The sequence below is a fragment of the Chaetodon trifascialis genome, chromosome 9, assembly GCF_039877785.1.
Source record: "Chaetodon trifascialis isolate fChaTrf1 chromosome 9, fChaTrf1.hap1, whole genome shotgun sequence".
NCBI lineage: Eukaryota > Metazoa > Chordata > Actinopteri > Chaetodontiformes > Chaetodontidae > Chaetodon > Chaetodon trifascialis.
In genome coordinates this window covers 25,439,632-25,582,225 of record NC_092064.1, presented here as the reverse complement: position 1 = coordinate 25,582,225, position 142,594 = coordinate 25,439,632, and the positions used below count along the sequence as shown (strand labels likewise).

Genomic DNA, 142,594 nt, shown 5'->3' with positions numbered 1-142,594 from the left:
TAGCGAAAGCTAGCTAAGCAACGGTTAAACATGTTGTGAGTTTAGTTTCTAAGCTACACGATAACATTTGATTTTCAAATGCGACCAAGACCACAACAAACTTAATGTCTCTGTTGTTTCAAGAAGAACAATACCGAGTGTTATAGGCTACTTAAGACAACCACCGTCCGTGTTTCACAAATATTAGCGTATGACACTGCAAACAGCTAACGCCACGCATCTGTTTTCATCTTTCAAAGAGCCAAAAGGTCGTTTAACGACACTTACCGATGTTTTGAGGGTAATTCCACAATCCTTAAAGGCTCTTCAAAATATCCGTAAAACAATATTCCCTCTGCTGAACCATGAAAAAGATTTGTAACCCCTTTCTCAAACTGCGTGTTCCCTTAATTCAACCAAAGATGGTAACCGGAAGTGAGATGGCAACCATGAGATGGTCTCATTTGTAAAACGTCCCAATAAAAAAAAACGTTTCATTCACAAGAATCCGACATTTATACTAATTTCTGAAGTTATTCTAAAATTCATGGCAGTTGTTTTTCACATGTGCATAATGAGCATATGGCCAACCTTTCTCATTTAGATTAAAATGTTAAGCTTTTTTTATTTACTTGTGGAGGCACCAACCTGATGAACATGTCAATACTGTACAAAAATCATCTCAACATGATTAACTAACAAGTAACTCTGACAACTTAAGCAGTCTTCTCAGTTTTCTGTTGCTTGAAAAGATACAGAAATGAAGGATATCTATATTTCTTAAACACCCTTAAGAAACACAGACCAAATGGCCACAGCCGGAAATTTGCATGTATTATATGTTGAAAGCATTTAGACAATATAAACAATGTGAAGTGTGGCTGAAAGGGTTCACCTCTTTGGCATTTGGAGGCAGTTCAGTTCAGTTCAGTGATGTGTTTTTAATGACATTTCAAGAATAGGCAATTAAGGTTACAATCTCCACTCTCATTGCCGTGAGCTTTATGTTGTTTTCTACCAATTTACACACCATTTTACACACAGTGTAAAGTGGTGCTCTGATGAATTCCCATTTGATTAACTAGGCTGTATGGACTGGTAAAAATACAGGAGCCCTATATTACTAATTACATTACATAATAAATTATGTTCTAGTTCTCTTCCTGCATTTAAGACAAGTAATAACCACACCTTCAGTCAACCAAAAGATATCAAGGATAAACCAGGATTTGAAAATAAATAGGCTGCTTCCGGCCAAAGGATTTTTGTCTCTTCAGATTAATTGATTTGGTCCTGTACCTTATAATGGCACCTTGGGTCTGTCTCTTAATCATAGCAGACATAACATCTTTCCAGTTTAAGTTATTTTGATGTTTACAGTGTGCTGCTTTGTCTGAGTGAATGTGATTGAGAGAAGGATTCATAGACCTTTCGTGGCTTGGATAAAGTCTCCCAACGAGAACTTGCTGGCCTTAATGAGGCCAGTCTCACACTGCGTGAGTGTGAGCATACTTGATCTCATCGCACTTCTGTGTGATCGTGCACATCAGAGTGTAGAGATACTCTAAAAGGAGTCGGAGCACTGAGCCAAGTTGCCTGCTTGATATAAGGTAACCCTTATCACTCAGAGTGTGAGGGATGGTAGCTCAGTGTTTTCATTGCAATTCATTGTGATTCAGAATGTCAGTACATCAATATTTAATTCACAATTCTCTTTCTCACACTGAAATGCCAATGTGACCATCAATGCATGTAATTATTAGGTTTAATATTACAATTACTGCTTGATTTAGTTGTAACAAACTGATGGGGAATACAAGATGATTTCTCTGTCAGCAGGCTTTAGTATTGTTATGCCATTACCATGCATTTGTTTAGTACCAGGTGCTCTAGATTGTCTTTTTTTTCTTCTTTTTTGAGATGAGAATAGCATTTCTGTCCCTCGGAGCCAGGCTCATTAAAACATCACTTTGTTAAATTGGAGAGGCACCAGACAGGCCCACAGCCCTGGTGAAGGCCTGTGTGGCCTGCCATGTGTAGGCTGTGTAGATAACTTGGACTGCCTTATATCCTTTTAAAACTTGGGTCTGATTCTCATAGTGATGCAGAACAACGCACTCAGAAGTAATAGTAGTAGAGTATTTATCTACATATGCAGGCTCAAAACCCATTTGAATCTGTTATTGTATGAATAAAGGTCAAAACTGATGGTGTTTCTTTTAATGGAAATTAATCTTAGTCTTAATACATTTTACAGTAAGTACCAGCAAGCTTCATCTTATTAGGTTTCATTAAATACAATGAAAAAAAAAATATTGGATACAATTGGATCCAAATCTAAGCTACTACTGATATGCTTTATCTGGAAATAACATTGACTTTGATGATAGAACAGTCTAATGTTTTTTAAATACCTTTCTTGAGTTTCCTTTCTTGTAATAATTCTCACTGAAATTGGTACATTCGACAGATGAAATCTCAAAAAAAGGATTGAATTGACAATCAACATTTACTGCATCCTACAATAAAGGCATGCCTATATGCATGTTTAACTTGCACAGATGGAATGACAGGGCAGAAAATAGGCTTGTCAAGGTGAATGACACCTCATATTTCTGAGTATAATTCACAGGAAATAAGCACCTGTATCTTTACTGGAAATGAAGACAAAGTGCCTCAGTCCCTCTCATCTGAAAATTGTTTTTTTTTCCATTTCCATGTTGGTCTAACATATCACAGAATCCTCCAAGTGTGTGCCTTATAATTACATTATTTTTCACACATTATTTTGCTACACGATACTGCAACAAGAGCAGATGAATTTGGTCTCAAAAGAATGAAGTGAATGGATAAATGAGCAAAGAGTTTTATTTGTTTGATAGCTTTTGAGTATTGATTGTTTAACTGCTAATCTGGCATCACATCTTTTTAGCAAATCTGCACAAATCTGGAGTGACACCACAATCTGTGCTCCATGACTGACACATCAGCATGCTGTCAGTCAGCCTGTCAGCAGTGCAACAGTGCCATCTATGGTGGAATATCAAATGAGTCTGGTCATCCATGACACAGTGATGACTTGATTGGACTGCTCTCAATTCCCTAATCATCACCATGCCAATGAAGAATGGTTTGTCCACATTAGTAAAATGAGTGTTTCTATGCCTGACAAAACCTAATGACATAGAGAGGTGTATGTAATGTGCTGGAACCCCATTATGTCTTGGCAACACATCTTAATAATCTCTGGACATTGACCCTCTCTGCAAAAAGGACGTTCACCCTCACCACCCTTTATAAAAAGCTGCTATTAACCCCCAGATTACAGTGGCCATGAGCTTTTTATACCTTGACAAGGTATCGGAAATGTGAAATGCTGTGAGGAGATTGGAGGCAACTACAAGCAGTAATGGAGCATACAATTTTGCAATTTGCATGCTGTGATAGGCAGAGAAACAGGACCATCATTGTCATTCACCTGTTTTCAAGGTCATGGAGTACTTTCTGAAATCTGGGGTGGTGAACTTTAGAATAATCAAGCTTGTGCAGAATAAGAAATTGCTTTTACACCCTTGCACGCAAAAGCCAGTCAAACTATGCTCCCACTGGGGCCGGGTATTTTTAATTAAAACAAAGTTACATATTATGTAATTAAAGTCAGAATAATAATACATTCTTTAATTATGAAGTTCATTCAGTAAGGTCTCACTGATTAGATGTCCAAATATGGATGAGATTAACAAGATGTGACATAGAAAAAATAGGCACTGGAGGTGCTGCAACTCTATCATGAAATGTTCTTTCTCTGGGGTTTATAGGCTTACAAGGATTTGTGGGGATATTACTCATTCAATTTTAGAAGAGTGTGAAATCCCTCTTCATGTAAATGAAACAATCAATATCAAATTAATAAACCTTTTAAGAGCATACTTCTTAATGATTTCCTAAAATTCTGTAGAAAGAACAGAATTGAAAATCCATATAAAATGCATTGTCTAAAGCCCTTCCTCACACCTCACATTCCAGTTTTCAAATCCAATTTGTGGTTTTAATCAGAAATTGCTATGCCTCCATAACCTAGTAATCATCAGTGAAGAACAAAAAGCAATTATCAGCCATTCATACACGCTGCCTTTTTTGGAAAATCATTTGACATTGATTACATAAGAAAAATGGAAAACGCTTAGTTGATTCAACTTCCTCCATTATCACATTCATGGAAATACAAATACCAAAAGGTCTTGCATGCAGTTAAATGAACAAGCAGGAGACAAGAGCAGGATTCATATGCCACTTGTCAATGCTCATTTACCTTCTTGTGGGTCATGCACACTCAATTTATGAAGGCAATGAAACCAAAAAATAATTGCGCGCTGCACTTATAATGGAATTTCAGGGCCGTTGGGGGCAGAGTGTTGCCCACTTCATGACAGCATAAAACAAATCCTTGACCAACGAACGGGTTTGGTTTAATTCAGTCCCATTACATACTGAAATCCAACCCAGATACCGCTTCCAGTGGGGGAATGAAGTCCATTAGGCTGCAGCAGATGTATTTCAGCAGCATGGAAACTCCACCAAAGGCATCTTTATAAGCATACATTTTTGCAGTGCATGCTTTCTACCAAATGACCTTCCCTTCACACTGAGTCCATACTGAGCAGCAGCTTTTACAATCATATTCATGAGGCCTGTTTTATGGGACTCATAAGGCCACCTTCATCCAGGAGCATAATATGTTTGTGTGAGGGGTATAAAGCACATAATGTGCAATAAAATATGTCCTTTAATGAACTTTATAGAAAGATTGAAGCATCCACACTGACATAAGTATGGGGCACATAAAAAATGGCTAATGGCAACTTCCTGTACAACTGTTATTAGGAAAGTGATCTGTCTGGTCTGGATTAGAAATCCATGCAACCCAAGCTCCCATCAATTATTTTCGCAGAACTAGAATCTACTGTAAAGGGTACCAGGGATTAATTGTTGGATATTTTGACTTCTGTCAAAGGTCTACCCTCAAGGCTTTAAGAAACCAAGATAATAAAATACCTAATAAATTGATGAACACGACTGACCTAAAAAAAAATAAATAAATAACATTGCAACATGCATCATTTTTTTCCTTTCACAGTTTGATCTTATCAAGTTAAACTACTGAAATCTGTTGCATGCCATGAATCTGGCCAGCATATGATGGATGATAGTGGTGAAGGAGCTGAGAGGAGTGGTGGACAGGGCAGACCCTTACACCTGAGCAGCCAGGGATGGCTTGGCCACATGCTGTTCGCATCATTACACAGCCTCAGCCTAGACCTCTGGTGCCGCCCTGATTGATGGGTTCCACCAGGCCAAACAGCCCAATGGAGGCGTTCCATCCAGGCTATAGCCCAGCCCATCCATCTTGAGTCCCTAGTAGAGACTCACGTTACTGTACGTCTCCTCTGGGCTGGGCTGCTCAGCCTTAATCCCACTCCCTGATTAAATGGGCTTCTGGGTGCAGTGAGGGCAGGATTCAATATTGTGCGCTAAATTACCAGCGACAAACCTGGAACTGGGAATGCATGCAACGCAAAATGAATAAAACACAAAATGTCAGTTTTTTGTGATCATCACATGCACCATGCAAATAATTGTATCAGAGAGGAGGGTGTCTTTATCTTTACTGAAGATGGTAAGGATCAACAAATACTAAATCCCAGACCTAAACATTTACATCACAGACAGGGGAATGATGTGGATAAGGACTATGCAAAAGAGCCTGGTGATGACAACAGATACTGTAGGAATGCAAGGTCTTTGGGGAGAGGAAGACAGCTTCAGTGGGAGGTGTGTATAGGAGGGATTGCTTAAAAAAACAAAAAACAAAGCTGCAGTTAACTACAAAAACTGTAGTCACTTTAATTACAGTATATAATGGCATGGCATTATCTTAATTAGGTGAAAGGGTCACTTCTAATCTAATCTAATTTGAATTGTCAAATTGCAGGTGTTGAATGGGCAGGCTTGGAACCGTACATTGTTTATGATGAGGCCCAGTATTAAAGATAAAAATAAATAGTAATTTTTAACATGATATGCTCTGATGTCCTATAGTGGAATGTATGACAACACTGAATTGAGAATGACAATCGTGACATTTTGCCAAAATAAAAGGAGAAGATTTGAGTCCTATCAACAACTGATAATATCTATGTTGTTTCTCCAGACACAGAGGGAGGGACATGAATTGCCCACTGAAAGCCATTCCCCTCAATTTACCCTAAATGACATGTTCAAAATTTCTGACAGGACACTTAGTATCCATAGCATGGGATGCATCAACATGCAGCCTGTGAAATCATTCTGAGTACATGACAATTACTGACATGCCATTTCTCCATCCACAGGGAAGGAATGGCTATAACAAATGAATGCCTTCCCGCCTGCCCCTTTGGATGCTCTGCCACTGCAGCCAGATGCAGCAACCAGATGCACACAGCTTGTCTGCTATCTTGCCGCTTCAATAACTCTCATTACGGTAATTGTTGCTTAATGTTTTCATAATCTGCTGCTTACAGGAAACTGTTTTCCTTTCTCTAATACCATAGCTGCCTCCCCATAGTCCTATTCTCAATGCTATTTTTAAAAATTCTTTCTTTCCTTTTTTTCATGCCAATAATGAATCAGGAACCGCCCCAGCTGGCTGCTTTCCCTGATCGAAGAAAGTCTCGGGCAGAAGTGCTGCTGGTTTGAATGAGCGACAGAGCCATCAGAGAAAGGCCAATGGATTCCACTCTTCTGATTTAATGAGTCACTCACATGCCATGTTGGCACCAGCTCCCAGCATCTGGCACTTGGGTGGCCATGCACATTCACATAGTTTACTTACATTTCACCTCTGCCGTTACTCAGAATGAGTGATTGCCTACTTAGCCCTGCTCTACGGGGCATCTCCATCCTAAACACACACGTGCATTCACACACACACACACACACACACACACATAGTAATAATCTCAATATCATAAAGTAGAGATTAACTCTATTACAGCCAGCATATAGGGCCAGAAATTGCTTCATTTTCATGTGAAGATTTGTGTTCAGCCTACAGGGTTAATTAGTGGACAATTAGTGTTAAAACCACTTTGCAATATAGTAACAATAACCCACTTATCTTCTTGCATGTTATATATAATGTATAGTATTTAGAAAATACATCATAGCAAATTAGAAATAATTAAATCAAAGGTATGTCAAAGGCATTTAGCAAAGGTTACTACAATTATCTCACACAGCAGGGCATCAGTGCTGCAGTGTTAAGTTTGCAAACTTTTATCATGTGTTGAAATGAGACCAGAACTCTGTTATGCAATGTAAGCTGTAATTCGAGAGCCACGAGCATAAAATGCAGGATAAATTAACATTAGCGAGTTTGGATTTTTCAAGTTTCCCTTCTGTTGAGGTCAGTGCCAATAATTTTAAATTTCTAATCATCATTATATTTGAGCAAAATAGTTCGTCCTCAAAAACAACAGTTGTATTTGAAATCTGTGTTTCCAAGAGACCCCTGAGTTTGCTATCAGCGATAATAATGACTGACCAATCCATCTGTGGCTCATTCATTTCTCTCTAATTATTTCACATGTGTATTCTGCCTGCCCGTGACATTTAGCAAGGGCTTTTTCAGTAAGTCACAGGGTGGGCTGAGATGCCATTAGGTGATAAGGTTCATTTATTGTGGGGCTCTCATCAGCACATTTTCCTGCCTTAAGGCATAAAATACAATCCACACTGATTAGCATCAGCCCCATATCAGGAGAAACATAATAGCCCCACTCTGAAGGTGAACCTTTTGAGGGCACAATCTTTACTCAATGCAGAAAATTGCCACAGATTTTTTGCAGTTACTGGATTATCTCTCTGGCTTTGTGTCCTTTGTGTTGCTCACATGAGGGGATGGAGTTGTTTTGTATTCACATAAAGAATTCTGTAATTTAACCATTAATAACAGCATGTCCTTCATACTTATAGTTTGTACCTTGATGTAATGTTGCTGTCAAGGTTTATTAATTGATATAAAGACAAATTAGAATTGAGCCAGCCAAGTGTTTCACCAGACTCAGTAATTGAAATGAACCAGCCCCCTGTTTGCCCTTGGGAACAAATGGCTAAAAAATAGCTCTAAGTTTATTTTCACTTATAGCAGTGCTGATAAGATTCCTGTATCGTTCTCCAATTCAAATATGACATTACAGAGGATTTAATGGTACAATCTGCTTTTCCTCCAACTATGCTTTGCTGGCTTACTATCAGATGTGATCCATTACAAGCTGCAGTAATACAATTTAATAATGAAGTTGATTATGTAAGAGAAAACACCTCCAGCGGTTGTTAGTGGATGTAATGGTTAGGATAGCTAATTAGTTGGGTTGGTTGTCTTTGATTTATATGGTCTGTCCTATCATTCCTTAATCAGTTGAAAGCAATGATCCATGAGCAGACAAAATCCATTTAATTACAAAGCCTGTGATCGTGACAGAAATGCCAAGCTCCGAGAAGTGTCTCTAAAACTTAGATGAGATTGTCACATTTTCTACATTGATAATTCAGATAATTGAGTTGTAATTAGACACATCACATTGTTTCTACTATCAGGACAACATGCAAGTGAATCATTTACTGATAGCAGGAGATCTAAGAGCAATGCTATAAATCAGTTTGGTCTGCTCCAGATGTATGTTTGTTTAGTACAGCATGTTGAGTCTGTGAATAACATTAGCCAGCCAGTGTATTGATAAACAATATTAATCATGTGATTATACGCTCATAATGAGTAGATCTAAAGATGTATTATTTTCTTGTTTAATGTGTCATAATACAGGTTTCTGCATTTCTGGATCAAATTTGCTTCAGTGTAAAATGCATCTGATTTACAGTTAACACTGGCATATGGACAAGTGGCATTTTCTAATGCAGCAGATCTGACATCATTATGCCACTATAAATACAAAACTACTCGGCTCCCTGGGAGGGTCTGAAAAGAGCAGCCGAGGAGATGTCTGCAGGGACATCAGGTCGATCAGTGGCAAGGGAGTAGAAAAGAGACAGAACATGAAACTGAAAGATATATTGAGAAAATCAATAAGCAAAAGAACTGCTATGAACAAGTTATGACAGATGGACACACACATGCACACTCTCTCACCCAGACTGTGCAAACTTAGTTTTGGGTGTTGTGTTGTTGAATGCCAAGTTTTGTTTGCTGTTATTCTTGTGGAAATCTCAACCATATGAGTACAATATGTTGAATTAAGTCTTGTTTGTACAATGTTATGAGGAGAAATATAGATTATTTAGTAGAAAAGCTACATCATTAGAAAAGGGCAAACTTAGTCTACAAAAAAACTTGTTGCACAATTTTGCAAACTGGGACACAGCAGGAACTTGATTTGTGTGGGATTATAATAAAACACAAACTAATTTACATTTCTGTAATTGAATTACAACTTTTACAAATGCACATGATAAAAAAATTTCATATGCTACAGTTCAGTTTGCAGCATAGTTACATATCATTGATCTGACTTTGATAAAACTTGGAAAAATTATGCATCTCACAACATAAGAAGGCTGTTACACTCAGAGCTAAGCAAACCTAGTCGTGCTATAGGTTACAAAATCACCTCCATATGATGTAATGCAATGCAAGACAACCTCATCTTTGAATTATCAATCATGTGATTTGTTGCTTTTTCAAGAACTTCAGGTCTTTTGTTTCCAGTTGACTGTCTCTTTGATGAAGCTTTAGAATCCCATCTGCTCCATTAGGTTATCTGCAAAGTGCAAATCCATGGTCTGTTCCCACCATTACTTATACTGTAAGCTCTCCAGCTGCTGAAGTCAAAGTCAGTATACCAGCATCATAGTAAGCCTACATATTGTACCAAATCACTGTGCAATACCGCAGGTTAATCCACTGCAATAACATAGCTAAAAAGATATGTTTCAGGTCATGCATCTCAACATTTTGAAATACAAAATTGCCCAATTTTTGTATGAATGCTAATTTCCTGATGGCTACAGAAACAGGCACTTTTCCTTAGCAATCGGGGACGGCTTAGTGTTGGTCTTGTAGGAATAAACAGATTTGTTTTCCAAACAGTCAGTAACCATGGCAAAGACATCATCATCATCATGCCAAAGCATCTCTCATTCCCTGCAGCAGGAAGCAGCAGGGCATGGGAAGACCAGCAGACCATGAGTCCTCCCACTGTCTCTCTGCTGCCTGTTCAGAATACAAGGGCACCTCTGACCAGAGAACGGCCAGCCTCCAAAAGGAAAAAAAAAAAAAAAATAGCAAATGCACTCCTTTTGGGGGAGGCTGTAAATGCCGTGTAATGCTACTCTGGTAGACTTGTTCAATGGCAACGACTTACTAAATAATAAAACAGTGTTAAATTTGCCATTACATAAATGTAAACATCAGGTTTTGATGTCAGTGCCTCAGCATCAAGGAGCATGAGCTTGTCTCTAGTTTAACCATTGAGCACCAATGCTCAACAATCAAACAGGAAGAAATTCATAGATGTAGCAGGGATACCAGTTTCACCACTGACTAGCATCAGCAGACCAGAATGCAGTGCAGCAGGACCCTGTGTTTTGAGTGCGGATGTAGCTGCAATCACAAACTGGCAGCTATCTTCACACTCTAAACCCATGCAAACCCTTTGATTGAACGGAACAATTTCACTCCAGAGGTTGTTTGAAGTTCTGCAAGAACCATGAGAAATTACCAGCTGAAGCGGTGGATGACAAGGCATGTTGAGGGAAAGTGGGTTCACTAAAAATAGTAAACTCCACTTTATCAACAGTTCATCACAAAATAATACACTGAACTAGAAAAACTGATGATATCTAACAATATAAGAGTATGTGAGGGTGGATTTTTTTCTCCCGTCACTCGGAGCCTGTTCCCTTGATCATTCATTTTCATCCCGAGTTGATGAAGCATTATTTTTCCATGCTATTATTAGTTCATGCTTTCAGTTTCATCAGTGACTCCAAAGCTATTTCACAATAATCTTTGGCATGACATTGAGATGATATTCCATGCTTGCACATTGCCGAAGCCTCTACAGCAAAGCAGTACAGTACCAATTCATTACAATGCATCTAATACAGCCTGCACAGCATGGACATCTCTATGATTACATTCAGACACATGTGGCTCATTAAATTGGAATGTCATATGTATTTGTAGAATCCGTCGAAGTGAAACTGTCCACCTTTGATTTTGTCTTCACCTCCTGGAGCAGAGATTTGCAGAGAACACTAATGGTCCATTACTTTGATTTAAATCTGTGTGTGACAAAAGCACATTTCCTGTTATTACCATTTCTAGAAATATGCAGTGGAATTGTCCTCTGTCTGCCATAACTGTGTACTCTCTATCAGTCTTGACAGAAAAGGCGTGAAGTGAAGTGAGCCAAAAGGATATGAGAGGGATCAGGCAAAATCCTGGGAGGATGAAGTCATGAGTATTGTTTTTTTTGTTTTTTGTTTTTTTTCCTAATCTTATTTCTTTAGCTCATTACATGTCAAACATCACCTGCAGGGAAATAATTTATAGAAATATATTGTGTCTTTTGAATGAGTCTGTTTTTAGAGCTTCTACTTCAGGCATTATTAATGCACAATCTTTTGATTTTCATTAAAGGAAAGGCATGTTCATTTGCCCTGCCCCTGCATTTATCACACAAAGAGTGATAGCGGCGTGTCCCATTACAGTTTTAAAATAGCCCTTAATTAAAATCAACGCAATTCAATTAAGATGAGCTTAAGATTCATGTATGTTAATTACAAAATTAAACGGTAGGTAAGCATTACGTGCCAAAATAAAAAAAAGCCTCAAGTGCTATTCTGTTATCACAGCCTGATTGTGACTGGAGACATTAAATGTCATGATAACACCTACACAATACGAAAATAGTCAATGTGCAAATATCACATTATCACGTTTTCAAGCAAAGGACAAGCAGCAACAAAGGATTCTCCAGTGTTATCATTAAGAAAATATTATTTTTATGAGGTTGACATTTTGCCAGTATAAACACAATTTATCTCCAAATTATTCTACACACTGGTGGAATTACAACGCTTAGTTTAAAATAAACTTAATAGTGGAATATGCTCCCATAACACTTTGACTGTGTCTGCCAGGATGCAGTCACGACAGTACAGTTAATCCTTTTTCCCTGAATGTCAGCTACTTAATGTGTTTTCTTGCAAGTTCACTAATTCTCTGCAATATGAGTGGAATATAACATTTTTCCATCTCGACATTATGTGTGATTATTCCAAAATAACAAGTTTTATTGTGCGTATCCAGTGAATGGTGACATTAAAAGTGTCTCCTGCTGTTACAAATAGCAAATGCAGGTGTTGCGAATGTGACACACCCCTGAGGTCACGAAAAAGTGTCATGGAAACTATTGATGGACTAACAACCAACAGATGGCATCCCGCTGCAGATGGTATAATAATGGTGCTGATGTATGGCTGCATTTTACAGTAGCTCTGTAATTGCTTCTCATTGCTGAGTAAGAATGGCCATATAGAGTGGAGCTTCAGGTATGGTGCTATCATTACTGACTGCATTTCATTCCAAGTTCCAATTACATGGTACATATTATCTTCATAGATTTATGTAGGTGTTCTAAGGAGTAGACAGTGGTCATGGTCGGGAAATACTTTGTGTATTGTGTGCTGAAATTATTCATGGAAGGAGAAGATTGATGCAAATCTTCGGCAAGAGGTTGAATTTTTACCACATACTGCAAAACATCACGAAGTAAAACTCTCTGCAGGAGTTAAGGAACAATGTTATTGAGTTTTTTCTTTATGTGGAAGAGGGATTTTAACAATAGAACAGTGAGGGATTTCATTACAAGAAATGTCAGATCAAAAATGGACAAATTTTCAACTTTGGAAATCTTTTCAACACGTAGCTTCAGCTGAAAATAAAGACATAAAATAAAGCTGTCTTCACCATTTGTGCTTTTCAATTAGCTAGAGCCACAATACATTTTGGAAATTTGGTTATAACACAGTAGAGTTTCAGTACAGAGATGTTTTGGATAGAAATGGTGTGATGGCTATGACAAGACAGTCTTGGGTTTCAGGCCAACCCATTTGGTTTTGGCCTTTCTCTCAATTTTGTAGAGTCCCACGTGTCTGAATTGGTTTCTTCTCACTATCCAAAGACATGGCAATCACTTCCAAGGGGAAAAGGAAATGGAGCACACTGATTGATTTGCAGCCTGTAATTGCACAGACTAGCTTTTTCAACTCTACCCTGTCTTCATCAGAATCAAAATGCTGATCACTTTCTTGATTTGGAAACTCTGTCGTCCATCAGTGAGGGAGCCTGAATGTCTTGAGATAGACTGGACCTCCTTAGATCATACTACAGAATGAGCATGAATAACAAGTGCAAGGATGGTTATACAATAAGCCTCATCACAGATCTTCTTTTACTTCCAACTTGTATACCTGTATAAACCTTGTTAAACCATTTTGTGTCTTTCGACTGTCTCACTGATAGACAGGCAAATTGAAATTCATTTCACCAACCCAAGGCTCATCTTTCCATATTTGTATGATATTTACCCAAACATTCACCAGCAACCTATTCAGCCACTGTTTTTCAATCAATACAAAGTCCCAGAGAAATTAATTAATAAGGTCAAAACTGGGTTGTTTCGAGTTCAGCCTTACCTGACCAGAATTAAATGGCTTAAAGTGAGCTCTCAGTTTGTGCTATAGATGGAGGTGGGGAAGGCAAACATAAGGGTGTTTGTGGGGCAGAGGAAGCTGACAGTCTGATGTTAGAACTTCAATGGTGAGTCACAGCTTAGATTTCCATCTTGATATGTTTTTATCTTATACATGAGTCGTAAAAAAAACAAACAGGAAAACATCAGCGACATTGTTTCACTTGAAACTTGTTTCTAGAATATTCCTGAAACATGGGAATTAAAATAAAAGACTTCTAAGTCCTAAATATGATCATAAATAAAATAAGTCATGAAGACTTATTAAGATTTTTTTTTTTTGAGTCAGGAAAATAAACAAACAGTACAAGGTAAAGTCTGCCTTGACATTTCTGACTTTAATTGGCTCGTAATAGATCAAAAGTGCAGTCTTATCTTACAAACTTCTGTCATGCCAGCTGTATATTCTTTGTTTATCCTTATCAGCATGTTCCTCAGTCCTTTCTGTAATAACTAAATCACCACCGCTCACGTTGTGCCTCCTCCTTCATACAAAGAGGACACTTGCTGACCTTCTCACTGTGTTCACTATCATAATGCAATCTGAAAAGGTCACAGAGGACTACACTCATACTAATGATATTTGCCCTGATTGATAGGACTGGCGCTGTAGTTACACATAACCCTAAAATGCTATCCAGTTAATATTTAATGAGACCAGATTATCTTAACCTCAAACAGGGCCACTATAAATACAGAAGACTCTTAGGAGTGTTGGCAATTTAAGAATTGTCCGTAGTGAGTGAAGCAATCTAATGTGATGTTTTTGAGATGTAGCCTCTTGCGTGTGAATGTTTCATCTGAATGCTGCAGGTAGGCCTCGATTGAATCAGCTTTAATTTGGCATCATTTGTAGGCTTGCGTGTCTGCGTTAATGTCAATACAACACATTAATGCGCCCTCATGTTGAGGATCAGATGCTGCTTGTTTGAGATTGTATTTGATTAAGCATTTGACATGTTTCCTGGTTTGGGATGAAGGTTTATTGATGAATCAATAATCTTGTTGCTGTGCATGTAAATACGCTTACTCCTCATAGCCAATTTTTCCATATTCATCACGCCTTGAACCCATGCGCGAGGTCTTTGGTTGTGCTGGGCTGCAAAGCTGTGCATCTTTTCTGCACCCTTGATCCACAAAATTTTGCTGGGTGTGTTTATACCATAAACAAAAACATGGATTGGGATGAGATACTAGTTTGATTTTCAGCTGAACAACTGCAACATCTGTTCGATTTTCTATATAAAACAGAGCTGGAATACGAGATGTGAAACATGGTGCAAGTGGCAATAGTTTTACAACAATAACTTGGGATGAATTCTGACTTACCTTATTACATTTCCTTTTCCTGCTAAAACAGTTTTCTGGGCATCTGTTGTCTTGTTGATATGAACATGCGACTTTGCATACAGGTGGCAGTTCGTTCTGAGTGCATAGCGTATGTCTTTGTATATGTAGATATGTAGATATATACATTTAACAAGTTTGCTGTGTAATAAACCAAAATACTGAGATTTTATACTTGCTCTAGCTCCTGTAGGCAAAACTGTGAATGTAAATAAACAAATAAATACATTTGATTGGACATCTTTATTCAATTTTTTATTCAAATGTTTTGCTGTGTCTGTTTAGAAAGCAAGCCAACCTACCCGTCTTTTCCGAGTTGATTTCCAGCTCTAGTTCTGATTGGAAGTCTACAGCTATGAGGAGTCAGCACAAAATGGCCCTATCAATAACAGAGACAGAGTCAAATATAAAATAGTGTGAGGTACCACCCCGCATCAGAGAACTGTCTGACAGACAAACAGCACTTTCATATGCCTTGTTACTATTGCAAACCCCTGAAAAAATCTCCAAATATTAAACTATGTGCATTTTGTGAAATGCTGAAATAAGCCCTGTCCTTGAGCAGAAGCTTACTGGAGGATACAGACAACAGATACAGTACAAGAATGAAATGTTCCTGCTGATAAAATGCACCTTCTGAGAATGTGACCGCTGCTGGTAACACAGCTGTTGCTCATTTGTCTTTGTATGGTCAATGAAGCAGTATTGAATGCAGCTGCTCAAGTTGATTTCACCTATTTCACATCTGCTTTGGAGTTGCTCTTGCACTTTGTAAGCCAGCATAGTTTCTGTGGAAGGGCATGAGACATTTGCTAACTTCTGAGAGGATGCCATCATACACAGAGATTTCGACTTCAGGAAATTCCACTTGTTAAACGGCTGCTGGAAAGAGAAATAAAATGGTTGATTTCCTTTTTTTTTTTTGCACACACCTCAGTGAAAATAGATTCTCTTGCGAACTGTATTCCACAGCACTGAACGCTTATGAAGCATATCTTTCCAACATGCAATTGTGTTGTCGGAAACTAGTAATAATTATTGGTGTCGCTGGAGAATAGGCTGTCTGGTTATTTGGAAAGCCTAGAATTATTTTTCGGAGGAACGTTAATGGAACAATCTACCAGACAAGGGAAAAAAAAGTTGGCTGGTCTATATGAATTTTTGGCCCCAGAAATACAATCAGTACATGCAGACATCTCCTGGGACAAAGATGCTAATGGACTCTTAATCTGCATACATTAGCATATCACAAAAACGAACAAGGACATAAAGAGGCACCGTGACTTTAACTTCATTAACTTCATCACTTTAACTATGGATGGAAATAGTAATTGAGTAAAAGTGACTGAACATTTATAGTGGACACATTCCTCCCTTTAAATTACTTATTGCAGTAAAACATAATCGCTTAAGTATGTGGCAAAAACATGTTATTATGGTCCTTGTGTCCTTGCATTTTACTGATATCACTCAGACTTAAATCTGTGCACAAGTCAGTCACACAGCTTACATGTTGTCAGTTGTATGACATTTCAGGTGTATAAATAAGCTGTGGTGGAAAATTGGCTTGTAGGAAAGAATTCATTCTTCTTGTTAACTGAGAAGCAGCTATGGCTTTAGTTTAATTAGTTAACCTGAATATCACACAAGAGCCACCCTTTCAGTGTTGATTTGCTCAAAATTGTCAAATAAAGGTTATATATAACCACTGTTTCAACATCATTTAAATAATCATTTCATTTCAAAGCAGGTCTTAACTAGATGTTGAATTAAATCTACTGAAATAATTATATGTAACGGACCTTGTGAATCTTATCTGAAAATAGTAGTGCTTACAGTGTAACTCAACGATCCCCCTAATCAGGTAACCTAAAGTTGGAGTAAAATATTTACTGGAAAAAGATCAAAAGAGTGGAGACTTTTCTGCAGGCATAAGAAATGCACACATCACAAGAACCCTTTAGATCTCATGAGTTTCTGAAGTTTTTTCTAAACCGTTGAACTGAATTACCAGAATTTCTAAATGGTATTTAACACTACAAGTTATGTCCTTCATCATTTGACTGTAAGTATGCTATTTCTGCCATATTTTCTTCTGCTGCAATGACCCAATTTCTCCTCAACGATCGGTAAACTTTATTTCATCTTATCATCATATCCTGAAGGAACTGTATAGTCTCACGTTGAGAGATGGCCTGACTTAGAGATCACAAAAGAAACTAAAACACAGCTCGATATCCCCAGAGCTGAAGCTTTCAGGAGTCACAATCCTATAAATTAATGGAGATCATTCCTCCTTTTATCTTTTATTGCTCTTTTAAAGTGTACAAAAATCTGTACATTTGAAATGAGACATAATGAAATGTCACACGTAGGGACTCGCTCTGCCTGTCTCTCTGTCTCTTTCTCTCTCTCTCTCTAGCTCTCTGTAGCTCTCTCTCTCTCTCTTTTCATGGGTGAACATCAAACGTTGCCAGCAACCAGACACAAGATAAACAGTTCATTAAAAATTGGGGCATGTCATCATTCAGAGAATCGCAGCGCTCAACCTGCACCTCGATGCAGAAGAAATAACAAGGCAAACAAACAGAGCGCTCTCGTCCAAGGATACACCTGGACAGAAGCACATCTTGGACATTAATCAATTCATCCAAAGAGATGGGAGGATTAAGTGGTGAAAGCCAGAAATCAGAGGTTAAAGAAATTAAAACCTAAAAAGAGACAGTGCTGTTCCATGAAAGCAGCATAACACACTCTAATATGATTTACGCTACTGCCATATTTAGATTTTTAGCAGCTTGATATACTGTACATTACATTTGTAATCTTATGAAGACACTGACGCTTATATAATGTCTGCAAGCATTTGCAGCTTATGATTCTTATATAACTTGCAGATGATTACGTTCAGTTTTCACAGGTTTACTATTTTTTTCCCCTCATTTTCATTGAATTTCAACCAGATCTTGTTAACTGTCTTGTCAGGGGAAGAAAGATAAGCTCAGAGTATCGTGTACCCCAGGTATTGTGATACTCTGTAATTGGGTTGACATAGATGTAAAGCTGAACAGAGCTCGGGGAGCCGAACAAATAACCGTCTGGATTGTGTGATCTTTGGTGAGAGAGAGCACGACATTAAGTCTCTGATGTTGGTCAACCCGCAGAGGCACAGGGTTTGTGCTTCTCCTGAGGGGAAAGTGTTTGTGAACCAAGGTAATTAAATGTACCTTTTTAGGCTTGGTGTGGACTGTATATTCTGTGATGTATGGGGTGTGCTCCCTTTGATATTTATTTATGTCTTTTGTAAACAGCAAATGTAACTGGGGTTAGGCTACATCATCCAGTCTACTTTGGGGACATAGGGAGTAGATTTTTGCTGTGTCTTTTGGGTGTCCTGCATTGTTGTGCTATAACAATATTGGGTGAAGGCGCTACAAACTCCAACCCTCACCAAAAGAAACTGATGAGATTGTAGGTACAAGCTGCCAAAGGGCTTCATGTGATGTCTGGGCTCAGTCTTAGAGACAGGGTTAGAGGAGCTCAGGCATCCCGGAGAAGAATCCGTGCTCCCTCACACTGAGCCAGGTGAGGTGGTTCAGGTATTTGATTAGGATGCTTTCTTGTAACAATATCGGTGCCACAAATGTCCAGCGCAGTGCCGTGGGCAATTACAGTAAGGAGGAAACATACCCCACACAGCCCAGAAATCCCCAGGAGACCTCTGGAAGAAGCTGACTTTGCCGAGCTTGCTCCTAGCATGACCTGGACCCAGATAAGAGAAAATGGATAGATGAATCAGTGGATGGAAGGATCAGTGGATGAACTTTAATCATATCGTTTCCATTTTAAAAATTACAAATATTCCATTTTTTGCTGAGAAAAGGATAAAAGGAAATGAAAGAAAGTAAGAAAATCTTATACTGATGAAACTCATTTTGGGTTTGCAGTCGTTCAATAGCCAGTTGTTGCTGGCTTGACTTCTAGATGTAGCTACAATCAACGTTTTGAGGTGAACCAGGTCAACATACCATGACCTGCAATTTGAGAAATCCTTTTAAAAACTGGTGGATTGCCACTGAATAACTGCTCTGTTTTCTTGTTCAGTTGCCCAAATCTCTACCAAATGTCCCTGACAAGCTTTAACACGTTGTTGTGCTAAAACAGCAACTGGCCACGACTAAATTCAAAATCAACAGTAGACATTAGCAAACCGGTATTTCAATCTAACACTATTTTATGCATGCAAACACGTGTGGTAGTTGTTAGTAAACAACCTCAAGGTTTGTAGGTCTTTAGCATCAAATGGTGGTGCAGTGGTGTCATTGCAGTAATGCTTTATATCAAAACTCTTTTTCAAGGGTTGAGGACAGCCAAACCTTGCTATGGGAATGACAAGATGAAAATAGATGTCCCCTAGATTTTTCCTGAAGATAGTCTGATATCAGCGTGTCTGGCGTCCTTCACCCCCCCGTCCCTCCCAAAGGGGAGGCTCCGACAATTATGAGAGAAGAAATGTGTGACAGGTAATGGGATTTTCTCTGCTTTTAAAGATTATTATGCTTCTCAAGGGATGTGCGGGAGGTATAATACAACTTACTCTCTTTCGGATGATAGGCACATCATTTATATCTTTAGATCAGATTCTGCCCTCAGTATGATAAAAAGACAGAGAGGTTTCACTGTGCACTTCCATCCTAACACCCTTGAACACTTGCACCTGACAGTAGCCAGGGAGGAATTTTATTTTACAGGATGTTAGGAATCATAAGTCAAGACATTCAATAGAGAGATAATTGCAGAAAAAACTCCAGAACTGGCCAACTCCGGATTCCTTGTTGGCAGCCAATTTTGATGACTTTCACAAAGTAAGATCTATTTTGAGGTGAGAATGTTACTCACATTCCCACTTTGCATGAAGACAAGCAAAATTCACAAAAAGAAGTGTTATCATGGCGTGTGCAGTGGCAGACTTGGCTGCATTAAATTACCACAGACAGGTTATACATATCCAGCCGTCAGCAGATGCGTTATGCAACATTATTGTTCCACAAGTCTGTCGCAACCTTAAACCAGTAAGTGATAATAATGGAAATGAAATGCATTTTCTTTTCTTTTTTTTCCTGATGTTTGCTCTAAGGTATTGGACACAATCATGTGGACTGCATTACTGAATAAAAAGTGGAAATGGCTGCAGGGTAAGTGTCAGAGGTTCTGAGTAAGTGTCACTGCTAATTTTGTTTGTCTTTGCAAATTATAATGAGTGCTCGTTTCATTACCCGGAAGCTTAGGAGATTTATAACAAAGGCACTGAGGAAGAGTACGACGTGAATTGCCTACTATTACTATAACTGTTAAAGAGCTTAATTATTGTGATTTTATCATCATATGTCTATCCCCCTGCTTGCTATGTACATATTGTTTTGTCAATATAATATAAAATGATAATTAAACAAGGACATGTTTCTTGAACATTATTCTGTAATGGCATTTTTAAAAACACAGTTGTACATGGTGTGTGACAGGACATACAGAGGATGTCATGTAAACAATGTGCTGTAGGTGGAAGTATCTGATAGAATCTGGCTCACTGTGCCACTGGACATTCAGCGGCCGACCAAATTAATTTTCTTGCAGTTAACATCAACCACCGCCACACAGTGCTGGAATACAGCAGAGGAACAAAACAAACAAATAAATAAATAACCAGTCATGATTTGTTTTATCAGGAAGCACTCGGGCGAGGCATCAGCCAGTGCATAGTTGCTTGGGCTGCACTGCATTAAAAGAGACATTGCTAATTGTTTATTATGCTTGAAACTATTTTTGTGCTAGCTGCTGACACCTGCTGTCCTGCCGTCTGAATGCCATGTTATTCTGGGCAATTGGAAAGATGAAAGCAAATTAACATTTCTAATGCATCAAGTTACAGACTTTATGTCTTCTTTAGTTTATAAGAATCCTGCACTCTTGGTTTATCCCCAGAAGGCTAAAGTGGTGGGAAGAAGTAATTTAAGCAATTATTAAACTTCACATTTCTGCCTTGCTTATGCAACATGGACATACTTTTTCCCCTCATGAAGATTATCAAGGGCTAATGGGAATATGCAAATCCTGTCTATATGTGTTTGGAGAATTTGGAAAAGGCTAATGACCACGTTCCCATGAGTGTGGTGGGCTGAGATCACCAGCAGTTAGGCCTTGTCCCCTCTTCTGTTTGTAATAATGAATGCACTGCAGCAGCATGTGGTCAGTTTCATGAAAATAACGCTGAGCCGCTGTTTCACCGACAATGTCATCCTTCTAATGTTAACTATCAACATTACTGTGAACTCCAAATCTTGCAGCGACTCTCTCTTAAACAGGATAATTAAAGGGGGCAGAGCAGGACCGAGCCATGGGTGATTTTAGATATTCTATGTGTTAAACCTTTTTATCTAATGCCATGGGAACAAAACTGTCTCTGATGGAGCTTGGCCAGCTATGAGAAGAGGAAGCTGATGAAGCTGCTCAAGTAAAACACACCTTTGATACTCACCCAAGCATGATCCTGACTTAGATATGCCACATGAAGTTGGATAGAGAAAGAGACTCAACAGGTAACATTAAGGTAGAAGTTTTCTTTTTTCCATTTTCACTCTCCTGACCACCCCATCCTCAATAAAGTGGTAATATTACTATATAAGATCACTTTCAACTCAATTAATAGTTGAAATGTACTCCATGTAACTGCACGAGGAAAAAATATTGTTTCAGCTTCCTTAACAACAGCACTGGAGTGTATCATCAAGTTTGTCCTGTAAATTTAAAACATCAGATTCAATTTTCTGTGGTGACATTTTCATTTGGCTTCCATACAGTCTTTTAATAGCTCAGGTTTGTCCATTCAACCATGCTGAAGTAAGAAGAGATGTCTTTCTTTAAGTCAGAACAGGAGCGACTGCACCTATTAAATCTTGACTCGGAAATGGCTTTCAGACTGATATTTATTAATGTGATTTGCATGAGAGAGTTGTGTCTGTCAATATGGGGACCATTTGCTGGAGATGAAAAACCTCCAGTTGTATTGTCTTTAATCTAAGCAAGACTTTTGTCAACTGCACAGCTTGCAATTGTTATCACACTGACAAAAACACACAGATGTAAGCAAGCATACCCACAACACCCTGAGGAGGGAAACAGTGCATCATAGCTGCTGAAAATGAATGCAGACTTAAACGGAAAGCGGTGAGACATGAAATGCATATGGAAAGAAATACACTGTGCTGTAAGCAAATTGTCTTTTTGGGTAATCTCACTACCACAGACAAGAAAATGATCAGGCAGGAATTCATTTAAAATTAATGTTCACTGATACTAACTGCTATCACTGGTTGAGCTCTTGCAATACAAGATGCAAGAAAGCCAGGGTGCACTGTGGTCATATCTCTCTGCACTGGCTTTATTTACGGCCCTTTAAGAGCTTGCAGTTAGAGGTCCTTGAATGGGGGGAAACAGTTTACAACACCCCTTACAATACAGCAGAATTTCTGAAGTTAAAGATTTAAAGTGTAGCTTGGTGTTGACAAAGGACCTGTCTGAAGACTTTGACAGGAAATCTTTGGGAGGACATAGCAAAAACCAAAGGAATACATCAACGGCTGTGTGGGCTGATAACAGAAAGCACAGGGGAAATTATCGACCAATATCAAGTTATGGCAGATATATTGTATTAGTATGTATGTTGGCAAAAACTCAAGAAGAAATATCACATTTTCTAGATTAATATTTACGGGCAGATAAACTATAATGAGCACATACATAAGCCTGCAGTGATGCGCTATTGTTCCTGCAAAGCAGTTCATTAAAGATAATGGCAATACCATGCTTGGATACATGTGAATTCTTTACATGTAAAAATCCTTCTTTCACTTGAGCTCAGAGGCTGCAAAGGCTTGTGGATATCATCTGGCACTGTGCTTCCACCTCAGTGGTGTTAACAAGACATGAGGACTTGCTGTGAAAGGTCAGTGAGAGGGCAAATGTGGATGGATACTCAATTTCCAGTGTAGCACAATGAAGCAAACAGCTCTTAAATGTATAACTTTTCTGCAGTGGACTTTATTTCAGTACTGGTTGTTTTTTTTGTTGTTTGTTTTTTTTTTACCACGCTCCCATGTTTCCATTCGGTATATGTGTGTACATATACAACACATTAGATCATATATGTATGCACATTTTTTTTCTATCATAGGACATCGCATGCCATGCCAGAGAAAATCTGCTGTATATTATCTAGTTTAACTAGATATCTGGCTCTTGTTATTCAGATCTACGCCAACACAGATCTTGTTAATCGCTTTGACAAACATTGCATCTCCAGTGTGCCATAAATCAAAGCAGGATACAGTTGTGGCTCCATCACTAGGGCCTAATCTGAATGTTTCAGCTGGTGTCAGCTCAGGGACAGAAAATCCATATGCCTTCTGTGTGTATAGTTTGCTGTATTGCAAATTGCCAGATATTGTTCTGTCTTGCATGTGACATGGCGGAGTGTTGACCAATCTGCAAACAAAGCCAGCTGGTAAGAAAAAAAAAAAAAAAAAAAAGCCTGGAAGACAATATTAGCTTCAAAATATAGCATATATTAGAATGAATATGTACACCATGGTATAATAGACTTACAGGAGTAAGCATCTTAACACGAGTGAGCAGAAATCCATTTAAACCAACTCTGAAAAAGACTGATTGAAAATCAAGTATACATTCCCCTCCAACTTACTAAATTCAGGCCAAACTCATTTTATGGAAAGACATCTGAAGAACCACTCAGTTGTTACCGCACATGGCTGTGATTTCATACATAATCTCATCCATCAGATTCGAGTACTTTTCAGTCTGACTGGGAGTGGTGCACATTGGCTTTCAATGGAACATTACTGCCATCTAGTGTGTTTGTGGAGCAACTGCTTGCAGGCCTGACGATACAGCACAGACAGACATGTTCTCTCTGCCATTTTATATTGTTTCTTGATTGAAAACTGAGAAAGGGAGCAAGACATGGGTCAATAAATAGAGGAAACAAACTGAAACTTGCTCTTGCAACAACAAGCTGAGGTACTTAGCTGCTAGTCAAACGGATCCGGTTTGACTGCTGGTCAGACCTCAGCATGACTGAGTGCACATGTGTTACTCTAACGTGAAAGGGTAAGGACTTTCTTTCATTTGAAATTCTTCTTCTGTTTCTGGACAGTGCTGAAACAGCTGGATATCACATGAATTGTCTCTTTGTGTCATTGGAAAACACTTAAATAATGTTTGAATGTCTCTAATACTTATAGAAAAACAAGTAGGGTGTTGTCGTTGCTTTTACACAAAATGTGCTCAAGTTTGCAGGCTGTAGCATGCAGATTTAGTCTGACTGATCCTCTAAATCATCTTTTTTTTTTAAGGCCACAATCATAGATAGTATCGACTTTGCACCTACTTTACTGTGGAGAGTTCCCCATGCAGAGTTTAGAGTGATAGCTGAGCCATGACGGGGTTGGCCTCCATGTTAGAAGGTAAAGGAGTGAACCTTGAACAGCCAGCAGAGGGAGATCACAATGTACGCTGATAGGTTGTGGTATTCACATCCATTGGGAGAGACTTCCTGTGAGAAGGTCATTCTTATGTGAGGTTTTAAGTTTACATCCCGAGGCAATTTAACTTTAAAACGAAAGAAATTAATGAATCCTCAACAACTGCAAGCACAACGTCCATATTTAGACATTTAGCCACCAGAAGGACCAGTGGAGTGACGTGTTAGCCAAAAATGTGAATTTAATTTAAATCAATGCCACACCTCTGCCATCTTTGCTCATTAGTGGAAATAAGAAATTCTTTGTTGAAAACTTGAGAATTTAACTAAGAGTAATGATGTTAAGAGGTTTAACATTTACACATGTTTTCTTTTTTTAAATCTCACCACATTCTGAGGTGCTTATGTAACAGAAGGTGTTCACCAGCCGGCTCTCTGTCCCAGAAGAAATGTAAAATTAATCAGCATTAAATTCTGTCTCCAGTGTGCTAAGCTGATAAAATAGTTTTTTACTCCTTAGCTTACTCATAAATGTCTCTCTCTTTGGCTTTGCATATGCATTTTTTCTTCAGGATTTTTTTAACCCCCCCCCCCCCAAATGAGACTAAAATTCCAATTTATTAGACATTACATAATTACAGGATTTAAATACACTCTAGAACTAGAGCAGTTAGATGCACCTATACATTGTAATGCCATGCAACATGTCAGAGCTGCAGTAAATACTATCGTAAATGCTATTGTCTTGACTCAGCCCTGTCATATTTCATTACAGGACAGTTGCATTGTACTGTAATAGTAAGTTTTTTTTAATAGCACCAGGGTACAAAGTGCTTCACAGCACCAATATGTTTTTGAATAAATAAATGCAATAAACAAAAGCAAAGATTGTTGAACAAATAAGAGCAATAATAACAATAACGCCTCTGAGAATTGAAAGCACTCGGTCTGTCCATCAGAGGAGGTACAGCAGTTTGTATTTATCTATTTATTTACATATTGCATTATTTTTGTGATTACATGCAAATGACTTGATACAGCTCAAAATGTATTTTAAAGGCACACACCTTGTTCCACGCACGTTTTTGCTTTGTATCCTCTTTTATTCTGATGATCACACATAAGCATCCATGATTACCAATGAACACAAAAACACTGTTGTCACGGTAATAAAGACCAGCTTTATTTTGTCTTCTTACAATAGCTCGACACATAAAAGGCTTTGCCAACAAAATGGGTGCACGTGAAAATAATTTCTCAGCTGTAAAATGTTGCAAAACAAACATGGCATCACACATTGCTGTAATCACCATTTCAGCAAAATGAGTCTCCACGCAGAACTGTTACTAACAGGGACGAAAAAGTGCCTCGCTGAGAGATTGTTGCAGCATGTTTTGTCAAACAATTCTAGGAAATAGTGTTCTAGCAAAATAAGTGATGTTTAGTGGACTAAACCAACAAGCATTTATGTAAAATATGGAAAGGATGAAATGAAATGTCCTCATTAACAAATTCACAAATGAGTAAGACACATCCTAATGAACAGACTCACATACAGTGGTGATAAAACTGAAGCATGCCTAAAATCCGATCCATTTTGATTCATGATGTCATTCAAAATAGCCTGAGATAAAGAAAATCATGTCCACGTGAAACTATTTTAACTTTACACAGAACAGTGTCGTAAATGAAACTGAGTCTTTGAAAAGTGCACGGTATCCAGTTACTTGAAAGCTTTGGACATTTTTTAAGAAGGAAGTCATTTTAAGTTTAACGTTTCTCTTGGGGATAGTGACACATGTTGTTGAGGGGAGAAAATGTTTACACCCAGTCGTAATATTACTTCCACAACAGACACAGAAATCTGATAATATCAAACGTAGACTCTTAGACTAGTGTTAAACTTGTCACAGCAGTTTTATCTGTTTTTTACCAGCGCTTCTAACAACAGAATTGTCATTTTCTCATAGAGATGAATAATTAGTTCTGTTATAACCACCACTTAAATCATAAGTGACCTGAGGTATGGAGCAGTCTGTGAAGAAGTTCGGGAAGGCCAAAGTGCACAGTGCGTGATCTTCTATGGGCCCAGCAGCCTCAGAGGGACAGTAGACAGGAGGCTGGGCTGGGCCTGTACGCAGGCTCCCCCCTGGTTTCTTAGAGGACCCTGAGCAGCTAGTCCAGGGCTCAGAGTAGAGAAGACCACCAACTAAATGGTGAGCATCGTAGGAAGCAGGATCTGGGCCTCCCATCTCTGGCTGCACCCGGAGAGGCATGCTTTGATAAAGGTCCTGGTCGCTGACCATGTTGCTGTAATCAGGCCCCAAGAGCTCGAAGAACTCTGCAGCCTCAGGATTGCCTCGTTCCAAGTCCTTCAGCGTCATCCCAGATGTGGAGCTGACTTTGGAGCAGTTGGCAGGCTCAGTGAAGAAAGAGGGGGGCAGATTGCGATGCCTCAGGGGTGGTTTCTTGGCTTTTTCACCCCTTACATCCTTCACAGGGCTGAAGAGAGCTGCCAAGCTCTTGCTCTGTAAGTTGGCCTGGACCCCATCACGCTTAGGCAGAGTTTTGCTCTGCAAAGGGCTGGGCTGAGCTAGGGCTAGGGAGCCTTGTCTTTTAACTGGGGCATCTGCTACCTTTCCTGGCGTTATAATACCAGTGCACCTTTTGATCTGCTTCTGTAGATACTTCCGGTGGTTGACTTTCCTCTTGGATTTCACTGGCTTGTCCAGAGCCAGCTTGATATTGCTGGAGGCTGAGTCTATGAAGCTCAGCAAGTCCCTGGTGGTCTCTTTGTAGTCCTCATCATTTTCTGCCTCACCGAGGAGACTCCCATCCAGATTTTTCTCCACGTCGTATTCCATCACAGAACCAGGGAAGCAGAAATTCATGAACTGGGGGTTCATGATTGCGGTCTGAACAGCCATTACTCTGTTGAGCCCAGCGGCTACACCTGTGGCATCCGCTGTGATCCCTGAACCAAAAGTTTCTTCAGTGCATGTCGTTTTTCTCTGACAAACACTTGGTCCTGATGCTGCTCATGAAGTTCCTGTAAACATTCCAGAGTAGAAGTGACGGACTCTGGGGAAAGCGAGGAGATCTTTCAGGGGGCTGGACTAATGATGTCAGAACATCAAAGAGGAGGGGCAAAGAGACCGCAGGACTTAACTCTTTGCTTGTGCCTGACCACCTGCATCTAAGAGGGATTTGTCTGAAATTCCCTGCTGGGTTGAAGACAATAACCTCTGTCAGAACTCTCCCCCTTTAGTTTAACTGTTTGTGTGTGCTCTGAACCAAAAACGCTGTCATGAATCTGGAGGTGATGACTGTAACAGTGAGCAGAAAAGCCTTGATGGATGGAGTAGTTTTGCTGGGCAGAATTGTTTTACAAAAAACTCTCTATTAAAATATTATGCATGATTATTAAAGAAACAGTGTTCAAACCAACAAAGCTAAATATCCCCCACTAATCTGCATCATTATTCATGAATTCCTGCATCCTTTTCAAAACTTTTTAACCAGTTTTCAATCATCATGCCTGCTGAGGTGTTTCCTGTCTGGATTACTCGATAGAAGTTAACTTGTAATCTAATTAGTGTTCATTTAGGCCCTGAAACAAACCTAACTATCAAATCCAGACTGTGCAGCAGGGAGCAAGGCTTCTTTTCTGTGGGAAAATCTTTGTGCCCAAACAGATGCCACTATTTGGGAGAATCTTCCCAACTGCTTGCTTGTGTCTTAATCTGCTCATGGCAAAAGTTGATTTCTAGTGCATTCCCAGGCCAGTGGGAATTTCTGCCCTGGCCTGACAACTATTATGGGCTGCCTTTGACATAAAGCCCTACAGGGTCTAAATAGCCTCTATTCTTCGCCCGGCAGTGAAAGGGAGCTTTGTGCCAGAGATTCATTAAATTGCACCTCACAGCCCCTTCGTAAAATGGGTCTCAATAATGAACAGTCGATTTAACTAGAAAAGCTGCCGGAGCTGTTAAATTAAAGGGGAATAAAGTGCAGTTCAGGCTCAGTGTGCCAGAAGAAATGTTGACCTTAAGAAATCCTGGGTATGAAACTTCTGTTGTAAACAATAACGTATTTACAGGACGTTTCTTGGCCAGCAGTGAATACAATAGAGAATGTGTCCAAACGCCAGATCGTTATGTTGCCAGCACTTATACCAATTTAAGTGGAATTTCAAGTGAATTTTGAGTGAATGGACCGTTGGACATAGTTTAGCTATACAATAAAAATAATGCCATTTAATGTTATGTTGGACTTGTTTACCAGAGAATGCAGAAGTGGAAAGCTTCATCTATTATTCTCATTCCAAGTTAGAAGATGCTGCAGCTGAATAATTGAAAGAAGACTCTTAGAAAAGTGGATGCTGAGGTGAGGTAGTGACTTATTTAAGAGCTGTAGGGCTGAAAAAAAAAAAAGTCTGAAGCAGCGAGGGAGTGAGGCCTTTAAAAAAATTCTTTCTTATGTTAATTCCTGAGGAGAAAGGAGACAGTGAAACTGATAGCACTGATCTAATTATCTGTGGCTCAACACGAGTGTGACTGAAAAGAGGTCCAGAAAAACTCAAACCTATGACCAACAAATAGTTACAAAACAAAGAATATCTTTTTGTTTATGCAGCTGGACGTGAAATACCGTCTGTTAAAAGAAGAATTCATGAGGGGAAACTGCAGACTTTGAATATTCAGCTGTGCTCAGGCATCTGTTTGCACAGTCCAAACTTTCCGCTCCTTGCAGCAGTGAGTGCAGCAGGAAAAGCCATATCGTGACATCTCATGAATTCAGTGTGGGGAGTGCTGAGCTTTTAACGCCTGCCCAAACTGATTTTGTTTCCCTCTCTTTGCTAGCAGCACAATTTTGGCAAAGTGACATCATCACAGTCATGGCAGCCATATCCTCTTTTTTTTCTGTCAAGGAGCTTTGGCTTTTGTGCTGGTGGGTCATTCACATCACAGGGCCTGACGCACAGATCCCGGAAACAAGTTTCTATTGTTGCATAAAGGCTGAAGGGCGAGAGGGGATGGGCTGCCTCAGACCGGCTTGGAAAAAATATATGAAGTGAGAACACAACTGAGGAGCTTGTTTCCACTCTCAGGACACTGAATGTGAGGGTATGATTGGATCTGGAGTTGTTTTTTAAATCCTATAATGGACCAGTGTTTATTTTAGCGTTAATCACCAAGGTCAAACTATGGATTGCACTTTCAAAAACTCATTATGCTTGGACCTTTGGCGAATTTTAATTTGGAGAAAATCATTAGCGATCTGTTGCGGCTTTTCCTGCAACCAGCAGGTTGTTACGCACGTAGATCCATACTGTTAAGACATTGTTAACATTACCACCACACGCTCTGGCCCTGAGAATTTACTTATTCAGCAGCGCCCAAGCCCAAAGGAGCTGGGCGCTCAGTGCGACGTGATGTGACACACACAGGCTTAATCTCTTCCTACTGGTGTGTGGTCCCTGTCTGAGCAGGGACACACTCAGAGTTTGGGGTCGAGCGAATACTAATAACACCTTTGATTGATGGCCAGTGTCAGCGACTTAGAAAAGGCTGGTAAAATTAATGACCTCTCAAAGTCCTGAGAAAAGTTTAAGGACGGCATTTAGTGGCTGAGACCCTGTCCTCCCCCATGTTTAGCTATGTTCCTTTCTGCGGGGGTGTCTGAGATCCAGTCAAGCCTGTGACAAAATGCTGAGAAGTCAGGCTTTGTGTCTCCTGGTAGAACATCAACCCATGTACCAGTGCAGGACATGTTCCCCATCTGCTTCACAGAGTCGTGTCATGTCAGGAACCTTTGCTTTCAAGGAGGAGGGGGAGGAAGAGACTCGGCCAGAATAGTTCAAAGAAAATTACAAAGCAAGACGGCGTGTTTTTATTACCATTGCTGACATTTAAAAAAAAGGGAAAAGAAAAAAAAATTGTGACTTATGGTGAACTACAAAAGGCTTTTTGGTCCCCGCCGCTTCCTGCGTCCACTCACTGCCTCACTCTTAACCTTCCATCAACCCGTCCCCACCTCTCTGGCACCCCAGGAGTTGTATTAATAATTTTACTGGCAGGGGGGAACAAACCAGGGTCCTCTGTGCTGCAATTTAGAGCTTTAATGGCAGCCAGCGAATGAATGTGTGCCAGGGGGAATCCCACAGGTTGGTCCACAGGGGTGAGGTCAGCAGGCGTAGCTGCAATAACCTCCCACCACTCACTTTATTGGCCTCCTCCGATTGGTTTTTATTAAATCTCAAGCACATGCAATTGTTCCTGCTTGGTGGAAGTAACTTAAAAGTCTCAGACTCCCTGAAACATGACACAGATTCTGCTCAGCACACTCATAAAAGACAATTACAAAGATTATACGACAATATCATTTGCAGCTTTTTAATCAGTTTCACAGGAAGAAGTGTTTCTTGGGAATGACAGCATATTAAATAAAGGCTGGATGAGACATGAATAGAAAACTTAAAAAGCGAGGAAGGCACTGTTCTGTGAACAATAGGAAGTTTAATAATACACTCAGTGCAGTGGAGATTTTCAAAAAATTGATTTTCTTTATATTTGGTGTCAAAGTTTTCTCCTGAGACTTATTTAAGTGTTAAAAGCATTTGACAGCATTTGCTTGTGTCTACTGATCATCCACACAAACAACTTAAGGGCTGCCAGTTTGTGAATGTGAAATTTAAAGATGTGAAGAACTCTGAATGTCTCCCTGACTGTAAGGCTGAGTGAAAACAAGAAACAATCATAATGTGTTCACACAAATAAACAAAGATATTTACACACAACATTGTTTTTTACCAGCTGTTACACAAAAAACAGATTTAATCTTTGTTCATGATACAGTACCCTTATGTCTCCAAGCCCTTGGAAATGTGTAGTTTGGCATTTAGAAAAGGAGTGTGTCTAATAGGGTCAAAGAAAATCGCAGTCTGAAACTCAGCAACATGATTAAGATAAAAAAAAAAAACACTCTCAAAATGTTATCAAAATCAAAAGCAATGTTAAAAAAAACTCCAACTCTGATTAAAAATGGACAAACTTTGGAGAGAGAGCACCCTGTGAAAAACCACATCATGCAAATTAAAGCTCTGCGTTCCCGGACATCATGGATCCCTCAGGCGCGTGACATTTAACTTAACGCAGTGTGAGGTGTCTTTTTAGCCTGCCTGATCCACTCCCGAAAATACTTCACCTCTAACGCCCGGGCGGCGCGGACTGAGGGTGGGTCGTGGTCATTGCTGTAGCGGAGGTCCAAGTGATGGGCTCCATCGGGAATCAGAATTGAAACCACGGAGTCTGTTATGTTGTAAGTCACTCCACCAGCCGACCACGGGTCCAGTCCTCCATTACTGAAACACAACAGCAGAAACAGTTTGTTATGATGTTTCAGACAGTTTATTGGAGCTGTATTTGAATTTCTGACTGCCAGATGTTTTCATGGCTAACAAAAGCTGCTAATTGGTGTTCAACCTCATATGACCACCTCTGCGCTTGTGACTGAGCTACATCAGCTCTTTCATTAAAGTTTTACATTCGTCTGTCCTCCTCCTGTTGCTACCCAGATGGGTACTCTTATTCTGTCTGCAATAAAAGCCGATCAGTCTGCACGAGACAAGCCCAGAAAACACAGGGAAGCCTCTGCCTCAGTCTGCACGTTTACCTGAAGATGATGTTGCTGTGAGAGGCGATGTCCTTCCCCCCGTAGACGGTGCTTGCCCAGTCAGCTCGCGGCCTGACACCAAACATGGCCTTACAGCCCTCAGAGAAGGCCTGGAAGTTCCACTCCTCAGGTTCAAACATGTCCTGGACGCCATCTGTGCACATGGGCATCACCATCTCTGTGCAGGCCTGGGGATGAGGGATTGAACACGCATTCAGTGTGACAGGAAAAGCTGCCCGGCGACACATCTATGCAGCGATTTATTCAGCGTGACAACACTGATGCTGGCGCTCTGTGTTAGCGCACCTGGTAGTACCAGCCGAGGAAGCCGAGGCTGCCGGTTGCTGTCTGAGATGTGTTGAGACAGGGAGAGCTTCCGGTGTAATTGTAGTAGACCTTCGCTGCTTGGGAGACACCGTGCAGCAGCTGGTAGTCTGACACGCTGGAATCGAAAGCAAGATACTTGCACACCACCTTGAAAACATAACACATCAACAAGCAAAACATAAAAGAATTAACAGGAAGTTTGTGATATTACAGTCTAGTCGAGGTGTTGAAGCTATTAAAAGCTTCACACACTTTCTTTTGAAATAACACTTATAATTGAAATATCTAACTCTCTCATAGTATCTGTGTTGTTCACAAGGCTGAAGATTGTTTCCTTGTGGCCCGTAAAGTGTTTTTCCACATAAAAAGTGGCGGTGCCTGATTTGCATATGAAATTCCCTGGAATGAACCTGAATTTATCGCTCTAAACTTGGCACGAGGGGGAAAAAAAGTCCATTTACTTAAAGCCCGAGATCTCAGTGATTAAATTTAAAGGTTTTGCTCTACTTACAACGGTTTTGTTTGACCGTGGTTGATTTCTCAGATTTAATAGCGTGCACGCTAAATATTTGAGTTTGAGCTTTTGTTTCATGGCGCTGCGTGTTGTTATGGTTGCGGCGGCAGAGTTGGCCGTGGCTGTTGTTCTGCCTCTTTGTGAGGCCGAGAAACTGGGCTTTCTTGTTTGGAGGTTGGAGGGAAGCTGCGCTAGTGTGGAGTCTGTTACTAAGGCTTTTGTCTGCGGGCTGGGGAGGAGTTGGTGGTCGATGGATGAGGAGGGCCACAGACATGTCCAACCAAAGATTTATACCGTGAAAAAAAACACTGCAATTGCTCCAAAGCATCTTCTCCTTACTTTTCAGATAGGATTAGGCTTATACATTCATCTCTGCCAACAGATTTCCCTCCTCTAAGCCCTCAATACCCCGTTCTCACACTCACTCAGATAATCACATTAGCTTTGTCATTAAAAAGCTCCTCTTTGCACCCACTGCCTAAACCGCTTAAACCACCCATAGGGGTCGCATACATTAAAGGAAAGGAGCCAAAAAACTCCAAATGACCATTTAGTGTTTATTCCACCATACATGCTGCTCCTGGATCTATTCAGCATCTAAACGATAAACAAATAAGCACAGAAAAAAATGTATCACACTAGCAACAGCTTAGCATGAGGCTGCTGCGTGGGGCGCTCGGAGGGGCGCTGAAGCACCAAACAGAGAGTCGGGGTCAATGGCGGAGCTTGGTTTATGCACGTGACGTGCCAAGGTGACTGGTCGAATACACTGCGCCCAAGTCAATCAGCCTCCGCACTGTTACAAGCTCTGTCACGGCAAAACAAAGGAAGTTTTGAAGTGCTGAAAACAGGAAAGAGCGTTTCCAAAAACAGTATTTTTTGCTGCTTTAGCCACATGAAATGATCGCAGCTTTTTATTTTCACTTTTAACAAATGCTGCTTTTTTCTTTCCACATCGAGTGCCCGGTGAAGTATTTGTTACAGTCTCATTCAAATGAGAGTGGTGAACCTTTCTTTTAACGGCCGCATGAGCTGCTCTGGGCAAATGTCCTCTTTCTGTGGTGCCATGTGAGCGTCCTCAGAGGAACACCTCAGAGATCTGACGGAGTGTGCAAATGAATGGAGCGCTGGTATGAGAGAAGAAAAGAATAGTGGCTTACTTGTAGCTGCTCATCCAAAGAATACTTAAAATCCAAAAGAAACTAGATCCTTATGAATATTAATGAAGTTAATTGACAGCTGTTGTAAACAAAAGCTTGGAAAACCACAACAAACACTTGTAACACAATCGGCTGAATCCCGCATTCATTTCAATTAGGGACAGGCTGTCAGGCCAAATCAGGCGCTTAACCAAAGACAAACAAAGCCAGTTTAAGTGTAAACCTTTGAAATCATTTGAAGTTCAGCTACAGCTTCAAATTCGACCTTAGACACAGTATTTCACCGGCGGCCGTCTGTACCTGGATGGGCCAGCGAGGAAGAGGCTGGAGAAAGTTAGCCTCGTAGGGGTAGTCCACCATCGCCAGGTTCACCCAAGTCTCCTGAAGCCAGTTCTTGAAGATGACAACATCGATCACGTTTTGAAGAGGGGTGCATAAGCTGAATTCATCCGACAGCCACTGACGACCGGACGCTTTTCAAAAGACAGTAAAAAATGTTTAAATGCCAACATGCACAGCCCACATTATCAGACACGTCTACTCTCTGTGTCACTCCAATACTGGGTCCTAACAGCGGAGAGCAACACTGTCAGTTCATCCCAGACTAGTTATTTTGTTAGTATTTAATGGTTTCAGCTCCCATCAGTCTTCACAGGAGTGATAGAAAAACCTCATGATAGCTTTAGCTGTGAGACGCTAATAAATAAGCATTATTTTATCATGGATAAAGTAGCAGGACGCTCAAACTTAAGAGTCTCATAAAGGACCAAATACTCATTAGCATAAGCACAGAATATGTTCAGTATCACATTTGGAACATATGGACGAATATGTAGAAATTCTTCAAATCAAGAAGTTTTCCCCCACAGAGGATTAAACTTAAAGTGTGAGATGAAACATGGTTCATTTAATATTTTGAATTATTCAAATGAGTCGTATTTCCTGCATTATGACAGATAAGATAAATGGGCCCATGCTGACAGTGGGACTTACCAGTGGAGGAGACATTTTTAATTGCCTTCCACGACTTCCTGATGTTTGCGTCACAGTTGAAGCCACTTTTGGCAAAGTCCTGTGTTACTATTTTGTAGAAGTCTCCACATGGCACCATACCAGGGAACTGCCATATTGGTGCGGAGGATGCCAGAGCTCTGAAACACAACGAGAAGCAAATCCACAGATATCCACTTTTTGCTCAACATGGCACAAGCTGCACAGAGCACAACTCCACAACTGCACCGGTATCTCACCCGACAACCACGTTGGGGTATTTCATCCTGAACCAGGCGGAGAGCATGCCTCCATAGGAGCCTCCGACGGCGATGACGGGGCTGCGCTGAGCTCCAGGTACAGCGGCCTTCAGGCTCTGAATCAGCACTGCAAAGTCAGCCAGGGCCTGCTCTGAGGTCAGGTAGTTCAGGTGCTTGCTGTCCTGCGAGACAAATATTATTGGAAAAATTAATGATTTACAGGAAATGTCATTCACTGGAGGACGCTCTCCAAGTGTAACACAGCGTCTTCACTCACGCTGTAAGAGTCTTGTCCAAAAGGCAGCGACTCTCCATAGTAACGATGCTCTGCGAAGACCAGCATGGCGCCCAACTCCTCCGCTATTTCCCACATGAAGCCCTCCAGAGAAAAGGACGACAGGTGCTGAGTTAGTCTGAGGATCACGAGCAGTGGAAATACGAGCTGACAGATGGGATATTTACAGTATTGTTGCAGAACCAGGTGATGTCGCCTTCATTGCCGGTGTAGAACAGAATGGGTCCTCCGGGCTGCTGCCAGTGTTTGTCAGCCACCAGGTACCTCTGTTTGAAGGTGCCATCCTCCAGGAATCCAAAATGATCAATCTGCAGCACATAAAAGGAGATTAAATGTATGCGCGCACACACACACATATATATTATAAACATCATAACAGCTCTATGTGGCCTGAACTGCGGCAGAGAGCTCGGTGCAACAGGTCCAAGAAAGACATTCAGATCAGCAAACTCTTCTGCATTCATCAAACGTTCTGACACACAAACAATCATTTCCTGATGTTAAACTCAGCGTGAGATGATGCAGTCCACATCAGCTGCTCTGACACCTCCTCCCGCGCCTAAAACAGCGTCGCGAAGTGACACTCCCGAGGTTGGATTCTCGGGTAATTAGCCCCAATTTGTATTAAAAAACGTTGGAGGCATTTTAAAGGACGCCGCATTAGTTCCGCTTTAGACGAGCTCTGATCCTTTCATCAGACCTCGGGGATTCTGGGGGTATCGTCCCCTTTCAGCCATATTTCCTGTAGTCTTTATTAAACAAAAAGCAGAAAGAAACCAACAACTTCACAGAGAAGACAACCCCATGAGGCTTCGCGGTTGTCCAGCCCTTGAAACAGTCCCAACACTTCATACAAAATGTTTTTGTTTTGTTTTCCCCCCTCCTCGCCCGCTTCCCTCCTCAGTGGATACAAAGGAGGCAGCAATTTTATGAGCCAATGACAGCAAAAAGATTCCGGGGCCACAATGTGTTCATTCAAGCCTCGACTCCTTAGCGCTTGGCAGTGCTTTTAAGCGCGAGGGGACCATGAGACAGTTTAAAGGAAAAGTTCAGCAGTTCGGCAGCAAAGTAGGCTTCAGTGGTTTTGAGGATCCCAAGTGCGATGTCAGAGTGTTGTGAACAAAGAATTTAGGGTGCTTTAAATCCCTCAAAAAGAGAAATAACTTGTTTAAATGCTGTGTTATTAGCTACCTTTGCTTCACAGCAGCACCTGAATGATTTTGGGATGGAAAGCAAACAAAAACTCGCCCTACACTCCATGATCAGAAAGCCAAAACTAAACATACATTTATATAAGACTGAATGCATGAAGTGCTTCCCCAAAATACCCCTGGTGAGCACTGTATCCTTGCACCCACTCAGCATGCAAATCACAAACCCTTCCAGATGGGTTTCATAACTAATCCACACCCTGATCAGTAGTGCCACCGTGTGGTGACTGCAGGCGGCACTCCAGCACCTTAATTCAATTAAAATTCACTGCATGTGCAGCACAACTACTGAAGCAGTACTTTAACTATTCTACAAGATAAGAGGCTGCATCTGTTACAGTCCAGCAAATGGAGACGTGAGAGGCGAAGCTCCCGGAAAGCACAACAGTTCATTTGGAGGATGCTTTAAGACACTTCCATTTATTGTCTGGAGGCGAAACGCAGTGGAGAGGATTTCCTCTGGACAACTGCTGGATCGCTCGGAGCTCTCCTCACGGCAGCCTGTCCCGCAGACAGCAGAAAAAGGCTGCGTGATTGATGACTCCTGTGCAGAAACAGCACACTCGCTCCTGGTACTGAGACGGGGATAACAGGGATTTTATTTGCTGTTCTTGTTGAGAAGAAGAAAACAGTTTCTCACTGATTTGTCCCCCAAAACACATCAGACAAGACAATGGGCATCAGGAGGAAGGAAGCGGCCTTTATCTTCTTGTCAGCGCGGCTGATTAGGCAGGATGCCGTGGGTTGGACCAGGTGTGGAGCATTGTCCTCTAATCCAAATACTGTCAAGTGCACGCACGCCGTTAACAGCATTAAATCTCAAACTGAGACAGCAACAAACTTTTGACTGAGCTGCCTTTTGTTCTCTAGATTAATCGACTCAATGTTCAGTCTAGAAAACATCAGAATATAAGGAAAAATTACTCAGTTTCCAAGAGTCTTTGAGTGACGTAAATGTCTGGTTTTATCTTATCAATGGTCCAAAATACAAGATGCAGAAAAGCAGCAGATCATCCCATTTGAGGGTTTGGAACAATCAAAATATTAAACTCTCTAACTTGAAAAATGACTTAAATGGTTAAACTCTTTAATGTTTCTGTTCTTTTGTACTGGATTGTCTTTTTCTAATGTCTCCACAGATCACGGATCTTGGAAGGTTCTTGCAAAACCTCCAACTGTCTCAGTTAGCCGGGAAACAAGCTTAAATGATCAATAGATTAAAAAAAAAAAAAAAAGAAACTAACAGAGCAAAGAGAAACTGGTTACAGTCTATTGAAAGTCAGAGTTTAGTTCTCAGTGATTCTGACATTTTGGACTTTGCACTGTCAGTTTATGGACTGAATTAGAGAGTGAGCTCCTCTCACTGTCTACAGGTTTGTCTTATAATGAATTAATGAGCTCACCCTAATTATTATTCTGATTTACACTGAATGTCATCATTTAAATGTGAGGAAACCTGGCTGAGTTCACACCGGCTGCAGGAAGGAAGAGGAGAGTAATGAGGCACAAGCTCAGTCTTGTGACTGCGTGAGTCAGGTTCACAGATCACTGCACGCTTCTGCATACGATCAACATGCAATCCGAGTCTCCGTGAAGACACAGTACGTGGAAAATGTGGAGAAACACCCGAGGTGAAGCATGCACACCGGCTGGGCCCTGGAGGCCTTTTTAGGCAGCCAGCCAGGGGGGAGAGGTACGGGGGTCCTGCTCTGCTCAGAGCCAGCTGTGATGGTTCTCGCTTCACTACGGGAAGCAAGAGGGAAAACACCTATTGTCTGCAGACACAACACATGAACAGCCTCCACAGAATTAAGTGCACTGAAGTTTAGAGAAAGAGAAGGTGGTGCAGACATGAGTAAACAGCAAACAATGAGTGTGGCGGCAAGTCGAATATGAGCCAGTCAGCAAAATACAGTGACAGTGATCATCACATAATACAACCTGTTCAGAAAATATTATGTTTTTAAAAAGTCATTATAACACCAGGCACTCCATTCTTACTGTGACAAGATGTTTCAGGCCAAATATGGGGATCACTTTTTTCTTATTATTGTTTTTATGACGCCTTTAGATCATTAAATTCAGGCACAAAACAAAAATTTAAAGTGAAGTGAAAGAGAAAGAAGCAAACGAGGAAGGAAGCACTGTTTTCAAAGGCAAGTGACGAGTTTACAAAATACTTGTAGAGAGATTTTAAACTCACCTTCTGGTCAAAATAGACCGTCTCATAGCTGATGGGGGTCTCTCTGGAGTGAAGTGAGCCACCACGTCTGGTGAAAAGTTGGGATTTGAGGGCGATCACGTGCAAACAGCCGAGACACAACGTAAGGATGCAGGTAGCTGCAGCTCTGCCCCAAACCTCCATCCCGACTCCAGCCTGCTGCTGCTGCTGCTGTGGCCAAACGCAGATCACCACAAGCAGCTCCTCAGCAAATGACAGTGGGCTCGCATGATGTCTTCAGACCTGTCCCGTAAAGAAAAAAAAAGGAAGTGAGACTCGCTCGTCAGCAAATCCACAGAGGTGTTGTCAGCCAGCGTGTGACCTAAATTTAGCAGCGGTGCAGAGGGAGACAGGAAGCCTCAGGTTCGACGTCTTCCCAACATTTTAAATACTTTAATGTCACTGTAGCCGGCTAGCAGTCAGCCAAGTGCAGACAGCACCAACTGTAAATACACTCGCAAGGGCTGATGGGAGTCTAGTCCATGTGCACGTTGATGTTACGCGCGCAACAAACTAGAGGTCTCTAAGAGCAGGACTATGCCGGAGAGTAAAGTAAACCGCTTTATTATGTCCTCCGAATGCAATTTTATCCTGCAGGTGCGTCACAGAACAGTGCCAGAGGTCACCTGTGTTCATACTGAAACTTTTATTTTTTAACTGTATACCGGAAGTGTATTATGTTGACATTTCTGTTTTGACGCTACTTTGACTTATTTAATGTGGCAGTTCCTTATTGTGACCACTAGATGGCAGTAGTGATTTGTAATTCAAAAGACCACCGTTAAATAAGAAACTCGTCAGTTTCTTTTGGGTTAAACAATTGGTTTAACAAACAATTAGTTTTAATCAGTGTATGATTATCTATGTATATGATTTTAATTTGCTTTTTAAATAACAGTCCTTCAGGAGACTTTTCGTGTGCACTAACTTTAACGCTACGTGGAGATGATGGTTGATCTGCCTACACTGCCCTCTTGTGGTCACAGTGAGAAACCACATATTAAATTCGTCATGTTAGCGTTAATGCAGACATACTGGCATACTTATGCGTCATTAATCAAATATCATTGTCAGTTACAAATCGTTAAGTAAATCAGTTCTGCTTCTTGAAGTATTAGCACTTCCTGTGGAATGTACTGTCTATGTTGAAATGCTGGACGTTGACCTGAGTGTATTTAAAATCACGTGCATTTGTTAACCCTTACGAACTGCAACATTGAATCAGTGAAGGTACTTCAATGCACAAACTATACCGTGCTTACACTTCCGATATGCGATTTCAAAATAAAACTTTCAATTTAAAAGAATATGTACTTACATAACCTGACCGCTGAGGGCAGTAATATAGTGTTTGAGTGACCTTACTTGTAACTTTTATGTTCTTCATGAAAAACACTGCAGAAAGTAATTCCACTTAAAACATTTGGTAGACACGCGAATCTGGTGGTCACGGTGAAGGAAATACTACTTGCACAAGTGTTTAGTTAGTTAAGACAGACAAGTTAAAAGTTTACACGAATTAGCAAGAGTAGCGGACAGAAGTCTCCTGCATGCGTTTAGCTAACTGCTTCGTTTGTTTGTTTGTTTGTTTGTTTGTTTGTTTACACTGGATTCAACGAGCGAAAATGTAAACAAGGCAAGGCGCACCCATAGTAAAGTTCTCATAAATGGAAGATATACACTTGCGTACTGTGACCACTGGATAGTGGCATATACGGTACCTAAACTTATAAATGCCCTCAAATAACGCCTCTAACAACAGATATAGACATACAAAAACATCCGGTGACTTTCAAAATAATACTTAAAAACTGACAGTAAGCAGTACGAACATTCGTGCTGTTGCACAGATGACCCCACAACCGTCAAGGCAGAGATTGTAGCATTACACTTCCTGCGACGACAATCAAAATAAAAGACCAACTATCTGAAAAGAGTGCGTCCAATTAATAATGTGACTTTTGAGCTAATTTCTCCATTTACAATGAAACGATCAGCCATAAGCAACAATAACATGTCGAAAACAAGACATTTAGTGTAATTATTTAATGTTATACAGAGTATTTTTTTTCAGGATTACTTTGTACACATAAAGGAAAAGAAGGACAACATCCCAATAGTGTTGTCCTTTGTGTTTCCCATGTTGTGTTGACAAGAAGATGCAAAGGATTAACAATAAGTAACTGCTGATAAATCTAAGGTAAAAGGCCAAACAAAATGCTCGCCAGTTGTACAAAGGGATTACTGAACATAAAAAGTAGAAAAGCAAAGTGCCAAAATGTACTACAAGTCTGTACAACAAAAGACAAAATGTTACAATAAAAATAAGTGTGCAGTATATGGCATTGTGCAATACAGTACATTACAGTTATGGCAAATATATGAAAGATAAAGTTAGACACTACAAATTATGGCAGAACATGCTGGACAATTAAGAACTTTCACAATAAAAGCATAGGAAGTACAACAAGTCATACAAAAGCTTCATGAAAATACCTTCAAACAAAGAGAAAGTGATACAGTTTTATGGCTAGGCAGCAACAACAAAGGCAGAAATATTCACGTCTATGGAAAAAGGAAATAGCTGACCTTAAAAACAAAAGTCAATTGATTAGACTGTTTATAATTTCTACTGATAACAATATCTCAGACCTTCCCAACTGCTTCACACTACATCAATGGACTAACTGCAAGCGCTGCAAGTAGGCTAAAAGAAAAAGATGGCGTCACAGAATAGTGTTTCAACGTAGTGTTTGTCCTTGTGTTTCAGTTTATGTTATCTGACATGAAAACATATTTTAGCAGCAAGTAAAAATCTCCTATTGGGAACAAATACTTCACAGTTTGTAATGACAGGTGCAAATAACTACTCAGAAATGAGATCGTGAAAGTTAAAACATCTGTATGCGACCCTCAGAGCAGAAGGAACTCGTGGGAAATGAATGATTGTGCAACAGATTTTCGGGGAAGTTTGCAAAACGTTTTTGCGACTTGATTCAGATGTGGTCATCCCTCTCTGAACATGCTGTATGTAAACATAATGTTACCATTTGCTGATAACTTCCAATGATCGTGACACTTGTTGCCAGCGATGCAGAATCTGTAACAAAATACCTGGTAGAAAGTTTTCCTCGCGTAATACTGCTGGTGAATACTGATGCTGAATGAAAAATGGATCCTAAAACCCAAACAGAAACATTCGCCATTTCACCATGAAGACGACAGAATGGAGCCCTACTCAGATTCCTGGACGCATCAGGCGGACATACTTTATATCCTCCTGCATTGAGGACAATGTTCTCCATAATGGCAGCATTTTAAAATGCTTCTTCCTGAAAGGCCAAACTAAAGTTGAATGACTCCCTTGTAGAGCTTAAAAAAGTCATGGGACTAGAAATGACGGGACTGAGAAGTGGCTTTATGCCATCTTAGAGGGACGGAGGCATTGGGGCTCGGCCATGCGCCCTCCACAGTCAATGGCTACTGAGCTACCGCGGCCAGAGGGCTCAGCTCGCTCTAATTGAGGCTGCAGCAGCTCAGGTAGCTGATGGTTTTACCCTCGCCGGGCATCGGGGCAGTGTCATTGTTATCCAGCTTGTTCTGCTTGGCCTCTCGAATGAGCTCGCAGGCCAGGTCGAGGAAAAGTTTCTCAACATTGTCGGACTCTTTGGCCGAGGTCTCCAGGTACAGCATGCTCTGAGCCTCGGCGAAGTCTTCAGCCCGCTGTCTGAGGACCTCTCTCTTCTCTGCCAGGTCTATTTTATTACCTGAAAGATACACGGCATTCATCTGTCAGCATATGCAACGAGCCAGAGGGTCGCTTCCCCCGTCCCGACCTGAGCAGAGGTGGGTGGGCGTAGACAGGACAGATGGAGGTGGAGGTGGAGGTGTGTGTGTGTCATGCATGTGTGGGATGGATGGAGGCACAGTCAGTGTGGGAGCTACTGACTCCAGACAAAAATGGTTTCTTTCCTGACAAGTGACAAGAATTTCACAGAAATCGCACAATAAAATGTGAACAAAGACGAAACGGCTTTGTCTTTTGCAAATCTATTGAGAAACTGCCTCCCACATCAGCTTGGTAATTCACATTCATATTGTTCCAGTAAATACAGCACGCGCCATTATTCCCAGTTTTCTCAGAGGTCCATCAATTAGAAAAAGAAGTACAGCTTCTTACCGACTAATATAGTCACCACTTGGTTGTTGGCATACTGCTCAATCTCCCTCAGCCACTCTGGAAGGCACCTGAAGGAGTCCTCACAGGTAATGTCATACGTAAGAATGAGGGCGTTGGCACTACGGTAATAACTCTGAGTAATGGAGCGAAACCTCTCCTGTCCAGCTGTGTCCCATATCTGCAGCTGGGAAACACGACATCAGATGTGAGAGCACACCAAAGGATCTGATCTCATATAAAAAAATAACTGGATCTTTCTTTACCTTGACCTTCTCCCCTTTGATTTCCACTGTTTTAATCATGAAATCTACTCCGATAGTAGCCCCTTGTCCAGGTGGGAAAAGGCCCTGAAACAGAAACACATCGTCTGATTCTGCAACACTCTGCAATTCAATAATAAAAAATACTAAAAATGACAGTTTCCAAACTCATGAATTCAGATTCAAACCTGAGTGAAGCGCCGGACAAGACATGTCTTCCCAACTCCAGCATTTCCTATCAGAACTATTTTGAACAGGTAGTCATAATCTTCCATGCTCATGCTAAACTGAAAAGCAAAGAGAGAAAAGACATGAACACTGAATCGCTGCACATTTTCCTGAAGTGATCGCACTCGTCTCACCAAAGACAGACAGTGGACGCTGAGGGAGCAGAGGACAGCCTCCTCTGGAGATCACGGCTGACATTTGTCCTGAATCATTTTCACTAACACAGATCAGAGGTCAGCTAAACACGACCGGCTTCTGTGGAAATTTGAGTTCAGCTTCACTGACAGCTGGGAGCTGGATGATGGGGAGAAACGCCCATTGAGCAACCCCTGACTCAAAGCAAAGGTCTCAGCTTGACAGCATGTTTACTGATGCTGGATTTACACTGAGTTTGAACTTTGAACAATGCACATGTTTCTATTTCACTTCTCCACCGGATTTTCCTCGTTTAGCATCACGCGCACAGCGGGAGGCTCCTCGTGCTTCTTTCCGGGACCGTTCATCACTTTTGGGGTTAATGGAGACGCGGAGGCTGGAGACACTGTTGAAGTGAATGATCGGCAGAGTTTGGATCACGGATGTTGCTTTTCTCGGCGTCCACTCGTGTGAAACGCACGCAGACAGGGATGGTGCACACACAGGCTCAGTATTGTCTGCAGCACCGTTACATCTGCTCCGACAGCGGCTCTGGAAACCGGGCCTGTGCGTGCGCGAAAACCACATATCTAATGATTTAAAAACAGAGATTAAACTGTTGATTGCAAGCCGACATAAAACACTGAATGTCAATCTCGAAACCATCTTCTAGGGTTTAATTCAACTCACTTGTCCCTAAATGGAAATTTTCCGTGTCGCATTTCCTTCTTCGCCCTTTTTTTAAATCTTGTGTTTTAACGCAAAGTAACCTCGCCGCTTTCTGCACACACTTGACTCGAGTTCACGCCACATTTCTTCCTCCTAATGTGTTATTTCCAGCCTCAGTTGACAGCCATTAGGGCGAAGCTAGCAGCAGCAGTAGCAGCTAGCAGCTACCGTGTGACTCTAGCCATTTTGGCACCATCTGCAGATGCAGGAGAGACAAATGTGAAGCAGTGCTGCGCATCGAGCCTGCAAACAGTTTGCACTTACCAAAAACTCGGGGGTATCCCCGGATTTACAACCGCTCGGTATGCATAGGTCACCTCATCCAACAGGCAAAGCCGCTGCCGGGCAGGGCTGTGTATCCTCAGCAGCTCAGCAGCAGCCTGTCTGGAAGAGGAGGAGGAGGAGGACGAGGAGGAGGAGGAGGAAGACCACACTCAATGATGTCATCAGTTCACATGCAGAGAAACTCAGTCCATCTGCCGAAGTACTGCGCTTCACTGGTATTCTGAGGAGCTGCAGTAATTATACTTTGTTTAATGCTTTTATTCCACAGAGGATCTATTTTCCCCTGTGACTTCATGTATCTGTGCGGTCAGGATTGGCTGTGCAATGAGAAATAAACTGACTATTTAGCAGCTCCTAACTTGTTATAGAACTTAATGAGTGTTGGCTAGACCACCGACAATACAGAAAAAAAAAACATGAGACAACGGCTTAATGAAAGGGGCAATTCTGCAATTGAGCACTTTTTGCAGCTTTTGCACATTTATAAAAAGCACAAGGAATAAAGTACATAGACAGTAGCCGTACTATTCCATAGTAGTACTAACCAACTACTAATAACCAACTCAACCGGCTACTAATAACAATCGGCTAACTCACGGGTGCAGCACAAGCTTACAACAGCCACTGCGTAGACTTTACCAGAAAGTCCTGTTGTGTGTGTTGTGCGTATGTTATTTCAACAAATAACTAACTAAATAAATAAATAAATAAATAAATAAATAAACAAGTAATAAAAACAGTGTAATGTCATCGAAAAGCGATCGTCTGTATCGCCGAATGTAAAGTTTTATCGTCCGGCGTTGGTTGCTAGGAAACAGAATAGTCGGAACGTAAGCTGCTCTCATTTGTTCTGGCCGGACGTTTCATTCGGTTGCACACCATGCCCTTGACTTCCTACGAGAGGTGATAGCCGATAAGTAAACGCAGGCGCTTGGGAGGTCGCTAAAATTTCTGAATTGAAGAGGAAATATTTTGGCCATGGGGTTCGTGCCAGACGAGGCAAAGTGTCTCCCTCCTCCGGGAATCGTCAACAGGAACTCGGTGTGGCTGTCAGTTGTCGGCTGGTGCTCCGCGATGCTTCATAATGGCATCAACCACAGGCCGCCGCTAAAATCAGGTTAGCATGTTTGCTAGCTGACTTTCAGACTAACCTTATATTGTGCACAGAAATGCACTTCCCTCTCAAACGTTGGATATATTTTAATCACAAAACTTGCTCTTACCCTCGCATGGTGTATTTAGCAAAGAGCCAACCCGCTGTGTCGTGGCGGAGCAGTGATTTGTTATGACATCAATTTATAATAGGTGATCTCTGATCTCAAAGACAAATCAATTATTGAATATTTACAAGCTAACTATTATGCAGTTGCTTGGTTTATATTCTGAACATGTACTGTAAATGTCATTATGCTAGTTTTATAGTCAGGTAGCTAGTTAAAAGGCCTACATTGAACTCTCTGTAACTTATGTCTCCTTATTTTGTAAACTAAAGATGGCTGCAAGCCTGTGGTTCCTCAGAAGCTCAGTGAAAGCTTTTGTTTGTGCCTTCAGCTCAAACGTCATATCGTCATGCTGTGTGCAGAAAACAGAATATTAGCTCTCTTATTTTCACTTCTTAGGTGTTCATCGACAGTGCCTGATGGCAACAATTGGTTGGTTCATCGGCTACCACATTACAAAATATGAAAATTACATTTACGCCAAACGTGATCGAGATATGCGGGAGTACATCAGACTCCACCCGGATGAGTTTGCACCGAAGGGTAAGTGAAGACACAAGAACCCAACAAATCTGCTGTCCTTGTATATAATGTCTGATGCACATTTCTTCATATTTTGTATTAAAACCTTGGAAGAGACATTGATTAAGACCACATCACTGATGATTTTCGATGAAAATCTGTAGCACGATAGTTGTTAGGTGGATTTTCATTAAGCAAGGGAAGGAAGTGCACAGTGCTGGTATTATGTGTTTATATGATACAAGCATGACGTCCTTGTATGAATGTTATTGTTATTGTTCTGTTATCCTATTTCATATTATCTATTGCATGAATATATTTTTCATATATTGCATCATCAATAACAGCAATCTTATAGCATTCCAGAATCTTAAAACATGGTCAGTATGAGGGTATGAAGCCCCATGCTGTTTATGCATTAATGTCTGTAGTGTTTGTAGCACAATGGGACATTTTTAAGTCTTCACATAGAAATGTTAAACTGGGCTCATGTATGCGTGCAGTCAGATTGTTCCTGTTTGTTTTATCTGACAGACAAGAAGACCTTTGCAGAAATTGTCGAGCCTTTCCATCCTATTCGCTAAGTGTCTGCGGCTGGTGAAGACGGAAGAGGGAAGGAGAGAAAACATTTGCAGATTACCATCTGTCCTGACTGCTCTTTTTGTGACATATTTCTGTCATTTATTGTGTGATATATAACTATGTAAATAAAAAAAGAAATATCCAAATTCAACATTTTCTGACTGAAACTTTCGTGATTTGTCACAACAGTCAGCATGATTCTCTACAAGGTTGTGTGTTTGGACATGAGACAAGCCTAGAACACAGCTCTGTTGAATCACAATCATGTCAATTCATATTTGTGCCTTGTCTCCAAACCAGAGCCGCAGTTATTACAGTTAGCAAATGAAGAGATGCAATTGATCAGTTTTGGCAATGCACGTTTATTCCATATTATTAAGTTAGAAGCTTGGGGTCACTGAACGTAAATAGTTCAGGCATTTGAGATGTTCACATGACTTTTTTTATGCACAGCATTTTTACAAAAAACTGATGTTTGCCTGATGTCCACATATATGGTTTCTAATTTGCCACTCCAATTATGTCCATATATTTCTCAGTTAGGTTCTGGGTCTTCTTGGTGAGGTCAGTCATGACAGAAAACAGTCCTCTCAGGTGGAAGTGGAAGAGAGCATCAGGATGTGTGTCCAAAAGAGGCTCCAGGGTCTTGAACATAGTGTTGTTCTTGCCCTTGGGGTCATCCAGAGGAACCAGGCTGCTCTCCACTGTGTTTCTTATGGCCTTGAGCATCAGGTAGTTGTCATACAGGTCACTGCAGGACTCCTCTGCTGCATCACAGTCCCACAGCTCATCGGAGGGCACATCTCTCAGCAGGCTGGGCAGGAGAATGGTCTTCTCCATGTCACTCACAGCTGAGCTGTATCGTCTCAGAGTCAAGAGCAGGCTGTTTTTGTTGAACTTGGCCTCGGCATGCTGCATGGTTCCAGTTGGTTGTGGTTGACTGTTCCTGTGCTGTGGTGGCTAACAGTAGGAAGCAGTGTGCAGTGCGAAGCCCTGAGAGCAGATACTGGTGTATTTATATGATGGACACAGGTGGGTTGATCAGTGCGGTTACGTAATTACATCGTCCGATACATTTGGGAATGCTTTGAGTGCTATGTGGAGTCAAACCCTTATCTTTATTTGATTTGCACAACCTGCAGCTTCTCAGAGGTTATAATAATGTCCGACCAGCGTGCACCAAAATGAACATCTGGCAAATCATTAACCAGGCAGACCATAACTCCTGACTCTTCTGTTGTCTGTTTACACAGTATTGCAAAAGCAAGGAGAACTCGGATGATTAATGTTAAAAGGGAAAGTTTATGCTTTATCACGGTTCTGATGCAATCATAAAAATTAAAGAAGCTGACATTAAATTCACAGGGTCCAGGTGGTCCTGGGTACAAACATTTGTTTCTAGGTCTGGTTCCCCTCGAAAATAAATGACTGCTGATCATCAGGTCCTTTCATGTGTGTGATGAGCTCTGGTATTTTCTGCAGAAATGGAAATAAAAGCTCTGCAGTCTGTCTCTTGGCAGGCTAGCTGAGGAGAGGAGCCAAGCACCACCCTGAACACGAAATACCAGTTTGTGCCTCTTATAAAGACAAACGTTGTGTAGAATATAATAGCTGCTCTTTGGATCAGAAGGATTTGAAATATATTTTCATGCAGTGACAGATGATTGCAGTTTGAATGAAATAATTATACAATCAACTGCCAGCATGAAGATGATTTTCTTTAAAAGAACAAAAGGTTTTTAAGAAAAACATTGTATTGATTTGTAAGGCAACACTGTAACCTTAATGATTGTAAAATATAGTAAAATATTACATTTCATGTCAAATATTTTTTACATTCAGTCACTCTATGGATATTCAGTTACCCTCCAGTTTTTATAAAAGCAACAGCGTAGATTTCATGTAGATTTTTACAAGAGCAATAACACAAAACAAAGAACAAACGATCTAAGTGTTACAGATGTTAACCAGTGTTAACACCCAAGTACTGTGGTTATGGCATAGATGGCATAGGATGGCATAGGAGGTGAAGCTTTCTGTTGTGAATTTGTAAGAAGTTGGCAGTTGTTTTTAACAGGACTAATGGAAATTAAAATGTTCAATTCTATATCAATTACAACAATTAATTAACTCTAAATGTTAGTTAGTAGTAAGCCACTCTTCTTTCAAATGGTGCCTGACAGTAGTGCAAACCAAGTCCATTCAATATTTCCAGCTCAATAAGATCATAATAAAGTGATTTATCCACCTTGTTTTGTGCCATCTACTCGATTCATGATGGGAACCTGAGAGCAGATGGACCCTCCCCGACCGAGACTCTCCAAACACTGTTTAACAAAACTGAAGGAGCAAGAAAAGTGCGAGCACAAGCAGAGGGACGAGGATAAAGTCTCTGCTTCCCTCAGGTGACATCCAGAGAGGTCATATCTGCATGGATCAGTTCTTCCAGCTCATGCGATGCAGTCTGAGATGGGACTTGGCTCTTCCTCCATCAAGCACATACACTCTTTCCTCAACACTGCAATCCACCAAAACCTCCACTGTCCACGCAATCCAGTTTGTTGATTCAAATTCAGTTCACGGCGTTCTTCTGTTGACCTCTGATAATGATTTCAAGGACATTGGTGAGATCCATCATCTTGATGAGCATATCCATGATGTCCGGATGTTCCCTGGCTCCACTGATAAACTCCTCCAGTGTCAGCTCACCTGAGGACACACGTAGCAAAGATGAAAATGACATCTACACATTTTTAACATCAGGTCAAGTCATAATTATTAGAACAAATCATATATTAGGACATTTCCAAACTGCTAACCAAGGACACTGTTTTTGATGTTCAGTGCTGATGAATCATAATATCATTCGTTAGTTAGTTAGTTAGTTAGTTAGTTAGTTAGTTAGTTAGTTAGTTAGTTAGTTAGTTAGTTAGTTAGTTAGTTACTTTTGGATTGACAATAAGATGTTCCTACCTTCTCCGTGCACATCGATCTTCTCATATATAAGAGTTACGATCTCTTCTGGAGGGATGTCGTAACTTCTAGTGATGTCTTGAATAGCCTGATAGAAGAGTTTACACAGTTAATTGTTGGTAAACACTCCAAAGCTGTTTGTCTTTATAAAATACACTAATAATGGTTTAAAGACACAACTGAATACTGGTTCTACTACACCTGCTATTGAATCAAAAACTACAAATACTACCACTGCTACAACCATGACCTACATCAAACTGAGCTCTTACTTAAGAGTACAATTATCAATATAATGGTGATGAAGTAAAACGGTGTCATGTAATCTGTAGGATGATCACTAAGCGACTTCTTCAGTGAGTGAATTATGTTACAGGCAAGGCTTTATTTAGACTTAGGGTTAGATAAGAAGCCCCCTGGATTAGATGGCATGTCTAGTTCATGGCCTGTTAAACCCATATCTGCTCTTTTCAGAGAAGAGCAGCTAAGCTTTATGATTCAGATCTCTGGTTCTGTGAAATTCCAGTTATGAAACATTAAAAGAAAAATATTTTCTACCTTAAAAATTGTCTCCAGCTCTTCCTTGTCAATTTTCCCATTTCCATCTTGATCAAAGAGCTTGAAGTACCACTTTAGTTTCTGGTTAATTTCTCCTTTCAGTAGTAAACTGATTGCTGCAATGTATTCGACAAAGTCTATATAACCATCCTGAAAAAAGACACACAGAAGATACAGTTAGAAGGACAATGAATCCATTGTTTGCACCAAAACTTAGAATTTAAATTGCAATAATAATTTTGCATTTCATTATTCTATATGAGGGCAAACACCATAGCAGATATGTACAGACACAGTAAATCCTCATAAATTGTCCGAAGCTTTGTGAAAAAATTCAGGACAGACAAGAGCTGACCTCCTTTCTTTTAATCTCTCATGAAAGGTCAGAGATCACTGTAATCTCTGCGCAGTCCTTTCAAAAGTTACACCTTTCACGTAAAAAAATAATACAGTGAGCATGTTATTTTAATACCTGAGAACTGTTTCAACAATTCGCATGTTATTCACCAAACAACTGTTTTATCTGTGAAGATTGTATTATCAGTTGGCAAAGTGTTGTCGGACTGACCAGAGTTTTAGGGGAATTGCAAAATCCATTTATTCCTGTGCTGGGGAAGAAGAAATTTGTTGCAGGTGGTTTTCTTACCCCATCCATATCGAAGGTGAAGAAGACTTGGTCCACATAGCTGCTGGCCTCCTCTGTCATACCGTTCATTTCAAGCATGGTCTTGAGCTCGAAGAGTGTTATGAGGCCGGAAGGAGACTCCCTCATGAATTTGGTGTACCAGTGGTGCATGTCCTCCTCTAGGATATCATCCATGCTGGAGCAGTGGGTGCCCATTATTCCTGCAGAGGTGTTTTGTCTAGAATCCTGCAGAGAGCCAGTGATGAAGCTGAGGCGGGAGAAGAAACTGTGCGTACTGATCGCCGGCAGCAGTGAGGTCTGACTGAAACCTCATGCAACGATCAACTTAACCTTTAAGTCTTGGGGCAGCCAAAAGGAGAGATAACCCTTTAATGGGATAACAGCAGGAGTTTTCCAAGAACCTCAGGACACTGCACGCTCAATGGCTGAAGCTGGGCTCCAGGGAGCTGGGCCTCTGAATGTGCAGCCAGCTCCCTCAGGTTTGAACTCTTGATTGGGAACAAAGATACTTTTTTTTTTCCTCATATTTCTATTCCAGTATTTATTTACTCCCTTTATTCACTTTTCTGTTTATACAGCTTTTACGTTGAAGCTTAGTGAGTTATATCCCTGACTACCTTTATTTTGTATTCTCATCTGCATACTCTCAATCTACCCACACAGCTGTGCACCCATTCATAAAGGTTATCACACACCTGTGGGATTCCTCAAGGAATTAACCAAGGGACGTCCTCCTGGAACCGACTTATCCTCTTTTCAAAAACGAACAGATTAAGGGTATTTCTGACCTACAAATCACTCAGTAAGACCTCTGTGAAATATTACATAAAATTATTATCTGTGATAAATAGTCATACGTGGTAAAGGTACGTTAAATATACATGTGAAACATGCCTCTTGCTTTCAAAAGATAATGATTTTACATTTTTTTTGCTATTGAGTATTGAGGGACAGTCATTTGTCAGTCTTTTGGATTAGTTTATTTTCTACTGAAAGGCAGGAAAACACCTACATGGAGGAATGAAAAATGTGCTTTTCCTGTTATAATACATTGGCCCTTTGTAGTTGTGCACATTTTGGATACAAGAAAATTTCTTCAGCATTGCCCAAGAGCACAATAACCTCCATCATTCTCACACAGAGGAAGTTTGGAAACATCCAACAGTCTTACTAAATCTGCCTGCTCAGCCAAACTGAGCAGTTAGGGACGCAGGGCCTCTGTCAGACAGGTGACCAAGAAGCCAAGATCACTGTGAATGAGACCAAGAGTTCAAGGACAGTCATCAGTGCAGCACTACACCAGTCAGGCTTTTACGGTAGAGTGGGCAGACGGAAGCCATCCCTCACTAAACAGCAGAGTTTGCTAAAAGGCACTTGAACAACTTTCAGGCCATGAGAAGCAAAATCCTCTCGTCTGATGAAACAATGACTGGAACTATGTGGCCACAGTTTCCAGCGGTCTGTGTGGGGAAACCAGTGGCCCAGCCAGAGTCCAGACCTGAACCCAATCCAGCATCTCTGGAATGATCTGAAAATGGCTGTCCACCAACTCTCTCCATCCAGCCTGGATACACTGGAATGATTTTGCCCAGTAGTGGGAGAAACTCTTAGAAGAAAGGTGTGCCAAGCATGTAGGATCATTTACAAGAAGACTTAAGGCTGTCGTTGCTGCCAAAGGTGCTTTAAGTGAAGGGTCTGATACTTAGTAAATAGGATATTTCAGTCTTTTATTTTTAGTACATTTACAAAACGCTCCAAAAGCCTGTTTCTGCATCGCCATTGTGGAAATGTTGTGTAGACTAATGAGAAAAAAAAATGAACTGAATCCATTTTAGAATTACTCTTCAACAAAACTAAACTTTCTTGCACTGTACTGCTCGCTTACAATCCAATCAGACCTCTCAGGTCATCAGGTCAAGGTGTTCTCACTGTACCTAGAAAAGAAGCAGATCTGGTTTTGAGGGAGGTTCTCAGGTCTTTGCAGGTCACGTGGCAGATAGTTGTCACATCAGTGTTGTTGTTCTTATATTTTAATGTAGTATATTTGTTGCAGTTTGCACTTTGATGTAGAGCACACTGAGTTTGCCTGTATTTACCTAATAAAATTGCCTTTAGCCAAGAAGTAAATCATTTTCAGCCCCTTCCAGCCTGAGTTCCTATGAGCAGGTCAAAATAACATCTTTGCCACTTTTCTATGAATGTTGAGAAACTGAAAATGTTCATGATAACCCTAAAATAATAACAAGATTAAGAATATTAAAGAATTTCTTCAGACACATTTTATAATCATCAATCTAAGTTTTGTGACCAATGCTAGTTTCATATGAGAGACGTTTATAACAGATTTTGTCTGTGGCGGAGTTTGAGTCAATAAAGATGTAGAAACCCCTTGCACACATGCCAGAATGGATAAATACATGTTTAACCAGCACTGCTGACCCACGGCTGACCTTACAGATTATGGACTTGAGAGAAGGGAAATGCTGTATAAACCAATCAGACAATCAAAGCTCAGGGTCCTTATTATAGTAAATCTGACTTCACATGGCTGACAATTCTCAAAATAGGATTGAGAAAATGGACCACCAGTGACTACAGAATGCACAGGCAGCTAATAAAGATAAGATATACACAACCGTGGCCCATGCTGCTGCCCCGTGCCATGATCTGTCAGAGCTGCCAACAGGTTAAGAAAAGTGTTTACCTTAAAGAGAGACATCTGCAGAAAATAGCCTCCCTAACTCTAAAAACAGTACAAAACCAGTTTAAGTCAACAAAAGTTGCCCAGTCTGAATCAATAAAACAAGTCTAAAGTGAAATGGGCAAGTTTATTAATGTTTAGCCCAACATGTGCAATATTTGAGGGTTTCAAAGAGAATGTGGTCATTTGGTTTTATGTACAGTAATAAGCTGTTGAAATCTCTTGGATGCACTAATGCACTGCTGTTTAAACGACCTTTTGACCAGCATGTGACTGTCATGCAGCAAGGACATTCGAGAAGTACACGTGAAAATATATTCCCCCTTCTGGAAAAAAAGATATACAGTACTAAGAATTCATGTCATACACACACAAAAATATTTCTTTTTCAAGTGACTGTATCTTTTCAGTATAGCCAATAGGTGCTCAATGAAACACAGCTATTTGTGGGATTAAATTTTATATAATCTTGTTTTTCAGAACAAAAAAAAAAAAGTTTTTACCTGCACTGTCACCTGAATGATAATTTAATGCTATAGAAAATAGCCAAAACTTTAAGTATAATTTCTATGCCAATCTAATACTTGTTCATCCATACATCACCAAGATACATCATATCTTGGTATTTGATTATTCCAGACTCCATTGCAAAAAGGAGAATTTACAGACTCTCAGTTATACTGTAACTCAATGACTATAAAAACTTTGATTTGAGCTTCACATTAGGTGCAGTTTCAGCAGTTACAAACACTGGATCTGTAAAAAATCTTCTTTATTTGAGAAAATATAGGCCATACACATTTTATCTTGCATAATAATCATTATCAAACCATACCACCAACCTTAATCAGATGTGATCTTATCACAAAAAATGAACTGATTAAAAAAAACTCTACATGGCAATTAGTGTCTTAGTTGTCTCAAGTGTCAGCTCTTTCCATTAAGTCTTGTACCGAGTGCCACCAGCTGAAGCGGAAGAATGGCTGTGACCATTTAATTTGGCATAATCATTAAGCACAGCTGTAATCTTATTAGAGGACAGGCTGCTTGACATGATCACTATCAGGAAACAAACTGCAATCTGACACATTGACAGTTCTACTTAATTAACATGTTAAGCACCAGCAGCGCTATTAAATGTAACAACCTGCTGCTGCCTCAACTCAAGAAGAAAATACCAATGCAGACAAACAAACAAACGAACAAGCAGAGGAAACAGCTCCTGTTCACTTGCATGTGGGATATGCACCCCCTCTACTGGTCAACCACAAAGATGCTTAGAGGCACAGCAGATTCATGAGGGTGAAAACCGAGCTGAGGTGTCTGTCAAACGAAACAAAGCTGATTTTCCTGCAGTGTTTGTTTCTCTCTAGGTAAATACTTTAAGAGTGCTCTATGGTTTTGGATCGCAAATGAACAGTAAATGGGACAGACATGCAAATATAAGCACATATATTTCCGTTTAAAACACCTATTCAGCCACAGGTTTTGTACAAATGTCCATGCACAAATCACAGTGATAGTCAAGGAATGCATATAAATAATTGCAGCATTTATACCAATACTCATAGACATAATAAACTTGCGGTTAAAGAAGGCACAATAATACACAATCTCAAATACATAAAAATTGCCACATAATCAGCAAAGTCCTGCTTTTTGTTGGCATTCTCTTGTGAGTGGAACCACTCAGTACGTCCATTTTACCTGACAAGTCCAACACTGTTGGCTGAGTCTCATCAGGAACAGTCTTAAAAGCCAAGATCATCCATATGACCTGTAGCCACAGTGGGTTTGTGTGACTGTGACCACGTAGTTTCCTGTGGTAAACATGCATCATATGCCATATCTTCACAGGCTCATGGGAGAATCACACAAAAGTCTGACAAATCACATGCTACAAACATGCACCTTAATGTAGGTTTGTTGTTTCCTCAGTGTCTCAAAGCCGGATACACTCATTTTCCAGTCTGTCGGTGAACATTTGTCATTAATGTCTCTGCATTTTTAGGGAAACTGGCTCAATGTACATTTCTGTCTTCTCCAGCTCCTGGTCATACAGAAACTGCCTGAACACATTGTACACCATTTCCCTGCTCAGAGTAAAGTTTCTCAGCTGATCCTGCTCTTCCTCAGGCATGAGGAATGTCAGCTGGTAGTCAGCGATGACTGAGCCGTTTCTGCAGGGAAAGAACAGAAGTTTGGAAGCTCAACACATTTTTTTCTGTGAAACATGCAAATGACAAAATGCTAAATCTAGTGGTTTCATGTAGCAGAGGTGAAAAATGTAGTCCAGAACCTCTGAAGGGGATGCGTGCTTACCTGAAAGCATATATCTCGGCTCTGGAGAAGTATCGCCCCAGTGCAGGGGAGGATCTGTAAAGGTCAGCCATCTGGGCGGGGCAGGTTGAGACATGCAGAAGCAAACAATGAGAGGAAAATGCATTTGGCTGATACCAACCTACTTTCACTTCACGATGAGCTCCATTCTGCTGCTGAGTGCTTTCCATTTAAATTCTCTCTAAGAGATAAAACCAGCCACAGAGGGCTTTCAGCAGCAGGCATGAACAGGGTTTTGATTTGTGAAGCTTGTGGCAATACTGTCTCAGATGAAAAGGTGTCTCTTTTTTCAGATTTTCCATCAACAGAATAATATAATCTACCTAGAATAACGCAATTAATTTAGATTTCTTCTGTTTCATTTATCATATTCTTCTGTTCATGTTACTGAGTACTGTATGTTTTTAATGTAAAGAACATTAATGTTATTTTCAATGAAATGTGCAACCTACTGTAAATGAAACTGCTTTGCCTTAATAATAAAATCACTTCTTCTAATGCCATTAAGTATTGGCCTTACTGTACATACTGCCCTTGCACCTTCCCAAGTTGTTTGTACATTAAGCCATTATACTAAAAGCATCAAGTCAAACATATATATAATGTTTTCCTGCACTTTCTATATTCAACGGTAAATACAACCAATCAAGATGATATTTTAAATTCCATTATTTGAAATATGGTCATAATTGGCCAAACCTTTTCTTGCAGGTTAGCAGCGAGCGCTTGGCTTTCATTGGAGGAAAGGGTGAGATGATCCTCTGTGAAGACCACATTAGGCAGCTGGAAGCTTCCATTGAAATGCAGAGGAACTTTAAACAATGAAGGGTCAAAGTTCTCATCGGCGTCCTCGTGGATCGCTGCTCAAAGAGAAAATGGGTCATGTCTGGAAAAGTAAGTGCTGTGCTGAAGAAGTAACATCATGTTATCATTCGCGCCCCATTGTTTTGTACTGGTTTACAGCTTCATTGCACAGTGTTGATGTTATGTTCCCACGTAAGCATTACATAAAGCCGCACACATTGGCCTTTAGCTGCCGTGACCTTGTAACAGTTGCGCTTTGAAGAATGATAAATTGCTTAGTTATAAATGTATAATCTTGACCTGACTTCTCACCCTCTTAACACTCTACAGCATGCAACACCCTCATCACGAACCTTACCTGAGCACACCGACAGCGAAATTAGAATCACAGCAAGGATGAAGACTAAGATGAAGATGATGACCATCCATAGTCTGACTTTCCAGAAGACGACCTTATTCAGCTCTCGATTTATCCTGCACACGGCGCCGGTCTAAAAGCAAAATGAATTACTTTGTCAAGATATGGCTACAGCCTATGGGGGTTCAATCCTGATGCTGGATGGGTTTCTATTTTTAGAATGGATTTCTGGTATCACTTTAATGAGACATAATTCAAGAAAAATACTAACAGAGCATAAAGAACAGTATCCCAAGCTACAAGAGGAGTATTCTTTTAATTACTGACAAGAAAAGAAAATCTGAATACACTGATGTTATAGGCAGCTGTGCTGTCCTTGTCTGCTGTCCAGGCGATGGATGGCAAAATACTGTAACTGTGAATTATCACTTGGTAACAGAAAAGTTACACTTCCTTTGTTCCAAGCATTGGAGGAAGTCCCCAAAAACAACAAATTTCAAAACACATTTTACCAAACGTCTTCATACCTCTCCAGGAGTGTTTGTATTTCCCAGAATCCTTTGATTTTCTGCTGCATGGCTCAAGGGCTTCGTCTCTCCGTTACATTCAGCATTCTGATGACAAGACACAGCAGACATGTCATGTTTTTTTTTCCTGGAACAAGTCATTTCAGGACAGTGTGTTGATTTATTCACTCCCAAAGGAAGTGACTAGCACAAAGTGTTGCCACAGAGACGAGAGCTCCTTTTTCTGCCTCATAGACAGAGACGAAAAACTCGTATGTGTTATTCTTATCTCTTGAACCAAATACAAGATACACAAGAGCACAACTTTGAAGGAAGCTCACCTCTACAGAAAGCAAAACGTCTCCATCCGATGCACCGACCACACCCTCTCCGTTCCCTTCTGACACCTGGGAACAGGCAAATGTTGGGGAATATTGCTATGAAGTGCTGGACACCACAAAGGTCATTTTTGTGCAAACTGATTATGTACGTTACATAGAGCTGCAACTAAAGACTGTTTCATTATCGACTTATCTCTTGATTATTGTCTCGATCAATCGGTTTGTTGTTAAATCCACAGAACAGCAGAAATTGTGAATAATGTCCATCAGCGTTCACAGAGTTTCATCGTACCAACAGTCTAAATCATAAGCTAGTTTACTGACATAAAAGAATAAGAAAAACCTCACATTTGAAAAGATGGAAAGAGGCCATGTTTGGCATTTTTGCTTTAAAAAAAGTTAAATATCAGAGCAACTGCCTATTTATTTTATTTTACAGCAAATGTAACAGGCTGTACATAGTATATCTTAGTATGCTTCTTTTTAGTATTACATTTTTTATTACGAAATATAATATTATATAATATAATACTCTTCTAGAAGAAGAAGAGGAGGAGGAAGAAGAACATATTCATATTACTATTGGGCATAATTATTACTGGAAATTGGGCAGGTCACTAAATCTCTCATTTACCCCATTAACTCACCAGTTTGTCAGACAAACATGTTGCTCCGTGGTTCCCATTTGTCTTGATGGACTGCAGCTCTATGTCCATGGTGGTTCGGGTCCAGCTCCCAGTTGGGAGTTATTACTGTAAGACTGTGTGACTCCCCAACCCGGAAGTGCGTGTTTCTTATGAATTCCAATAATGAAACTACATTCCGCGAGGTCATAAAAGTCCCAAATGTGGCTCAAAACGCAGCGGTTCCTCAAACTGAACAGGTCACTCAGCGGGTTCACTCGGTGTCATGACAGGTCGTGGGAAAGGGTTTTCCAGAAGCGGACATGACTCCCTTCCGTCCTCCTTCAGCCTGCCAGGTGAAAACCACCTTCAAGTATCGGTACCGCTATGACGTCGAAGACGTTTTGAAGTAAAGGCGTGGGAGGAGACGTTTCGAGCCAGAGTAGACGACTGAAAGTGACACAGGTCTTCCTGTGACTGCGAGACACAAACAGCCTGTCTTACGACAAACGTTGTGAAGGTAAACACGAATGAACCTGCTCGTAAACACTCTTTTATCGGACTGCAGGTGTCTACAGGTATGCCTGTCTTCAGTGTGCACACCACGTGACACAGTTCCTGTTTTTAAAGTAAAGGTCTAAGAGGATTTTATGATGATTTAATATTTACCTAACCAAAGATAGGAGTGATGGTGTGATGAGTCAAATGACTGCCGGGGACAGTCTTCTTGCTGCAGGCTGATCAAATTAAAGGAGTTATTCAGAGGCCTGTTTTAGTTATTAATAATCTGATAAAATAAAGTTTTTGTTTGTTTGTTTTTACATGCAATTTTGGTGTAAGTTACCAGGAACAGGGGACATAGATGCATTTTTACCTTTATCATCATCACTTTAACTCTAAATAAGCAGTAGAGATCGACAGAGGTCAGTGGTGAAAACCTGTAGCTGTAGTTTTTATAACCATGCTAATAATGCCCTCATGAATATGCACATCAAAGATCAGCTCATGTGTACCAATATCAGCGTAAATGAATTCTAATAAATACTGATTCCTTTAATATGTTTAAGGTTTAATAAAATCATGTGACTCCATGTCCTAAGAATCATCAAAGTAAAATTCGGCCTACCATAACAGGTGCAAGACGACTGAAGCTGTTAATTAATTCAGTTTGGAGTGGAGTTCAAGGGTCGGAGGAGATCCAGGGCTTAGCCTTGAAATCTCAGGTCCGAGTCTGGAGTCATGCTTTGATCATACATACTGTTATATAAGTGAGAGCTATGTAAATAAATGATTCCTGTTCTATGATTATAGTACACACAGCTAACTGCCACACAAACGGCCCCTTTATCACAGATTAAACAAATCCAAACAATAAAAGGAAGGAAACTTATTCTAGTCCGAGTGTAACGTTCAGTGATCCAGACTTCGCTCGTGGGACGGCTTGAGATGCACGATAGACACACAGGTGTGAACTTTAATGTGTCTCAGCTGTCCACTTCGGATCAGCCGAGACGCATGTTAATGTGAGGGGTTTAAGCGGCACGGGTGTTACATGTTGACTGTTTCCACTCTCAGAGCGTAATCAGTGGACAAATGTGAGCCGTCCTCCTTCTTCTTATGATGTTTGTGCTTTGAGCTGGAGCTTTCTGAGGGACTGTCCAGTCCAGTTACACAAATTCATGTAAAAAATCATTACTTTGACTGAGATGCTCAATTCAACAGTTTCTAATGAAGTCAAAGCTTTCAGATTTCTGAATATGCTCCACTTGTTTTTCTCTGCACGTTCACGTAAAGATAAACTGCACAGAAACTCTGCTGCCAGCTGTCCTACTATGGTGAAGTTACCAGTTTGAAGGAACACTTTTACAGCTGGTTCAGTACAACTTAGTGAGTTGTAGCTCCCCCATGTTTACTTCACTAGCTTCATTTTTGTGACCTGTCAGGACATGAAAGCTGGCGCTCCAGTGACACAGCCCCGAGAAGAGGTCCAGTCAAGGAAAATGATTTAAATCACCTGTGTGGGTGTCAATAGGTGTGCAAGGGCCTTCAAATCTGAATTTTGACAGTGCTAACCCTTACCATCAACAGCCTCTAACTACAAAACTACACTTTTTTGGCCTTTCTGACTCAAGACAGTGCAGTACATTAAGCAAACAACTGTGTCAGGAGATCACACAAAGCCCGAAGTGTTTACTGATATTAAACACTGACTCTTCAACCCAAACATTTGACAAAGACATGTAACGTCAACATTTTTCTTACATTCGAAGGAGGCTGTTTATTTTCTTAACATTTGGACCTGAGCTACTCAGTGATTTAGATAGTTTGCTGTACACAAAATAATAGACAAGCAGAGACGTAGACCAATGTACATCAACAGAAAACTAAATAAGCAAGTTACATAATTTCACCCTAAAGTGATAGTGATTTGCTATGGTGTCAGAACTTTTTACATACCTGCTAACATATACGCATGTGAATCTAATAATATTTTTGCTTTTCGTCATCCCAGTGTTTCCAAAGCCCTGGCATGACAGAGACTTCTGACATGGAAATGCACTCGTAACAATGTCTTTGACTTGTGTTAAATCTCAATGAGAAAAAAAAGTATTTGTCATAAAAACAAGAGTCTGATCATACAGACTCAGTCCAACATGACACACATTTCCTCTGCCTGATAATGGATACAGTATCAATTGTGATGCTTATTTCCATGTGCAGAGAACAGCTGCCTCTCCAGTGTTCACGGACCTGTTCTACAGATGGCCAGGAGAGGGCGGCAGAAGAGAGCAGGTACCAAGACATTTCAAACAGATGAACTTCTTCTGAGGCATGTTTTTCAAAGAGTTCTCTTAATCAAAGCACTGAATAACTTATTCATATATATATATTTATATTTTTCATCTTACATAAAAATTCACAGCTCACACCCGGTCATTTCCTCCGTGGTGTTCCTCCATCTCCTCCTGCTCCTCTTCTGTCTTAATATTACCCTGTATCTGCTTGGCGAGGCAAAGCTCTGAAGGCTGTTGTTCCTCCTCCAAAGTGTCCAAGCCCTGGGCTCGTTCTGCTTCCTGCTCCTCCTCCGGATCTCTCCTGTTGTCTGGGTCACTCTTTGGAACCCCATCCTCTGTTTTCTCACAGTCCCTGTTCTTCTCTTCAGCTTCTTTCAGACTCGCTGGCTGTCCATATTCAGCTTCCTCTGCTGGGCTGTCGAAAACCTGGTCCTGATCCCCATTTTCTTTCGGGCTGTACAGTTCACTTGGGGACAGAGTGCTCGCAAAGGCTCCCGCCTCCTCTGCAGCTGACCTCCTGTGCTGTCTCGTGGGCAGGCGCCTCTTGAATGATAGCCGTGCACGAGTCTGCATGGAAAAGATGGGCAAGAGCCAGCAGGGAATTTAGATCACGTTTTTAACCAAATAAAAAAATAATCAAGGCAACTTAGATTTAAAAGACAGCTAAGAATCTATGTTCAATAGCAATTCATTTGTATCATCAAATGATTTCTGCAAACTTTCCAAGTGTAATTAGTATACTGTGTGCGTGAGAGAACTGCATGAAGTGGTAGGGGATTCTAACTAGGCTAAGGGGATTACATCTTCAATCCCCTTTGCAGCAGCACTCATGCACTACAGGGGCATCTTACTCCAGCTTATCCAAGGCCTGCTTAAAGAGAAGATGCAGAACACCAACTGAGAAGCACGTCAACAGGGACAAGGACCATGTGTCCGGCTGTGACATCACAGCTCGCTCAGCGAATAGCGTGAGAAACACTTCAGGGTCCTCAATGTGACAGCAGCTCATGTGTGCCTTTTAATGACTCAACTCGTGAAAAAACCCACACAAATACATAAAGTGGGTGATCTAGAGTGGATTTTGTTGCTCTTAAGAAATCGATTGATATCATGTTAATGTGCAGCTTTGCATGAGTCCATATGTTCACCTTGTTGATGCTCGGCAGCGGGGTGCCCTCAGGAGGGTTTTCAAAGCTGACGAGATCCTCCTCTTCACTGCACAATTGTGAGGGCTGCAGCGTGGGGCTAAGGGGGCTCAGCGGGCTGCAGGGTGTGGTGGGGGACAACGGTGCCGGCTGGAGCTTCACCTCAGAACTCTTGGGTGAAGGTAGCAGAGCGGTGGGTGACAGAGCAAGATTGGCCTGCAGGGGGAAGAAAGATCCTGAAGCCTGGAGACTATAATCTCTTCAGGACATTGTGTTCTAATAAAATCTAAAGATAAAACAATGGCCCAAATGGATTTAAACAGCACTCTTCAAAATGAGAGTGAGCCAGGTAAAATCAGCATAACAATATAATAAGTGAAGGAGACAGTTTTGTGATAATTCAATCCTGGAAATGTTATTAAAAAATAATTTAATAACAGTTGTTAATAATAATTAAAAACTAAGAACTACAAGTATGTCTAGTCACAAATCAGGGTGTATTCCTCCTCGTCATATAAAGGATATTATCACAAGTATTGCTCCGCGGGCACCCGTCACCTTCCTACTTTGAAAGCTCACCAGCTGGGAGTACGTCCTGAAATTCCCCTTTAAGTGTCAAAAACAACATCTGCCATGTTCACTCTGAGATCTAAAGTACATAGAAAACATGCACTGTTCAAGTTTAGAGAACAGTATCCTACCTGCACTGGGGAGAAGAGGAAGAGGGAGAAGCGGCAGCCCTTTTGTCCCATGGCTGCCCACCGTGTGAACTGCTCACTTGAAAAACCATGGTAGTGAGGCAGAGCCTCACCAGGGGCTGGGTGGCCCATGATCCCATTAGCTCATTAATCTGAGCCGATTGTAGCATCAGGGACAAGCCCTTCCTCTTTTTCTCAGTATGAAAGCAGCTCAGGCACCAGTGTCAACTGAACAGTAGGTGGCAGTAATGCTTTAAATATTGCAAACACCTGACAACACGAGCAGCTTCTGCCTGTGTTCTACATCTCTGGTGCTTGTTTCTGTTTGGCTCACAAAACATTCAAGTGTTGCAAAGTGCACCTACCTGAAGTTTCTCAATGATGGGGGAGTTCTTCATCTTGATTTTGAAGGGATTGGGGGAGACAATAGTTGTCTGCAAGAGAACAGAGTTAATGAAAAGACAAATCCCAGATATAGGTTTGTGTGGTCAGTTAACCGGAATAAACACAGCAGCACAAATGTGACTTTCCCATTGTTTTAGGCAGAAGAAAAAATAGATAAATTGTTGATGTGGCCACACCGCCGATGGTGTTGAAATGGTGAGGTTGCAATGAAAATGTGTAGTAAACAACTCCAAGTCAGCCAAGCACATTGGTTGGTAAAGGAGCAACTTGACTTACATCTGACTCTTCATTATCATCCTTTTGATTTTGTATTTTCAGGGAACATGGAGGTCTTCTACGAAATGGCAGCTACAAACAAAAAGGAGAAATTTAAACAAATCTGTAACCACAAGCAGTCCCAGTGTACAGTATTCATTCAAAATAAACTGTACAGAATATGGAGCAGCCGTGGTCTTCGAGGGAGCTAAACCTTTGATTTTGCATATGTTTTGTATGGATACCATAGCATATAAGATACAAAGCAAATACCTCCTCATTTGAGCCGGGCATTGGCAGAATATGACCTTTGAACCTTCCAGCCAGCTCAGCCACAGACGGCTTGGATGGAGAATCCTTCTGGAAAAGAAAGACATCAAACGACTGTCAAATACTTGACGTTAACAGCAGTCTTGATATGCTGTTTGTCACATTTTAAAAGTATGTACCCTCCAAGGCTCGTACTGCTAAAGACAGCATATGTGAAATGAGTGGACCGGGTGTAAGCACTTCATTTGATGGATGATTTGTACGACCTTGCTTTTTTCACTTCCTTGATACAAACTGCAAAGTGGACACATTCACAGTGGCACTCAGGGACAGTCTGAGGCCTGAGCTCTGTCAGACCCTCTGCTGTGTTTAACTCTGTCAATAAAAGAGGTTAGACATCACTCCACAGTTATAACACAAAGCAATCATCACCTCGCGCTCTTTGTTTAGATGGTGAGAGATATTAGACAGCAAGTCACAGCAAAGTTACACTGTATTGATTTCTTCTTTCTGTATTTGTAATCTGTATTTATTTATCGTTGCTGGCTGTATAACAAATAGATACCTTGAACCTTAAACTAAAGTTACACTAGCCAACTATTTTGTGTAGATTTGTTTCTAACTATGACTCGATCCTCTTGTCAGATGTGGTATTTGGTCTGTTTTTGCTCCTGGAAGTGTAAAGCTTTGAAACAGAATGTCAATTTTAATGAAAGTTAAGATATGTGCATGTAATGCTTTTGCACTGTTAGATGAAGCAGAAAAACTGTACGATTCTGGGCAGCGACTTGCTGAGAAGGAAGCCGTTAGAACAATACATTCTCATTACGCATGCCATCTGCAGAGAGCTATTTCACCGCTGAGATGTTCTAAGATAAAGATGTTTCACTTCCCTGCAGACAGGTTGAGAAACAGTGGGGAGGGTGAATATGCAAACTATAAAATGACTCCACCAGGGTGTTTTTCATTGCTGTCATTGGAGGAACTCGTCTCTTCTCCTGCTAAAGAGCGTATTTTATGGGTTAGGACACAGGAAGTCAGCCCCTCTCTGCACAGCTGTTCAGCATCACAGTGCAGCCTGTGACAGGAGGGACCTGTCCTTGCAGCCTCACAGTGTTATCACTTCTTGCGCCCTTTACTTTCAGTCTCTCCCACTATTCCCAAGCTGATTGCTAAACTTCCCTCCTCCGCATTGCCCTTTGATGACCATTAACTCACTCCACATATCTGTGGCCCAAGTGATAAGTTGGCTGATGGCTGCAGGCTGGAATGTACGCGGATGTAAGCCTTTGAAACAACACACCAGCATTACTTTGTTTTCCAGGTTCAAGTCATTTTCGTGCCAAGCATTTGGACTGTGAATGGGCTGAGACATTCGTTCACAACATGACGGCAGCCTGAGCTGTGCCAGGACTGTGCAGATTCTCATGCGTCATGTCGCCATTTAATGATTTGCATTGTGCAGTCACTGCTTGTGGTGCTCCTCCCGTTCTTTTTCAGGCTTTCATGCTACATCTCATTTCCATCCTGCTTTTATTGACCACTAAAAAGCTTATGTCTCTCCTCCCAGCTGCCAATTCTGTCACGTTTCCTGGGTGTGCACCAGTTCCCTCCCTCTGCACAGTTTCAGCCGTAGCCCATGGAAACATGGATCTCCCAAGCTTCACAGATACACACATTCCACATTTTAATCACACGCTTTATTTTCCTTTTCCCCCTTGTTCTCAACATGACCTCACCACCTTGCTCCCTCCACCCAAACGTATTACGGCATCAGCTAGCCCCGCAGTGCCTCTGTTAGCGCTCTCTGCACCGCCTCTGTGTCCTAATCCACCTCCCAACCCTTTTCCTGAGTTCCCTTTTCTCATCCGTGATAAATAGCAATCATCAGGGACCACCCACCCGTCTAACCATTATTTTGTAACCTCTGATTGTTTAACTCTTTCCTGTCCTTCAAAAACAAATGCCTCCTTCAGAACACAAACTCCAGTCACAACAGTGCAGGCGAAGGAAGTGGGGCTTTGTTTGTTCAAATCGCAGCTCAGATGTTTTGGGTGAAGAAAATTAAGGTTTGAGCTTCTCTATTGTCCAGCTTTACTTAAAAGACACGCAGGAGGAATGTCCACCAGCCCTCTACGACATACAGTCAACCATTTCTTTGTTCTTTCCAGTGAGTTACCTCTATTCCTGACATGTGGTTTGATTAAAAAGTAATATTGGAGTATTACTTTTTTAAATGATAAACATAGAAAAACACATACAGAACACATCCACTCCATGTAAAGCAAAGATTTCATTTTTCATATTAAGATTATTTTAGAAATGAGCTGTTACAAAAGTGACTTAAATGTGCGAGCTGTACGAAGGTTTAAAAAGCCTCGGCATTATTCATTCTTCAACAGCTTTCTAGTTTTAAAAGCAATTTCAGATCCATTAATATCCTTTGGTGCATCTTTTCACAGCAGGCCCTTATCTTTAATGAGCTTCTTCATGTGAAATGAAACTAACATCAGGCTGAATTGCAGACTTAAAATAAACTCACCTTACATTGTCATGTTTTTTAGACTCTTTTTATCTGCTGTGATTTACTCAGAATCCAAAAATAAAACATAATAATCTCAAACCAATTCCCCTGCTTGTGTTTTAATTAAAAATGTCAATGCAAACATATCTTTCTCTCACTTCAACTCAAATGATTTCTCTAACTGTTGATGTAGATTTCGGCGAGCCACACAGCGAGGCCTTCGGTTGATTATCAGTACTGTACATGGTTGACTCAGCTGGACCCCAAGCTCTGTGGAAGAGTGGGAAACTTGGGTTCACTGCAGGAGAGAGCAGGGCAAACTCTATTTCTGGGGCTCTAGGCCTGGGAAAAAGCCCCAGAGCTGTGTCGGCAGCCTGGATCGCAGCTCTGCTCTGTAACCCCTCAGCTCCTAAGAGAGAGTGTCCCTAGATATGTTAGACCACATCTGAAACATACTGTAATCTAGCATACGGAGCGACCGGGCATGTCTAAACAAGGAAACGATGAAAAAAGCTACTTAACCCATGTGATTAAGGTTTCTCCAAAAACGGGCCTGGGTCTACGCTAAAAAGAAACGTGCTATTTCTGGACACTGACTCCCCTGGAAACTCCTTTAGATGTTGCTTTCTTTCACATACAGTTAAGTACAGATGTAACACCCCGTTATCAAAAATAGGTTTCCATTATTTATTTATGCTTGTAGGAAAACTGTCACACAAGAACAGTGGTAGCCTGGAGGATAGTTAAATGTCACAACTGGAAGAGTTTACTAGAATCCTGAGGCCAGTTGGGAAAGTATGGTGCGGTTAAATTCTCATATAATACTTCATAATCTGAATGCAGGACAAGGACCCTGTTGTGTCAATGCTTATGAACAAGTCTTTTCTTGCTGTTGGTTGTTTCTCCTCCCCAAAAAGTCACAGAGCCTCTGGACAGAAGGTGCCAAGGACAGTCTGCGGCCCTGTGAACTGAACACTGACTGTTACCACTCATAACATGAATACTGCTTAGTGGCAAACGATGTAAGATTGATTTGATTGTACTGCAGTAATCTGTCTTGTTTTGTGAATGCTTCATGCTTTGGACCCTTTAGCTCCAGAAAAGTCAGCAGCAAAGCAGTCTTCCTCATTAGTTGCCCACAACGACCTTAGATAGATAATCAGGAATGGGTAAATAATTCTCTGTCGTCTTATGGTATATATCACCATAAGGTCCAGCCCTACTGAATAGTACTTTTTATAGATATAATCAGCTGTTTTGAACCATTGTTGTAAAAAAAAAAAAAAGAGAAGACCTCTAATATGGCTGACACAGTGCACATGACCACAGCTGAAAACCCTCCATAGAAGACTGTGGTTTTCAGTGTGAATGTGAAGTGGAGTGTTTCAGAAAGAGTGGGCGCTTCCTCAGCGAGCTGTGTTTGGAGAAGTAAAGGTTAATCCCAGCCAGCATCTTCACTTACAGGCCGTGGATGGAGACACGAGGTTTACTGTATGACCGGCAGATGTGGAAAGAGAACACAGAGACAAACAGATCACACAAAGCTTGCTATTGTCTGTCCCTGTTATCCCCAGTTTCAGAGCCAGGGGAGAAGAGGCACATGATATTAGTCCAAGTAAATCCTAATGCATCTGCTCAATATACGTGTAACAGCAGCGGTCAGAGAGCAGCAGGCCATGTAATCTACCATGGAGCTGATCAAGATGATGTCTGGCTCAGGATCTTTAACCCTTCTCTTGGAATGACTCTGCTTTCACTCTCAAGCCTCATAAGCTCTTGCTGGTGAGCCCCACACAGCGCAAATCTGTGAAAGTGAAGATAAATAAAGCAAACCAAAGCACAGCTGTTCAGCAAGATCTTGCTCAATAAGCTCACCAAGCATAATGGCTTCAGTTCGAGTCTGCACACTTTGTTTTTACAAGTCAGCATGTTCTGCTGTGGGGAAAACCACCACAGTGAGCACCTCCCTTCTGCCTACACTTGTTAAGTGGCATGAGAGCAGACAGGCACCTTCCCGCTCGCTGCCTTTCCAGGAAAACATGATGTGTTTTGGACCGGACCTCATCTGAATATCTCACTTTTCCACTGCCCTCGCTGGCACTGTTTGGGTGTTTTCACATGCGTTGTGTGTAGAAGCACTTTAGAAAGGCGCTCAAGTGGAGCAATGAGGTAAATGGACACACTCGTCTACAGCCATTTCTGCGCCTGTCTCAAGGGACACTGGAGATGCCGCAGACACAGACGAGTACTGTAGGGTGGGGAAACAAATATTACATAGAACAATAAACATCCAGAGAGAAGGAAAACAAATCCAGATGACCTGAGAACAGAAAGCTGCTGATAGTTAGACCACGCGACTGCAAACTGACGGGAAGTAATGAAGGTATGAGAAGAGGCGACGGAGCCGGGCCTGTTCGTGGAATGCACCGTGATATTTCAATATGATAACTACAGTGGCCTGCTTAAGATAAGCTGAACCATTATGCAATGAGAAGGCAGGCTAATGGGGACTGGATGATGAATAAGAGAAGATATCAAAAAATGTAAACAGCTCACTGCAGACAGTATTTCCTCCAAATGTCTGAGCATAAGCAAGAACACTCTGATACAAGCATCTGTTGGGGGGGTTCTCTGGTATTCTCATGATAAAAAACATCTGGACAGCGGAGCAGAGAGTTGATGTGGAGGCTGAGTAACACAGCCACGGGATGACTTCATTAAATGAAGCCCTGCATCTTCCCCGCTTCAACGTCATGTGGTTCCTGAAGAGATCCAGGGTTTAGCATTCAGTCATCCGCGGCAGACTTGGGACGTTGCATATTTTAGGTTCAAATATTGTGCTGGGGGAGTGACATATGTGGAAGGTCATGGACTTCACATCGGGGGGTGATGGAGTGCCTGTGAATAGATTCAGTGGTAGAAAGTCTTAAGTACTATGATGGAAAGGGCACAGGTCACAGTCCAGTTTCACTGTGGACTAATAAAGAACATAGCTTGGTGCCAAATTCAGATGTGGGTGGTTGAGGAGGTGCAGGCAGTATGGGTTAACTGTTCTGCAGGGAGATTTTGGAAGTAAGTTATACAGTCTTGATGACACTGTTTTGCTCTTTAAGTTTCCCATCCTCTGCATGACTCACTTTTTGGAAAACCCCTCTTCACATATGTCACATTTGTAGAGTTTTCTTATTGAATTCAACATGTTTGACTATTTGCAGACACCTGACAGTTTAAAGCTCCACTCAGGCTGCCTCTCCTGCCTGCACCAGCTTTGATAGCAACAACATGCACTGCCTCAAGTTGGTTCTGACACGTCTCAGATGACAAAAACCTGTCTGGAACAGCTAAACTGGGACAAAGGAAGTGCGGTGCGGACGGCTGACTTCGCCTTCCGTATTTCAAAGAATTCCACTAAGTCGACATGTATCCATTCATAATGTAACTTCCTTGAAAACCAACATGTGTGTTTTTCTTTTACAGATCACAATGTCTTCTCCGCTATCTTCTCTGTACTTCCCACCCCAGCTATCTCTCGGCCCCACGCGCTGCTGCAGGCTGAAGCTCAGAGGGGCAGGGCCTGACACAGCCTCAGCCCTGACAGCACAAAAACACACTGCAGCGCTGTATGGTCTGAGGGCCTGTAATGGCAGCAAGTAATAAGAATGTTTTAAAAAAAAAAAGAACAACAACCACCGGGAAAATGAAAAGCAGCAAAGCGGCTCTGGAATTATGAGGCTTTATGAACCGTTTAATTGGTCATAAAGGTGCAGATATTCTCCAATGAGCCAAGCTTCCACGCAATTACTTTAACAGAGGAGTCAGCATGGAGATGTAAATAAAGTCAACAAACCAGAGTAAAACATTCCCACAGGACAAAAATATATATATTAAAGAGGCGCCGCAGTAGCTCACCTGGTAGAACGTGCGCCCCATTTACCAAAGCTGTGTCCTGATCCCAGCAGCTGGGGCCTGACTACATGTCCCCCCCCCCCTCTAAACCTCTTTCCTGTCACTCTTCACCTGCACCATTCAATAAAGCCAAAAAAAATAATTTTAGATCAACTTCAGGCAATCACATAACGTATTTTCTGCAAACACTCTACATTATTCAGCTGGCCTGTTCGTGCACACTGCAAGCTCCAAAGACAGCAGGCTGCTCATTTTTAAATAAATATATCTTCTCTTTGTAAGAGCCCGCTGAAAATACTCGAGCTCACGCTGTCATTGCTTTCAGGGTACACAGTGCTGCAGATACACATTAAAGTTACCCAGTTTGAGTTTTCATTAAGTTCAACATTTGTCAACCACAACATATTGTGTGCATCCTTCAGGCATGACAAACATGTCAGACACATTTCCTAATTTCTGAATGTCACCTCACTCGTTCTTAGTGTGCATTTACATCCTCATCTGGGTGCCAACAGAACATCGGATACACACTGCATCAGATCGGCTAAGAGTGTAGCCTCACTCACATGGCAACTTAACAGTTAATTTTGCCGGATACAACTTCCAGTTTTCACACTGCTATCACCAGGGAAACTAAATATGTTGTGAAACAGTGAAGACAAAGTGCAGCAACAACAGCGAAACTATGAAAACTCTGCAATAACTATGCTCGTCCTGCTGTTCGTGTCTGTTTTTCAACTGCCTTTGCGATTACATTTTTTGTCTTTGTAAAGCTGTGGTTTCAAAAGACAATAGGGTAAAGACAGTTAAGAGACAATATCAGAGAAAGCTGACATGACTTCCAGGATGTTAGAAAAAAAAGACACAACAGGAAGCGTCAGTGGAATCTGAGTTTTTAGAGTCACATGAGATGCTTTTGGGTTTTCCAATCATCACTTTGTGCTCTTCATCCAGCTCATCTTATCACAGCTCAGAAGCCCTTTAACCGCAAGACTTAATGAATTGTATAAGCTGTAAAATCAGGCAGCGTTTATGCACGTGCAGCGTAACCTGAACAGGGATCCAACCATAACAGCACCGTGACTTACAGAACGGGCTAAAGTTTCGAAGGCTCTCCTTGATGCTGATAGTTCACATTCCAGTGAGCTTCACGGTCAGTTAGGTGTCTGTTTAATGTTCAGGGTCAGGGCGAAACCATTCAGCCTGCACTGAAACACATACAGCCTCGGCAAACACCTCAGACTGCATCCGTCACTGGTAATGTCCAGTTGTGACAAGCTCTGAACACGAGACCAGTGGAAGCTCTTAGCCCGTGTCATAATCACACAAAGCTTCTGAGGATGCTGCAGAACACTGATGCTGCATTCTGTCCGACTTCTGGTGTTAGTGACTGCAGAACAAATGCTAGTCATAGTAGGGGTGGAAATACTGGTTCATGTAATTATCATTTATATGTTGTTATTATTTATATAATGATAATAATAATAATGTCACACTATTTAAATGACATACTGCTGTGAAGCAAAGGGAAAAAACTAACTCATTACCAAACGTCTGGCTGGTCCAGACTGAGCTCCTCTGTTATTGGTCTCTTAACTTTACTATGGATTACATAATAAATGTGCGCACCATATGGTTGGCAAAGCAATCCCAAATGCTCACTGCCCGAGCTGTGGTGTTGTTTTTCCATCAAAGGAAACCCACCACTCCTTCCCCACAACCCAACACACACACACACAGTGTACAAATCCTCAGGTGCATGCACACACACACACGCGCACAGAATTTCCAGTTTGTGTACTCAGTAGCTCGTCGTTCCAACACAAGAAACACAAAACCTAAGAATTTCCATGTGTTAATCCGCCCCTGAAGGTTTGCCCTGTAAACCAATGTTTGCAAACATGTTCCGCTCTTTCCTGAAGCTAAAAAGTTTTAACTAATGTATGATGTCATAACAGCCCTTTTAAATGACAGTCAGTGTGACTTTACAGGCGAGTTTAACATTTGTTTACAGGTACTTTAGGCAAAATGCAGCACGCAAAAGTACCATCCTATGACACTAAAATTCAGGCATTGGCAGGCCAAAGTAGTTACACAGTTTATTAGTAGTGTGCTCCCTGATGTGGGGGGGGGGGGGGGGGGGGAATGGGCGTTTCTCTTCCTATTCACCACATGACATTAAATACTAGAGAATGATGTTAAAAGTCTAAGAGCACAGCTTGTTTTGCAGGGTGGAGGCCACAAACCTGCAAGTTCGGGATTTGAACTGAGAAAAGAAAGCAAGGCTCTCCAGCCGAGGGCCTGATGGGTGGGAAACCGCTGGAAATTACAAAATTCAAAGCAAAAAGCCGACAGTGAAAAGAAAATCACTAATGGCATTTACTCCACGCATTTATCACAACACACAGACGATGGCCCATGACAGATTTCTGTCAGCTCCATTTCCTTCCTCTCACATCCTGGTTACTTACTGGTTATGAAATCGTTAACACAAATCTATTTTTAAACCTTAATAGCCTGAAGCTTAAATATAGTGAGTCAAAGAGGTACCAGAGGCAAAATCCTGCTGCTTTTGGTGAATTACCATGAACAATTACACGCTTCGGGAAGAGGAGAACAGTCGTCCTTTAGTTAAAAATTACATCACATAAATATCACATGCAAGTAGTCTATTATAAATAACATGTTTGTCATAAGTAAAAATGTTATTAACATGTTTTCTATTAGTATTAATGAATATTAGTATTAGATTGCATCAGATGTAATATCAAAGTTAGGAGGTAAATACTGAAAAGATCATTAAGTACTTGACAGTGTAGAAATGTGACAATAATAACACAGACCATTGAAAATACTATAAAGTGTCTCACTGAGCTCCACTGATGTAATGTTTCAACTTCAACCACACATGGCTGCACACAACCACATTAAATGTTAAAAACATCTGCTCCAGTGGCCTAAAAGTACACAGCCCAACAGAAACGCTCAGAGTCGCATCTTACCTCCATCCTGAAGGATGCGCCGGAGATCGTCTCCTCCTGTCTTACTCCCGCTCTTCGGGCTCTTGGAGCAAACTGCCTGCAGGTCGTCAGGAGACTGAAGAAGGACAGTGGACTTGTGGGGAGCGCAGCGCGGACAGAGAGGAGCCCTGTGTTTATATCTGGAGCCAAATCAACCTCGTGGACAAGAGGGAGGGGTGGACAACTTTTACGCTCATTGGGCTTCCTCGCACTGTCAAGTCAGTCAGCTTAAAAATACTACTTCTGCTAAAGGCCTTCAAAATAAAACCCACTTGAAAATTAGGAAAAAAGCACATAAAATGCCTCTTTTCCCCTGTACGTTGGTGGGCAGGTGCAAACTAGAGTTATAAATTAGATGAATTTCTAGTGTTCCAGCATTACATGGACACAGTGAATTTAAAAAGTCTATATCATTGCTAGTGGCCATGTGGAGCTTTAATGCACATTGCACATCAGAAAACATAATTGCATGAAAATGGGGATCAATTTACCAATCAGTGCTGTGGCCCTGCTTCCTATGAGCCTTAAAGCATGTTTTTTCTTTTTGTGAGGCCAAATGAGTTAAATCACTGTTTCATTTGCCTTCGCCAGCTGATGGAAAACACCTGCTGTGACATCAGTGATTGGAAACACTTTGAAATCCACAGAGTGCAGTGTAGCAGCTGTGCCTGCCCAAATGAACTCATGGGTAACAAACAAACTTCTCTTTTTACCCTTTTAAACCTTCAATACTTTCAGCCAGAAAGTATATGACACCTATTTCATAGCAGGAATTTCCCTATATGCACACTTTTATTATGAAGGCAGTATTTCCTCACATCTGTCCTCAGCTGTGTGAGGTGGGGCTTCACCAACATCAACACTGTATAACTGTGCTGTACATAAGAAACCTGTTGGGGTTCAGTTCACCTATATAGCTGGCTGTCCATCCACAGCATGTCCACACTGATAAAAGAATATATTTAATTTTCCAGGAGTTTTTTTTTTTTTTTTTTTGTGCTAGATACTCTACATAGGCTGGTTAACGAATTGCACTTCATGCATGAACCATAGGCTGCAGGTTTTTCATTAGGTTCAGGCCTAAATGTGCATGTGCTGCTTTATCATGTGCAGAAGCATTGCAAGAGTTTGCTTTCACTGCTGCACATTTCTGATGCTGTCTGTTCTCTTCTGCATTTTACATGTTCTATCTGGTTTTCCTATGATGCAAGTCCAGGACACTCACGGATAGCAAGCATGTAAATATTATTATTAGCTGCTTTTTTGGCAGTTATTCTGATTTTGAGTTTTTCTTTGAGTAAGGATGAACGATCTGGCAGTAACTCTGCTGTGTTTGGAGCCAGGAGGAAGGGGAGTCAATCACTCAAGTGGTTTGTGGTGCTGGAATGTGGAAGAAGCCATCTGATGGATTGGTTTCTAAAACTCACCAACAACACACCACACAGCTGCAGGAGATGCTGCTGTTATATTGACCACACAATATTTCTTCCATTTTCTTTGTCCACAGACATGGTGGAGATGTATAACGTTACTTTATATTCCTCCAGTTTGGTACATTAACTGCTGAATCTGTGCACATGAGCTGATAAGGAAATAACCAAAAGCAGTTGTGATCTGGTTTCACAGGTTTGACAGACAAACAGGTTCTGTTGTGTTGAAAGTTTGCAGTGCATTTTTCTCAGTAGGCCTAATGCCAAACAGCAGTCATGAACAAACACCTCACAGATACCAAGTAGATATAAATTAGCCTCCAAATTGTAGGGAACTCTACTAATTTGGAGAATGAAGGGTACTGACTCTTCTCTGTAAGATGGCTCATTAAACAATGGAAACTGTTTACTAAAAGCTGAAGACGAGGTGATTAGGACTTTATAAATGAAGCTTATGATCTTTATCGTTGCCATTAGAGACATTCGAAGGCCCTGTGGGAGTGTCTGGTCACCCAGCTGTGACAGCAAGAGCACAGAGTGAAAGTGAGTTGGCACCGGCACACGTCTGACTCTTTGTGGCAGAGAAACATGATTGCCAATGAGTGAACTTGACTATTTCAGGCTTTTATGTTCGCACAAGCTAAAATACCTCACACTTCTAAATTGGTGGTCAACAAATTGCCTGGGCTCTCCATTATAGCAGCTTTCACTGCGAACACTTGACCTCACAGCGAGCTTGGGGTGGGAAAACTTTGGGTTCGGGTAGGAGGAGAAAGAACAAGATGATACCAGACGCATCTGGCCTTCGACAGAAACCAGCAGGAAAGAGAGAAAACGCCTGCAGACTTTCTAGAAAGAGTTGTTCCTAAATAATCTCCGTTTTGGTGCAGCTTCCTGTGGCCACATGCATGGACAAGCAGTCACAGGGACCCAAACAGGAAGTGAATATGTGTTGCTGGTAATTTGCGGAAATGGCTGAAAAGGGAAGCTGATAAAGATTCAGTGCGTGAAGAAGCTTTTAACTAAAGAAACAGTGTTTGTGTAGTTTACAAGCAATTTTTTGACCAACCTACACAGCAGGAAATGTTTGACATTGCTCTAATTTCCTTTTGCGCATGCCTACATACACACACAGCATGCGTCGCCTGACTACTCATTGACTCCCCCCTCTGGTGGAAAAGACAATTACAGTGAACCGATGTTGGCCTTTGCAGCTGTGTCATAAAACATTCATTTCCCAGAAGAGATGAACTGAAATTAACAGATGAATGCAAATGAAAAAACACACTGCAAAGCCACAAAGCATGGCATTACAGGGGAATATATGTGTGTGAATCCACATGGTTTCTGCCCATTCAGTCCTAACCCTTTTCATGAGCTTCTGTCATTGCGGTTTGGCATTAAATTTACTTCTTTTATCTCTGACAGCTGGTGTATTTGTTTAACGATACCGAAACAATCATAAAACACTTTCCACATGTGAGAATGAGGCAGACACAGCCATCCAAACACTTCAGTTCAAATATGTTTTGTGCATGAATTATAAACACACTGTATAAATTTTTTATCTTAGTTATTTAATGAGAGGCTGATTCATTTTTGTAAAGAGCCTTGATATTAGGAAAACACTGATTGCACAGTAACCTGCAGCAGTAATATAATATCATTGTAGTCATTGTTTGATTACTTTCAAATTAGCACTATTTTTGCTCAGGAATTCTGATCCTAATGAACTCAACAAATCTCTCAGGAGATGGGTTGTCATATTTTATTATTATTTAGAATTTGCATTGCGGCTTGAATAAATGCCTATGTATTAGAGATCCAAAAGAGCTGTGCGTAGCATGTTAGAGGTTTGTTAATGGAACAGAAATCATTCCCAGAAATGTGGAGTCAAAACAAACAAACTGAATATTTCTAAAGCTGAATGATTTGAGGTGGTTTGAAGAAGGCCTGAGGGATGTGTTGACAGCTCTGGACGAGCCGCTCGCAGACACTCTTCATTATCAGTAAAGAAAATAACCAACAGAGGAGTCACGCTGCTTGCTGATCTTTCCCCAGGTGATGGCAGGATGGTCTGAGGGATATAAGCTTTTACCCACCGCTTCAGCTCTTCTGGCAGAGATGAATGGCTCGGTGAAAAAAGTGTCATGAGGATGAGTCAGCCCAGAGCAAACTGTCTCTTTGTGTTTGTGCAAACCAAGGACAGATGAAACACGGGCAAAATCACGACAGTTCCTTTTAAAGGACAAGATGTGTATCAGACAGTACCTGGAAAACTCTGAGTTTATTTGCGGATTAGACATTGTTGAGGTTAAAAATACATAACTTTGACGTTACCTTTCCTGCCAGTGTGCATGAGGTACAAAAAGTGTGCAAATTCTAGTCTAAAGCGCAACATCAAAGAAGAATTGTACAATGGTGTCAAGATTATGCAAGTGGAAGCAATAAAAGCAATAAGCTCTGCGGCTGCTGACAACCTAATATCTTTTTCCTCTTTGAAATGCACTTAAAGCAGCCATTACTTTGATTATGGTGATGCAGGGACGACGGCTTCCAGCGTAAATCTAACACAGAGCTCAGGTAATATAATAGCTGTGTCAGATTACATGTGATGGTCGACACGTACGCACGCAGCCCAACACCTCAAGGCTCAGGTGGCCTCTGTATCACAAACACAGACAACAACTACCCCATTTTCATAGTAATTTGCTTTTATCAAGTTTATGTTCCATCTATTCACTGGAGAGATGGCAAACAGTCCTGTAAACACACACACACACACACACACACACACACACACACACACACACACACACACACACACACACACACACACACACACACACACACACACACACACACATTTCAGATCTGAACGACTAATGGCCCAAAGCTAATAGGTTTACTTGCTTTGTTTTTCTTGATGTATGAGAACAACCAGCAAACAGTATGATAACAATTGTTCACCAGACATTAAACAAATTCAATCTTACAGCAGAACAGAACAACATTACAAATGAACAGTCATTTCAAATGTGGCAAACATCATATGTCAAAGAGGGATCATTTATTAATCAGTGCTGCAGATCGATGGTAATTGTGAACTGAAATGGTGCATGTGCTCAATAAGCGCTGACACCAAGCAAGAAAAATATGTAGCAGCACAGCGTGGAGGTAAATAGGCCTGCTTTTGCATGAGGTGTAACACTAAAACAGGAAAATGTAAATGACAACTTCCTGGCATGGATGAAAATCCTCATTCAGCCTCTGTGAACAAAAGGCCGCCGAGCAGCTGTAAATCTGATTTTGCCTTTAAGTGCAGAGGAGCTCTCAGCCCTGCTTCCCCCTCAAAGATAGACTGCAACAAATATTCCTCCTCGACACGTTTTCAACGAGTTTCCTGCTCCTGAACTTTAAAGAACCCTGCAGCCTCTCTCTTTGATGATGTCAAACAAGCAGGCCAGACTCCAGACAAGCAGCTTTAACTTCCAATGTTCTGAAATCTTTGGAGAGGATAATAACAGAGGAACTATATGGGATGGTGGAGCCAACCCTAGATCAGTACCAATTTCCCTGCATGAGAAATCACAGCACAAATGACGCCATCCCTACTTTAGTTCATCCACACACCTTGCTGAAAAAACTAATTCAGTTGAAAGTGAATCCTTTTTTTGATTACTCTTTTTTAGCAAATAGGCCACAACAAATGAAATTCAATGCAGCACTTTATGATATAACAGTAAGCAGGGCCCCCCAAAGGATGCTTAACTTCACCCTTCTTGTTTACCTTGCATGCAAATGATTTTGCCAGCTAATCAGTTTTTAGTGAAATGTTGCACATTAATGTACGTAAAACCGAGGAAATCGTAATGTGTTGAACTCTGAATACATGCTGATGAATTCTGGCAGGAGGTACAGGGTCCCTTTTTGTAAGCATGATCGTTATAAACATTCATCCATCCCTCTGTCAGTTATACACAGACACAAGAGCTAACTCAGATTTTAGATAACTGCAGGTTTTAACAGTTGCTTGTTTGCCTGTAGGCATTAAAATTGAGACTTGATGTTGCTCTTAATTTATGTGTGAAGATGTGGATGCTCTGAGGAGTGTGAATGAGTTTAAGACTAATTTTCCCACTTGTTTTATCTCAGGTTTATGCTTGTGCATGTGTTCTTATTAATGTGTTTTTATTGTACTAGTTGGTGCAGCAGTTCCCTTTATCGAAGACAATTTCTCCTATGGGAGACAATAAAGAAACCTTAACCTTCACCTTTAGCCTCTCAAAACACTACCCAGAGTGTGCTGAGGCCCCTCACACCCCAGTCAGGCTTTCATTCAGGGTGGAGATGTGGTCGATCACACACAGCTGTCTCTGGCCGCGGTGGGCTTGTCCGGGCCTCTGGTGCAGCAGGAAGAGGCGTTTGGCTGCAGCCCTGTACTTCCGTGACATGAGGTTGTAGACGACAGGGTTGATGGAAGCGCTGAGGTAGCAGAGCACCATGGAGGCCATGTTGAAGTTCTGGCTCAGCATGGCTGTGTCGTAGTCGTCCACCTGAGCAAAGAGGTTCCTGCCGATGTGGTACGGCAGCCAGCAGATGATGAAGGCCAGCACAACCACTACTGAGGGCAAAATAAAATTAGGAGGGGCAAGTTAGTTTCAGTAGCTCAACATTTTTGGAAAATACACTTACTCCCGTTCTTGCTGAGAGTTAGATAAAAAGATTTACACCACTCTCCTGCAGGTACACTGAAAACAGCACAGTCACTTCCTGTCTTCTAACCTCCATGCAGTTGCGAGGCAACAAGCAGAGACTCCTAAGGGGCCACTACACCCAGCTGAGAAATAGCCCAGAACGTTTTTTAGAAATAAACAAACAAGACAGAAATTTTTAATCTGTTTGGTCTTTATGCTAAGCTAAGCTTAGCTAAACCAAGCATGGCTGTTGGAGGTAGCCTGTATTTGCCATACAGGTAAAAGAGTGGTATATATCTTCTCTTCAAATAAGCCTACTTCCAAAAATGTCCAACGGTTCCTCAAAGGTGCATCAACAACCATTAACTAAAGGTCCAGTTTCCAAAAAGTAATCACATTACCTGTAGTGGTATCTAGTGAATTTTGGTGTTACTTACCCTGATTTTTAGTTTTTTCTGTTTGTTTTCTGTCTCTACCCCTGAACTCTGGGATGAATAGCATAGCTAGATATGACTTGATAAAACTAGATGCAGATACGTTTCTTTTAACATGCAGTAAATCAAGGTTAGACATCAGTGTGCAGAAACACTTTTTCTCCTTCAGACCAGTGAGGAGATGAATACACACAAAGTGGAATAGCCTAACTGGTATTATGCTAACTTTGACAGAGAATAATGTGTCCATGTTGGGCTTGTTTATAATAAGAAGCTGATTAAGAAAATTGGTTTTCATAATCTTTAAGTAACCTGTGATCTATGGTCTGTGGTCATCCTTGACATTTATTAATGACCAGCAGCAATTAATATCCAAAGACCTTCTCCCTAAGCCCACACATAACTCTCACATAACTCACAATCTCTCTTGTTCCTTTAAATGACAGCAGCCTGTAATTGGATACAACGACTTCACATTTTCACAACACAGGCAAGTTAAGGAGCTAATTAGAGCATATATGCAACAGAAATGCCACTGTGGGGAAAACATGTTACATATCCAAAAATAATTAATTTTTATTGAGCTTTTAAGAGCCAGAAATTTCAGTGTTAGGTGAGGTAATCAGTGAGTCACCGATATTGATCAAGAAGCCCATGCAAATACAATTACTATCAATTAATCTCACGAGGGCAATAATTTCTGTGAGGATAATAAAGGTCAATTCAATAATTACAATAGAAGTGTATCAGGCCTTCATAAGTGAAAAGTGATCGTGTCTAAGCAATATGCAAAAAGCAATCCTGAGATGTGTAACATGGCAGATTAAAAAGGAGCCCATGATTGTAAAAGCATGTAAATTCCCATTAAGGATGATCTATGGAGGCCTCAGATGACAATCCAATTTAGGATTCAACAAATGTGGATACAAATGGCAGCAAGTCTGACAACGTGAGCTCTGTGCAGTGTGTGCTCAGCTAATGAACACATAAATATCCTAATAGATACATCGTGATTAAATATTTGGTTAATGCAGACTGACCTGGCCACGGTCTTTTACTGTAAAACATGGTTTCCTGCGCCATATGCCAGAGCTGCAAATTAAGCCAATCAGTATGTGCAGTGGCAGGACATGATTAGCTTCATCCAAAACAGAATAATTAACCAACTGATATCAACAACAACACACACTACCAGCTTTCTCTTGCTCAGACTCGTGGATTAAAGCAACACAATGCCCTGTCGAAGCGCTAACGGAGAGCTGGATTGAACAGAATAGGCAGCTGCTTGGAATACAAATCAGTTTTTTAACTTTATGTGAAAACAAAACTTCCATTTGTTATGGCAAACGCACACAACAGCCGGTGTAGAAAACCAGAAATCCTAGATTCTACATCAATCTGTCAGCCTGCTTTTGCCTCAGTGACAATGAAAGGTACACTGACTGTGTAAACAGATGGATTTCTGGTTTCGGCTTTTTTCGACAAAGAGAGTTTTACACGCTATCACCCCTGAATCTGAGCTGTCTGCCTTTTAAGGTTTTGGCAAAGACAAGCAGAGAAAGGTTTTAAAAAGCAGCATCAGAGAGCATCATTCTGGATAATGTGAAATGCTTCTTGCACTTTTGGACATTATCAGCGATGATCAATATGTGCTTGCATCTCTGCAGAGATGAATAAAGTAAAGGAATAACCCACTCACCCAGGATCTTGACTGTCTGCCTGTGTGACCTTTCACGGGCCAAAGCACAGGGGCCTTGCAGATCATTTTTGCTTTTCCACAACTTGCACCCGATGGAGCCGTAGAGGAAGATAAGGCAGAGCATCGGGCAGAAAAAGTAAGTGGTGGACACCCAGAGCATGATGTGCAGCTGCCCAGAGGTGATGGCATAGCTGGTGTGCTTACACTGGCCGGTATTGTAGTCTGGGTGTGTCTCATTCTCATATTCCACCCCAACCAGGAAGAGTGTGGGAGCTGCAGAAACCAGAGCGAAACCCCACAGGGCGAGGATGATGTACTGGACCCTGCGTCTGGTCACCACCACCTTGCTCCTCAGGGGGAAGCTGATGGCCAGGTAGCGCTCAATGCTCAGGGCCGTGATGTGAAGAATGGTGGCCGAGGTGCAGCCCTCAAAGATGTAGTGATAGAAGCGGCACACCGCCTCCCCAAAAAGCCAGGGCACATACTTCCACAGGCGGTAGAGGTCAAAGGGCAGGCAGAGGAAGATGATGAGGTCAGACACCGCCATGCTGGACAGGTAGAGGTTGGTGGTGGTCTTCATGTCCTTGAAGTGCTGGATGATGAGGATGGTCATGGTGTTGCCTGTTACCCCGATGATGAAAATGAGGATGCAGATGACGGTGACAGGGATGAGGGTGGAGGTGGGGAACAGGGAGCCCTCGTAGTGGTGGTCTTCTATGCTGTGCTGGTCCATGGCCTCTGCTCCGCCAGCATGAAGGTCTACCTGGGGTCTGGTCCAGGGCATGCCAACCTCCACTAAGTGCTGGCACAGTAAAGCCTGAAATCAAGACTCAACAAGTAGCTGGGGAGAGAAGAACCAGACCATGACGGACCAACCTCCACATGCTGCGGACATTTTTAAGTTGTTTTAATCTTGAAACTTAAATATAAATGTAAGTTGAATAAATGTAAATTTTCACAGACATAAAGGCAAACTTCATCATTTACACAACATGTCTGCTCATTCATTTCTGTATCACACAGAATGAAAAGCAGTGGATACCTTGAAAAATATATTCAAAAATGTGAAACATGAGATTGAAAAACAGCTTCAATACAAAGGCTGAAACAGGCAAACTCACTCCTGACTTTACCTTTGAAATAGAGCTGGATCTTTCAACCTTGCAACTTTTTCTTCACCTTGGTCGTGTTGCTGTGTGTCGATGGCGAGCAGCAGCAGCGGCAGAGAATCTCATGAAGTGGCAGAGCCGGTCCCTGATGCTCAATAACCAGTCGAGCTCTCTGGTGAGAGACAAAGAAAGGAGCACCTCCTCCTCAGTGCCCTGAGGAGTCAGGGAGCAACAGGGAGGTCGTCTGCTGCGCCTGTCTAAGTAATCTTCATAATCAAATGATGACGAGACTGATGACGGCAAAAGGGCGTAAGATGGAGGGAGAAAGATTTGAAGGAACTCCAACCACTGCTGCTCATCTGAGAGTAAATGCAGATTAAGGATCCTACTAATCTGGATGGATCATAAATACATCAGAAATATGCATATAAAGAGGGCTATAACTTCATTAATTAATGCATCAATCACTGAAATCCCACCATGTTTGCCAAGCTGCCTGGGAGCACTCAGTGAAAAATGAGCTCTGTGTTTGCCTAATTGTCCACCAGCCATTGGTCTCGCTACTTGGCTCCATCACTCCACACACCCACCAGCTCGTCTCTTCCTCTTCACCCACCTGTCAGGCTTGTTATAATAAACCTAACTTCAACTGGTTAAAGAGGAATGCCAACTTTGGTCGGTCGTAAGAGGTGTGAGCAGGGCCTGCATATGTCAAAATACTACCAAAATCTGAATGGAAAATCTGACTGCTCCAGAGATGATGAATGAATGAATCAACCAATTCACAAATTAAGAGGTTTCCAGTCTGATTTGAAGTTTTGGACTGAGAGACAATATGACACCTGATAATTGTTGTCTCTGTGCGTGAATTGAATGGAACAGCTCCTGAACTATAGGTTTTCCTATTTTGTGTCCAAAGTAACATTAATCACCACAGCCTGGGTGACCTGCTCGTTGGTTCAGAGCCATCATGTCCACTAGATCCAAACGAACCTTCGTAACAAGAGTCACACTGACATCAGGGGGCATGTGTGTGTTTACACTACGCTGACCTAAAGCCAGATGCACCACTCGGACCTAAGAGGGGCGGCAGGAACGCCCCTCCTCTGTCATTGTTTACTCCTGTCAAAGCAACACGGCAGGGAAAGCTTGTTTGTCCATTTTTTTTAAAGGGGATCCAGTCTGTCTCTCAACGAGAGCTAATGCTGTCCGCAGAATGGTGACGGAGACAAGTAAGCCCACTTTCACCCTCATTAATCATGGCGCTCTTGTTTACACCACTTGGGTGTGCTTGTGCGGTGGACAGGAACTCTTATATCTTACTGCGGAAGCTTTCACTGCCTCTCACACACAGCACTGTGAGGCGCAGCAGTGTTGAACTCTGAAGTCACATCAACATGAAGAACAGGCGGACGCATCTCCATAATGACATCAGCTTTTCTTAATATTCTGTGCTCGATTGGTAGCCGATTATATTCATGTACAAGTCTTCTTGAGAGAAAGAATGAATAAAAGACAAGAGGAAGGAGAAGGGGAGTAGACGAGGAAAGGACAGAAGCTTTTTCTGTTCAGATTTTGTGCAGTTATCTGCTAGCTGACAGAATGAGGCATATATTTTGCTCACGGATCCTTAGAGTGGACAAATATCTGACTCACCATCACAGATTCAGTTTTGATCCCTCTGCTTCTGAACCTTCCCTATCTTAATCTTGGTTTGGGGGATGTTTTTACCACCACCACCTGACTTTATCATCTTCCGAGAAAATCAGCAATGTAGATTTTCTGAGTAAAAGTCAGCGATTTTGTTTACTTGCAGTTTAAAAACTACGTACTGGCACACTGATATACAGTCAATATAGATGAGGGTTCTGGTTCTGGTTCGCTTTAGCAAGTGACAGTTGCGAATTAATGCAACAACTAACAATTATGTTGATCATCAAATGACCTGTCAGTATTTTCTTAATTAATTGAAAGTCTGTAACTCATCAGAAATTTCCAAAAAATGTTCATTGCAGTTCCAGGGGTCTGAAGAACTCTTCAAATGTTCAAAAACAATTAAATTTACAATGAGGAAATACAGAGAAAAGCAAAAATGTTTCCGTTTGAGAAGCTGGAACCATGAAATGTTTGATGTTCTGCTTCATAAATGACTGAAAACAATGAATGGATTATCAGAAAAGCTGATTATCTTTTTGTTGTTACTGATACAGATATAGAAATATGGCCAAAGTGCTGACTGGAACCATGTTTGATGTTTCCTGGTATACAAAAAAATACACTGCTCTGTTGCACCTGATGAGTGATTCAAAGACAAATATATGCCCAAATTTCAAACATGATTAAGAATTATAAATCTTTTATTGTGCATGGATCCTTTGTAGATATCATGGCTATACAGATACACTTTAGATACATATCTATGATTATACATTTTTCCCATAACGAACATTTTAAAGTGATATGTCTGGTAGTATGTATAGTATAACAAATTTTCATTTTGGAATGTACGGTGTATGAGGTAACTGCAAACATTAAAATTACATAAAAATGGTCTCTATTTTTGTGCATATTTTACTCATTTTTGTAGCATTTTGTTAGTCTCCTCAACCAAAGGTGGTGAGCCCAGGGTGAAGAGGTGTTAAAATGGCACATGTTGCAATCGCTATCAAAAATAGGGATTTGAATTCTTTAAATGACAAAGAGAAGACATTTGCAGAATGTCTGAAAGACCAAATCATGTAATTATCCAAGACGTTTTGCAAGGTACCTGTATTTCATTTTTATGGTTGCAACAGCAATTATCTGCCCAAAACCAAACAACACTAAACCCTACAGCCAGATTACCACTGAAAACTCAGCATTAGCAATCTGTTACAAATACTTAACACACAGAGAAAAGGCAAATTTAGATTCACAGGAAGTACATGATATAACACATTTTGTATCTGCCATTTGCATTCCATGACTCATGAGTACTCAGGATTTATTATTTTCTCTGGAGAGTATTAACTTATATTACTTCAATATTATAAAAAAATATACTTCACACATGTATAACTTGACAAAAGAAATCAAAAATCATAAGTAACACATAGAACTACTTTCAACTTCTCTCCGATTACGTATGATTACTAACATCAAATAAATGTTGCAAAAATAAAAGTAACTAAAACACATTTTAGTGTTTCCTAACACTAAAAGAAAAACATCAAAACTTAAGAGAAATTAAGAAAATTCTCCCGAGATTTTTTCCTCTCCAATTAAGGCCTCTGAAACAACTGGTACATACTTTATTTTAGCAGTTTTTTTTTTTTTTCGTTTTTTTTTTTTTTTTTTGGCTGAGATGATCAGCTGTTTCAGTGACACACGATGTGGTACTACGACTTTTAAAACACCCAAAACACAAGTAGGGCTTGCACAATCTCAAAGTGTGTTCATAAAATGCATCACAAGACCAAGACGCAGTCAGTCAAGGTTTTCTTTCACTAAGGTGCAAAATCAATTACTGGGGACGAACAAAAACAAAATAAAACATACAGGTAAGCATACATTTTTTGTGCTGAACAACAATATTTCGGAGTAAAGCAGCAGTATAACTATATGATAGTAAAAATAATTAGAATTCACTGTTAGTTTGGTTTTTGTTGTCTAACTTTATACTGAGCGTTTTTTTTTTTTTTTTTTTGTCAAACTTACAGGTCCTTGTGTCTTCACTGTACAAAAATATACTAACATTTCTCCAGTCATTTTTGCATCCTTAAACATTCTGAACATCAAAAAGGTTGGAAAGTGCTAAATGAACGTTCTATAATGTGAACAAGATTTTCATTTCCGTTTCCTCTCTCACTAGACCCCTTAAACTCCAGCAGGGGGTTAAGTCCCTTCATCTGGCCCTGAAGCCCTCCCAGCCGTGTACCTGTGTGGCACGAACTACATACAGTATACACATCTGGACACACACACCCCACTGTGCAAACACTGGCCCACCAGGTCCCAGGATCAAACAGCACGTAGGCTAATGACACACCTACATACTATTTTTGGAACACGTCTATCAAAAACAGTTTCATACTGGACACATCAATGGAAATATAAATAATGACTACTTCTATACACACGTACTGTTTCTCAACAAGTAGAGTCAAAGCGCCCTTTCCCCCCGACCCTCTCCCCAAAATGAACCATATCCCTGCTTGTACAGGAAGCTGATCATGATGGAACAGAAATCTGAACTGAACAACAGATTACCACAAAGTTTGGACAGGGTGACAACGGCAGGAGAGTCAGGAAGGTATCACAGGTTCCAAAGAAGGTGTTTCATCCTCAATTTTAACCGCTATCCAGCTTTCCCTCACCAGCCCGTCCTCCCACTGCACCTCAATGCGCCTAATGCGATTACTCTGTTGACAACAGAAAACAAGAAGTACAAAACGAAGAATACAAAACAACAGAGAGAGGGGGAAAGAATAAAGCTATAACCCTGCAGCTGGGTGGCACAAACTGCTCATTTAATGACAAAGTACTGGATGACAAAAGCGATGAGAATGGCGATGACGGCGAAGACCATGAGGAGGAGGAAAGCGCACTGCTCGTCAGTCAGGCTTCGTCTGGCTCGGTTGGACTCCGTGCTGGCCCTCGACCCCGAGCCGGCCGCGCCGCCGCCCACTGCCACGTCGTTCCGCTGGGGGGAGAGGGTCACTGTGGGGCTGTAGGGGCCGCTCAGCTCAGGGGCGTCATGGCACTGCCTGACAGCACACACGCGGAAACGGTAGTCACTGTTGGGTTGCAGATTCTGGGTGTGGAAGGATGCGGCCGAGCCTTTGTAGACCTGTGAAGAAGGAGGGAGGGTGTGAAGAAGAGTGATTAAAAACTCAAAGTCAGACAGAGTGAGATTATGGATTTCTGTCTTAACTGCAAATAAAGAAGTCTTTTTCATCTATGCTTGTATTTCATCATGTTTCTGATGATACATCACAGAGGGAATACTGTAATTCAGCCACTCATAAGAGCCTGTTTGGTGTGTTGTGCTGTATTAAACTTGTACTGGACAGTAAAGCTGACAAAATGCTTTCCATCTTATGGCTTCTGACCAGCTGGATGAAGATGCTCTCAGTGTCAGGCATGGAGAGCAGTTTATACACTGGGTTTCAAGCAAACTGCGCCAAGTATCCTCTGCAAGGAACAATCCCCTCTCTTAAAATGAGACTTTCGGGACTAGGCTAGTGGGACTGACAATAAGGATGGAACTCACGCAGGCTGGCAGCCACATATTTCAACTCGCTGATTCAATTGCCATGTATGATGCTGCAAGATTAGCATAAGCCTGCAGAGGCCATCAGTCCACGTTAACATGGCTGGAGGCCTCTGAGTGAAATGAATGTGTTGGCAGGGGCAAGACACCTGGGATACCTCATGGATCAATGACCTTTGCATAATGGGTAATTTAAAGCCAGCGGTGACTAATACAGAATGCTGCAAAGCCACAGAGAAAGCATTAAGGTCCTGGATCCATCTGTATCCTGACCTGCATAAAAAGGCCACGGTGATGAATGGCAGGTCAGCTGCAGGTAAGGACACAAAACACGAGGAGGGAGTACAGCGCCGATCAACCTTAACGAGCAGTTTTGATCCGATTCTGATCTCTGAATTTGGATATCTACTGATACTAAAACTGATTCCACACCTCTTTTCTCTTGAACATTATGTTCTAATTGTAATTATTGTTGTTGTTGATGGCATTGTGTGTAAGGGTGCATGATGCTGTAGTAAACCACACAGCACTGCTTATTAAAAAAGCAAAAATATACAAAAATGCTTTAAATTTTAAGGATCCCCTCAAGCATGTTTAAGTTGTATATAAAACACTGTACTTTTGAATTTCCACAAAGTCAATGTGCTTCTCCCTCATTAAATCCTGAATCTATTATTATGCAAATATGTGTTGTTTCAAAAGTTTAACTCCTTCATAGGACACAGCTCCTACTTTACTCCATTATCACTATTTGTGTATTGGAGGCTTCAGGTTTCCTCATCACACTCGTGTAAGTTGAATATTGGACCAGTATTGGCTTCACCTCCACCTTGAAATGAGTACAGACTAACTTTCCATTTTCAGCAGATGAATGTGAAAACAGCCTTCTTGTGTCAAACCCTGCACATCCATCACTCTGCACAGTGAACCTCAAACATTAAACTACAGGAACAAGAAGAAAAATACATTTTTTAGTGGATGGCAACTTTCGGTGTATTTGAACTGTAGGTTAAGTAGGCTTCGCACAGAAAGGTATAGAAGTGCACATTGCTATGGCAACTCCTTTCATGTTGTGCAAAACGTGAACAAATCAGGTGCACAATACATTATCAACCACTCTAAGCTTAGTGACATGCTTAAATTCAGCGTTCTGATCTGAGGTGGTAGTCGAAAGGATTTTGCCTGAAAACACAGGGTGTGGCTCCTGCCCCTCAATGAGAGCAATAATGTGGAACGGAGAGAGGGATGAAAACCAGTCGATGGCAGAGTGATCCTCAGGCATATTTATGAATCACAGAAATATCAGACTACGGATCTGGATTGGTCAATTGACAATCGGACTGGTCCCAACTCTAGTCAGTACCTGTTTAAACTCAGAGTTTCCCATCATGCACTGCAAGGTGTAGAGGATCGGGTCCCCCTTCATGGGCTGCAGGGCCTCCCATGTGACTTCGCAGGAGTTGTCATCCAGCCGCTCCACTTTAGGGGCTGGAGGTGAAGGAAGAGAGCGTAGACAATGATGGAAGATGAGTGAGATCTGCAATAACTGTGAAACTCTGCCACTGGATAACAAACAGGGGATCAACCAATGTGATCAAGGAAAGATGTGATGAAGAGCAAAATGTGTTACTGTAAATTTACTTTATGTATCACAATATTTACAAGGGGGAAGCAAATAACACAGCAAAACAGATATCAAACTTCCAACATCATTTCTATATGTTTCATGTGTGAATTCCAACCAACTACACACAACTTTCCCCCTTCAGTCGAGAGCCATCACTATGACTCATGCTCATCTTTAGGTAGGTGGCATTTTAAGCAAAGACAATAAAAATAAGTGTCTGTTTTGAAGTGGTAAAGGGGGTAATAATCAAAAAATACAGTGACAGAGAAAATTATTATCCTCTGTGGTATTATGATATAAGACCACTGAAGTCTGAATTCAAACAGTTAATGGCAGAGTGTCCACTTCACTGTGTGGGGAGGCAAACAGTGTTAAGTAACACGGACAAACTGACACATGACTGCCTGCTTCAAAAGAATCAGGCAGTAAAACCCACGTCCTCATTACTGACTTCGACGGGTTGGATCAAAAGAGGCTTTGCAGAGGCTGGTTGAGACCAGACCACAGTGCTGATGACAGCCGACAAGTGAATCTCAGGCTGCTGGGTCTTAATCAAATGCGAGACAAACTTAGGTCGGCTGAGGTTAAAAGCTGTGTGTGTGTGTGTGTGTGTGTGTGTGTGTGTGTGTGTGTGTGTGTGTGTGTGTGTGTGTGTGTGTGTCAGAGAGGGAGACAGAGACAGAGAGGGGGGAAAAAGGGCTGCCACTGTACCTTTCACAGGGGCTGGAGGAGAGCGTGGGGTGGTGAATGTGTAAACATTGGAGAAGGGCCCTTCGCCCGCCTCATTAAAGGCCTGGATGCGGAACGTATAAGAGGTAGACTCATTAAGCCTCTGGACTTTGTGTGTGTGGCATGGTCCTTTATACAAGGATATAAATCTGCAAGGACAGGAACATGAAAAGAGAGAGAGAGAAAGGATTTAATGAGTTAAAAGGGTAAAGATGACAAAAAGCAAACGAGACGAGCGACTCCTCTGTCAGGAAATATACAGTGTCTTAAAGCAGAGCACCAGTTCCTGTCTCCCTATAAAGGCACTCTGTCTGGTGCATTACTTTCTATGTACCCCATCCTCCTTGATACAGTTATCTGAGGCTATTGCTCAAACACCCGTGTCCTCTCTTATCAGTTTATCATTTGTCAGGTCACTTCCCGTCGCCTGACTAATGGGCCACTGACCTGCCGCTCTTGTCCCCCATCTGCAGCTGATACTGGAGGGCGTCTGAGGTGGCGGCTTTGGCTGGGCCGTCGCCCCACTTGAGCCTGAGGGTCTGGTGGCTGAAGGCGGTGCACTCCAGGCGGGGTGGCTGTGGGGGCAGGGGCTTCGTCTTCAGCTTAAAGGTGTGACTAAAGGGGCCTGCTCCCAGGCTGTTCAGGGCTTGGATTCGGATTCTGAGGAAGAAAAAGATGAGAGATGTCATCATAAAAGAGCTGCAAGGACTGAGCTGACCCGAGCAGAAGCACCGACTGTCAAAGTGGCATTAACAGTATTTCATCTCACTGGCAGATGCTGATGTTCAGCTTCTGTTAATGTAAAGTCTGGAGGTAGTCAGACAATGACACATTTTATGTTGTTTTGGCTCAGCATGCACACTGACTAAAAGCTCAAAGTTAGCAGTTTCATTCAGCCTCAGTTTCTTTTCATAACCAGTCCAATGTGTAGACTCAATATAATGAAAAATATGTCACTGCCCTCCAGCTTCAGGACTGCATTGAATAACTGCCACAGTTCTTTTAAGGCTGAACATAAAGAGCGTATGATTAAACCAGTGTGATGACACTTCAGATAAATAAGAATTTCTTAAAATAATAATCAATGAAAGAAACTTTATTTTACTTAATTCTTGTAAAAATACACCTATAATCCTGCATTAGAAATACAGACAGCGACCAGCCTGATACTAGTTGATAGATTTGTCAGGTCTGAACACCCCAACCCGCTTCCTAAACAGCTGCCAGCCTCAGCTAGAATAACTTTGATTTAGAGATGCAAGTAATTACATTTTACTGCAGTTGTCCTGTTTGGCATCTGTTGGTGCAAAGCATCACAGACTGAGTGTGGTGTGTTTCTAATTGATTTGTATCACATTCTACGACTTGTGAGCACTAAGATCTAACAGTTTCAAATACCTGTTAGCTTTGTCGTCATCAGAAAGGTGCAAAGTTGTGTAGCACAAGCAGATTGTGACATTTCATATCCTTTCGTGGTTACGATGAGGCAGCACTAACCTGTAGCTGGTGTCAGGCTGCAGGTGCTGGATGATGTGTTTGGTGACGGGACCAACAACAATGGGCTGGCGCTCTCCAAGATCAATCAGGTAGGAAGTGATTTCAGAACCATGGTCACACGGGGGGTCCCAGCAAATACCCAGGCAGGTGGATGGAGAGTAGAACGGTGGCGGCTGGGGACCGCCTTCCTCATCTTCCTCTTCCTCATCCGCGTCCACCGCGGTCTCGTACCTTTGCAGCTCGGACTCCTTCAGTGCGTAGATGTTGCTGACGGCTGCAGGCACGGAGCAGGGCGTCTGGCACAACACTGCCTCGCTGAAGGGGCCCACGCCAGCCACATTCACAGCCTGCACAAGAGCAGCACACAAGATTCAGCTAATTAAGTCAACATCTCCTCTCCATTGTGACGGGAGAGGACACGTGTAATGTCCATGTTTGACCAGAAGGTGGAGTTCCAATGTAAACACAATTGGTAAGGGTTTGAACAAATCCTGATAAGTGTGTGATTTTTAATATTCTCAGCAAATCACAGAGCGAAAACATAGACAAAATTACATAGTCAAAAACTAGGACAACATGAGTTTTTAATCAACTATTACAATCAAAGTCTGGTTTTATAGCCTGACCAGAGTGTATAGGCAAGTACTGCCTGTACTGTGAACCAGTAGAGACAGTGGGGAAAATAAACACGATGCTTGTGGAATAACCCATATGCAACCAGAGTTCCTCCATTTCACCACAACAGTGTTTGCAAAAGAAAAGCAGAGCCTGAAAATTCAGCCTGAAGCAGACCCAAAGGACAAAGCCACTGAATGCTAGAATGTGTCCCTTCTTTAACAAACCCTGACCTCTTTGGTCACAGTCTAAAAATGCAGTGCAACAGCACGATGATGAAGTGAACCACTGGTCGTGTACAGTAGGCCTTCAGTAACTCAATCATAACAGGTAAGCACACAAAACTAAACCTAAAAACCAATTAAAAAAAATAACCATCTTCTGGTAGGCAGTTAAATTTGATGCAGAACTTTAGGTGAGAAGAGCATCATGCCAAAAATCAATTTCACTACTACTGTAGTTTTCTCCATAATTATCATCCAAAACACAGCTGCAACCTGGTTGCAATGTTTTATGACAATTAGGAGTACTGACGTATGGATTTGTATTTCCTATTCAGGCTGAAGGAATGTCTGCGATTCAGCCTACATGAAGCTCAAACCAACAGTGAACTGTCAGGGTGACTGACGCTGGCCTGCTCCATCATTCCAGATACTTTCTACCCGTCACAGGGCTGGTAACAGTCCACATAGTTAAGATGAGGACTTCTCAGACATTGTCATGCCTTAGAGGGATTGGACCCCAAACCCTGACAGTAATAGCAGCACACTTTATCCATGTAGCCACAACGGCAGAGAGAGAAATGTGGAAATGAAAACAGTAATAAACCAAATGTTTGAGAAAAAGAAGAACAAACACAGTGAAAAAAAAATATTTCCAACAAATGATTGTGAGACAGGACAGATTTGCTTATTCTTATACTGGCATTGCTATAAAAACGCTCAGCTGATCTTTGTTGCCTTTCGAGCAAACTCTAGTCCAGATAATGCTCACCAATCAAATTATTGTGAAATCAAACCATCCTTCATTTTAATGGGAGCACCTAAAATTCTTGATGAAGTCTTGACAAAAATAATGGTACTGAAGTTACTCAAACAGGGTTTACAAGGTGAGATATTAATCTTTATTCATCACAGGTGAGATCTGACTCTATTTTTAGTGTGTTTTTTAACAGTGGGAACAAATGAAAATCAGATCAGGCTTCATAAAATAACATTTTTATTAGTGCTCACCTGTGTCCGACAGAAGTAGTTGGTTGCAGGCAGCAGCCCCTTCATTTCATGGCTGAGCGCTGGTCCACTGTAACACACCTGCATGCTGCCCTCAGCAGCTCCCCACTCCAGACGAAACTCTGTCACCGGAGCGCCATTGCAAGGAGGGGCCTGGAAGGCAAACACCAATGAGAATGGCCATCAGCACCTAAACTGAAGGTGTGGTTTAATAACAACGCAGTTATGTGTTTCCAATATATTCTCAGAATGATGCGTGGGATATGATTCATGTACACCAGAGGGGGAACAGAAGTGGAGCTGGTCTTACCTCCCAGCTAACAACCACACAGCTGGGGGATTTGCATGTGGTGGAAGGAGCCTTGCACTGCTCAGGGGCCCCGGGGCCAGTCGTGACTTCATAGGGCTCAGAGAGAGGTCCAAACTACATAAGAGAACAAAAACAATTTAATACAACTGAAAAATGTCATTTTACGACTTTTTAAATCATATCTAGTGAGAGAGGGTTGAAAGCACGTAGCAGAAAAAAGCAATCCCTTCACCTTTTATTGATAAATCAGTTTTGACATTCTTGCTCACCCCAGCCTTGTTTGCCGCCTTGAGCCGGAAACTGTAGGTTTTACCAGGCATTAAGCCTCCCACAGAGCAGTCCAGCTCTGGACCCTGGTAAACCTCCCTGCTCTCCTCAGACTGCAGCCCACTCACTTCTACGCTGTAGCAAGACACTGGGCTGCCTCCGTCTGCCTGAGGGGGACCTGGGAATTTTGTGCAACCAGTTTTTCTATTTCAATATATTTTACAAAGTGTTTTCCAAGAAAAAAAAAACAATGCAGTATACACAAAAATGTACAAACAGCAAAATACAAACTGCATTATCAAAGCTCATTGCTTGAGGTAGTTCGCTAGACAAGTAAATGCATCAACAGAAGCTAGAATACATCCCACACAGATCTGAGTTGGAGAGGAATGACTCACCCCAGCGCAGTTGCACCTCCCTGGCTTTGGGCTTGCCCACCAGCCGGGGGGGCTGGCAGGACCCTGGGGGCACTGCGGGAGTCTGGACCTGCAGGGTCTCCGACAGCTTGCAAGGGAAGGCAGAACACCAATTAAGACCCAGAGGAAAAAAAAAAAAAATCTCACCCACCCCCCCATCTTCTTTCTCTCTCACACCACACAGAGACACTGGATACAGATTGTCATTTTCACCAGCTTATCAGACTGATTCAGGCTACAACGGACCAGAGAGGAGACAAATGTGCGTGAATGCATCGTTCAAAGGTACACCTGCATACAGAGAAACAAGCTCAACTCTTTACAAAGCCATGGATTAAGGTAGACAGATTGTCTGGCGAGCAAGAAAACAGGTCTTCTTTGTTTTTTCCCCCAGAATCAACTTCTGTGACAAAAGCAAACATGTGAGTGTTATGTCACATTGTGCTGTGCCAAAAGGCAAGATCTCGCCACCATGAGTCATGTTTCTTTACAAGTTCCATCATGAATAAATGCATGCACTAACAGCTGATGAAGAAATTAATGAACACTGTCTGTGAACTGAACTAATTAAGAAAAACATCCTCTGACACATGCAGGGAGGGTTAATCGATTAGTGGGCTTTGTCTTGTACTTACACACCAGGAAGCAAAGTCTAATCTCCCAACATAGGACACTGGCTGAATGACAATTTCCTATTAAAAGTAACTATAAATAGAGTGCATATCCAGAATGATTCATGTAAAATTTATCAGATCAACCATGGGATGTGGTGAGGTTCATGGCTGCCTACCCTAACAATTACAGTACATGTAACAGCTGAGAAATATATAAGTAATAAGAGAACCAGCAGAAAAACAGTGTGCTATAATCAGCTTTTATAATATACTTCTACACTGTGAGACACACACTGAGAATGCCTGTTTACATATTGGATGTCTGGGGTGATCCTGCTTTGTCTCTTTATGCCCATTTTAAGTTCAAGAAAACTATTATAGGCAATTAAAATCTGTGTCACAGATTCTAATTTTAATAATAATGTTGGCACTTGAGCATAAACAGTATATCAATTTAAAAAATAGGTGCAGTTCAGTGATCCCTTTCTACTGGTGATGAAATTGAAACTGATTAGCAAACTCTTTGAATTCCTGCGGCGAAGCACAAGGCCATGCGCGCGACTATGGTGCGCGTATACTGATGCTCAGTGACTCACCGGGCTCTGTCCCCCGTCGCTCATGCAGTAAACTCGTGTCTGGTAGGAGCAGCCGGGCTTCAAGCCTTCACACACGTGCTCCATAGCCGGCCCTGAGTAAACCAGCTCCCATGACAAGCCTAAGTACAAACACATTGCAGATAAATTACAATTATGGCACGGTGGAGCGGCGGTTAGCACAGAAACAAGGGTCTGCGTTCGAACCCGCTTTCTTTGTGGAGTCTGCATGTTCTCCCAGTGGTTTTCCTCTGGGTGCTCTGGCTTCCTCCCTCAGTCCAAACACATGTATGTTAACTGGTACTCTAAATTGCCCATGGGTGTGGATGTGAGTGTGATTGGCTGTTTGTCTGTTTGTCTGTCTGTCTGTCAGTCCTGATGGACTGTAGAGGGTGTACCCCGCCTCTCGCCCATTGCCAGCTGGGATCCAGCCCCCTGCAACCCTCCAAAGCATAAATGGTTACAGATAGCGGTCGGATGGATTTCTAATGTTTATTGGCCAAAACATAACCTTCAACTTAACTAAGAAACATTTTTAAGATCACTAATTTGCAACTTACCGCTTAAGCCCTCAGACAGCTCCACAACATACTTTGTGACTTCTGCTCCACCATTTTCTTTCGGAGGTTCTACATTGCAAAAGAGACAAACAAAAAATCATCATCAAACTGCCCTGACCAAGTTCATTTGACAATGTTTTCAGAGCTGCAGACAGTTTTTCTTTTCCCATGTTGAAAACTGGAAGGAGAGACCAAATCCAGCAGTGGGTGACGTGTTTGTCCAGTGAGGTTTAGAAAGGTTCACGCTGTCATGCATGTCTGAATGGGGGCCACATCTATCATTCATATAGTGCACAGACTACTTGGAATGTCATCTCTGTCTAGTGGATTCATCTACGGTCATACAAAGCTCAGTGGAAAAGTGAAAACTGGCCTTTTTAGGCCGTGAACCACATGTAAAAATGAAGGGTTCTGATGAGGAAACAGGCAACTGCTAGAAAAAGCTCACCCCAGGCCATCTTGAAGCTGCTGGGCTGGACTCTTCCTTTGATGACAGGCCTGCAGGGACTGCTGGGTCTGTCTGGGTTTGTGATGAACTCAACCACCTGGCTAGGGTTACTCTTCCCCTCTGAGTTGTATGCTGCCACCTGGAGGAAGTGCATGAATACAGGCAGTGAGGAATCATATTCTTCCTGGCAGAATATTGGCTACTTTTTCCACAGATAGTCAATGAGGGCAAGTGAATAAAGGTCATTACGTTTCCTGATAACAAGCACTGACTAGACTCAGAGAAGGGTAATGAAGGGATCTGAGAGTAACACTGCCTCCAACTAAAATGCTCACAGACAAATACCACATTATCAAAAAGATTCAGCTGCAGATGTAAGGCATCTACAGATACGTTTCAACAAAACTGTTTATACACCACAAGCATTGCAATCAAAAATGTGGCAATACGCTTCAGCTGCATTTGCATTTCAATGCCACACATCTGCGATAATATGGAAATTTCTGTGAGCTTGCTGAGTACAGCTCATCCACATACTGTACCAAGACAAACCTGCACAGCACCCAGGCTCCCCTCACACTGCGCAGCTGGATAATTGGAAATGAGGGAAGGGAGGGAGCCTTGAGACTGACTAACAAACATTTCTATCTTTTGGGTGTAGAGTGGTTTGTTCGGATAACACCATACATTTTTGTCAGTCTCATGTTTAGGAAGGCTGTGGTGCAGACTTTTCTGGCAATGTGACTAAAGCTTCCTTCTTCTCTTATCAATCTATGCATTAATATGATTTCATGTTCTTCAGCACTGGACAGACAGAAAGAACACTTGCTGCAGGAAAATAACGAGTGTTGGGAGGGGGCCATTTTGAACGCCTGTGGTGCTCAGTTCAGAGCATAAAGCAATGTAGCCAAACTAACCATGACTGAGTTATGAAATATAACTGAACTTAGACATAACGTGTGCAATGAAATAAAACTATTCTGCTCTGAATTTCACAGAGGATGGTCTTCTAAATGTTTGTTATTGCCAACAAATCTCATAAAAAGACCAAAAAGCATGCATTTGAACGTTAAGCAACACAATCCCACTCTCTCGCTCTGTGTGTAGCACATAGCTCCACCTCCACTGGTTCTGACTAAAGACATAAATCTTTAGCTGGAAGCTGTTTTTTTCACTGTAACTCAAACAGGAGTAAATAGTGTATTACTGGAGACTATTTCCTGGGCATTAATGCATTCTACTGAGTATTTACAGCAGAAGGATGGTGTATGTGGGATCGTCACAAAATAGCGGGGCAGTGCTCATCGGAGCAGAGGAACATGTCACACAATGCAGTGGTGTGGCTCACTGATGTATTTTTGTTCATATTTTTTGGAAAACAACAGATCTACGGCACAGAGGCGACACACAGGCACTACTTGTCAACAGGAACAATTTATCGTTATTTCTGGTCTTTCTGTGGACACTGCATCACCAACAATGAGAATAATATATAATATTACCAACATTATTCTTTAAAAAACAACATTTAATCATTTTTAAGTGTGAACAAACTGGCTCAAACCGGGTCTGAATACATCAGTTCCCTCAAAGCCAGTGGCATGCAGAGCTACTTTTATCCCAAGTGCCTCAGAGCAGTATGACTGCATATATATTCAGCACAAATGGCCTAAGTGGGAACTGAAGCACTAACCCCGGCAGTGTTAGAATCACATTTTAGAGAGTAGGTTTGGTCTTCTGGCCTAAAACTTTCAAGCTTCTAAAATCATTAACGGACCCATCACGAGATGTGTTGTCCATCTCTGAGTGAAACAAAAGCCACAATACACAGAGGCTACTGGCAGCTTCCACAAAGCCACATTTAAGATGTTCAACACATTTAGAAATATACCTGGAATGGTTCCCATCACTGATTTAAAAACCAAAGTACAGAGCAAAGCTGTCAAAACAAACAGATTTTTGTTTGAGCAAGTCTAATCCAAAGATTTGAAACAAAATGTGGGTGATTTTTGAATATTTCTTGCTGCCATTCAGCTTATAATCAACACCATCAAGCTTCCTTGTTGCAGTGGTCTCCGTCTATACCCGGTGCTTTGGTCACCTGTGATTCATCAGAGCCATTTGGTAAATGGTCACGATAGTCAGGAGAGCAGGAATTTAGAAGAGAACGTCAGAATGAGAGAAGAGGGGAAATGAGAGAGAGGGGGAGGGACAAAGAGACTGACATGAGGAAGAGAAAGACTTGTCTGTCTCTTAAGTTGGTCACAATCCTGCTGGCCAAAAAGCTACTATGGCTCAAACCCTTTGCTTGGCGAGCCTCTCACTGGGGCCCTGCATGTGATGAGCACTCCTGTTTTTGCTGCCAGTTGCCCACCGCCCTGCTGGCAGAAACCTGCAAACGGATGAGTCACAGGGCCACTGTGGGCCTCAGCACCCTCCTTGCCTGAAGCCTGTCCCCTCCCCACATGCACACTCCACTGCATCCTAAATTAAACCTGTGGATCACCAGCTTTGACTGCAAACATCACAGGGCTCCCTTACCCTAAACTTGTACTTGGTACTCCTGTGGAGATTCCTGACGGTGCAGGAGAGCTCGTCGCCGTCGTAGCTTGGCTGGAAGCCATATCCCTGGGACAAAGACAAATGACAAACAGAGAAAGAAAACAACCAGGTGAGCAATGACTTACCAGACAAGCTTTGTGCTGCAGAAAACAAAGTGGTCTGCAGGAGACAAACAGCTTCAGGGGCTCGGGGAACTTTTTTGTGTGTGTTTTCCCTGACAGGCACCGTGTCTGCAGGTAGCTGCTGGTGGTGCAGGCAGAGGTGACAGTAGCTATAAATGTCATGGAACCTTCAGAGGAAACTGATGAAGTGATGCAAAAGAAAAAGATGTGAATTTGACTTTTCCTTTTGGCTGGGTTGAAATGAATAACGGTGCTTGAATACACTTAAGTATCTACACAAGGATGCACCCAGGAAAAAAGATGTCTATTATTAATTGATCCTAACTCTGAAAAGTATAAGTGCACTTTGTTAATGGTGTTCATATTTCATGCTGTCTGAAGATGAACACTTGGCAGTACTGCCCTTGAAGAAGTAATGGCCCCGCCACAGCAGCAACAAGCTCACATAGAAGAGAAACAATATGTGTAATATTTTACAGAAAACCTTTACTTGTACATGCTGCCATGTCAAGTATGGGTTTCAATCTCAAATGATTTCTCTATTCAAAAAGAGACATACCGAGCCTTCCTCCTCCATCTCCAAAATATAGTAGATGTCATCCTCCTTTGGAGAGCTAGTGGGCCTCTGCCACTTCACACTCAGCCAGGTCACCCCCGCCATCTCCAGCTCTGGAGGGAAGGGTGGCAATGGCACACTGCATGAGGTGAACAGGTCCACCACTTCACTGAACTCGCTGGGGAGGGCAGAGAGAGAGAGAGAGAGAGAGAGAGAGAGAGAGAGAGAGAGAGAGAGAGAGAGAGAGAGAGAGAGAGACAGAGGATGGGAGAGAATGGGAGAAAAAGACATGAGAGACAGAGTGAGAGACACACAGGCGCACACAGATGGAGACAGTGAATGGAAGAAACAGTAACATAAAGATGGACAACAGGGACAGTGCCATCCAGCAAATAATCTAGCACGTTAAGGCGCCTACCTCACACCCATGTCATTTTTGGCTGCAAGGCGGAAGGAGTATCTCGAAGCTGGTGAAAGCTTGGTCACTCTGTACTGCTTCTGAAGTCCGTAGTAGCACTGTTCATAAATCCCAGTGCCCTTCCCCTTCAGAGAACAAAGTCTTTAGTTTTGAGAACAACTAACTTAAAATCTCAGTTATACATAAAACACGAGTGTGTGGTGCCATGTTCAACACGTCTGTCATGATGACTGAATACCTCATCCCATTGAAGAATGTAGTTTTGGATTTTGGAACCGTTGTCACATGGAGCCTGTAGATAAACCATGTATTGATTATGATATCTCAATCAGATAAACATAGAAAAAAGACAAACCACTAATATATATACAGTGGCAGCAAAACTTTGGAACTTTTCCTCTTCCTCCCAGCCAGTCTGGGGATCTAAACCTGATGACCTTTCAGTCATTAACCCCCTATGTTAAAGGTGCTATGTCGAACAAATGATACCATGATCTAAATGTTTGGTACACCATGTTTCACTTTTACTTTATTTATTTATTTTTATATCCTTACTTTCTGTCACATAGATGTTGTTACTACCTGTTCTCCACCCTTAAACTTGTTTTTAAATCCCAATTGCCTCAATCATCCTGCTGTTTTTACCTTCCACTGGAGTACGAGTGTGTTCTTGGTCCCGCTGGCCTTCCTGGGAGGATTGGGAGGATCCGGCTCACAGCTTAAAGTGGTGAAGCTCACAGCCTCCGACGGGCTTCCCTGTAAACAGTTACACGTGGCCTGGACCCTGAGGAAGAAAGAACAAACTAGATACAAAATGTTCTCTCTGCATGAATACTGTAGTTAAATCAAGAGCAGGTGGAGGGTTTGCCAACCTGACATGATAGTCCGTTGCTGGTCGAAGGTCCTCTAAAGTAGCACTTAGTTCTTCCCCACTGCATCAAAGGAAAAGAAGAAAAAAACATTTGGTGTTGTTTCAAATAACTTTCTATGTAAAATATCAGACAGCAGGTGTTGGTGTTCAGCCATGTGGCATCTTGCTGCTCGTGCTCACCAGTACATGCTCTTGTACTTCCCATCTTTGCCACTAAATGAGATGGAGACCTCATAGCTTAGGGGCTCCTGGGGGCTGCAGTTGTCCTCCACACTGCCGTTCTCACTCTCTGACCTGGTGGGTGCACTCCAGCTCACTACTGCTCCTCTTGCCTGGATGTCTGATACCTATCACATGAAAGTTTCATGGTTATCAGTCTACACCACGCCATCAAACCTGGACATGGAAAGAAACAGCACAGCACCTGCTGAACCTCAAAATACAGTCACTTCTATATTTTACTACCGTAAACCCAAATCCAAAGAGGGTCACATATGGCAATTAGTCCTGTACCATGCTTCCAAGACTTACACATTCATTATAAAGAACATTTCTTATTCTTAAATTTCCAAAGCCAACACAAAACTCACATTGCTTGGTAGAGGAAAAGAGACAGGGATCAAAATATTCAAGCTGATGCCACTCTGGGAAAAAGTTTTCAGCACTTGGCAAGGATGTGCTGTGCAACCCTAAGATTTTTCATTCTGTTTTGAGGAGTTTAAAAATAGCCCGAGCTACACTGCAGGGGGGATTCATATGTGGAAGAATTCAATCAGGCCAAGTCTGTACCTCCTCCTCCCCTCTGCCCTCAGGGGCCCACCTTACTCCTTTGCTTCCCACACTTAAATTCTCAGTCCTTTAACAAACCAGAGTGGCAGCAAAGACGAAGAAAATTCACTTCCCATTGAAGCTGAACCTTCCCTGTGTTAGACATCCTCCCTTAACTTTATCCATCATCTTTCCAAAAGACTTGTTTTGCTACTTTTGCAGGGAGTTCAGACTGTAGAGACAGCGTATGACAAATCCCATTTTCACGTGTGAGGTCAAGGAACTTCTATTTCGAGCACCGATTCCTATCCAGCTGCTATTAAAACAGCAATTCTCCTCTCTATTTATCCACATTGCTGCTGTGAGCCATCACCACGAAACCAAGGTTTTTCAAGGCTTATGTAAAAAAAATGTGACTTTTGAATACATGTATGTTTCTATCTGATGATTTTATATTATCTTATGTTTTGGGACAAAATAAATGGCTGTCTACAAGACAAAAAGCATAGTGCCAAGAGGATGTGAGAGCTTTCTAATTTAGTTAAAAATCTGTACTTCTTTCAAAGCAAAGCTCAAACCTTTCAATTACTGCTGGCATTGTTGTTTGGTGGCACATGTGGGAACAGAAATCCCTACATGGATGGTCTGACTCCATTCCCGAGATGTCAGCAGGAATTCATCATGGATGTTAATAGAATGTTTAATGACAACACACATCGTGAGTTTTCATGAACAGCCACATAAAATCATGCAAGCTGGGAAAAAAAGATGTAGGAGTGAACACTAACCACTGGTTTACTGATGGCACTCAATAGTGCTTGCAGGGCCTGAGCCTCCTTGTCCAGCTCTGAGGAGAGAAACACAGGTGAACATGGACCATTTTCATGAAATGAAGACTGAGAAGAAAAAATGGAGGCGAGTGATGAATAACAATTTTATCAATCAATAACTATTTGAACATTTCTGAACGTTGTATCTGTACGCTTCTCTGACAGTGTAGTAATGGGTGTAGCTTGGCACCATCTATGTGTTATGTCACTTTTTGCATGTGGAACTAACATGGAATATTTCACTGCATCGACTATGGCACTCTAAAAATGAAAAAACAAAACTCACCTATTTAAAGCAAATGTAATGTTTAAGTGGCAGATGTGACATTTCCTTCTAAACACACCATTACAGATCAACTTTCAGAATCAGCAGTTTCACTGATGATTTTATTGTGGAAAAACTAAGTATTTTGCTACTGGCATTAGCCTCAAAAGACCTGAATCTGATTCACTGTAGCAAAAAGAAATTATGCAATCATGAGAGATTTGTAACCACAGTCACAGACAAGTCAAGTTCACAAACTAGTTTGCTAATTAGGTACATTTCTAAGCTTGTCTGCCCTCCTCTAACAGACAACCTCAACCGCCTTCCTTGGAATTATCAAAAGTGAGGGGAGAAAGGGTATGTGTTTTTAATTCCGTTTTAGAGGCAGACTGCTCATATTTCAATGTTCCTAGATTTCAGCAATCTTCATGAGCTCATAAGGGGAAATTATTTTTCCCTCCACTTTCAAAATTGACAGTAATTCCTCAATTATGCACTGGTGTAGCCAAGTAGCAGCGTTAAACTCCATGATTAATGAGCGCTCTGAGTTCAAGAATGACGAATAACGTCGGCCCTGTTGCTGATCCCTCACTGCCACCAACTGCTCCAGCTGATGAGGCCTTATTCTGAGCACATAAACACAACACACTCGTAACATCCGGAAAATGCATGTGTCAGCCCAATCATAAACCTCAGCAAACCTCTACCCTTTAACCTCCTTACCTCCTGACTCTCCATTTTTGCCCCTGCCTGTCTGCTTGTCAGGGCCGGCAACTGCGTGGCTGAGCTGTCCCTGCTCCACCTCCAGCCCTTTCCCTCCGACACCATTGTGAATGTCCACTGTCGGGGGGCTGCTGCAAGTCTTCTGTGGCGAAGAGGGAGGGCTGTCCTTTACCTGCCCTCCTCCTCCACCTCCCTGACGGTCCTTCAGTTTCTTCTGCAAACGCTCATAAGTTTTGCTAGTTCTGTCATCTCTGTGAACAAATGGGGGGCGTCCGTGTTGGGAGTGAGAATCTGCAGAGACTGAAGGGACAAAATGACAACACCTGTGAGTTTGTACAGACACAAACAGGCAGCCAGAGAAACAGGTCAAAAAAGTGGCAAACTCACAGGTTAACATGAAAGGACATACAAATAAACCGGGTGGGAGCGAGGTTTATTTGAGATTAAGACACTGACAAACTAAACAGTTTGACTCAGGCCTTGATTATATAACTCGACTGCAAATAAAGTGCTGGGGACAAATAAATAACGTCTTAATATAACAACAGACACTTCTGGCTCCAACTCACCCTGCTCTGAGTAGATATGAGCTGGATGGTACTGGGAGATGTACTGAGAGCTCATGTCACCCACGCCCCCCGCCATGCCCGTGTACAGGTGTGGTGGTGGGGGCATCATGGCAGGGTGTGGGATGAAGGCAGGCAGGTGGGCATGGGGTGGAGGTGGAGGGTGGTGGAGAGGGGAGTGGCCCCCGGGGTGGAACTCTGGTTGCTGAGGTAAAACCAGAACCCGCCGCACTCCGTTCTCTTCTATGATCTGAGAGAAAAACAAGAGCTCAGAATGCAGATTTCAAAGCTGTCCTGAGTTCGACCAATCAGTAACGCTGCACTGGAAACAGTACAGACATGATACCTGTGAAACGTATCCAGGAGGCACATAGATTGGAGGCACTGAACCATTTGGAGACATCATGGGAACCTGAGCAGGACCTGTGAAGAAAGAAGGTGCAAGATCAAACACTCTCCTTTAGGGCAAACAGCTGTTTCATCTGTGGCAAATGTACTGAGAGTATTAGGGTACTGCTGACATCTCAGCGCCAGTCTGGTCTGATTCATTGAAGCCGTAGCCTGGGTCAAACAGCTAATACACGTTTTCATATCAAACCTCATTTTTTATATCAAAAAATGTCCCTCGTGCACACAGACGCATCAACAAAAACAGAGGTGCTTTAAAGTTCACACCAACATTTGTAAGTTTGCTTTAATTGATAACCTGAATGTAGTGCAACACTGTAGTAGTCTGAATAATAACTGTGCTGTAGGTTTGTGTCGAAGCCATCAGTTACAAATTTTCCAGGAAAAAAAAAAGTTTTTGCAATCAGCAATAGACTCTAAATACTACAGATTTGTTCACTCTCCTCTCGTCTCACGTCTCCTGACAGTGCTTTTGACTGTTTAATGACAGATTTATTTTAGTACAGATACTCATATTTTGTATTTTTATACTCTTCTTACAAGACTTGTACTCAAACTTTCAGTCACCTTGAACCTTCTACACAGATAATAAATGGACTTTCACTCCTGTAAACCTGGACAGCCATAAGTATAAGACACTGGCAGGTTTTCACAAGAGCCACCCTCAAACGAAAATCCCCACAGTCGATTCACTCTGAACCAGCTGCATTTTCAAAGCCTATTTCGTTTTTTTAAATACTGGCAAAGAAGACCACTTAATAAAAGTGCTGAGAAACAACAAAGTTTCCTGCATGGCTCTGTCGTAGGGGCCAGTGCAGCGGCTTAGCTCAGCTCAGAGAAGTGACAGCTCAGCAGAACGGGAGGGACCTCTGTGCCAAGTTTGCACATTTCTCTTCTTAAAAACCTAAGACATAAACACGAGGGCCCCGACGCCAGATGTCATGCAGAGAGCAAAAAGATCCACAACCAACACTGACCTCGCAGCGACCTGCCTGAGGAAGAGTTTTCCTTCATTTTTTCAGAGAGAACGCACTCCTAAATGAGCCGCCATAATGGGCCCACGACTACAGAGGCTGGCCTGTGTAATGATACACTGAAACCTCCCACTTGTAACTTCTAGCACCACCCCCTCAGGTGGTGAAGTCGAGGCTCCACCACTCGGTGAGAGGAACAAGTGAGCGCTGATATGCGGACTGTCGCCTGTTTGTAAGGTAAACTTACTTAAAACGGATGTAGTCTGATACAACAGCCCTGCAACAAATCCTACCTTCATGAAGGTTAGAAAGTTCTGATTCTGTTGAAATTGTTTAAAAGAAGTTGATTCAACTTCATGAGCTTTATGGAGGTTGAAGTAAGTGGTGCTGTTGGATTGGATTGTTTTATACTTATAGGTGTTTCTAATATTTATTAAAACAAAGGTAGACTACATTCTAGTAACACTTCTCAGTATAACACAATCCAATCCATCTAGTCACTGCGCACTGTGGGCTGGAAGAAGCACTCTTCTTAAAACTGTTACCCTGTCAGACAGTCTGACAACTGATTACTTTGTGTTGGTCGAAAAAAATCATTGGAAAAATACTGTATTAGTCTTCCTGCTAATAAATTTCATTGGACAAGACAGATAGCAGGTAGGCCTCTTATACTGAAATCAAAAGGGCAGAGAGCTTTGAAGCCCCTCTCATGGCACCAAGGCAGCAGAATGATAGGCAGTGAGTCATTTCCCTACCTAAGAACAAAGGGTCAGCAAGGACAAAATCTCAATTCAGGGAGCATGGGAGAAGCGAGCCTGAATGAAGCCAATCACACTGCCTCGGCTCTCATTGATTTCAGATTACAATATCATTTGAGGGGGAGTTCAAAGTGTGTACTGTTGACTCCACTCACTTTCAAGACTAATAAATGATGTGGTGCTTATGCCAGGTGCTGCTGTGCACCTGCATGATCACCGATTAAGGCAACTCCAGTTGGTGCCACCAATGCTGACTAACAGGAAATTTGATGAATCACATTAAGCTTTCAATATGCCATTGTTTGTCCGTTTAGACTGAAAGGCTTTGTGTGCACCAACTTGCAGAGTGTGGGGAGAAGAGGACTAGCAGAAAGCATAGGGTGAGGGAGGGAGGATGAGGGAGCCACACACATCTAAGGGAGAGAGGAAGAGAGAGAAAAAGAGAGAAGAGAGGTAGGGTGGAGAATGGGGGAAAAAAACACCCACTCTTTTACATCAGACTGACGCACGAGTGCTGACAGAGATCAGATAGAAAAGGCCACATCCCCCTCCCCCACCCCTCCCCTTCCCCTGAGTCAACTGGAGCATTGGTTGTGCTGACGTGGCCGTGGAGTGCCAGCCTTCCAGAGGAAGCAGCCACGGGAAAAACATCAGTCCTCCTCCACAAAACGGCAGGCTGCCACTGAGCCAAGAATAGCCACAAACAAGCTGCCTGTTCTGGCAGTGTAAACAGAGGCTAAGCAACACTTTGGGAACACCATCAGCTCCCGTCAACATCACATAACCCGTCTTCACCTCCGTGCCTCCTGGGGCAGGCCGACAAGATTAACTGGTGCGCTGTGCCTGAGTTCAGGTTGGGTGAAAAAGCCCAGGGAGAGACTTATCAAAGGCCAGACACATGTCCACACACATACATGCTCAGATGCACAAGGGTGGTAAGGCCACTCTGAGCACCCACCTGTTTCCTCTTGTCTGAAAATGGATAGAGATCATAACAAACAAACTCAAGTGGGACTTCACGCAGGACATATCGCAAACAGAGGAAACTTGGCAGACGTGCCTCTGAAACAATGGCAACAATCCAAGCAAACTGTCAGGTTTAATCGGATGTACGAATGAACTCTCAATTAGATACGGAGAATAAAGAGAAGCAGAGAAGACAAGCTGGATGTAGGCTGGCTGGGTTAACAGAAGTGTGTAAAAATCAAGAAAGGCACACAGCGAGGACAAGAGCGAGACAGGAAGAAAGACGGTGAGACAGCGCGCTTTCATACGGGAGCTCTCAATGGCAGCATGATGAACTGTGAGCTGAGAAAGACGGAGCCGGCTTGATTATTAATTAGAGCTAATAAATTGTCTCCATCCACAAATAAAGAGGAGAGAGGGGGCAGCCAAGCAGGGTAACTGACAGAGGTTAATAATTACAGCCAAGCAAGTGAAAGAGGCTAACTACCAAACTGTCAATAAAACAAAAAAGTACTAATTGCAAATTAAAACCTTAACCTTGATATTTAGTGATGACACCGTGACAAATGCTTCTATTTTAGCGAGGCAACTCAAATGTTTCTTGCAGGCAGGAAAGCTCTTCCATCAATTACGAGGATAGTAATTTGCAATAAGTGTAACATTCTATTAGTAGATTGCGAAGCCACAGACGTATATGCTCATCCTTGGCCTGGCTGCTTCTCCACAGCATGCCAGTTAGCTTCCAAACACCACCAATCCAGGCACAGAGAGGAGAGGAGCAAGTGGAAAAGAGGAAAAGGGCATTCTGTGTTGATCTGACTGCAAGCCAGAGTGCGAAGGGGGAAGCTGTGCAGCAAACAATGGAACAATTTAATGAGAACAGCTGTTTTTTTTTATTTTTAGGAGTTAGTAAACTTTGTCTGAATTCCTGATATTTTAAGGCATTGGCATGATTCTTGCAGCCCCGCTGGCATCAGTGACGTTTACATGAGGGGAGGGGTCCGGTAAGCTTCATGCTTATGCTTATGCTTATTACAGCTCACACTGATGCTTCTGCTGCTGCTGCTCTCAGCCAGACAAATGGAAAAATGATTTTTTTTTTTTTTTAATAATGAATTGTTTGGCTCTTTTCAGGATATGAAGAGTCCCCTCTAAAACCACTGTCTCCTCCTGTAACGAGAAGCAAACCTCACAAACCCAGTGATGTTGATAATTTAGTGCAAAAATAGCTGAGTAGAGCTGGAATTGCCTTACTCTGGACATCCCACCCCTGACTAAACTTACAAGAAAAACAAGGTTTTTTGTTTTTTTGTTTTTTCTTGAACACCACTCCCTCTCATCATCTTCTATCATCCTCTTTACCCTTTCTCCCTCCCCCTTGGTATCAACGCAGCAATGGGAGAATGAGTCACAAGCTCAGTCATCCTTAGAGCTACTCACTGCAGAAGCTGTGAATGAACTGCGCCTGTGTGTGCGTCCGCATGTTTGTGTACATGTACTTGGAGTTAGGTGGGGGAGGTGGTGAGTATAAAAATAACGTGCTAATGTGGCTAATGTGTGATGTTTGCGGTTCAATTATGTGAACCATATGTGGCGAGTTTTGTTCGGGAGGTTGCTGGGGGTGAGGAAACATGCAACCACCCCACGACTGTGCGCATGGATACACCCTCGCCACACAGTGTCAGATGTTCAACAGTGCACGTCCTGGCTGCTCAGTTTCAGGCACAGGGGAGATGACAGCTTCAAGTCCCTCTGATAGAAAATAGACTAAGCACATCTGCAGCACCATCAGGAATGAGATGAGGTGTTTCACAGCTATGGCATCAGAGATAAGGGACAAGTAGACTGATGGGCTGACTGACCAACCAGTATCTCACAAGACAAAAGGCAGAGGACACTGACAACATGGCTACAAACTGAGCCAGGCGTGCACGCACACATGCACACACTCACATGCACACTTTAGGTCCCTGTCGAGATGCCAGAATGGCTGTCTTGGCTATTGTGGGAGAAGGCACATCTCTATCAGGCTGAATAAGCCCAGTGGAACTAGAGGGTGCTTTCAGCCATCAACTGGAGACTGAATCATTCCAAGTGATGTAAATCAGCAGCAGGCTAAGTCAGACAAAGAAGTGGATCTAATCAACCCAATGGTACTGATGTTGACTTGCCTCATCAATCACCAAGCTTATCAGGTGGTCTATCTCTTGGTGCCAGTGATACAGCCTACAGTTGTTAGTCAGATCCACAGTGACAGACGTTGAGAAAAGGCTGACCCTGGGTGCGCCGGGGGTCCGGGTAGAAGCTATGGGGGCATGTCCACTCGCATGCAGAACTCCCCTCATGGCAGGGAGGATAGCGAGCAGGAAGATGCTAAATGGCCACTATAATTAGGCTGCCTTGCAGAAGGCCCTTCCTCCAAGGCAGATATCAAAAAAGATAAATGCCTTCTATAAACTGCATTTTACAAGATGGTCTGTTCATATTAAGCAGGCTGTCAGGCACTAACACGTAGCAATTACGCACATCCAGCTGCTAAAAATACATGATTGAATAGAAAAATTGGTGTGGGATGGAGTGAATCCTGAAAAACATGTGTAAACCAGATCATCCTGGCTTTGTAACTGCTGCTTTGTGTCATGTTGTCCCTGTCAGTAAATACCAGGGTAAAAGGTGAAAGTAGACACATGAGAAACGGTGAACAGGGATAGTTTGTTGTTGTGAACACACAACAAACTAAACCAACCAACCAACCACATGGACATACATGCATGCCCGCACGCACACACTCTTCTACCTCCCTCCTTGCACTGCAAGCGGTGAGTCATCCCTCTATTCACGTCACCGAGAGATGAGTGCACCCTATGACAGGCCAGTTAGTAGCAGTCACACTGATCTATGTGGCACCTCTCAGCTCTTTGTTTCTCCTCTGATGGAGAGACTATGTATGCTCGCTCCCTATTAGGATGGTTTACTCAGCTTGTAATGGGGGGCCGGTGCAGGAGCTCAGTCAGACAGGAGTAGGAAGAAGAGCCTCTGCGTGAGCAAACTGTATGATGGCTTCCTGCCTGGGCAGCATCATTTTATATTACTGCTTTTGCTCCTGGCTCATCTAAACTTGGATGCCTTCGGCCTATTCCACAGGCCTGTTGTCCCGCTGATTTTTTTTCCCATTTATATACGTCGTAAGGCAGAGTGAAAGGCTACACTCATGAAATACCAGCGCCTTCAACGGTGAGATGGTAAGCCTATGGATGGGTCATTAAATTTATGCGAAAATGTCAAGCCCCTGCGTGCTGTGGTCATGAAGGGTAGCAAACATTATTCACTCACAAACCCTTATCACGCTGTCATCCTTTATATTTCTTTATGAAATCAAATTGAACATCAAGAGGAAAAAAGACTGCCCCGTTGGCTCACAGAAATGTCAATACGTGGAGGGATGTCCGTGGAGCAAGCCACAAACAAAGGAAATCATTTCCAGATCCATGTTTTCCCAGGCAACTACATTTTATCATAATCGCTTTCAATTATGGCCCCACAGCTCTACCTCCTACTACTCCAGCTGTCTTCTGTTCACAATGTCAGTGACGTGTTGGAACCAGACTTCATTGTTGCTGTCACACAGCCAGCGCAATCACCAACAATTGAAGAAAAGGAAATGAGTGCCATCAGGACAAATAAGAATGTGTAACACATCTTACTCAAACACCGCCTTTCTGCCCCAAATCCTCAACCAACGCTGTTATTATACCATATGCTTATTTTACATTATGATTATCTATCGATGCACAGCCCATTTTGTCATTTGTCAAATTAAACAAGGAGAGCAGCATGCCAAAGTAAATTCAGGTGGGAAAGCCGATCGGGGGGGGGGAGATTTATTTATGTTTTGGGGGGAGTGTGACAGTCCGGGAAAAAAGGGAGGGGTGATGCACGCTGTACTACGGGAAGTGTTGTAATAAAAACATCCATAAAAACCAAAGAGGGTGCATTTATGTGCAGACAAGATCACAGTCACTGAATTCAAGAATGAAGGTGACGGCACATTTCTTGGGGTCTGGTCTTCTACATGACTTGCCTATCATTTATCATGTTAGGATGCATATTTCATTAAATTCCTTTTTTGTTTATTACTAAACATATTAAACTTGTGAAATGTGATTGAATGTGATGAGGCTTGATCGCCTCAGTGTCTGTAAAAATCAATGCACTTCCATAACACGTTCTTTCAAGTTGTACATTTCTCTATATTGGCTGGAACCATTAAATGCAGTTATGCCACCGAGCAGTCTGGGAGCTGTGAGACATGACTGTAATCCTGTTAGCGTTTCCGTAAAAACACGTCAATGCATCCAAGCCAGACCCCCCCCCTTCACTGCACACACTGAAGAAAGCTGAATGAATTTGTGTGAGTGTTATTGCTGGAAATAAAGAAGTTAATCAAAAACCTAGCTCAGTTAATCAGATTACGCTTCCATCGTTCATAAGCTTACACTTGTTAAGATGCTCAGACTTAAGCACCTCCATGGAATTTGCTAAATTTGTTAACCGCAAGAATTTTTAACAGCCTCACGCTGAGATGACAATTTTTGGGGTGTCAATATTGGATTTAGAAAAGCCTTTTGATTTGTCATAATCACCTACACATAGAGGCACAGAGATTCTAAGCTCTCATTTGAATCTATTTACCTCTTCCAGGCGAGTAAATTTCAAATGGCAACCACAAATGTAAAGCATTTGTAGTTTTTAAGTGCCTGTGTTTGTGCTCTTGCTTGTCACATATTTTAATGAATACAGCCTCTTTGTATGGGTGGGTTTTCTTACAGATTACCAATGAAATATTGATAGTGAATGATTTCAAGCAAATTTCGAGATATTCACTTCATCTGTATCACCCAGCCTTAGATATTTTCCACCTCGCTGTCATAATAAAGATGAGCTGTGTGCTAAGCATTTTAAATGAGCCATATATTTCCTGGAGCTTTTCGGCATCCCATCCCAAAGAGCAGCCAAGAAGGTGTTTGTCCTGTAGTCACGATGTCCTGAAACTCACACAGTGACAATATGTTGTCTCCTCTCACTGGAGCACTCCATTGGACAAGTAACGCTCTGTTTACTGATATTCTTCACATACAGGTCTTTAGATTTAGGAGGAACTGCTACAACTTGCCTTGATACATCTTGCCACTTTTGGGATTGGAATATCTAAGCCATATGTTTAGATATATACTGTTAGGTATATACTGTTAACTATATAACTGAGCATCTTTTGAAAATTTGTGGAAAGGGTGTGCTCTACATATTGACTAACAGATGTCATTACATAAACTTGTTTTGATTTTTCAAGGCTAGAAACACATGGTGTGCCGCAAGGGATACATATACAATTTTCACAAAAAAAACCCCCAAAACTTACCTGTGATACACTGAAACTGACCATCTTCTCGTCGAATAGTGAAGGCCTCACCTGGGTTTACCTGCACCAGGATTACCTGTGGAGAAACAAAACAACATTTCATTTGGCTATTTCCGTTCATGTTTGCAGTGAAGTAGTGTGAATAAAAACAGTAACATCTCTGAGAAAAGCACCCAATGGTTTACTGTTACATTGATGATACAGTCAACTGAAAGTCACAGTGGGGAATAATCACATTCTCTCTCCTGGTTTAGAGCATTTCTGCCATGCTTAATATGTAGGCGAGACTGTCAGACGCAAGCACAAGAAACGGAAATAATGCAGCATCAAGAAGAACCAGAACACACAAAGCTGTCTGCTGTGGGACCAGTGCTCCAGTCTGCCTAAAATACAAGCAGACCAAAAACTTATCACCTTTAATTTTCAATCACACTAAGTGTTATCAGGACAAAAATCCCTCAAAACAGATATTGGCTACAGAATCAACAAAAGAAATGAAATGAGAGCAAGACTGACAGACTGGGGCTAATGCGTTAACAAGCTTTTCTCCAGTGTGGACTGTGATTCTCAGTTTAGCTCGCAGGGATAAGCAATCATTAAACTGCAAAAAAAATAAAAAAATCAGCAGAATATTTTTTTTTAATGCGAGACTTCAGTGTAAACACCAATAACCACAAACCAGGACAACTGAATCCATCAATCGTGCACATTATGTGTGTGAAAGAGGGCGCTGAATGTAACACACGATATCATCCATAGAATCATAGAAGCAGTGCAGGTTAATAATAAAAAAAGCCTCTGAAAATCAAGACATCTTGGTTTGGGTGTCTTTCATTACACAAAATACTCAAACCGCAGCTGTTTTTGTCAATCAGCGAGATGAAATAGTTGAATTTTTAACTTGTGCTTGATATGTATGTGTTACATTGTAACTTTACTTTGATATTTTAGAAGTGATCATTCACAAGAGTCACTGTAAAACTGTACGTATCACACAAAAAAGAACAACATGCACCTTTCAGGAACATACAACAAAAGTTGCCTTCAGATGAAACATCAAAAGAAACAGAAAGCAAATGATTATTATTTCAGCCCACTTTGAACAGCAAAAAAGAATATTGACTGCATTAACATTTAAAATTTGCCAAAAGAATCATGATTTGTAAGTGTTTCTCCCAGTTTTAATGGGCAACTAACCGTCCTCTTCTAGAGTTATTAGGCATTTTTTAAGCTTTATCCATAAACCTATGAGTTGGAAACTGCTGCTGGCTCATACCATTCATGGAGTTCATCATTACTGGAAACGGAAATATCAGGTACGCACTGTTACCCTACACTGAGTCATGCTGCTTCTGTCACTACAAAAGACATGAGCATCGAAAATGAACAAGAGAAAGCGTCATGAAAAAGGTCTTTTTGTCTGAAGAACAAACTTTTTAAGCCATTTCAACATTTCTGACAATGTCACATCCTTTTCACGGCAGCCAAACAACACTAAAATTATTAAATAGAACTCAAGACAATCATTTTTCATTCACTTCATCAACAGGTAGGTCAGATTATGTTAATAAAATCAAGACACTGAATCTTCTCCCTCTAATCATCTCAAATTCATCATTCTCTTAACTTGTCCTTAGAAACTCCGAAAGAGCACATAACTAGGTTTTTGTTGCCCGGCAATGTGTGTGGGCGCTTGTTACCTCGCTCGCGTGGAAGTCGCTGTCATAGAATCTACACTCCTCTGGCAAAGGGCTTTGGCTATGGCTCTCTTCAAGCACAGAAATCATCAGCACCTCCATCTCTGACACTGCTCCCATTCATGTGCTCAGCAGGCAGAGGAAAGAGCCCTTTGACTGTCACACACAGAAGCTCATATGTTCATACACACCCACACAGGCAGCGTCAGCATTAAGTGTAGATGGTGGTGCTGGGGGAGTGAGGATGGGAGGATGGGAGGATGGGAGGATGGGAGGATGGGAGGCGAGGGGGGGTGCAGGGGCAAAGGAGGTCTAATTGAATTAAAGTCTAGGCACTTCACGGGTGCATGTGCATGTTTGTTTCCACCCGCGCCTGTGTGAAGCAAACAGCCCTCCTAGGATGAGCTCTCCCTTTTCAAATTCAATCCTAACATTGGAAGTTGCATTTGAAATCAGTACTGATGCATTCACTGCATTTTCAGAAAATCAAACGGAAGGAAATTTTACTTGCAAAAGACTGACTGCTACTTACTGTTGCCCGCATTGCTTTTTCCTCATTCAGGCGTCGCTATTCACGCAGTCACAGATGCTCCAGGGTCTACCAGACCCTCCACCACTTCATCCAACCCTCATGAGAAATCACATGACCTCGATGCTAACACATCTGGCTGTGCTGATCCTTCACACCCTCCACTTCCCTCAACTCCTGCACAGAATCCAGGAAGAAACAGGCGAGAGGCGAGGAGTGCAGCAAGAGCTATGTAGGCGGATGGGGCTTAGTCTCTTGCGCTGGATGTAGCCGTCACACAAAGTGTGGCATGAATCTCATGTTTGCTTAGCCTGGTTCAGCCTCATCTGCTCCATAGTGGCACTCTCTGCAGCAGGCGGCTTGTTCACTCTTGCCTCTGGCTCCAGCGCAGCCTCCCTACCGTCAGTATCCACAACAACCCCTTCAACAAATAAGCCACAGCGATGTCCACGCCAAACCTCCAGAGAAGGGATTGAAATCTTATCAGCAGTGGCCACTCTCCGGAAAAGGAGGCAGATGAACCCAAGAAAACAGGACCAAAAATATGAGCAGGACTGGATGATGCCTCAGTTTGCTGTTCAGTTTCCCTCTTGCCTCTGTCACTGCCTGTGTGCCAGCTCAGTTAACGCCTGCTGTGCTCCTTAATATGGTTAATTTCAATAGCATTCCATCAGGGTGTGATCATAGCACAGCTGAGCCGGCAAAGGTATAAGGGTTCCATAGCGTGGGGAGTCCTTTGTTCTGCCTTTTTTCACAACAACAACAATGGCGTGAGGGAGCTGAGCGACCCACGCAGCTTCTGAGGCTGACATATACGACTACGCTACAGTCCCTCTCCCTCCCTCCCATCTCTCCCTCCCCCTCATACTCTCTATGGCTCTCTCTCTCCCATTCACAGAGCGACATGCCATACACCCTCTCTTAATACTCCGATCGATGTGAGAGGAGATGAGGTGGTGGGAGTTCAATTGCAGAGCTCCGGCGCTGGTGACAATTGCACCCTCTAGTTCTCTACTGTCTTCAAAGATCACAAAGCAGCCCACTGACAGTCAAAACAGAGACACTATTTGTACAGCGACACAATAAACAGAGCTTGCAAGTATTCACTGCTTCTGTAACATCTGTCCTCATTTATTCTAAATGGATCATTCCTTAAAGAGACAGTGCTGATCACTTGATCAGCATGTGCCAAGTTCACAGATACTCTGCGCCACTGATGCTGCGGTGAAAGGGTACACCTTTGGTTTGTTTTGCTCTCTGTAAAATGAAAAAAACAAAAAAACAAAAAACTGATTTAAGGAATTACACGAATACTGCTAACAGCTAACAGCGATGATCAAGGTCCAAGTAAAAAAGACTTATGATGTAAGATGACTTTTGAGAAACATGAAGCACAAATCAATTTAGGAAGAATGTTAAGAAACAGAGACAGAACACTTTATATTAATAAGGGGTTCAAATCTTGCACTGATCAAATTAATGACCTGTTAGGATGATTATTTGGAGAACCTATTGAAACAAGGATTTCTTTTCATCTACAGTGAAGGAGTTATGGAGCAAATCACAAAGTGAAATCACAATAGCTCCCCCTTTAGGCTGCTTTAAGTTTTTCTTTCTAAACATCTAAATGCTTAATGCTATAAATGTGCAATTTTAAGACATTTTAGTGTGTCCACATAATAATTATGGACAAATGCTAACTAAAGCTATAGCGAGCTAGTTGCACAAGAGCGGCAGACAACGTACCACACGTACAGCGCACACAGACTCTTGTTGGGCAGCTCACCTGGTTGCACAAAGCACACAACTGCAGGAGTGAGCAGCAGCTGCTGGGCCGGGCAGCCGATTCACACTGAAAAGGACGTTTGTGATGGCTATTTTGCCTGTGTTTACTTGACTGTGGCATTTAACAGAGTTGCTTTTAATTTTAATAATATTAAAAGCACCCACCTTCTCATTTCAACTCCTTCTGCAAGCGCAAGGAAGGAGTATGTTTCATGTTATCATGTGTTTTTGGGGAGTGGTTTTGGAGGGAGGCATGATGGGAGAGGATGGGATTTTTCCAGTATATACTAGTTTATTCTTGCAGGTTTCTCCAACCTTTTCTCCAGCTTTAATGTGCAGCTGCCATCACTAACCAATGGTATGGTGACTTCATTTGTTAGCAGACAGGCTCTGAAACAGTGCTAGGGCACAGCAAAGGTTACTTTTCACACGGATGACTAAGCACTGTAATTTTCAATGGTTTTGTGGTCACATTCAAAACAGGGAGGACCTTTTTAACAGAGCGTTGGATGGAATGGAAGAAACCATGCATTGAGAGAACAGCAACAATGAAAATCAGATAGAGTGCCAAAAACTCAACCAAAAATAAATCACGGATTTAACCAACATATCTTGTTCCCACAGTAAAGATTTACGTCCGTGTGCTGTATGTAACCTTGTGCAAAGACAGCAGGGATCAATTAGCACACACTGTCGTTGCAGGTTGCAGTTTTATTACCAGGAGAATGAGCCTGCTTTGTGTGTTCATGGCTGTTAGCTCTTTCTCAGCCAGCACTGACTCAGCGTTCATGTTTCTCACTATTTGTTCCTCTTAATTGTTTACTGTGCGCTGATGTGACATAGCAGCTGGTGGACAGGAAACAGTAGCGAAATGACACAGGGGAAATCCGGCCAGTGTCAGAACGAGGCAGGGACCAACGCAGTCTCCCTGCAGCTGATGGCATACGCTTACGTGTGCAGTGATAATTCAAGGCAATCTGGAGATCCTCCACCTCCAGGATCCCCTGGAAACGCTGTATGATGGGACAGCAGGATAGAAACAGGCAAGGGGATAAAAAAAAAATCTTTCCAAGAGGTGTTCATGTCGTAGCAAGTCGTGTAAATATTAGTTATCCTCTAATGTCTTTATCACAGGAGCCACAAAACGCTATCAAAGCGCACAGTCAGACATCAGCATGCGTTATCTGAAACCTGAGCCACACCGTATTTTCTACCAGCTTTCTATTAACTCTCTTAATTAACTTTTGTCTTTCCACTCAGTCTCAGCATATTTCTATGGATTCATGAGCACCCACCAACCCCCACTGACTCATGATAACTTAGAGCTTTGTGTACAGTGAATATTGGTGTATATCATATTCTGTTACCATGTTGACTTCATATGGCGATATCTGTTTCAGGAACATAAATGAATGATATCAATAACATAATACGAAAAACTCAAATTTCTGACCGAATGACATCTGCCATTTTAATTTTTCCCCATAACTATTCAACCACTGACATGAAACTCTGGATAAGCACATGTCTACATTAGTTTGGTACACCTGGACTTCGTCATGTCTTCCCTTCTTTCTAAATATGTAGAAATTTCAATCAACTGTTTTTAAACATGATTTATTATGAAGTCAAGCAATATCGGCTAATCTGGTATTGATCAGGGGGCATGGTTGGGATCACTGACCTGCTAAATGTCAAATCAGCACCCAAATAAATAAGGATGCTACCATGAAGTAGCCGTTTCACAGAGTAATTGACTATCAAAACTACTAGTCAACCATGTGGGGTTTTAGCATGGGGCAGTAATAAAGCAGTGGCAATGCATCTGCAGCAGATATGCAGCTGGGGGCACTTAGGGAAGTTGTTGTTGACAAGTCATAGTTGTCAAGACTAATTTTAACACTGTGCAGTTTGTGGCTCAGCAGGCGTGCAGCAAGAGCAAGAGGCAGAAACAAACATGGCTGCGCGTCCCAATACTTGACTACAATCAACAGTGCTTCACCAGAGCAGACTCAGATTTGCTGAACAATCATTTTCTACGTTATGCCATGTTAATGAACAGAATTTTAGGTATTTAGAGAAGGAAAGAGTCCCTGCGAGAAAGCAGTCGCATTGCTCCTCTATCAATTTGGAGAACTAAGAGTATTGATTGTTGGAAAAGAGAAAGAATAACCGAGAAGATTTTGTTGAGTTCTATTCTGATTCTGTCACTTTTGAATTATATTTATGATGATTAAATAACTGTTTCTGTGAATGGAGTCTGGTGGCTTTGGCAGCAGTGACATAACAGCCGTTTCTGGTCAAACAAAATGGATCTTACTCTTTGACAAAAAGGTCCATCTCTGTAGGGATCCTTTCCATAATGTTGTCAGACACTTAGAATAACAATCTTAGCCTGTCACTGGCAAAATCAAACACTTTTAGTGACTGTGCACTGCTGGTACGCAAACGCCTGGAGGGATTACACTGCAGTGAGCTTCATGGCTGCTGGCCAGCAGCTGAAAAATCTTCAAAAATGGTTGTCTCCACTAGTCACCTGGACACAAAAAGATGGGAAATATGGTCCATAGTCAGATAATAAGTGACAAGAATTCCTCCTGTTGTCCAGGACACTGAAATTAAAAAGCACAAATGGGGAAACTCTGCACATGTCACTGTCATTGACTGAAAATGAAATATAGGTCAAGCTGAAATGAGTGAATAATTCAAGAACACGGTATTGGACATTACTGTATTTGTTCATTTTGTGAGGTGTAGGTATGTGGATCTTTTAAAAGACATGTTTATGCTGAAATAATGTACGTATGTCTCTCATATTGGTTTGCCCTCTTTTCTGGACATAATGTGCAAAAATGGATATTTATGGTTTCCTTTTTTATGAAGGAATAATCAAACATTATTGTTGACAGCCCTACTCAGCTACTCTCTGGGAGTAGTTGATAACGACTAAAATGCAGAAGTCGTACTATGAAGAGGATTGTACTCGTGACTTTGCCTGCATTTGGCTGTGGTCTATGTTCCCTTTAAAAACTATAATATCGACTTCAAAGAGAATATCCCACAGGCTGATGCTGCCATGCTTCACTGTGGACCTGGTGTTAGATAGGTGATAGGCTGTGGTAGTCCTGATACAGAGATCTCCACTACAGCTCAGCTATTCATTTTGTTCAATCAGACCACATCATCTTTTGGCTCATGCCCTCTGAAAATTTCACATGAATTTCTGCAGACTCCAGGCATGCTGTCGTGACATTTTTTTCCTCCGCAGGAGTACCTTCCATCTGGCTCCTCTACTGCATCGCCCAGACTTGTGAAGTGTTGTACTTGGTGTACTCCTTCCAGAGGAATCTCTTCTTAGCTGAGGCCCTTTGTACTTCAGTCAGAGTTGCACTTGGTTCCAGGTCGGCTTCCTGGCAAAGGTCCTTCGAGGTCGGGCAGTCAGCCAGCCCTCGGAAAAGTCCAGGTAATTTCACATCTCGGGCATTTTTAATGACGAAGCCTTATGTGCTCCTCCTGAATTTCTATGTTTTACAGACGTCTGTTTTGTCCCTGCCAGTCAGACAGCGTTAGCAGTTAAACACTGACGAGGAAATTCTGATAACAATGTTTTTCATTTTAGAGCAAAAAAGCAATTAAGTGAATGTGTAGCAAACACACTTTTACAATAATGATTGGTTTGCTTGATTGCTTTGTACTATCATATCGACTATAATTACATAAAATGCCATTTTACCAAAACATTCTGCTAATTTTCTGCTTAATTAATGTTGGGACTGTTATTTATTTATTCAATATGTAAGAGGCCATGTAGTACAATAATAACGCTTAATGTTGACATAACACATCAAATGAAATGTTGACATTTGATGAAAACGATCTTGATATGGGATTGTGTTAATATTAAATCGATCACAATGATAGGCTGTGGATATTTTTAATCGCTCATCACACTGTATCAACAGCCTGTCAGCATGAAGTCGCAGGGCAAAGTTCACGGCCAGTTCCGGAAAGCACTGTTTGAGGTAGCAATGAAGACAGTGGACGTGCACGTTGATGTCCTCTGGAAAAGAGGAAAAATAATGAGTGGAACCGAGGGGCACAAAGCAACTTGTGCTGCTTGTGTCGTTGCCTGTCTGTACAAAGGGAGGGCTGAACTCCCTGCATAGACAATGGACAGCAGCGTAGCTTCAAAGCAGAGCCCACAGCACAGGGAACGAAACAGGATATGCTTTACTGGAGTCACGATGCTCATTATCCATACATAAGTGCAACAAAAGGGACGACAGTGAGATCAATTTATCAAACACCTTTTGAACAAGCAGAACACAAACTTGCAGAAATGTGACTTCCTCAGCCACTCTGCCCACAGTAACTTGCCCCCTCTTAATCCACACCCGGTTTGTTTTGCACAGCCATTCTTTAAGCTTTAAGTGCCTGTAAAACTGGGCAACATGACATCAATTATATGTTTGGATGCTTTCTTTAGTTATGCATTCTCTTTATGCTATTTTCAACTGTATGTTTTCAGTTATCATGAAGTGTGTTTTATTCTCCATTCTATTTCTATTTCTATGTGAAACATATGATTTATTTGTTGTAAAGCACTTTAAGCCGTATTTCATGTATGAAAGGCGCTTCACAAATAAAGCTTTTTATTATGATTAGTCTTACAATGATCTCAAAAGTAATAAAGCGCTGAGAAGGTCCACAATTATTACTTTTTTGTTGAAGTCAAAGGCAAGCCAGAGTGCCTAAGTTAGACTGTGGGGACGCACTTGCAGTGATGAAAAAGAAGAAATCTCAACTGCCATACGAGCTTGAAACATGCTAAACTGGATGAGCTGCGAGGACAAATGCGCTTGGATACAGTTAAAGCTCTTTGGAGTTTGGGTGCCCAACAAGCAGCTTTCACAAGACCACAATCTGACAGAGACAGTGTTACCTCATGGCTAAGAAGCTGAAACAGATAAATTCAGAAGGAGAATTGGTGAAGGAGTGTCTTGCTGCCTCTGTGGAGATGCTAGCACCAGACAAAGTAAAATAGCTCCAAGGTGTCTGTCTGTCTGAAAGCATTCATAGAGATAACGGAAAAACCTGACGTGGAAACTGTGTCGCACTGGCTTGGAAGTGTTCAAAATACTGCTGAGTCATGCACTGTCCACCTCCTCACAATCGCTGACAAATAGTGGGCTCATGCCCATTTTCACAGATGATTCAGTGGCTGACCAGGAGAGAAGCAGGGTGGGCTTCAATTCTGTCACAATATCTCAAGCCCTCTGGTAACTTGTGAAGTGGCACATGTCCAAGGCCCTGTTTCTTGAGTCTGGCAATTAGGGATGTACTGATCTGATTTTTCAGTCCCGATACTGATACTTGGGCTTTAGGTTTCAGCCCACAGTGAGTACTGAACTTTGTAAAACATAATGTAACAATGAAGTACATAGATATACAAATGTACTGAATTGTTACGATACCTGATCAAGCTATTTGAGTCTGGTATCTGTACATCTCCACAGCATACAAGGCCAGCACCAAAGACAGCTGAGTCAAGTGAGGTCTCACTATCCCACAGTAACTTTAGCCCATGCATGGCATGTAGCCACGAGGAGACCACACACTCATGTCTGTGTGCTCCCCGTTCAATTTGTGTAGTTACTAAATGCTGAGTGGTCTCTAAAACAACCACAGCAAACAGTGGGTTTTAGATTTTTAAACTCTCAGCTCAGGTCATAGAGGATTTAAAAAAGACTTGATGATGTTCGAATAACATGTCAGTATAGAAAAGAGTTTCAAAGCAACTGCTAAACAAAATACCTACTCCTCCTTCCACTGTTTTTCTAAGCCCTCCCTCAAAAGCGCTATGCTGTTTAAAAAGATATCGGAATTATATGTATTTCCCAAAAGTCTGGATGATTCCTCGGAAAGGGGTTGACAGTGACTGCACAGCTAGAAGTTATACCAGGGAATGAAAATAACTGCCAACGAACCATTTCTAGTAACGACGCATCAAATTTTGCTCAAATGTGATTTTATCACTTAGAGTCTGTCAGGTCACAAAAACAGACCTAAAAACCATCAAAACGGAAGAACATAAAAGAACACAAGCGCAAAGAACATGAAAACAGTGGCAGGTCTAATGAAAGAGAGTAATGAACAAAATATACATACCCATCAGCACAGATAACAGGCAAGTACATCAGCCATTAGCCGGCTTAAACATTGACAGAAACAGACTGATTCATCTGTTACCAATTTAGCTACAAACCAAACTGTAAGAGCAGGAAAAACTTTGAGGGGAGGGGGGCTTAAATGGATGGAAGCAGTGAATCATACTGTAGCAAAAGTCATCTTTGAAAAGGAATCATCTCAGGTAATGACCTCAAGACAACAGCCTCCTCTCTGACTCAGAGTAATCAGTCCAGCAGAGCGTTAATACCAAGTCAAGACGAGGATAAAGAAACCACGAACAAAGAATGAGGTGTCCTTGCAGCTTCTCCAGCTAAAGGTCAGAAATGGAGGGGTCAGCCATCGCTGTGAATCCTCTTCACTGTCACCACAGTCCTGCCTCTCTCTGTCAGGGCCCAGACCCCTCCAGTGGTTCCTGCTCCTCACTCTGCAGCTGTCATGATATTTACACACCTCCTCAGACACACATCAGCTACATCTTACTCACAGCAACACTCAAATAACAACCCTCGAAAAGCTCGAAATCACACAGTGTAAAATGGATTTCTCTTCTTCCATCAGGATCAGGAGTCGAGACTCTGACACTAAGAAATTAATTGACTAATTCAAATCAAATCTCCTTCGCTGTGTGAACTAGAAAAAATTCTAAAACTTAAAAACTGCTTTTAGTAGGAGAAAACATCGTATTTAACGCCAGTTTCTAATGGAGTAATGCAATGAAAAGGTTTAAACCATCGAAATCACAGGTACTGTGAAGATAGGTGTGCAAAGATGAACTGAGATCTATGGGAAAACGGATCTAAGAATCACAGATATGACCACATCTATTAAGAACCAAAGATCAAGCAATACAGACGTTTCAAAGTTCTTTGACCGAGTTAGAACCATGCAAAACATGAAACAACCATAAAATACTTTGAAAATACATTTGGTACTCCACAAACCTTTAAAGCCCTTACAGATTCTAACTTATGCTGCCTTGAGTATCAATTTTAATGAAGTCGATACTAACCATGCTAACCATGCTAGCATTAGCAACTGCACACTCACACCCAGACAATCACTGAAGTAAAAAGATATTTTATTTGGCAGGACATGCACAACACAGCATTGTTGAAAATTATTGATCAAGGTGGATTATACTGACCCCGGCACAATATCCAGTTCTGGCATCATTTCAAGGAAACACAAATGCAATGAGTACTACCCAAAAAGCTGTCTGGTGTATCACTGTCCACTGTTCCCTTTTGTATTTATTTTGGTAATTGATCCTTAAAACTATTCTTTTGTCATTTTGCCATTGATAATATTTGTTTTTATCGACCCTGATTCAAACCTAATAACATTTATTTTACAAAAAACATACATATAAAATCTTAGCTCAATAGCAATTAATTGTTTCTGTATTTAATTACAGACCATGTATCTTGGTATTGATTTGCCTGAGAGGGACACAAACACCTCTAATGTAAAAACAACGTCACAAAAAACACAGCAACTGCTCTGTGTTATCTGATACTTGTTATTCCTCCTCATAGGAACACATTTCAGAACATTTCAGTGATCATAAACATGCAGTGTCTCAAATTGGTCAGCAGCAGGGTGGTAATGATGTAAGCCAGAAATGATCAGCAGGATTTCATTCCTCTAGCTCTCATAAAACACTGTAAACACTGACAGGGGACATGGACAGATAATCAGGTAACCTTTGTGGGAGGTGGGAAGGTAACCGAATTCCATGAGAACAACACCCTCACAGCCCAACACAACCAGTAAAATCTGATCTCTACGTGAACAAAACCTGATTCAGGTGAGGGTTTTTCCACTGTGGAAAATGACAAGATGGCTGGAAAGGCATGTTTATAGGGCAGCGCTAATATTAGCAAGCCTTATCTAGACAAACTGCCTAAGACTGAGGAAATGACAGAAAAGAGATCGCTGTAAGGTTCCATGCCATCCCCCAGGAAGTCATGGAAACTTAAGCAAATCGAACTGATGACCATCAAAATGACAGGGAAACCACCCAGGCTTGTCAGGGCCACTCAATTTCACTCTGATACTCGCAAGAGATGGTGCAGATATCACCTCATAACCCATACAGCAAAGGCTGCTGTCAAAACTGAGAGAGATGTGGTTCACAGCTAACAAGCACCTGTTGCCTATAAAATACATTCCATGAGCAGCTGAAGAAACAGCAGAAAATCCGTTTGAGTTGTTTCAGTTCTTATCTGAGTAAGAACCATGCCTGCATAGTTTGTTTAGCACCTGAAACAAGCCATGAAACACATCAGGTTTCACAAGACGAACATACTGTACGCTGTTGTACTTTAAGGAATGAATATTCTTGCTTTCAAAAAGCAGTCCAGTGCTCAGTTACGTGAGACACACAGCAGTTTAACAACTGCGAAAAGACAATTTGGACATTATGGATGTGATTCAGCAAGTGTGACTAATGGCAAAAAAGAGAGAGATGTCAACATATACCTGCTGGGGGCCCTCCCCGTTAACCATGGCTGGGGGTGGTGGTGAGGCCAGGATTGGGAGTTCAGGGCTGAGAAGCTGGCCGGACTCCAGAGGTGGGGTGTGGTCTGCCATGTCTCCCTCATTCACACCACTGAAGAGGTACTCCTGCAACAACAACACAGCTATCAGAGGAGATGTACAAAATACACCTTGAAAATATGTGGTATCATAATCTGGAGTCCTCCAAACCAGCCATTGCACCTGTGCTGAAAACCACATTTATAGTATGAGCATCATCAAATACATTTTACAACATTGGGATGCGACTCCTTTTAAAAGACACAAATGTGCGTAAAACAGACCATGATAGAATCATATTGGTCACTACGAAATATGTAAAACAATGTTGAGAGTTGCTGCAAGAACACAAAAAGATTATGCAAACATTATTTGGATATGACTGTTGGGCAGTAAGACCCATTAACAATCTTCCATGTTGGGAATTTTTTATCCCTCTCATTTTATGATGACATAAAGGTCCATATTTAGTGATTTAATATTCTGCCTTCACTAGTATACAAGACATCAGGCAGGAGGCAAATAACCTCAAAATGCACAACTGCTTCCAATTAAAAACATAGTGACACGCTGAATGGCACTGAGTGGAAATGTGACAAACATCATCATTAATTTTCAAACATGTCAATTATTTTCCACTACCAGTCATCCACAAGCGGAGTTTTCTTTAATAGAATAAAAGCATGCAATGTAGGTAAAAGCAATCGGAAACTCCCAGTTGTGTCATTATGGGAGTCTGTGATGTTGATTAATCCTGTTTGAATTTGAACAGTCCATATGAAAAATGATAAAATCATTCATCATATCACCCAAAAAGAAGTTTACCTGAAGCAGTCTATTAGTGAGAGTTTATCAGTTTACTGTGATGTGATCCAAATGTGCTCTCTCTGTGTCTCTCAAGTGTTGAGATAAAGTAAACTAAGCTACTGTATTAACAACAATAAATCACATCACGATTGTAAAGACTGAAAAGAGACCTCATGAGGTGCAAGTACCAACTGCTGTAAAATGTGTTCTCACATCCTTCACATAAGAAACAAACACAAACATCCAAAAGCTGATCATGAAGGCATATACTGTCCGTTAAATTCAAGCAATCAAAGAACGCAAATCAACCAAGAAGGATTACACATAAACCCATTTCAAGTCAACTCCTGTGAGGGAATTCAAGGAAGACACAGATAAGACTGCAATGAACTAAGACTAAAAAGCCAATGGGCCGCACTGAGGACTGACCACTTGTGGAAAAAACACTTGTGAAAAGATTACATGACCTAGAAAAAACTCTGTCAGAAACAACAGAACACTATGGGAGAAATGTAACATGTGTCCTTGAACCTAATTACAATCCCACGCATGCGCTCCTAAACCTCACAGTGATCTGGCTTATCCGTCCGCTTTAGCCCCTCCCGTCCTTAAGCTTAAACAACAAAGTCAGTTTACAGTGCGACGGTCAATGAACTGGCTTTAAGGGAACTACTGCTACAGCAGAGGACCAACATTAGCCTGGAATCCCCGGCAGGCTTAGATGACGGCAGGCTCCTTCATTAGGCCTCCAAGTCAATCACTGCAATCACTTACATTACAATCACATATCACTCCACAACATAAGATGACTTCAAGTAAATCCATGATCAAATCTGACATTATCTATCAGAAACACACTAACAACAGCTACCTGAGAGTCAGGGAAAGGAGAAGCAACAAAGGAGGGATCCCTGATCACAGGCACTCCTCTTCTTTACAACTAACCACAAGTGGCATTCTATTGTCACACAGGAAATGAGGACCTGAGAGCTATTTATACATTTTCCAAATATGACATCACCAAGTGTTTTGTTATCTCCAGTTATGACATACTTTGAGTTACCTGTGAAAGTTGCATGTGCGCCATTTCACCTGTGCTACAATATGAACCCATTGTGTGGGTGTCTTCCCCTCTTTGCTCCTATGCTTTCGTTAAAAGGAGATGCCATTATATGAGGTGCTGATAAATCATCAGAAATCACTATTGCCTCCTACTAAAAAGCAGCAAGAATATCCAGTTTATCCTTTTGTTGAACTCCCATTGGGAGCATTGTATTAAAGCCTACAGTATACATAGCCTTTCCTGTTTCAGCACAGATAACGTTACTTCTATATCGAAATTGTGGTCACATCTGTTGCTGCCCTGACTGTACATCATATTTGACTGCGGCTGAGAAATCAGTCCACACGGACATAACAGCTGTTTCTCAGTTACAGTTGTGGTGAAACGGGGAAAACACCCTGAACAGCTAGAATAATAGCTTGTTTGTCCCCCATTGTTAAGAAATAACTTAGACGAAGACAAAATTATGATAATGAGGAAGGAAAAATAAGTCTTCACATGTAACACAATGATTTGGAAAATTTACTCGCTTGGTCAGTTTCTAATGACGATTAAAATGTATCCAGGTTTTAAGATGTCTATGGCAACTAGCCTCAACACGGTGTAACAGCTGGTTACCCCTTTAATGCACCTACCGTAATTTCACTTAGCTTTAGCGTCAGCCACTTATCTAACCCTATGGCTCCATTAACTGTATTCTTGCCAGGTCTAATAACTAAAGACACGAACTCGGTTATATTTAACTTGTCACTCAGTTAGTGTTCAGAGGAAATGCTCCTTATTTGACGTAGCTAACGTTATGTTAACATGGCTAGCTACCTCGCAGCCAAGACAATTGTTTATTCTAGCTACAGGTGTGTTTGGCGTAACGTTTTAGCTGTTCTTTATCCGACTGCAACATAACATTGCAATCAGATAGTTAACACACGACAACTTTAGATTTTATTTCAAGTTCCCGTGAGAGACACCGTAAATTCACGGTAACGTTAGACAGCAACACAAGTGAGTTATTACCAATAGCGCAGCTTACGTTACTCACTCAGTCAGTCGACACAGCAGCAGTGACGTTAGTCTGACACGCCGATGCACAGTGATGATTCTTATGCAGCTCTCCCCGAAATGTTGAACGTCAGCAAGCTCGGATGACTAGCTACTTTCTGCTACACCTAAGAGGGATAACTTGCTAGCTACCTAGATAAACACAAGACACGGCAAAATGTGACATGCTAGCTTTAGCTTCCTAATGCTACCTAGCTAATAGTTAGCAAGATGAAGATGTGCTTTACTCGCTATATGAACGACGATCGCTCGCACTGGCGACACCTAAAACAGACCGAAGTAACAAGCGAGCAACAGTGACGATGCCAAGTATCGATAATGTTAGCCTAACTGCCAATTTTATCGAGATAACTTTCCATCCAACCCTGCTCCTCGCATAAAAGTCAGGAATTTCGCCATCGCTTACAGGGCTCTGTGCGCATGCGTATTACAGCAAATCATGACGAATCCCAAATTCCAAGATAGCTAAGATGAACATAATATTGTCACATTGTTTGTATTGTGTTAGGATCATGGACGTGGTACGTAGAGTGCAATTAAAATTAACTTTATACGTCTACCTACGTTTTCATCGTTTTAAGGAAGACTTTAAGGTTGACGTGTCTGTGATCGGTTTGTCCACCAAGTCAGTCGAGAATCATGTCTGTGAGCTGAAACTGAGAACACCACATTTGCTTCACGTATGTGATCCTGCAAGGCCCAGTCTCGCCGTGCCGTGCTGCAGATATCCTCAGACAACGCGATACAGGGACCGGCTTCTTTCTGGAAGTTTCCGGTCCACCTTAACAGTATTTTCTCGTCTTTAAAGGGTGCCATTGATATTGTTCATTCATTTTTATTTGTAAATATGTAATCTGTAATTCCCCTACTGGAATAATAAGAAGGCATGCCTATAAATAATTTTGAAATAAACAAATCAAAAATCAATGTTCAACATTAGCTTAATGGACAGTTTTATAATGTGTTGCTTTAAAATAACGTATGTCAATCACCTGGTTTTATCTTAGCCTAATAAGTTTAGAATGTATTGAGCTGCAATTTGTCCATCCAAAGGTGCCCATGCAAATGGAAATGTATGTATTTGAAAATGAATAAATTCTTCACATTTTAGACTTACCAACCCATATGATTTTATCTTAAAATAAAATATGTGCATGTCAAATGAGGGTTTGTAAAGCTTTGGCATAATCAAGTGCAATGTGTCATGCACTGACATGCACTAAGACTGAGATACCCGTGGCTCCACCTGCTGGACCTTATAAAGGCGTACTGTGCTGTTTCTGCAGAAGAAGTTAAAGTGAAAAGAAGTTTTCTTCCACAAAACTGTTCAAAACGTAAACAACGCTCATTTTCCAGATGACAGCTTGAGACCAAGCCTTGATATAGGCCTATGTGTCTTATTATCCCTCACAGCATTTACTTTTTCTGTTTTCCTTGCAGTTTCTGGTGAGTAGAGTTAGGTGTTTGATGTTTCTGATAAACAGTCATTATACAGATGTGTAATACAGTATTTAGCAGTATAAACAAAACCAAAAAACAAATTGACTTCATGAAGCAAAAGAGGATGGTATAGGGGACAATACACAGAGTCATTTAAAGATAAAAAATAGTCATGAAAATATAGAGAAGTTGTCATGAATGAACCTATATTTAATGCATGTGATGATATATAGACAGAACATATATAAGTGTTATGATGCTAGAATCAATACAAGTACATATAAAAATGAAATAAGCTGTACACCATTTCTCCAACTCATTACCCAAAATGTTTTAAAGTCAGGCCTGGAAACAATGTTGCTTCCATTTCTTCCTAAAATCAGTCAAACATTAATGTGACTTTACAAATGGAAATACTAATTACTATTTGTCATGGATTCTAAAGTCTATTGTCATTTTTAATATTAAAAATCAACAATGATATATTATCAAATTGCTTTTAATAATAATGATAAAAACCATCCATGTATTAAGCACTTTGATGCTGAGAACAACCTCACAAAACACAAAGTCTATAGCTAATAGTTAGATAATGGTAATCACTCCTGTTGGAAAGCCCTGGGTATTTTTTGGCAATAATAAACATGCGATGTTCCCAGCTCCGACGTTCCATGAACGCACCACCTAACTACAGGAAGTAAGGTGGTGTGTTTTTCTCAGTCGGTGGTGTAGCGATCAAAGCTAACTACATCAAGGTGCAACCACAGCGTCTGATATGAAACAAGACCCGCACCACACTGCCAAGATGACTGCATCAGCAACTTGATTCGCCAAATATGTTGGCTGACATTTTTTTCAATTTTCGGTGTTCATTTATCAGAAAACGACATCGCGGACGAAACACTAGCTAGAACAACAGCAAGGTAACGTCAGTAGTTTAAACCATCAGAAGCTTCCTGAAGCAACAACACCCCTCACGCTAACTAGTGTAATAGTTTTTTTGTTTGATAGTTTGATCGTTACGCAGCCGCTGATGCTACATACTACATTAGCAGAATTGATGCCGCTAGCTTGTAAACCCAGGCTGCAAGTCTTAGAACGCAGCACAACTAGTTAGTTTAGCGTTGTTTACTTGTGTCCTCTTTGGCATTTGTTGATTTGAAGTGCTGGACACAACATTACAGCTGTGTGTGGTTACAGAGGGTGGCGTTCATAAGGTCTTGGGTCATATAAAGAGACACAATCAGGTGTTGCCACATGTTATAGTATCTTATTAAAAAGGCCATTACAGAGCGTTTTGACACTTTAAAGTTCTGGTTGTATTACAGAGTCGAGTTTTGCGCGCCTGGTGCTTATTCAGCTGGAGATTGCTTCATAATTTCAGCCATGTTAAATATGCTATTCCCTCTAAATGCCTTTTTTTTTTTTTTACCTAGTCTAATATGCGTTTGCACAAGGGCACTCTTACCTAAGGAGACACGTAGGTTTCATTAGCACTGATTTTGGAAAAAGACTCAAGATGATATTTAATCTCTATTAAATACACAGCCCATGAAATCCATTTCTAATCAGTGTATGTGGACTGTTAACACCAGCCTGTGAACATGATGATGCAAGTTGGTAGGAAGAGTGCATCCTTGACAAATGGTTCGGCCGTTTTAATGGAAATATTTAATCAGGATTTAGATATGATCGCATAAAGACACATGCAGAGGTGATCATTCTGTCAGTAAACACGGGTTTACGTAACTCAACAAACATAATCTGTCTGCAAAACTGGGCTCAGAGCCCAGTTGCTGTCTGAGTTGGGCGCTCTTGAGACATTGAAAAGCTTGTTGGATAATTTATCTTCCCTGTTTTTTACTTTATGCATCTGTTGGTACAGACCGGACAATTCTTAATGTCCATTTACAGAGTGTTTCCTCTTGTCATATTCACCCTGCAGTCACGTTTGGCCTTCTTTTGGTCTGATTTTTGCCATTCTCTATTTCCTAATCACTGTACTAACAACAACAACAACAACAACAACAACAACAACAACAACAATAACAACAGCAGTTTGTATGCAGTCTAGATTTTATTAATTGGAGCAGTAGTGACTTTAATTAAAAACAATTTCACCACGTTCCTGCTTGACTATGACTCAGCATTTCACTCCACTTTATTATTTCTTTGAGACATTCCCAACAATGCTTTGGTAAGGGAACACGTTAGAAGAAGACTTTTTGATTCTCATCTTTCCATGAAGCCCTTTTCCATTTCCAGCTTCTCTACACTATATATACTTTGAAATAAATGTCCGTATGAGTCATGTTCACATCTGTTAAACAGCTTTTTCTCCTCATTTCACAGCTGAGTAGTATGCTGGACGTGGGGAAGTGGCCAGTGTTTGCACTCCTTCCTCCTGAGGAACTACGGCTTATCCGGCAGGCTTGTGTCTTTGGCAGTGCTGCAAATGAAGCCCTCTATGTCACAGTTAACGATGAGGTAACACTTAGGCTTTAAGCAACGGTGCTTTAATCCCCTCATTTACATTAAGATGTGTTGCGAGACTTGACAGAGTCTCCTTTCACAATATAGGTTTGATTATTTTGTATTTAGAGGTGGATATAAACATGCTGCAGGCCTCTCACTCTCCGGCTGACACAGGGTGCAGTTCCAGGCACAGGGATAAGCAGATAGAATGAGGCTATCTTTAGCTAATACCCAAGCAAGCTCCATTTTTATCCTGTTGAAAGGTGTCGAGCATGCTTCATCTTGCAGCCCTTGCTTGTGTGTTTGTCCCTGTGGCCCAAACAGTTTATGTTTTGGAGCAGTCGTTTGAGCTGTAAAAAATACGTTGGTGGATTTCACTTAAAATGTTTGGGTACATTATGTTCCACCTTTCCCCCGTGCATAGTTAGTCCATACAGCTCACACACATTCTGGGAAATCAGATCTAGAGGTATTTCTCAATATGTAATCTCATAAAAAACTACATTTTGGTTGCAAGTGTAGTTTTATTTGGGCTTGAACAGTGCTCAAATGATTAATTCATTAATCATTTAGTCAACTGACATAAAATTGATTGTCAGAACCTTCTTGGCATTGCGAAGTTGGAAAAGAAAATTTTCCCTATTTTCTGATATTTTAGAGAATCTATACAGTGAATAAAAAAATATGAATTAGCAATAATGAAAATTTCATTATTCAGAATTCATTACTGGACACTAAGAAATGACTTTTCCATTATTTAAAATCATAATTAAAGTCCTCATAATGAAGTGCTGATATTATTTATTTCTTCTCAGTATGTCGTCTCACCCAGTAGTTTGTGTTTGCTGATGTGTCTGTATTTATCTGTAAACATCAGACTGTAGCGTTTATTACTATCAGTACCATTTGAGGGATGTTTGGTCTCTGCAGGTTTTTGCTCTGGGTACCAACTGCAGCGGCTGTTTGGGGCTCGGAGACCTTCAAAGCACGATTGAGCCGCGCAGGATTGATGTCTTGTGCGGAAAGAAGATTGTGTCCCTAAGCTATGGAACAGGACCGCATGTGGTTATCGCTACTGCAGGTAATCCAGTTCACAAAACTTCTGTTTGTCCCTGAGGGGAAATTTCCTCAGGAGGAATAGGAATGACATCACAAATAGCAAGCTGATACGACGCCAACCCCAGAAAAGTTGGGACACTGTAAAACATGAATAAAACAGAATGTGATGATTAGAGCAGTTGTACATGCAAACCATAATGATGTCATTGCTACCAATACGCTATCAAAAATTACCTTCTTAAAAACAAATTAACACAAAATTATAGTTCAGAGAGTCAGATTTCAAGTTATGGTTTGTTTTACTCAAAATCTTAACAGCATCTGGAAACACTGAATGTGAAGTTGACTGCTTCTTATCTATTAATTAAATATTAACCACTGTTTGCTGGGTGCTTTGTAGATGGAGAGGTTTTTGCCTGGGGACACAATGGCTACAGCCAGCTGGGCAATGGGACCACCAACCACGGACTGACCCCTGCCCTCGTGTCCACCAACCTCCTCAACAAGAGAGTGACAGAGGTGGCCTGTGGCTCCCATCACACTATTGCCCTCACAACTGATGGGGAGGTAAGCTATAATCACTTCTGCCCTTTCTTTAGTTTCTTTCTGCTTAATCTCTGTTTACTGAGACAGTGAACATCTATCTCTGTGTTCAGGTGTACGCGTGGGGTTACAACAACTCAGGCCAAGTAGGTTCTGGGTCTACTGCCAACCAGCCGACACCACGCCGGGTCAGCAGCTGCCTGCAGAACAAAGTGGTGGTTAACATAGCCTGTGGTCAGCTCTGCTCCATGGCTGTACTGGACAATGGAGAGGTAATGGGTCACATCAATCTGCAGATGTGTATTATGAGCATGAATCAGTGCTATCAGTAGGTCAGCTTTTCGGCGCTCAGCAGCATTGACTGCTGCAAATGTCTGTCACACCTGAGCATAAAATGTTCATGAAAGAGGCAGTTTCTGCATTAGAGCCATAGCTATTCATTTTATGTTTTTGCTTGTTCTTTAGAAGTAGACAGATTCTTCAGATCTTTTAAAACTAATTTTTACCCTAATTTAACTTCCCCATGCTTCCCTGTGTTTTCTCCTCGAAGAAGAGAGTGTTCATCACAGTTTGCAGTCAATGAGTTTCCTGCAATGTTAGATTTTTACCCTGTTTAAAATATGCAAATAAAAGCTAATGTAGGCGTGAACACAATTAGCCCTGAAGAAAAGCATCCCTCACTAATGCCCTGATGTAGCATTTGCAACATCCAAATGTGTCCCCTGTTTGCAGATCTATGGTTGGGGCTACAATTGCAATGGGCAGCTGGGTCTGGGCAACAATGGAAACCAGCAGACCCCGTGCAGGATCGCCGCTCTCCAAGGTGTCAACATCGTCCAGGTAAGAGCTTACAGAGAGATGAATCTCATAAAGCTCCGTTTTTCATGATTCATTTGAGTCAATGCTTAATTAGTCTCCTCCTTGAATTGAACAGGTTGCCTGCGGATATGCACATACGTTGGCCCTTACAGATGAGGGGTTTGTTTACGCCTGGGGAGCCAACTCGTATGGGCAGTTGGGAACGGGCAATAAGAGTAACCAAGCTCTCCCCACTCTAATAAACACAGACAAGGAGAGGTTAGTACTTTATTTTTACCTCTGCCTCAATTAGCAGCGACACCTCTCTGCCACCACAGCGGGTCGCTGAAGGTCGCGTGACAAGATCCTGACAGATTCATGTTTTTCAGTCTGTTTGTAAGAGAAGAGTAAAAGATGATCTCATTTCCAAAAGTCATGAAGTTAAAGATGACACATTTCTTCAACAGTTTCAGCAAGATTACTTTTGTATTTCCATCTTTTACACATTTAAAATAACATAAAAGGAAAAGGGCCTGAAGCTTTTGTCTGGGCCCCCTGCATGGCCAGTACTTAGTAACACATGGGGTGCTTGTAAATGCTTTTTGTAGCTCGTTAAATGTCTTTCAGTTCTTGTTTTGGTGGATTTTTGTCCATTCTTCCTGCCAAAGGCTTCTAGCTCTCAGATTCTTGGGCCATCTTGCACGCACTGCTCTTTTGAGGTCTGTCCACAGATTTTCGGTGATGTTTAGGTCGGGGGACTGTGAGGACCATGCCTAAGTCTTCAGCTCATGTCTCTAGAGGTAGTCCATTGTGGGGTTTGAGGTGTGTTTCGGATCATTATCCTGTTGTAGAAGCCATCCTCTTTGTATCGTCAGCCTTTTTACAGACGGTGTGATGTTTGCTGGTATTTGATTGAATCTATTCTTCCCTCTGCCAGTGAAATGTTCCCTGTGCCGCTGGCTGCAACACAAGCCCAAAGCATGATCGATCCACCCCTGTGCTGAACAGATGGAGAGGTGTCCTTTTCATGAAATTCTGCACCTTTTTCCTCCGAACATTGCATTGCTCACTGCAGCCAAAAAGTTCTGTTTAACTGGAAAAGGTTCTTCTGATGACTTTTTCACACAGGTCATATTTGTGCAGAACAGGTCAGAGGAGGTCTGAGGGGTCACAGTATTTCTAAGCTTTGAAATTATCACCTGACCTTTCGTAACAATGATTGTGATCAATCATAGCCCCAACATGCTAATTAAGGTGAGAGACCTTGGTAAAAGTTATCTCAGAGCTCAAATCTCTTGGTGTGGCCACACTTTTGTCTGGCGCTCTTTTCCTTTTGTTCCCACTAAAATTATACAAAACAAGAATAATACACTAATCTTAAAATGCGGAAGAGGATGTTTCATCTTTAACTTCATGAATATTGGAGACAAGCCATCTTCTACTCTCTTATCTGTTCATAGTACCAGAATTTTTGATCAGGGATGCCCAGATTTTACATGTCACTGTATGTGCTGAGCGACGTCTGACTCTAGAGTCAGAGTATTATGAAAGAAGCATTGCTCACTGTCGAAATCTGCTTTTATTTGTCTGTGATAGAATGCCTCCTTTGCCTCTCAGCCACATTTGACTTATTTCAACATACAGTCTGCACAAGAAGGCTGCATATTGCAGCACCTTAAGGTTTGAGTTCTGTTTCTGTCACCAGGATGGTGGAGGTGGCTGCATGTCACACCAGCCACACGTCAGCGGCCAAGACGCAGAGCGGGCAGGTTCTGATGTGGGGTCAGTGTCGAGGTCAGGCCGTTGCCAGCCCCCACCTCACCCATTTCAGCAGCACAGACGACGTGTTTGCTTGCTTTGCCACTCCAGCAGTCACGTGGCACCTCCTCTCAGTAGGTAAGAGTCATAGAGGAATGTAAAGATTTACCGTTTTTCATGACATTTAATATTGTCCCATTTACTCAGATTCAACTGCCCAGTGCAGCGGCCACATGTTTGTCATAGGTGAAAATTCCTGGAAGTGGTCTGAGAAATAAACAGGATACTCTGTTTCCTGTCCACATCAAACCGTCATATGTGTGCTAATTTATCTCATGGAAGTCAACTGAGACTGAGGAGCATAAACATGTCAGTTTGAGATCTTCATTTTGAGATTTACTCTCCGTTTTGTAAAGTTAATGACATCCGTCTGAAAAATCTGTGAAACTAACAAGCGTCTGGAGTGTGATCTGTTTCAGTCTGTTACGTGTTCAACTGTAGTGTTGGATGAACAAACAGTGACTCCAGTTAAATCTGTGATTCCCTTGAATTTCCTTTTTACAAAGTCTGGTAGAGAGAGTCTTACATGCATCATTTTTGATTTTCATATATGGACGGTGATAAAACAATGCATTTGCTTACCCTGTGCATAGACATGCTGTGTCTTTTTAAAGACAGGCTGCCATTTCACAGTAACCAAAAAGAAAACTTTCTTTCCTTGATTTTTGCCAGATGGCGATGACTACCTGACTGTTGCCCAGTCTTTGAAGAAGGAGTTTGACAGCCCAGAGATTTCAGACCTTAAGTTCTTGGTTGATGGGAAGTGTATCCATGTTCACAAAGCCCTGCTGAAAATCAGGTACGGAGCACATTTCCTGTCGTGTCATGAATCAGCTTCACCCTAGGATAGTTTTTTCCTAGGATAGTGAAGCCACGGCCTCCCTCACTCTGCCTCTGATTGGCCTACCCTGATATTCTTACCTAAGCTCTAACCAATTTCACTCCTCCTGCCTAAACCTGACTAACCCATCCAACAAAGGCAATGAGTAGTAGCCAATCAAAGGCAGAGTAGAGCGGGTTGCCACTCACCCTGCAACATTTTGATGTTAGGATGGAGTATAAGTTGTTTTATTTCTATTTTAGATTTGCTTCTGTTGAGATTTTATGGAGTCTGCGTAGTGACTTTGCATTGTAAACATAAATACATCTTCAAACTTTTTTTTTTAAGAGATGATTTTCCTTTCTTCCTCAGCAGAGCAGCCTGCTTCTCCATACTGACTTTCATTTTAGTCACATGAGTGTATTTTTCACATTCAGATGAGCTTGATGAGCCATGAATACACTTGGTTTACCACACTGGGATTTTTAGAGGAACAGAAACAAATGTCCAAATCATTTTGTTAATTATGGAGCCATCACGACAGCAAGCACACAGAGCCGTCTCTCTATGATAATGAAGTCAACTCATTACCTATGGAATGCTGTGCTGCCTATATTTAAACTCCATCTGTGAGTCAGTGTTTCCTCGTCTTTCCTGTTAATGTCATGGGGAAGCAAAGACAGACCTATTGTTTTCCGCTTTTCTTTTTATAACCACTCTTGGACACAGAGTATCTGCATTGCAGTCCCTTGCTCTTCTGCACTGTCAGGAGGAAGGAGCCAGACTGTCTGCGCAGTCAGCCTTAATGCACTTGTCACACAAATATACAACCGTGCAAAGCGCCTGCTTTGGCAAGATCACGTGCAGATGATACGTTAGAGAACGACAGCTTGTTTGTTCAACCGTGTGCTAAGAAGAAATGATAGAGAGGTAATGTTTGGGGCCACTGGAGATGAGCAGTTAAGCAGAAAATGGTAATCAGTATTTATAATGCAGAGGACCATAAGGTACGAATATGGAAAAATAGAGTGGGCTATAGTTGGTTAAAAGTGCCTCTGCTTTGCCTCAGGAAGTCTGTTATGGCAATAAGATGTAAGTTAATCATAATAATATATTAATACTTTTAATATTCACTTTGACACAGTTAACAGTAACAATTTCAGTGTCTTAAAAAAAGACCCAAAGATGTTTCTGTATACTTGTTCAAAGTTATCAACGTATGTAGTGGTGGGATGCACGTGAGTAGTCTGCTCCTTTTCTTCCCTCTCCAGGTGTGAGCATTTCCGTGCATTGCTGAATGAAACAGATGAGGACGCCATAGAAGTCCACCAGTTTTCATACCTGGTGTACAGAGCCTTTCTGGAGTACCTCTACACAGACACTATTAACCTGCCACCAGAGGATGCTATTGGTAAGCCTAGACATGGCCTACAGTCCTTTACACCCTTAATGAACACTAGACACTAGAAAATATTGAAGTACGTCCGAAACACCCTCATCTGTGTTCTGCTCTTGTGTGTGCAGGGTTGCTAGACTTGGCCACGTTCTACCGAGAGACGAGGCTGAAGAGGTTATGCCAGGAAACAATCAAGAGAGGCATTTCTGAGGAGAACGCCATCACTCTGCTCTCAGCTGCTGTCAAGTATGAGGCGCGGGTAAGCTTATAGCCCCTAACACAGTCAGACTCCATGATGGTGGGGGCCTTCTAGTAGCTAGTTGCTACTAGTAGCAGTAGCTAGTCAGTTGTACTCCTCAGCACTGACCAGACAGCCCTCTTCATTTTTAGGACCTGGAGGAGTTCTGCTTCAAGTTTTGCGTCAACCACCTAACAGCTGTCACGCAGACCCAGGCCTTTGCAGACATGGACCATGACCTGCTCAAGAACTTCATTAGTAAAGCCAGCCGCTACGGGGCCTTCAAAAACTGACTGGAGTGCCTCTGTAGCGATGATGAAGTCAACACGATGAGGTTTAAGCTCACCAAGGTCCTGAGAGTTGACCCTAGACCAAAATAAGCACCAGGCTGATCAGTACTTCAAAGCCTTGTCGCTGGCGATGGTAACACTGGAGAAGCAAACGGTTTAAGGTTCCACCGTCTAACTGATGCTTCTGTTACTCCCTTAAGCCTAGACCAAACACAGTGGTTGCTTGGAGCGTAAATATTAGGTTACACCACTCAGTCACAAGCAGACAGTGCAGAGGCAGAATAGAAAGATGTGCCACAGCGGCGCCTATCTGTCCTCTCTGTGTTACTGGCAGTATGCAAATTTGGTGTCTGATTTGTTTGTTCAAGCTAGTCAACAAGTGTATGAGCTGCAGGCGGTTGCCTCACAGTAACTATGTTTAAACACACTTCCTGTTACCAGTTAGTTACGGGCAGTGTCATATACAGTGTTTTACTGTGGCACGTTATGTCTGATCAGCAGTGAGAGGAAGCGACCAGCAAAGCCTGATGAGCCATGAATCGAGCTTTCACGATGTGCTGCTTTTCTCTGAAGCCTTGATTCTCAAACTGTCTGGATTGAGAAGTAGTATTCAATGAGGAAAAAGCTTCTTCTGTTTTGGAAAAACTGCAGCTTATATATGACACCTTTTTTCAGTTATAATTTGTGTCTGATCAAAGAGAATATCTGTTCTCTTGTATAAGTTTGTGTTAATTTTTGCCACTCTCTATTGTATTGACTAACGTTTGTACTGTTTTGCTGTAGACAGCTACTTTGGCCACCATCAGCAAACTGGACCTGCTACATTTTTACTTGTGGTCGGACTAACACTCTCTGTGCAGCTGCAAACAGCGTCTGACTTACCCAAGCATATTGATCCCTGTGCAGCCTGTCAGTGATGTTACGCTGTATGTGCAAATGATTTTACAGTTGTGTTTCATTGCAATCTGGTATGTTTACAAAACTTTGGTTGTTTTTTTTATTATGTTTGCAGCAAACTTGTGGTTATTTTTACAAGTGGTTCTTTATATCTCTCCCCTGGTAGCACCTTGCAGTAATGAAGTAGTGCTGGCTTAGTGTAATTGCCAACTGACCGTGTTGAATACAGCCCACGTCTCAAATAGGACCACAAGGTCTTTAAATGTAGTTACCAGCTAATTCCACATTAAATTCCTAAATCTGTCTACATAGAGTGTAACAAAATGCTTTTACTTTAACAAGCCAATTATTGTATTTTTGGAACATTTTGATAATTACTAAAATGCCTGTGTTCTCATTTTCTATGGAAAATGCTGTAAGCTGCTGAGAGTGGCACTGATGGTAACATTTGATTATTTAAATGTATTAAAATGAATAACTACATCGTTTGATGTTTGTGTTATTGCTGTGGTTTGTGGTTTGTTATGGCATCTTTAAAAGCTTTGACATACATGTATACGCAATGTGAAATACTGAAGAAACTATTCAGCTCATACAACACCACGTTTGGGCAGATGAGCAGCTAGCTTCGAGCTACAAACACAAATACTGTGATAGACTTCTGGCCAGCTGCAGTTTGAAGCCATCGGGGGGCAGTGTGTTGCACTTGAATGTGTTCGCCTCCTCATGCGTTCTGAAATCTAAGTGATACAAGCTGAGGTTTTCACACCTCATGCCTGAGCTGCCATCAAGTGCTTTCACCAAACTGTTCATTACTTATCTGCGTATTACAGTTGCTCTAACGTAAATGTTAAGTTAGAGCAACTGTAATATAGCTGGTGTGTCACTTCTAGTCAGAGTGGTGGCAATGATTTGAACATGTATGTATGATGACACGTTTGCACATTTAGATGTAACAGACACTTATTCTATGTGTACATTTGTTTCCTGAAGTGCAGTTTTATAGTGTCACATCATCCAGTCAGAGTAACTGGGACACCTTACATGATAAGGAAATCCAAT

At 41.6% G+C, this 142,594-nt stretch overlaps 11 protein-coding genes across 14 annotated transcripts; 2 read left to right on the top strand and 9 right to left on the bottom strand.

Annotated features, from left to right (window-relative positions):
• Positions 1-25,724: 25,724 nt before the first annotated feature.
• On the bottom strand, positions 25,725-27,766 carry LOC139336652 (protein FAM181B). The gene has a single exon (XM_070970818.1). The coding sequence runs from the start codon at positions 27,624-27,626 to the stop codon at positions 26,664-26,666; it is 963 nt and encodes a 320-aa protein (XP_070826919.1). The 5' UTR covers positions 27,627-27,766; the 3' UTR covers positions 25,725-26,663.
• Positions 27,767-31,070: 3,304 nt separating this feature from the next.
• On the bottom strand, positions 31,071-39,808 carry prcp (prolylcarboxypeptidase (angiotensinase C)). 2 transcript variants are annotated; one of them, XM_070970328.1, is made up of 9 exons: positions 39,334-39,808; positions 36,087-36,227; positions 35,902-36,003; positions 35,625-35,806; positions 35,368-35,525; positions 34,675-34,847; positions 32,680-32,847; positions 32,374-32,561; positions 31,080-32,062 (listed from the first exon to the last, which is right to left on the bottom strand). In XM_070970328.1, the coding sequence occupies exons 1-9, from the start codon at positions 39,493-39,495 to the stop codon at positions 31,843-31,845; spliced, it is 1,494 nt and encodes a 497-aa protein (XP_070826429.1). In that variant the 5' UTR covers positions 39,496-39,808; the 3' UTR covers positions 31,080-31,842. The 2 variants fall into 2 exon arrangements, with proteins under 2 accessions (XP_070826430.1, XP_070826429.1); XM_070970329.1 differs by lacking the exon at positions 39,334-39,808 and having other exon boundaries at positions 31,071-32,062; positions 36,087-36,903.
• Positions 39,809-41,384: 1,576 nt separating this feature from the next.
• On the bottom strand, positions 41,385-45,297 carry rab30 (RAB30, member RAS oncogene family). Its single transcript, XM_070970733.1, has 5 exons — positions 45,148-45,297; positions 43,980-44,078; positions 43,795-43,878; positions 43,532-43,715; positions 41,385-43,118 (listed from the first exon to the last, which is right to left on the bottom strand). Exons 2-5 carry the CDS (start codon positions 44,070-44,072, stop codon positions 42,868-42,870), a joined length of 612 nt encoding a protein of 203 aa, XP_070826834.1. The 5' UTR covers positions 44,073-44,078; positions 45,148-45,297; the 3' UTR covers positions 41,385-42,867.
• Positions 45,298-46,033: 736 nt separating this feature from the next.
• Positions 46,034-47,643, top strand: ndufc2 (NADH:ubiquinone oxidoreductase subunit C2). Its single transcript, XM_070970626.1, has 3 exons — positions 46,034-46,285; positions 46,788-46,931; positions 47,445-47,643. Exons 1-3 carry the CDS (start codon positions 46,147-46,149, stop codon positions 47,492-47,494), a joined length of 333 nt encoding a protein of 110 aa, XP_070826727.1. The 5' UTR covers positions 46,034-46,146; the 3' UTR covers positions 47,495-47,643.
• Positions 47,644-47,834: 191 nt separating this feature from the next.
• thrsp (thyroid hormone responsive) lies at positions 47,835-49,501 on the bottom strand. Its single transcript, XM_070970828.1, has one exon. It carries the CDS (start codon positions 48,408-48,410, stop codon positions 47,994-47,996), a length of 417 nt encoding a protein of 138 aa, XP_070826929.1. The 5' UTR covers positions 48,411-49,501; the 3' UTR covers positions 47,835-47,993.
• A 248-nt stretch (positions 49,502-49,749) lies between these two features.
• guca1c (guanylate cyclase activator 1C) lies at positions 49,750-51,956 on the bottom strand. Its single transcript, XM_070970819.1, has 4 exons — positions 51,670-51,956; positions 51,024-51,173; positions 50,466-50,553; positions 49,750-50,201 (listed from the first exon to the last, which is right to left on the bottom strand). Exons 1-4 carry the CDS (start codon positions 51,862-51,864, stop codon positions 50,065-50,067), a joined length of 570 nt encoding a protein of 189 aa, XP_070826920.1. The 5' UTR covers positions 51,865-51,956; the 3' UTR covers positions 49,750-50,064.
• A 4,109-nt stretch (positions 51,957-56,065) lies between these two features.
• On the bottom strand, positions 56,066-59,536 carry LOC139336749 (TPA-induced transmembrane protein homolog). Its single transcript, XM_070970958.1, has 7 exons — positions 59,367-59,536; positions 58,720-58,785; positions 58,400-58,486; positions 57,873-58,005; positions 57,410-57,570; positions 56,693-56,763; positions 56,066-56,550 (listed from the first exon to the last, which is right to left on the bottom strand). The coding sequence occupies exons 1-7, from the start codon at positions 59,433-59,435 to the stop codon at positions 56,361-56,363; spliced, it is 777 nt and encodes a 258-aa protein (XP_070827059.1). The 5' UTR covers positions 59,436-59,536; the 3' UTR covers positions 56,066-56,360.
• A 1,969-nt stretch (positions 59,537-61,505) lies between these two features.
• LOC139336334 (capZ-interacting protein) lies at positions 61,506-74,557 on the bottom strand. The gene is given in 8 exon segments (XM_070970402.1): positions 61,506-62,704; positions 63,286-63,498; positions 64,346-64,414; positions 64,662-64,733; positions 64,914-65,000; positions 74,343-74,486; positions 74,488-74,511; positions 74,513-74,557. Coding segments are annotated over 8 exon segments (1,092 nt in total). The 3' UTR covers positions 61,506-62,266.
• Positions 74,558-80,106: 5,549 nt separating this feature from the next.
• On the bottom strand, positions 80,107-83,404 carry mlnr (motilin receptor). Its single transcript, XM_070970811.1, has 2 exons — positions 82,621-83,404; positions 80,107-80,414 (listed from the first exon to the last, which is right to left on the bottom strand). Exons 1-2 carry the CDS (start codon positions 83,402-83,404, stop codon positions 80,107-80,109), a joined length of 1,092 nt encoding a protein of 363 aa, XP_070826912.1.
• A 3,660-nt stretch (positions 83,405-87,064) lies between these two features.
• Positions 87,065-130,202, bottom strand: fndc3a (fibronectin type III domain containing 3A). 3 transcript variants are annotated; one of them, XM_070969970.1, is made up of 26 exons: positions 129,739-130,202; positions 126,773-126,916; positions 114,092-114,167; positions 105,913-105,989; positions 105,570-105,816; positions 105,001-105,300; positions 103,971-104,029; positions 102,595-102,761; positions 102,416-102,475; positions 102,189-102,327; positions 101,782-101,835; positions 101,544-101,668; positions 101,129-101,303; positions 100,427-100,513; positions 97,886-98,024; positions 97,438-97,506; positions 96,881-96,999; positions 95,653-95,758; positions 95,257-95,432; positions 94,988-95,101; positions 94,681-94,830; positions 92,834-93,180; positions 91,784-91,996; positions 91,319-91,485; positions 90,344-90,468; positions 87,065-88,557 (listed from the first exon to the last, which is right to left on the bottom strand). In XM_070969970.1, the coding sequence occupies exons 2-26, from the start codon at positions 126,881-126,883 to the stop codon at positions 88,234-88,236; spliced, it is 3,726 nt and encodes a 1,241-aa protein (XP_070826071.1). In that variant the 5' UTR covers positions 126,884-126,916; positions 129,739-130,202; the 3' UTR covers positions 87,065-88,233. The 3 variants fall into 3 exon arrangements, with proteins under 3 accessions (XP_070826071.1, XP_070826072.1, XP_070826069.1); XM_070969971.1 differs by lacking the exons at positions 126,773-126,916; positions 129,739-130,202 and adding an exon at positions 116,321-117,117 and having other exon boundaries at positions 87,066-88,557; XM_070969968.1 differs by lacking the exons at positions 126,773-126,916; positions 129,739-130,202 and adding an exon at positions 115,792-115,942 and having other exon boundaries at positions 87,066-88,557.
• Positions 130,203-131,875: 1,673 nt separating this feature from the next.
• Positions 131,876-142,015, top strand: rcbtb2 (regulator of chromosome condensation (RCC1) and BTB (POZ) domain containing protein 2). The gene is made up of 12 exons (XM_070970956.1): positions 131,876-132,121; positions 133,551-133,685; positions 134,604-134,754; positions 135,133-135,299; positions 135,389-135,547; positions 136,008-136,115; positions 136,210-136,352; positions 137,779-137,969; positions 138,564-138,690; positions 139,983-140,122; positions 140,236-140,366; positions 140,498-142,015. The coding sequence occupies exons 2-12, from the start codon at positions 133,560-133,562 to the stop codon at positions 140,636-140,638; spliced, it is 1,584 nt and encodes a 527-aa protein (XP_070827057.1). The 5' UTR covers positions 131,876-132,121; positions 133,551-133,559; the 3' UTR covers positions 140,639-142,015.
• The last annotated feature ends 579 nt before the right edge of the window (positions 142,016-142,594 follow it).

Coding starts and splice junctions, on each gene's coding strand:
- mlnr (XM_070970811.1), bottom strand. CDS start 83,404: ATGCCCTGGACCAGACCCCAGGTAGACCTTCATGCTGGCGGAGCAGAG. Junction 80,415..82,620: donor GCAGACAGTCAAGATCCTGG/GTGAGTGGGTTA, acceptor TTTTGCCCTCAG/TAGTGGTTGTGCTGGCCTTC.
- rab30 (XM_070970733.1), bottom strand. CDS start 44,072: ATGAGCATGGAAGATTATGACTACCTGTTCAAAATAGTTCTGATAGGA. Junction 43,879..43,979: donor TTGTCCGGCGCTTCACTCAG/GTTTGAATCTGA, acceptor TTTCTGTTTCAG/GGCCTTTTCCCACCTGGACA. Junction 43,119..43,531: donor AGTGGTGACTATATTAGTCG/GTAAGAAGCTGT, acceptor TGTATCTTTCAG/GTAATAAAATAGACCTGGCA.
- LOC139336652 (XM_070970818.1), bottom strand. CDS start 27,626: ATGGCTGTTCAGACCGCAATCATGAACCCCCAGTTCATGAATTTCTGC.
- guca1c (XM_070970819.1), bottom strand. CDS start 51,864: ATGGGCACCCACTGCTCCAGCATGGATGATATCCTAGAGGAGGACATG. Junction 51,174..51,669: donor TCACCTTCGATATGGATGGG/GTAAGAAAACCA, acceptor GTCTTTTTTCAG/GATGGTTATATAGACTTTGT. Junction 50,554..51,023: donor AGCTGGAGACAATTTTTAAG/GTAGAAAATATT, acceptor CTCTTCTATCAG/GCTATTCAAGACATCACTAG.
- LOC139336749 (XM_070970958.1), bottom strand. CDS start 59,435: ATGGACATAGAGCTGCAGTCCATCAAGACAAATGGGAACCACGGAGCA. Junction 57,571..57,872: donor TTCGCTGTCGGTGTGCTCAG/GTAAGGTTCGTG, acceptor CTCTTTGAGCAG/CGATCCACGAGGACGCCGAT. Junction 56,551..56,692: donor GCCGAGATATATGCTTTCAG/GTAAGCACGCAT, acceptor CTTTCCCTGCAG/AAACGGCTCAGTCATCGCTG.
- fndc3a (XM_070969968.1), bottom strand. CDS start 115,908: ATGGGAGCAGTGTCAGAGATGGAGGTGCTGATGATTTCTGTGCTTGAA. Junction 95,433..95,652: donor GGAGGTGCAACTGCGCTGGG/GTGAGTCATTCC, acceptor CAAAATTCCCAG/GTCCCCCTCAGGCAGACGGA. Junction 91,486..91,783: donor ATGGGGGACAAGAGCGGCAG/GTCAGTGGCCCA, acceptor CTGTCCTTGCAG/ATTTATATCCTTGTATAAAG.
- thrsp (XM_070970828.1), bottom strand. CDS start 48,410: ATGCAGCATGCCGAGGCCAAGTTCAACAAAAACAGCCTGCTCTTGACT.
- ndufc2 (XM_070970626.1), top strand. CDS start 46,147: ATGGGGTTCGTGCCAGACGAGGCAAAGTGTCTCCCTCCTCCGGGAATC. Junction 46,286..46,787: donor CAGGCCGCCGCTAAAATCAG/GTTAGCATGTTT, acceptor TTCACTTCTTAG/GTGTTCATCGACAGTGCCTG. Junction 46,932..47,444: donor GGATGAGTTTGCACCGAAGG/GTAAGTGAAGAC, acceptor TTTATCTGACAG/ACAAGAAGACCTTTGCAGAA.
- prcp (XM_070970329.1), bottom strand. CDS start 36,410: ATGATTGTTTGTGTGTCAGAACGTTTGATGAATGCAGAAGAGTTTGCT. Junction 35,807..35,901: donor TTGGACAAGACTCTTACAGC/GTGAGTGAAGAC, acceptor TTTGTCTCGCAG/GACAGCAAGCACCTGAACTA. Junction 32,848..34,674: donor TTCCTCGCTGGCCCATCCAG/GTACAGACGGCC, acceptor TATGTTTTCAAG/GTGGTGTGCAAGTATCTTGC.
- rcbtb2 (XM_070970956.1), top strand. CDS start 133,560: ATGCTGGACGTGGGGAAGTGGCCAGTGTTTGCACTCCTTCCTCCTGAG. Junction 135,548..136,007: donor CTGTACTGGACAATGGAGAG/GTAATGGGTCAC, acceptor CCCTGTTTGCAG/ATCTATGGTTGGGGCTACAA. Junction 138,691..139,982: donor AAAGCCCTGCTGAAAATCAG/GTACGGAGCACA, acceptor TTCCCTCTCCAG/GTGTGAGCATTTCCGTGCAT.